The sequence below is a fragment of the Mytilus trossulus genome, chromosome 14 (assembly GCF_036588685.1).
Source record: "Mytilus trossulus isolate FHL-02 chromosome 14, PNRI_Mtr1.1.1.hap1, whole genome shotgun sequence".
Lineage (NCBI taxonomy): Eukaryota > Metazoa > Mollusca > Bivalvia > Mytilida > Mytilidae > Mytilus > Mytilus trossulus.
The window spans coordinates 72,060,719-72,170,423 of NC_086386.1; the positions used below are offsets into that span (position 1 = coordinate 72,060,719).

A 109,705-nucleotide genomic window follows, 5' to 3' on the forward strand; every position below is an offset into this window, starting at 1 on the left:
GTAACTGTTCTGAACCTCCTACTCGTCCATACAAACATGATTGTAACTGTTCTGAACCTCCTACTCGTCCATACAAACATGATTGTAACTGTTCTGAACCTCCTACTCGTCCATACAAACATGATTGTAACTGTTCTGAACCTCCTACTCGTCCATACAAACATGATTGTAACTGTTCTGAACCTCCTACTCGTCCATACAAACATGATTGTAACTGTTCTGAACCTCCTACTCGTCCATACAAACATGATTGTAACTGTTCTGAACCTCCTACTCGTCCATACAAACATGATTGTAACTGTTCTGAACCTCCTACTCGTCCATACAAACATGATTGTAACTGTTCTGAACCTCCTACTCGTCCATACAAACATGATTGTAACTGTTCTGAACCTCCTACTCGTCCATACAAACATGATTGTAAACCTCCTACTCGTCCATACAAACATGATTGTAAACCTCCTACTCGTCCATACAAACATGATTGTAAACCTCCTACTCGTCCATACAAACATGATTGTAAACCTCCTACTCGTCCATACAAACATGATTGTAAACCTCCTACTCGTCCATACAAACATGATTGTAAACCTCCTACTCGTCCATACAAACATGATTGTAACTGTTCTGAACCTCCTACTCGTCCATACAAACATGATTGTAACTGTTCTGAACCTCCTACTCGTCCATACAAACATGATTGTAACTGTTCTGAACCTCCTACTCGTCCATACAAACATGATTGTAACTGTTCTGAACCTCCTACTCGTCCATACAAACATGATTGTAACTGTTCTGAACCTCCTACTCGTCCATACAAACATGATTGTAACTGTTCTGAACCTCCTACTCGTCCATACAAACATGATTGTAACTGTTCTGAACCTCCTACTCGTCCATACAAACATGATTGTAACTGTTCTGAACCTCCTACTCGTCCATACAAACATGATTGTAACTGTTCTGAACCTCCTACTCGTCCATACAAACATGATTGTAACTGTTCTGAACCTCCTACTCGTCCATACAAACATGATTGTAACTGTTCTGAACCTCCTACTCGTCCATACAAACATGATTGTAAACCTCCTACTCGTCCATACAAACATGATTGTAAACCTCCTACTCGTCCATACAAACATGATTGTAAACCTCCTACTCGTCCATACAAACATGATTGTAAACCTCCTACTCGTCCATACAAACATGATTGTAAACCTCCTACTCGTCCATACAAACATGATTGTAACTGTTTGTGTATCTATGGTCTTATTATTGTATGTTCTTAAGCTCGACCAGTTTATCCTTTGAAAGCAGGTAGATAAAGATAAAGTTTGTCTCTATTTATTTGTGTTGGTTATTTATACCCAAGGCATGTTTTAGGATTAGTATCTCAATTAAAAAAAACATTAGTCATCCTGATATTTGAAAATAAAATTTAGCATTAAATTGGCTTTTTGAGAGTTTACAAAATGAATCAATCTAATCGGGTACAGAATTTCTGAACAAGGTACAATTTGTGTATCTCCCACACACGCTTAAATTTACTTTTACAAGTTATCAATGATTTCAGAAAATTCAACAACAGAAAGTGGAAATTTACCTGTCTGTAGTATTTGTACAAGTTCTTTGTCACCTATGATATATACTCTTAGGCACTTTGGTAAGTCATAGTTTGAATAAACTTGGGTAACAGGTAACTAAATTACGTAAAACAATAATGTAGAATTTTTTGCAATGCAGACACAAGGAAATTAATAAAAAGATAACTTTTTATATGAACCTCTGAAGCACAACACGCGTCTCACGCACAAAAACATGCGTCTCATTCACATAAATACGCGTCTCACGCACAACAACACGCGTCTAACGCACATCAATACGCGTCTAACGCACATCAATACGCGTCTAACGGACATCAATACGCGTCTCACGCACAACAACACGCGTCTCATTCACATCATTACGCGTCTCACGAACAACAACACGCCTAATGCACATTTATACGCGTCATTCGCACATTAACTTGCGTCTCCGGCACATCAACAAGCGTCACGTACATCAACACTCGTTCCAGGAACATCAACATGGGTCTCACGTACATCAACACGCGTCCGGAACATCAACATAGGTATCATCAAAACGCGTCTCACGCACATCAACTCGCGTCATGCACATCAACAATGGTCGCAGGCACATTAACACGCGTCTGAGGAACATCAACATGGGTCTTACGCACATGAACACGAGTCTTGCGCACATTAACACGCGTCTCACGCACACCAAAAACGCGACTCTCGCAGATCAACACACGTCTCAGGCACATCTGCACATGTCACACGCACATCAATCCTCGTCTAAGGCACATAATTAAACATGGGACTCGAGCAAGTCAAAACGCATCAGGCACATCAACACGCATCTCAAGCACATCAACACGCGTCTCAGACACATTAATACTTCTCTCAAACACGTTAATACGCGTCCCGAGAACATCAACACGCGTTTCATGCCAATCAACACGCACAGGCACATTAAAACGAGTCTAAGGCACATCAACACTCCTCACGGGCTCATTAAACCGCGTCTTAAGCACTTCAACACGCTTCAGCCACATCAACACGCGTTTCAGGTACATTAAAATGCGTCTCCTGCACGTCAACACGCCTCTCGGTCACGGTAATACGCGTCTCAAGCACATCAGCATGCGTTTCATGTTCATATACACGCGTCTTGGGCACATTAAAACGAGTCTAAGGCACATCAACACGGCTCACGGGCACGTTAAACCGCGTCTCGGGCACTTCAACACGCTTCAGGCACATCAACACCCGTTTCAGGTACATTAAAATGCGTCTCCACCACATTAACACGCCTCACGGGCTCGTTTTACGTTAAAACGCGTCCCAAGCACATGTACACGCGTTGCATGCCCATCAACACGCGTTTCGGGTACATTAAAATGCGTCTCCGGCACGTCAACACGCCTCTCGGTCACGGTAATACGCGTCTCAAGCACATCAGCATGCGTTTCATGTACATATACACGCGTCTCGGGCACATTAAAACGAGTCTAAGGCACATCAACACGCATCACGGGCACGTTAAATCGCGTCTCAGGCACTTCAACACGCTTCGGGCACATCAACACGCTTCGGGCACATCAACACGCGTTTCAGGAACATTAAAATGAATCTCCATAACATTAGCACGACTCATGGGCACGTTGAATCGCGTCCCAACCACATCAACACGCGTCTCAGGCACATTAAAACGAGTCAAAGGCACATCAACACGCCTCACGAGCATGTTAAAATGCGTCTGAGGCACTTCAACACGCTTCAGGCACACCACCAAGTGTTTCATGTACATTAAAATGCGTCTGAGGCACGTCAACACGCTTCAGGCACACCACCAAGTGTTTCATGTACATTAAAATGCGTCTCAGGCACGTCAACACGCTTCAGGCACACCACCAAGTGTTTCATGTACATTAAAATGCGTCTCAGGCACGTCAACACGCTTCAGACACTTCACTAAGACACGTCAACACGCTATGAGATTTATGAGAAATATGCTGAAACAATAATAGTCCACTTTGATTGTTTGTTTTAAAACTAGAAATCCTATGGACCTGTGTATTCAATTTGTTTTAAAATAAACAATGGCTTTATATGTCCTTTTGATGCCTTATGCTGCATTTGAAATATAAAAAATAAAAAAAGTTTGAATACACCTGATACAGAATTTTTACAAATAATCGGGAATAATAATTCAGCAAAGATGCTATTGTTGTTCCAATTTGAAATAGTCCCCTAAAATCTGACATAGCACTTTTCATTTGAGTTTTGTGGAGTTTTTAGGGATGCTTGATCATGCGCAAAATTTCATTCATGGGTCTTACGTCCCGGCTCAAGCGAGAAAATCAATGTCGTTGAGATGATCAACGATAATCTATAAACACATACTATTAACATCTATTTACTGCTCAATCTGTAACTATTTAGTACAGCTCTTCACGCCATAAAACATGTTTTAATCGTTCGGCCGTTACGTATAGGACTGACGTTACGCACATTATTGCGTCTCAAATCGTAAAGTCAAATTTTTACGTTTTACGGCGATTAATGATTATTGGGATTTTTTTTTATTTCTCTTGCAGTTTTTGTTTTGAACATCAATATGGATACTTCTTTATGTTTGGTTGTACTAAATATGCATGAAATATTTCCAACTGAAAGTAACGTAGGCAACAAACAACAAACTATATCGTATTAATTTTTTCGGTAATGCATAAGTCTATATGAAATAAGAAGGTATATACGGGATGTTAGGTCCCGATGATACAACCCTCTATAAGAGACCAAATGACAAAATGTAAAAAAAACGCAGATAGATCCGAAAAAGAATAAGACATATGTTTTGCTTTAATCAAAAAAAGTGTGTCGGGAATAACGTGCGTAACGTCACTACTAGTATAATAAAGAACAAATATAATAGCATTTTACGTTTTTCTTTCATATTGGTATAAATATACCTGTCCAATTATATAATTTGAAGGTAATCAAACAATAGAAGATCCAACACCATGCAGTAACTATAAACAGCTTTGTAACAAACCTTCAGAGGAATCAGTGGAGACAGAATCAACAGGTGATAAAGGGTACACATCTGGAGGTAAAATACACATCCTTCAATTTAAAAACTATTGACATAAAGAAACTATGTTACAACAATGTGGTAGCTGGCGGACTTTCATTTTAAAAACAAGAGTCAGGAAAAACTATGTTACGATACATTGGAAGCTGGTCATGGTACAGCAACCAGCGAAAAAGAAAGAATCACCAAAAGAAATGAAAAGTTAAATTTAAATGTGTCAATTATAAACCGATCTTTGTATGATAGGTCAAGCTCTAAATCGACACAAGTTTTAAACGTTAAAATGAACCTGAAAAGATAACAAAAATAGAAGTAAAACAAAACTGTAATGAAAGAATGCCCAACAAAAAGCCGAATAAAAAAAATGCCATACTGTTTGTTTCGTGTTGTTCTTAGACATAGACTTTCATGACAAAACATAATATATATCGATGGTAGTTATTTTTACAGTTGCTTGTTAGTGTTCAAGAACTCATCAAAGATACCGGGCTTATAATTATGTAACCAGATGCGTGCTTGGTGTACAAAACACTCTTCAGTCACTCAACAAAGTGAACTGTAATATGTTACGTTGACGTCATTCTAAATTTCTTTTCAGGGAAAAATTCTCCCCAGATCTTCATTGTAGGCATTGTAATAGGAATATTTGTTATTGGAGGATTTCTGATTGGTTTGTGTGTTTATATAGCTCAACAAAGACAGGCCAAAGAAGTTCCAGAAGAAGTAGAACTAAATAAAATAGATAGTGACGAAGGAACGGGACCTGTAGAGGATTTCAAGGATATTACAGTTGGTGAAATACAATTGGAAAGAGATGATATGTAAAAAAAAAGGAGGACTGTACATAGATGAAATACCAATATGTGCCATTGATTTTTATACTACGTGTTCTTTTATAACTGTAAAAGTAAAAGAAACTTTGAATGTTTAGTACTTCAGAATGAAAATGATTAACATGACACAGTTGGATATTTTAAATTTCTGTTGATCTGATGTTCTTACAGGAACCCTGACTTTATGTGAAGTATATATAGAGAGATAGATGTGTATTGCTTTCATGCTTACTAGGAGTATGTTTTCTTTGTGATAGATTTGTTTTTCGCTTATGTTCATTATGTCTCAAATCTCTTCATGGTAAATTATTTGAGTATTTCCAAAGACTGTTCTGTTTTTTCTAGGCTTGTTTTGCCATTATGATCCCGATGATATGTCAGGATTCGGTCTTATCTATTTAAAAAAAACCAAGCTTATCAAATGAAATATATCACTCAGTTAATAGGCATAGAATTCAGTACAATATATGTATTTATTCGCAAATTGTTTTAGTAATTATTACATTATTTTGAATTTGTATAATCATTGTTTAAAGTAAACTTCATATGAAAACAGGAAACTATCAATGTCAAGAAAACCGCGGGAAAACTGATGACAATAAAGTCGGCTGCTGAACGTGCAGTTCAGTTATCATTTAATGCCCATTGGATTCTTATCTTGTCAACAAATCAATCAGACTGAGTTCGTCAAAGCCAAATGAGATAAATGATCGTCACTGAAAAATAGAAAAACCAAGCAATATGTTACGTGTGGAAATGATTCTCACTGGGCGTATAGCTCAGTATTATCACTTATTGTATAGCAACTGGCACTATACAACAATTTTGATCTTTTAATATATGTTTTTTAAAGCATCTGTTTCCTTCCAAATAAAGAAAATAAAAAATCTTTTGAACAGATTTACTATACTTAGTAATACTTCTTGCGTAGGTCAATCAAAACTAGATCAGTTTAATGAAACAAAGGATAAAAATAAATCCCAGAATACAGTTATAAAATTGAGTGTGGAAATGTGGAATATGTCAAAGAGACAACAACTCGACCACGAGCAGACAACAGCCGAAGTATAATTATTCCTTGTATATATATAATTGATAAACAACACTTATTCTTTAGATTTACGCTTAACTAACTAGTTACAAAGAACCCTAGAATTTGACAGAGATTTTGCGCATATGCATTCAATGTTTAAGTAAGTATACGCATTAAACTCTGGGAAAATTGTGACATATCGAGATGAAAATGTAAAATTTTTTACCAACAAATTGTAAAGTTAGGTGCTTAAGAAGTTGATATACTTTTGTTAAACTGACCATTCTTATGTGGCTTCTACTTGGGCAAAATCATTGACTCATTATTCGAACCAATATTAGTCAACCAAGAATCCATTTGAAAAAAATATGAAAATGATAACTCATCTTAGTTTGTGTAAAAAAATCAAAAAAATCCGAGACAAATATTTCGAAACTCACCAAATCACGGCAAAAGATTTCACAAATCATGCAGCACTAGTAACCAAAAACGAAAAGATCTTTGGCATCATAATTTCTCTGCTTAAATATTTAATTTGTTAATGCAAGGGTTTCCTATTTTCACAAGTGAAAAATAAAATAAAACAAACAATCATAATAAAAATATAATAGGAGTAAACAATCGCTACGGGATATAAAAATTTTCACGGAATAACAAAATGAATAATAATTTGTTTCTGACTAAAAAATAAAATCACGGGATTAAAAAATAATATCACGTGAAACTAACACTGAAATGTTCGAACATTTCTTTAACTAGTGTTTTCGAGTGTACTATATTTTGTACGTTATAGATTTGTAACTAGTTTCGTTATAGATAGTTTCATGCCTTTGAATCCATGACTCTGGTGGATAGTTGTTTCATTCACAATAATATCACATCTCCTTATTATGCATTTTCCATTATAAAACCGAATATTCTTATATATCTTTAAGTAAATGGGTCGTATTTTTGAAGATAAGTCTTCTTTTTATTTTGCTAAAGAATATATTACTAAGTTCCTCGTTGTGTCCTCGAAGGCAAAAATAAACACTTTAAAATTAGTATCTTCGCTGAGCATGGTGTATTAAGGAGTTAGAGCGGACTGGTCGGCTTGGACACAAATTATGTGTCTTCTATGTGGCTTTAGTTTTAAATCTGTTTCAACGTGTTGGTATAGGGGTTCATATTCCTATCAAATTAGCATGCTCCTGTCCTGAAATGTATGTTAGATTTGGCACTGAACGTTTAACATCAAGCCATTAACATCATTCTCCTGACTGTTTGTTCCGTCTCTGTAACTTCTACATGACATTCAACTTCGGCATCAAAATGCTTTTGTACTAGATAAACAACGGAGTGGTTCACCGTATTGCACTTTTAGTCAAGAATAGGTTCAATGTCAAAAACTTAATTTTTCCGTAGTTAGATATGAGTACTACGTGATGATCTAATCGGTAAATATACTCTAAACAAACCAATCCTGATGTCCCTGCTGACACAAGCACCAACATTTGATAAGCTTTTACTATTTGTCCTTTAAATTCCAACATTGTTATGACCAAATTCGGTTTTATCGGACAATGATCATATTAGTAATAGTCACCTTGAAAACAGATAACTACAAATAAGTTAACAGGTAGGACGTTTTTATTTTAGCTCCTACTAAAGGATACATATCTGTTTTATATTCTTGTAGATGATACATTTTTATGTTAGCTTCTACCAGAGGATCATTATTTATTTTTCCCTTGTCATAAGTTGCGTTGCCAATTTTTGTAATCGTTCCAAATATAACAACTCAGTGCGCTTTTCTGCATAAAACTTTTTTGAAATTCTTCGAAAACTTAATGAAACCAAATACGTAACTATGTAGCTACTTAAAAAAATATATGTTACTCCAGTGATGCTTCTGTCCCAATGAATTTGGATAGTTGGATTAATTGATTTTTATATGGTTAACATCATATGTGGAAAATATTTCAAGCATATCATGGACGAGTTCAAATGAAAAAATAATACAATAGAAGCGGTTGCAAATAAGGTCTATCGGGAGGTAGGGCGCGATTGTATCTGCCAACGGAAACATGGTTTGCTAGAGCTAGAAACTTGCCTGTACCAAGTCATAAATATGACAGTTGTTGTCCATTAGTTTGATGTGTTTTATAATTTGATTTCGCCATTTGATTAGGGACTTTCTGTTTTGAATATCCTCTGAGTTCAGTATTTTTTGTGATTTACTTTTTGCCATGCAACAAGTAACCTATGAAGGCCTCTAGGTGTTGTTGCAAAAATTCTATAATCTGCAGAGCATTTAGTACTTTCCAAACACAAGGTATCCACCCTTAAATGACTGCGTAGTTAAACATCCCTTAAAGTCGAATGGAACCCCCTGCTCGGGACTTATCAGTAGACGACGAATCCGGGATCACTTATAAACGTCAAGCACGCTGTTCCTACAACCCCTATGATTTAAAACAGAATCTTCGAAATTTTCTCCGCAAAACAAAATAAAATGTTAACAAACACTAACCACTATAAAAACTAATTCAGTATATGTTTTCCTTTATGTTCTTATAGCTCTTGGTCGTATGCTTAATAATATCTAGTATATTGGAGGAGTAAAACAACAAAACTATATTAAAAAAACCGGATGTCCAATGCTACATTTTTGAACAACTGTTTTATCTCTTATGTATAGTGATCCTATTTCTTATTCTTTGATCTTCCCGAAACTTGGCAGAAGCAACGAAGTGTGTCCGTTCTTGATAAAATGAAAGCCGTTCTTTTGTCGAATTTCGTTTGACTCGGTGGCTGCATATTTAAGCTGGAATAAGAAAAATGTCCAATGACGTTTTTCGTTGATTTAACGACTAAAGGGTAGTTTTATAAGTAGACGTAGCTAAAAATGTCTAAAAAATATGAAATATTTATAACATCTACCGAAAGAAAAAAACATTTGCCTTATTGTTCATGAGTTCAAAAATTGTAGATTCTATAAAACTATCTCTACATAGTCGTTTTTCAAGCGGTAGCCATTTTGTCCAAGTTGATATTTCATTTGTCCAAGCAATTAGTGCGGGTTTTTTACCTGATAGTTCAATAAGTAATTTATAGTTTACCAAAACAAAAGTGAGATACACGAAAAGAACATAAAGGCTAGATTCTTTTTTTTTTTATTAACTGCATGTTTGGGTCTAAAAGGAATAAAACGCTACGAAACATTATAAAACGGTAGCCATTTTGTCCAAACGTCGAAAAACGTCGAAAAATCCAAAAAAAACGTTTTTTTCCGACGTTACATGTGCCAAATTTTGTTCCATTATATATTCCCGATACAATTGTGTGGTGAAATTAAAAAAAAATGGCTGGTTGTCGAAAAAAAACACGGTTCATGTTGTGCATGAAACGGAGGTCACTGAAAGACTTAGAATCATATTCAAAACAGTGTGGTCCTGGCCATTGATTGACGACCTAAATTATCCCATTGACTGGGACAGATTAGGTGAACGTTTGTCGATAACAATCACTGCTCACTATGTACTTGTTAAAGACACTGAATATGTGGGGTCACCAAAGGTTTTCAACACCTAAATAAAGCAATTCGAAAAACGAATCCGGAATAATACGATGTGTTGATTTATATCAATAATATAAATCAAAACATAAAAGTTATTCCTGAATAATTTTTCGAATTATTTTATTATTAAAGGCGTTAAGAACCTTTAGTGACCCCACAGTTTAAATTCTATAATAAGTAAGAAGTGAGCAATGGTCGTTACAGACAAACGTTCACCGAATCTGTCCCAGTCAATGGGATAATTAAGGTCGTCAATCAATGGCCAGGACCACACTGTTTTGAATATGATTTTATTGTAAACAGCGAAAAAAACAGTTTTATTGAATTAATGCAAACCCTGTATTATACGGAAGATTCAGGAGAAGATTAGTACATTTTAAAAGCAAGCAACTTCAAATGACTGGGAAACTAGTTTTCAAGGTCGGGATGTAATAATTTTCTTTAATGGTTGTTTTTCGACAATTTATGTGTCAAGCAAATTTTTAATACAATCAATTCAAATTAATCAAGGGTAAATACTTATGCTTTTTATTTACTTGCAGAGTGTCGGATATATTTATAATGACAGATGATATGCACCAAACAATTTTAGCAGCCTGCGATTAAAGTTTTGTTATAATTCATTTATTGAAAACTATACTTCTGTCCCATTTTTCCTTCCTTCAAGTTCATTACTTACGACAATACAACATTTTAAGGTGAATTAGGGTAAAAATTATTTAATCGATTTCCACAACTTGAAATAAATAAATGCATGGTAAACATGGTAAATAGACATCACAAAATTAATAGAGACAGATATAGATTCAACCAACTACATAAAAAAGCAAAGGAAACTTGCAAATTGAATAAATGTACGTCAAAAGTTTCAGAAAACTCTCTTTGACGTCGTGGTGTTGTAACGTCGTGTTGTAGGATAATCGTATGCAACGTTTTTATACCACCGGGATCCAAATTAATTAAAAACCAAAAACATGCGATTTGTCATTTTAACAAAGGAAAATATGTCAAGATTCAAGATTCAAGATTCAAAGTTTTATTATCCTCAGACACAACAGTGTACAAGAGGTCAATATACATTCATACATAAATAGACGATATATCTATACAGTAATTACAATACAATTATGATAAGCATGTATAAATAATATACGACAACAGGAACTAACACACAATAAACAATCATGCACGTGATTCTCGTGACACATTCATGTGTATATACAGTCAGTCTCTATCATTTGGATTTAACACGTTGTCATGATTATGTAAGTTTTTACATATGTATTCAAAAGTGAATAATTATAGATATTTGATAATGTTTTTTAAGAATCTACAAATATTACGATATAATTTTACATTGCAATATGACAGCATTCCAATCATTTTGATCTCTGATGGATTTGTATTGTAATAATGTGGGATAAATTTTTTGCGTAGGTCCACAATTTGTGGATATGTACAAGTAAACATATAATGATATTCGTTACCAATATTAAAGTTACATAAATGACAAATTCTATTTTGTTTAGGGATCCTTGCCCATCTTCCTGTCTCTATAGGAAATTTTAAATTTGTCGATGAAGACGTTAAATAATAGGGACCTATATGTAGTTGAACCCTGATACTAAACGCCTTTATGGCTGTCAGCCCATGGGCTTAGAATCCATTTGATTTTTTATCTGCTGCTTTCAGTTTATAAAATTAGATTTTAAAAGGACCTAATGATAAGAAACTCAATATGCTTACAATTTGGCAAGCAGTACATATTGGGAAAGGCAGTCAAATGCCTTTGTTAGATCCATAAATGCAATATATATTTATTAAATTTTTTGACTGACTTTAATACTATAGTCTTTGAGGGGCCCGGTGGCCGAGTTGTCAAAGAAGTTACTATTGTGATCACTAGCCAGTCAACACTGAGGTTGTGAGTTCGAAACCCGCTCGTGTGGGTGCACTCGACTCCAATCTTAATTGACTAGTATTGCCAATTTTCTAATCAAAGGTCGGTGGTTTTCTCCGGGCACTCTGGCTTCCTCCGCCAATAAAAACTGGTCGCCATGAAATAGTCTAAATGCGGTGCTTAAAAGAGGCGTTACAACATAAAAAAATAAATAAAAAAATAAATACTAGTCTTTAAGCAGTATGAAGACAGTGAGTGATATAATTACATGACACATTCTGAAGGCACACCGAAAAGGATTAAATATCAGAAAAAAACTCTCAACTGTGTATGATTAACTTTCTCATCAATAAAAAAAAGTAAGTTGCTCACTAGTCTATAATAATGTTAGCCTACGAGTGTCGATGCTCTTGATTCATGGAGTAACCGTAGCCTTTAAAGTATATCTGGGAATACATAAGTTAATCGGCGAAGGTTATTGTGGAGCTACAATTACACAGTGTAGATACTATTCTGTACGCTATCCGGAAGTCGCGATTTTCGAAGCGAGAACTTTTTGGATCACATTTTAAATTTGTTGGATATACTATATTAAACGGTAAGATGTTCATCTGTACATTGCTTAATGATTAATTCAGCTGACATCGATATTCACAAATGGTTTATAATTAAATTTAGCACATTCATTATTCGTATCTTTGCCTTAATCAAGAGATTTTCAAGTGCATCACTAAGGAAAATTAGTCGGTGAACCTAAAAACAATCTTTTTGCACCCTTACTGTACAAATTAACGTCAAAATCAGACTTAATTTACTAAATAACGTACTAATAGTATATTTTAAGTGTTGGTAAAAGTTTCAGCCATATCTTCGAAGCCAGAAATTAGAAAATTACACTTGTTTGAATTTCTCACTGTACGATCAGTCTCGCTTGTATATTTTGAAACTGTATGATCAGTCTTTATTTCACTGTATTCTAGTGGTGATTTCAAATTTATTTACGATACATTAGAAGATGGCATTTTTCTAAATAATACAAATATATTTTAATAAATTCACATCCTGAAAACTTATCAAACATATTTTAGCTTGATATCGTGTACTCGACTTACTACATTGAGTATAAGGATGTTTCAATGTTGCTGAAATAAGAGGAAGGTTTGTTTGTTTATTTCAGTTTCAGAAATGTCCTCCGTTATACTTAAAATTGTACAAACACACAGATTTAATTGTTATATCAAAATGCATGTATTTACAAACATTCGATGCCGTACTGTCGTCTATAATTGATCACAGTTCCGTCACTTTGTTTTGGATATATCTGTCTCTTTCACACTCAATTGTACACCACTTTATAAAGCGGTGGTTTATAGTGATAATGAAGACGATCCATCTTTCCGTTCGCCCGTTGGACCGGTACAACATGTTTCGCCGCATCTCATCATAAACCACTTAATATACATTGGGGTTTCCAGACATTTTTAAATGGAGAGGGGGTTCAATCCAGGAGAAAAGATGATTCCAAATATATGTTCCCATACAAATGCATTGAAAGTTAAAAAAGAGTTTCAAACCGCCGGATCCCCATTTTCTTGAATCCGTCCCTGGTATAACTATTAATTATTTTTTTCTCGGATTCCGTATCATAAATGATAATATAAAAAAGAAGATGCGGTATGATTGCCAATGAGACAACCGTCCACAAGAGATCAAAATGACACAGACATTAACAAATATAGGTCACCGTATGGCCTTCAACAATGAGCAAAGCCAATACCACAAAGTCAGCTATAAAAGACCACGAAATGACAATGTAAAACAATTCAATCGAGAAAACTAACGGCCTTATTTTTATAAAAAAAAGGAATGTATTTCGAATTTTATTAAAAATCTTTTATGGGGTTTCTTTATATAAGATAAGGACTTGAAAATTGCATTATATGGGGGCACCCATCAGGTATCCAACCGTGACCTCCAAAACCAATTGTTAAACTTTTCTAAAATTGCTCCATTTTTAATCAATTAATGTATAATTATGGACCTTCTATTTCGAATTTTTGGTAAAAATATTTTTGATGTTTCTATATCTAAAATACGGACTTTGTCATAACCTTATATTGGGCGTACCTATTTTATATCCACAACTTCCTTCAGACACTTGTCATAACATGCATTACTTAATGAATCTTTTTCAGATTTCTTATCATTTAATTCAATTGTGCACCTCTTATTTTAATTTTCCGAAAATTCATCAGTTTTCTAATTCCATGACAAGGACTTTTCCACTTCCTCATTGGGTGGGTGGTACTCGTTTACTATACGCAACTTTCAAAAACTTACCATATATTAATAAAACTTCCTCATATTCGTTATTAAATGATGCCCCTGTGCACCTATAATTTAGTTTTTCTGGTGGTTTATTTTTTTCCAAAACATGGACTATAGAAGTGGCTTCTCTTCTTTCCACAATAAATTAATCAACACGGTTGTGTGTCCTATAGGTACAGTGCATAATGCCATTTGTCATCCATTCATATGATTATTCAGATTGAGTTATGTTTGGAGAAAAACAAGAAAAAAGGGATCCGGATATTGTCCCGTCATTGGACGAAATTTTAAGTCAGATTATACTTCCGGTTTACGTTTTTCTGTATACTTTGAACATACATATACAAAGAATAAAGTGTATTTTCAGAATTGTATCTGCTATCATTTTCAAGTTTACTATCCACGGCAGTCACAGAGTTTATTAAATAGAGAGGGTCTGTATACTATATCAATGACCACTATGGATCGATTAGTAAACTTAGAATTGAAAGCAAATACGCTATATTTATATAGTAATGAATGTTCATAATATACAGATTAGCGCTAAAAATTATCATGTGAACTTTTGATACCTTTTCTGAATTTCTCCAGTCATTTAATCTTTTACAAAATTCATTGATTACAAAAAAAAGAAGACGTGGTATGATTGCCATGTTGAGACAACTCTCCACAAGAGACCAATATATGACACAGATATTAAAAACTATAGGTTACCGTACGACCTTCAACAACGAGCAAAGCCCATACCGCGTACTCAGCTTTAAAAGGTCCCGAACTGACAATGTAAAACAATTCAAACAAAAAAACTGGAGGCCTTATTTATGTACAAAAAAATGAACGAAAAACAAAAATGTAACACATAAACAAACAACAACCACTGAATTACAGGCTCCTTACTTGAATGTTCATAAATGTATGTTCATATTGAAATTGATAGAAAACCAAAAAATGGGAATATTGGAAATAAAGGAAGAGGGATAAAAAAAAAAAGCATTTTCCTGTCCTTAATGAGAGGAGGGATATGACCTTTATCGGAACTCCGGGATCGGGTGTTTTTAAACTCGGGATTTCGGGATTGACCCTTTCGGGATCCGGGATTTCCTTTTTTAGAATTTCGGGACCTCGTGATTTCGTTTTTTAAGCCCGGGATTTCGGGATTTTATGTTTTAAAGCCCGGGAAGGCGGGATTTCGGGATCAGGACCCCTCCTATCCCCCTCCAATAACCTATGACTTATGATATTTTTGCTGAAATTTTCCAGTCTTTTAATATTTTACAAAATTCTTCCAACAACACTTTACATACTTTAAACTACGCTCTGAATGCCCGCGATTTCGCGGGTGTGTTCTAGTAGTCTTTAAAAATGTAATAGTTAAACAGATAACTGCAACGACACACTAATACAAAGTCCACAAGCGAATCATGTATTGCTTTTTAGGCATTTGATTTTAAGTAAGACTGACGGAACAAAAATATAATTATTTTGCCGTCTACAAAAATCATCAGAAATATATTTGTATTGTCTGATGAAAGAAATTACACGTTATAGTTCCATGGACACAATCATAATATCACATAGACACGTATATACCTTCAAATTGCCGTCGTTTTTTTCCCCCTTCAAAATCACGACTGGTCATACAGACAAAAAATCTGAAATCGCTTCTAGAATACAGACAGTTTTTAGACTGATCGTACAGTAATTTATTTTGGAATCCTCAAGGAAAGCATATTTTTTTTAATTTGAAATACGAACATTCTACTTAAATACGGTAAGAATATTGAAACAGTATATATTTAACTGTAAACTGATGCAAATATTTGCAATAAAAGATTATTTGCTTTGTACTACGAGAGCAAAATTGTCAATCGATTTCCCTTTTTTCTATGAAGTTGATGTGATGCACACGTATATTTTATATTCCACTTCATGTTTTTGTTACAGTTACTCATATTTATGATGCATATATATATATATACATACATTTAAGATGTGCAAAGCACTTTATAGATATAGGAGTAAACAAATGATGAGAAAAAGCACCAAAACAAAACCGTTCTGTTAGCCAGTTTGAAATCCTCGCTTCGAAAATCGCGACTTCCGGACAGCGTACAGAATAGTATCTACACTGTGAATTATAAAAGTTTGCTATGTTGTACATGTAATACCTTTTCTGGTATTCCATCTGAAACTGTAGCTTTCTTCATATCTATTTAGATATTTTTCGCAACTTTGTCGTAGGTTTATTTTCGTAAAAATAAATTGTTTTTAAATCGGTCGGTTATCATTCATATGAGCTCTACTAGGATATGTTGAGGATTAATCTGTTACATATCTAGGAGACGATTTTTTTATTTGGGGAGGGGGCAGGAGAATCTTCGAAATGAATATAGCTAAAAATAAATAACTCAGTAAAAGACAGGATGAGTACTGTTTAATCATTTTATTTTTATTTTTCTTAGTTGTGTTTTGGAGCCTCGCGTCGATCTGCTCTATCGGTCACCCTCTCAGCTAAGTGTTATTTGTCGATCTGCTCTATCGGTCACACTCTCAGCTAAGTGTTATTTGTCGATCTGCTCTATCGGTCACACTCTCAGCTAAGTGTTATTTGTCGATCTGCTCTATCGGTCACACTCTCAGCTAAGTGTTAATTGTCGATCTGCTCTATCGGTCACACTCTCAGCTAAGTGTTATTTGTCGATCTGCTCTATCGGTCACACTCTCAGCTAAGTGTTATTTGTCGATCTGCTCTATCAAGTGTTATTTCTCGATCTGCTCTATCGGTCACACTCTCAGCTAAGTGTTATTTGTCGATCTGCTCTATCGGTCACCCTCTCAGCTATGTGTTATTTGTCGATCTGCTCTATCGGTCACACTCTCAGCTAAGTGTTATTTGTCGATCTGCTCTATCGGTCACACTCTCAGCTAAGTGTTATTTGTCGATCTGCTCTATCCGTCACACTCTCAGCTAAGTGTTATTTGTCGATCTGCTCTATCGGTCACACTCTCAGCTAAGTGTTATTTGTCGATCTGCTCTATCGGTCACCCTCTCAGCTAAGTGTTATTTGTCGATCTGCTCTATCGGTCACCCTCTCAGCTAAGTGTTATTTGTCGATCTGCTCTATCGGTCACCCTCTCAGCTAAGTGTTATTTGTCGATCTGCTCTATCCGTCACACTCTCAGCTAAGTGTTATTTGTCGATCTGCTCTATCGGTCACACTCTCAGCTAAGTGTTATTTGTCGATCTGCTCTATCCGTCACACTCTCAGCTAAGTGTTATTTGTCGATCTGCTCTATCGGTCACACTCTCAGCTAAGTGTTATTTGTCGATCTGCTCTATCGGTCACCCTCTCAGCTAAGTGTTATTTGTCGATCTGCTCTATCGGTCACCCTCTCAGCTAAGTGTTATTTGTCGATCTGCTCTATCGGTCACCCTCTCAGCTAAGTGTTATTTGTCGATCTGCTCTATCGGTCACCCTCTCAGCTAAGTGTTATTTGTCGATCTGCTCTATCGGTCACCCTCTCAGCTAAGTGTTATTTGTCGATCTGCTCTATCGGTCACCCTCTCAGCTAAGTGTTATTTGTCGATCTGCTCTATCGGTCACCCTCTCAGCTAAGTGTTATTTGTCGATCTGCTCTATCGGTCACCCTCTCAGCTAAGTGTTATTTGTCGATCTGCTCTATCGGTCACACTCTCAGCTATTAAGTGTTATTTGATTTTTTATACTGAATAGTATATCATTGTGGTCTTTTTAATTTTGATTTTAAATTAATTAAGTGGGACGTCATGTTCATATCAGCGTTACAGTTATTTGAAAGAAAAATAAAAACTAGTATACTGAGCAAGATGTATTTTTTTTATTTGACAGTTTGTGAACTAGTTTTGAGGTCACAACGAGAAGATAGTCATAGGTTTTAAAATCATTGATGTACATCAATTCACTAGTCTTTAACTTTCAAATTTGAATGGTCTGCACGAAAGGGTGGCATTCAAAAATGGTCCCCCGGTGAACCATTGTATAGAGTAAATTATCTCCCGAGTACTACCCAATTAAAATCTTGCATTTTAAAGGAAAATATAATAAACAATGTTATTTATTCTTTAATTTATGCGAGTGTTATAACATTATGCGAATTTTAGTCTTATTTCTTTTCCAGATATGCGACTGTTTTTGTTATTGGTCGTAGTTACGGCCGCGATTGCGGAAGAGTAAGTAATACATAGCATATCTGCAGTAATAAAACACAGTACATATATATATATATATGTGAAAATTGAATCATGATGTCACATTTTCTTATTTTTAATATAATTTTGATACTGTGAATCTGACGCCACGAAAAAAGGTGCCCACATTAAAAGATGTTTTTCACATTTTTGTTTTTTTTTATTATGGAAAAAGAGAGATAAAACTTGTTTCAAATCATTAAAGAAACGGATTCCGCCATCGAATATCGTTCAATCAGATATTTCTCCATTACCGACAGTTAAAGTTTAACGTTTTAAAAAGGGTCCTCTTTAAACACTCAACAAACCTTGCATTTTTAGTTTTTTCTCCATTTTGTCTCAGACACAGCATGAGCTTGCCTTGTTGTATTTGTTTTAAACAATTGGTTGTATTTCTGGAATAATAAATGCTGCATTTCTCATTTTCGATGTTCATATGAAATTCAACGAGTTTTAATTGCAAACAAAATACAAACAACATTCAACATGTCACCACATTACGATGCTAATTTAAATTATAACATCATTTGTCATTAAAAAAAAAAATTCTTCATAACTGATTATAATGAAAGAAAAAATATAGAAAGTTCGTTGTTTTTCAGTACGTACGTGATTATAACCCCAACCGATATTCGCCCAGGTGTCGCACTTAGTATTAACGTCAACATCCTTAAAGCATCAAGCGATGTCACAGTCCAAGCTCAAATAACTAGGTCAACTGATAAAGTTCCAATTGGTACAGCACAGGGAATATTTCAACAAGGTAAGCTCAAATGATTTATAAAAACAGTATTTGAAACATATTAACAGAATAAGCTCAACTGATAAAGTTACAATAGTACAGCATATGGAACATTTCAACAAGTTAGGCACAATTTGTAAAGCTCAAATAAATACAGCATATTAGAATATTTCAACATAGTAAGCAAAATTTATATAGCTTCAAAAAGTATAGCACATTGGAACATTTTAACAGAGTCAGCACAATTTGTATAGCTTTAATATGTACAGCACATTACAACATTTCAACATAGTAAGCACAATTTATATAGCTTCAAAAAGTATAGCACATTGGAACATTTTAACAGAGTCAGCACAATTTGTATAGCTTCAATATGTACAGCACCATGGAACATTTCAACATAGAAAGCACAATTTGTATAGCTTCAAAATGTATGTAACACATTAGAACATGTTAAAAGAGTCAGCACAATTTGTATAGCTTCAAAAAGTACAGCATATATATGCCATATTTCAACACTTCAACATAGTAAGCACAATTTGTATAGCTTCAAAAAGTATAGCACATTGGAACATTTCAACATAGTAAGCAAAATTTATGTAGCTTCAAAAAGTACAGCATATTTCAACACTTCAACATAGTAAGTACAATTTGTATAGCTTCAATTAGTATAGCACATTAGAACATTTCAACATAGTTAGCACAATTTGTATAGCTTCAAAAAGTACAGCACATTAGAACATTTTAACAGAGTCAGCACAATTTGTATAGTTTCAATATATACAGCACATTAGAACATTTCAACAAGTAAGCACAATTTGTATAGCTTCAAAAAGTACAGCCTATTAGAACATTTCAACATAGAAAGCATAATTTGTTTAGCTTCAATATGTACAGCACAATAGAACATGTCAACAGAGTCAGCACAATTTGTATAGCTTCAAAAAGTACAGCATATTTCAACACTTCAACATAGTAAGCATAATTTGTATAGCTTCAATAAGTATAGCACATTGGAACCTTTCAACATGATAATGGATTTGAAAAACCTATATGTATATCAAATTATAGATCTTGTTAACTGAACACTTTACAAATACAATACAAGAAATCAATTATTAGTGATGCTGTCTCAATTCGTAATTTTAAATATATTTATACTGCAATCAGCTATTTTACTGTACAGATAAAGCTATACGTATAAACGTTAGCTTTATACGTCAATGACCCCAATTGACCTATAAGCCCCGCCTCCTTATTGTATTTCATCAACAACATCACGTCACGACCATGACAACGTAAAGTAACAATGGTCAAACTTTTTTGAATTTAAACTTTTATGTCTTCAAATTGGTTATTTATATATCATGTTTATCAAATGCTATTAATTAAGTTCCTTTTCCCTTTCTAATTCCTTAATACGCCAATGTCTTACCACCTGGACTACGCTCATAGGGAAATACCCCAAAATGGTACCCAAAGAGGGAAATTCCAAACACTATTTTTAACAGTTTTTGTTACATGTTTTTTTTTCATTTTTCATTTTTTTTTTCGATTTCAGTATAAAGACAATATACGTATAGTGTCTTGAAATATGAAATTTATTTGTATTCGGCACGAAACGGGAAAATGCTCGGTAGAACCTCGCATTTTCCCGTTTCTAAGCCTCATACAAATAAATTTCATATTTCAAGACACTATACGTATATTGTCTAAATATATGTATATGTATTAAAATAACATGACCAATCATCGGCATAATGGAAAAACGAGGTGTTTTTTTGGATTTACCTTCATCATGCACTCTCATACTCAAAACATTGAAAGCCAATGATGTACAACTATCTTATAACACGAAAAACTGTTACATCTTGATTGTAGCCAATATATGTTTTATACTCTTATCATTTTTCAGGAACTCCAAAACTTCTAGAAGTACAGGTAAGTTTGACATTTAAAAAAACTTTCATTAGATACAGCTGATCTGGCATGAGATATTTTTATATATTAAACTTATTTACAGATTCATATTGTGCAGGTTTTTTATCCCAACTCCTTGATTACGATGATTCGTCATGTATATCATTAACTTCATTTATATTAGGCAAAAGCTATATAAGTTTGTAAAACAATGCAAATAATGAGAAAAATAATTATAATTAAAACAATAATGATAATCATATCGACGATGATATAAATCATGATATATTTACAGTTTATATGATAACTTCTTACATTTAAAAATCATGTAAACCGAAAATCAGTTCAATTAATGGTGTGGGTTTTGTAAGGGGTGCATATTTCTTTCTTAAGTCTCCCTCCCATTTGTAACATTTAACATGCCTAATGGTTTGCTTGAACACGTACAATGTTAGGATGTTTTTTTTTTAAATTTTGAATATATTATCTTATTGAAAATATTAAACCTTGATAAAGCCATTTGAACGTTGTATTGAAGGTTCCAGACGATCTTCATTCCGGAAGTTATGAGATAGAAGTGACTGGCTCCGGAGGACTAGTTTTTACAAACAAAACTGGCTTGAGTTACCAGTCCAAGGGTATATCTATCTTCATACAGACAGATAAAGCCATGTATAAACCAGGACAGACAGGTACACCGACAAAACATTGTTTGTTAGTATGGAATAAGAACAGTACTTTGTTGAATTTGTAATATCAGATTGAATAACACAGCACATCTTAACTTCTTAAGTACCTTCAATGTCCTAAAATAATGACAAAAACGACCAAGATTTTCTTCACAATTTTAAAAACAATATAAAAGTACGGCTGCTTAATGCCAATTGAGGAAAAGATCAGAAGCAAAAATAAGACTGTCAACACTATTTATGACAAACCTCAATAGCGGATAACACTCATAACATCTATTAGGATTCATTAGATCGGTTTCCTGCTGGTTGCTTAACGCCCAGTGGTAAATATGTCATATATTTTCAGAACGAAGAATTTATTAAAAAAACAGTATTTTAGCCAATCAATTAACGGTTCATGACTATTGGTTTACATATTAATGGGTAATTGGATATGTCTCATAACTTTTTATTCCAGTTCATTTTCGGGCATTCGCTATGTACCCAAACCTGACTGTAATCGATAGTCCGATGGACATAGAAATCTATGTAAGTAGATTGAAAAAACACATTTAATGATGAATTAATAAACAACAAATAAAGAAAAATTATAATGAACTTTCAAAAATGTCAATATGAATTTACCTCTATTAGCATGTTTTGCCTTGGATATTACTACTATTAAATTAAGAAATTCGTAAACAAATATTAATAGAATCTTAAATTTGATGGTTACTTATCAAAACTAAGATACAATCATCTACATAAAATCTAATTTAAAAACAAAGAGGATTTTTCCTAGTATTACAGTGTAATATGATACTTTTAAGGATCCTAACACAAACAAGATAAAGCAGTGGTTACAAGTCCGAGATGCCAGTGGTGTTCTTACTAACTTTATGATTATGGATACTCAGCCTGTACTTGGAGATTGGAAGATCAAAATTATTACACATGTAAGTTTTACATATGTGTCATGTTATTTAGTTTTCATCAATCCCTATCAGACAGTGGAACATTATAATACATCTGTTGTAAAAACAATAATGTGTATTGAAGTCTTCTTCTCAATTTATGAAATCAAAACTCATAAAATTCATATTAAAAAATGATGGCTTGAAAGTACTGACTAATACCAATGTTACATTTACATTACAAACACATAAACATAGGCGGGATATACATATAAAAGAAATTGTAAAACATTTAATTCAATTGCATTCCAAATTTATCAGAAAAAGTATAAATGATTTTTTAGATAATTTAGTGGATCTACAAATCCACCTTCATCCAATCATGCATAAAATGCAATTTTTCTAATCATAGCTGATTTTTGCTGAAAACTTATTTGATATTTAGTTTTACTTGATTTACAGGGTCGTTCTGAAGAAAAGGTTTTCACTGTTGCCCACTATGGTAAGGTATTTGAAATGAACAAGTTGCATCAATCTTTTAATGCTTTTTATAGGTTGTAATTCAAACAAAGAAATTAAAACTGAAAGAATACGGTTTTATACAATTTTTCAACTGAGATTTACTAAAAGAAAAATAAGGGACGGCATAATCAAAATAATGGCATCACATTTAACAATGGCTGCCATTTCACAAGTTTCAAATGTACCGCCACTAGCATATTAGTTTAACAGAAAAGACGTTCAAATTGGCCATTGAAAAATTCTAATCCAAATGCTTTAACAATTCTGATTTTGAGGTTAAGCATAACCGATTTAAAACATTTTTTTTTAAGTGTCCTGGAACAAACGTCACTTTTTACTTAATAAGTAGAATCGGTTGCGTCAGTAATAACAACATTGACTGATACCACCATTCATTTTATCCCACATATGTGCATTTCCGTAAAAAGTTTCTCCTAAATGTAAAAATTACGTTTTTAAATCTTCTTTACTGACATGTTCTAAAAAAACATTTCAAAGATGGTAGATTTCGCGAGCATGACATTTGAAAGGAATATATATGTGTCACAGATAAGTGCGGTTTTGTCCCAAAAAAAACCCTTGGAAATAATACACTCTTTAATAAATGTCATGCGGCGAAGTCTGATGATTAGTTTCCAATTATCAGAACAACAATCCTCTATTGTGACATCCATAATATGTGTATATAAATTTTTTGTTTGTTTGAGCAACACAACAAGTATAAATGAACATGTGTATACCCTCAAAACACTGCATAGAAAATTAATGATTCCTCCGGAACTTTTCAGCTAGTTATTTCTTTCCGCTCGGAACTTTCTTACGTCGGAACAAAAGAGCATTTACAAACTCAGGTGTTCTGGAAGGGGGTCCTTCGGAACATGTGGCACCCTTCTGAAACTTAATCTCGATGAAATTGGAATAAGACCGTCAAAATCTCTGCAATGATCAGTAGGGAAAACCATGACTGAATTAATTAACTTATATATTTTATAACTGCAGTGTTACCAAAGTTTGAGGTGTCAATAGAAGTGCCTGCATTTGGTTTAGCGAGTGATACAAATTTACAAGGAACTGTTAAGGCGACGTAAGTAGATAGATGGACAGAACCAATCGTCCAAAATATCACTATTGACAAAATATAGTAATGGTCATTACTTTGGTATCCAATCATCCTTGAATTCGAGTGTTTCGTAAACTTTACCTGGTGTCCTTATATTTAAGTAGTAATAATTTTTTTTGTGCGTTGATTTTGATCAAGTTTGTTTTGTCCAAAGGTCATTGTTTATCCCTGTATACAACATTTTTTTCTTGTAACAGACTATCTTTGAACTAGTCTCTGTAAGGGTTCTTTGGTCGAACTAAATCATCACACTCCCCCAGAACGATTATTCGAATGGTCGTTCTTATTCAGACGGATGTGTTTGTATATTGATATATTCCGCCATAAGAATGTGTTTTACTACCAGAAGATGATTGTTCAGATGAATTTTATCCCCAGTCAAAGTCTGTGGTCTGCTTTTAATAGAGTTAACATTTGAAATAAAGAAATGTTCTAAATTACTTTCTTACGTTAAATACTAGTCACATTGTGAAAAGAGGCGCATCATCCTTCTTTGGCAATGACATTTGAATGCAGGCTCATTACGAATAAAAAATAATACTGTGAACTCTCCAAACTATATGAACATCTGACTAGTAAATGTTTTATACTTTGCAGATATACCTATGGAAAGCCTGTTAAGGGAACAGTCAAACTTCGAGCTAAACTGGATTACTGGTATCGTCCATGGCAATACAATGGATCAGAACCGATGGTGGAACTCTCCCTGAATGTAAGAACTGGATGAAAAATTAAAAAAAAAAATTGTTTTATTCTTAGAAAATGAAAAGTAAAATTTGAATGACGACTTTAAATAAATGTCTCAATATATGTGTCACAGATGATATCAGTATTGTCTCAATAATTGCAGTCTTAATCGTCTTTATGTCGGTCTAAATATTCAAATTTGAATTTCTCTTATTGTGAATTAGTGTTTTTTCACCAATATTTTTTTTGGTCACGATATTTCGCGAATGTTACCATGACACGTATCTACCAAAAAGTTTAAGTATAGATATAACCTAAATATATTTCTGATAGATTGCATTAACATTGCGAGTAAGAGCACGTTTTGTTCACAAGTCGATTATTTGCATATTTTAAAAGATGTGAATGTAGTAAGTCAATGCACTCTTGCTCTTTAAAAGTTTGCAAAATATTTAAATTTTCGAATATTTTGGCGTCGAGAATAACTGAAGAGAATGCATTGCCGAAATGCGTATCTGGTGCAGTAACATAAGCGTCGTTTATATTTTGATGCAATTACGTCAGACTGCTGAGTTTTTCGAAAATTTTGTTTTCTTTGGAAAGAAGAAAGATCAATATGCTAAAGTTAATTATCACCAATTAACAAATAACATGCAGACGTTTGTATTTTATATATGAAACATATAATTGTATTTCTAATTATTTTTTTCAGTTAGATGGAGAATCCAAATTCACACTTCCTTTGTCAAACTTTCTGGTGAACACTCGCAATTACATCACATCTGGAAGATCTCTAAAAATAGAGGCAAATGTTACTGAAAGCTTGACACATATTACTTTGAGCGGGAAAGACTCTGTGAAATTTTATTCACATGCCGAAAAGATAGAATTTCTTCAGTCGAACCCGAATACGTTTAAACCCGGACTACCATACACAGCATATGTAAGTCAGTATATTAACCCCGCTACATGAAAAGAAAAATTACAGTATGATACAGTTATTATTTTTATTACCAAGATTTTATACTACATGATGATATTTAAAAAAAAAATTAAGTTGGATAGATCTATGCCGTAAACACATTTATGTATTTCTTATGTCACAATTCTTATATTTTTATAGTTGATTTAATTATTGATTGCGTTTAACGTGTATTGTTGTAATCGGAATTTCAGTTAAAATATTACTTGGAAATTATTTACCCTTCCCCCGGGTTTTCTGTTTTATAGATGCGTGTTGCTAGACAAGATGATACACCTGTGATGGGAGCCAAGTCCTCTGTTGTTGTTCATACCACTGTAACATATCAATTACCAGAACCAACCACCACACCTAAATACTATTATCCACAATCTAGAACGTACACAATAAAGGACAGGACTTTTACTGTTCCCGACTCTGGTGTTGTACCTATTCAGGTAGACATACCAGACAATGCTACTAGTATTTCACTACGAGTAAGTTCACATCATTTACATTATATTTTGTTGCATTTCGTATGTTTTTTTCTAATATCATGAAATGGTAGTATTAAAGTTAAAATGATTATAAATAAACCCTTAATAAATACCAGGATTGAAATTTTGTGTTTGCATCAAACGCGCGTTTCAACTACATAAATGCTCAAATAAAAAAAGGTAAAAAGGTCAAGTAAATACAAAGTTAAAGAGCACTGAGGTCAAAAAATTTCTACAGTAATTTTTTTCTGAGGTAGAAAAGCCTTAGTATTTCCAAAAAAAAATTGAATGTAAATAAATGTTTTCTGACATACATTTAATAAAAATGATAGGTAAACAATGTTTGGAGCATTGGACTGTGAAAATTAAAATATTCAGAACCCGTCTCTCTTTTTTTTCAGGCGACGTATGGATCATTGTCAGCTTACAAAACGCTTTCTAAAAGCTACTCACCAAGCGAAAGCTATATTCAATTATTTTTACGTTCTTCTCACTTAAAGGTAAATATTTTATGCTTTTAGGTAAAAGATATATCTGAAATATCTCAGTGACTTACTTGTCATTTGTATTATTTCGTTGTTATATACTATAGTTATATTAATAAATGTACAAATACCATCATATCAGACGAATAAGCTGTCATGAAAATACCGGTTTAAAACGGTTTACCATTTTTAACCTGTGGTTTGTTTGTGAGGTATTTTGAACTTAATTGTTTGTCTTTCGACAGTTTAATTTGGTTTGTGTATTGATGGACAATTTCAACTCGTGTAATTGTAAGAGCTTGCAGCTGCTAGCTAGGCTTTTCGTGGGAGATTTTATGGAAATAATTGTGCAAATCGTGATACAGGCATGAAATTCGGTATAAAGATTGATGTTTTAAAAACATCAGATGCTGGCCATAAAAAAAAATTCATTTTTTTTCGAAATGGCCACCACTAACTTTGGTTATTGCGTCATATCCAATTGGCTAAATTTCGTTAATCTTTTGAAAGAGGTGTAATCCAATGTAAGTTCTCATTAGACATAAGTTACAGATCCTAAAGTACGATGAAACAATACATAAATGAAGAAATAAAGTGACATCTGGTTCCAAAACAGCGACATAAACGTTGAAATTGTCAATTTTTATGATTTCCATCAACTTACCAAGTGATATCACTTACTTCGTTAATGCCTAGTTTGGTTAGATAGAAAGGTTACTTATCTTTTATATTTCTGACAGTTGCCAACACTACAAAAGTAAAAAAAGTCGGAAAAGACCAGTTTTTGTCTGAATTTGCATGAATTTTTACTCGACATTCTCTATTTGTCTGCATAATTTTAAAAAATTCTTGGCATATTATTAGTTTAAAAAGGTTCTTAATTTTCCTTGGCAAGTGTCTTGACAGTATTAACATAATCTTAAAATTTCTAGACATTTCTTGTATCATCTAATTAGAGTCTGGATTAGTCTCGACCAATTCTTACTGTCTTAAATTTGTCTTGATCTGTCTTGACATATTCTTGACATTCTTAATACTGTCTGAATATGTCTTGACATATTTGTCTTGACATATTCTTGACATTCTAAATAATGTCTGAATATGTCTTGACACATTCTTTACAGTATTAAATATGTCTTGATACATTCTTTACAGTATTAAATATGTCTTGACACATTCTTTACAGTATTAAATATGTCTTGACACATTCTTTACAGTATTAAATATGTCTTGACACATTCTTTACAGTATTAAATATGTCTTGACACATTCTTTACAGTATTAAATATGTCTTGACACATTCTTTACAGTATTAAATATGTCTTGACACATTCTTTACAGTATTAAATATGTCTTGATACTATCTCAACAGTATAAACTCCGTCGAAATGTGGATAGACTTATTCTGCACGGTTTATGACATGCTCTTAAATACTCTTTCTATTAAGGCTTAACTAAACTTTAAAGAAGCAATTATTAATTTGGTATAGTAAGATACCCTTTCTGTGCACCTAAGTTTGAAAACCATAAATAATCCCCCATGTAGTTTAAATTTGATTTATTTTTATTAACATTTATTTACTTGTTTTCACTTGGAATATAGGTCGAAGTAACTGACAAACATCATTTAGATTTTTGCCATTCGCAAAACTGCCAGTCAAATTCCTTTACTAAAATATGTGTCGTGAAGGCGGTTTTAGAATGTGACCATGTGTCTCTTTTGGACCCAACAGTTCATCTTTTGGGTTTGTGTAGCTAAAAAAAAGAGGGGGGAGGTGCTTTCGTGTAGGTCAAAGACATTGTTCTCATCTGAATCATATAATTTTTTACCCCACAAAATTGTGATATCTCCTTCCTGAAAAGAGAAAAATGTTTAGATCTATATTATGTATGTATGTTTGAGATCCATTTCATAAGACCAATGAAATCATTGATAAAAAATTATAAAATTCAACACTCAAATTTGGATAAAAATAGAAATCATTGATGGGAACCATTATGAATACTTTTTTGTTATTATTATTCCTGGAGTAGATAATAATTTTCCTTTGGAATGGTCAACTGATAAGTTGTATGGCTGCAGCTTACAGGTTAATAAGTAATTTCTATTTGACAGTTGCGTGTATTCTGGGGTGTGGAATACCTTAATTTTATTGGGAACATACTGTCCATGTGTAATACTTAATATATATTCCACCAGATGACATTACACAATTTTTTTCATCTGTTAAATGAATGATTTGTATATCATCATAACTTGCTATTTATATAACCCCCCATATTTGTACAATAATTATTTACCATATTTACATTGAATATCATAAATGTAGAGTGAAATATGTCTTCAATATGATTGATTCCAATCATTTGATCAATAAGATTTAGGAATCAAAATTTATAATTTTTTAAAAACCCACATTTAAATTGTTTTATATCAAAACACCCACATTTACTGCTCACAAGGAAGCTATATAGTTTCGAATGGTGAAGTTGAAATCATCCCTTCGTAAATTTTACGGACGCCATCACGAGTTGGTTGACCGTTATGGAATAACCGTTTCACAAATGATATCGGATATGTTCCTTACGTCGTAACTACAATCCCCTTCCCTTTCACGAATGTGACCTACCGAACTAGACTTTTTACCGGATTTGTTATCACATAAGCAACACGACGGGTGCCACATGTGGAGCAGGATCTGCTTACCCTACGAAGCACCTAAGATCACCCCTAGTTTTTGGTGGGGTTCGTGTTGTTATTTCTTTAGTTTTCTATGTTGTGTCATGTGGACTATTGTTTGTCCGTCTGTCTTTTTTCATTTTTAGCCATGGCGTTGTCAGTTTGTTTTAGATTTATGAGCCTTTGGTATCTTTCGTCCCTCTTTTAAATTATTCTATTCATTAGATTTCATAACCATATTTGCATTTGTAAAAATATTTAGATACCCAAATTTTCAATTATTTTACATGCCCAACTTTCATATTTGTTGTAAGTAGTGTAACTTAAAACAACAAGTATATTATGTAATAACAAAATAAAGATTAAAGTTATATCATGAGTATTGGTCATGATTTGTAAGACTCAGAACTGTAAAGTAAATTTAAGACACAATTCAAAATGTTCAGAATATGTGAAGGTATACTGAGAAAAAATAAAAATGTCGAGAAATTTCAAGGCAGTATTCAAATGTCAAGAATTTGTCAAGAAATTTTAATCCTTGTTTTCAAAATTCCAATAGGGAACATACTTTATATCATTGTTTTAATAAACCAATTTTTCAAGACGTTTCGGCCAATGGCCTTCTTCGGTTCTTTATTTTTCCTCTCAACTACATGGCTGACATTACATTTGTATTTCCTTTTCAATCATTGATAAGATGTTATAGCTAAATGTCCTTGGAAACGTCATGAAGTCATAAAAAATTTTAAGATCATATTCAGAATGGCAAGAATATGTCGAGTAAATTTCATACAAATTCATAAAAAGGGGTTAATGTGTAAGCTAAAACAACTTCAATATTTATTGCTTTGTTAACAAAGCTTTTTTTGCCGTCGACGTCATATAAAGATAAAAAAAAAAGAGTAAGGCCTATAATAATCTAAAAGCGTATTGTTATGTTTTATTTTTATTTTTCAGGCAGGCAGTGGGGCAAATTTTGAAATACAATCAACACAAGCAGTTACATCTTTAGTATATCAGGTAATAGTTATTTGAAATAGCAAAGAAATTAGTTATTTAGAATAAAAGATGGATTTTGGTAGATAAGAAAGAATATACAGATTTCTGCTGTTGTTTCAAATGTTTAATGTTGACGTTTTTTTTTCTTCTTTTAAATATACATAAAAAGTAGAATCTTTCTGGTGAACTATATATATTGCTTATTAATCGATACTGTTTTAAAGTTAGTATGCACTAGAGGGGTTAAGAGTAAAGAAGGTTTGCTCACAAGAAAACGAGATAAAAACAAGATGGCGGGAATGAAAAGTGAACCCTTGCCGCAGACATCAGAGTAGACTGAACCTACCTGGTGCATTTAACAAATACTATTATTTTCCAAGATTACCATTTAAAGGAAAATTGCACAATGAATGAATACGAAAAAGCATTCTGCATTTAAGGAATGACTGTAATATTTTTTTTCTGACTATGAAGAAATAACATAAAAAGTTTGGTGCACACTGAATAACGCGCGTAGCGGGTTATTTTACAGTGTGCACTAAATTTTTATGTTATTTCGAATAGACAGAAAAATATTACAGTCATTTCTTATAAATCAATTCTAAAATCAATTTCAAACCGTAGAAAACCATGAATAAACGTTGATGACGTCACGGTCACATGAATAAATTATGTCTATGGGCAGAAAACAAAATTACGTCAGCCAATGAGAAGACGCGTTACATGCAAAATTTAATTCTTGTTTGATGTTTTACTGTAGATATTCGGCATTGTTATGATGTTTAACTGTAGGTATTCTGCATTGTTTGATGTTTTGTCTGTAGGTATTATCTAGAGGTGTAATAGTAGGAGCAGGCACTGTTAATGGTGGAAATAAAAAGACTGTACCTTTCTCCATATCTGTGAATTCTAAGATGGCACCAAACGCTCGTATCGTTGTGTACTATGTTAGAACAGACGGTGAAATAGTAACAGACAGTATCAGCTTTGATGTCGAAGGTGTTTTTAATAATCAGGTTGGTTGAAATGTAGAAAATAACAAACATGCTAGAACAAATTTAAAAACCAATATTCCAAGAAAACGTGAGCTCCTGTAGATAGCGTCTCCGTCACTCCTTTGAAGTTTATACTATTCTCAAATTTTGATTGGTACCTTGTTTTTTCTTTTTCTAATTGACGTACGAGTTATGAACATCGGGAATTGTAGTTTTCTAATTGACGTACGAATTATGAACATCAGAAATTGTCTTTTTCTAATTGACGAACGAGTTATGAACATCGGGAATTGTCTTTTTCTAATTGACGTACGAACATCGGGAAGCACATTGTTGAGAGCATACAAAATGCAACATAGATACGAAGACGATGAAAATGTACGCCAGTCGCACTGTTTGTCTATAAAACAGTTGAAAAGGTCGAAGTTAACGAGCATTGAGAACCAAAATTCCGATATGGACACCTCCATCAGCAGTTCAATATACCAGATGATAATTATCTAGTAGATCTGGTCTTACAACTTCTTAAGGTCTATGTCATTGTTTCCCTCTATGTTCTACATCCAAATCAAAGGACTGTTGATAACTTCATTGTTCGTACCCTTTAAATTATTATGGCCACGTTATTGTTTTATGTGTTGAATACTATCGGCAAATATCAACATTTTAGTGTAAGCCTTTGAAAATATTACCTAGAAAACTTCTCATTTTGAAATTATGAATAGAATTTAGGTCAGTTATGTAACAGCTCAACGTAATAAAAAATAAAGCAAACGTAAGAACAAATAAAAACTCAAGAGAAGACTTTTTTATCTTTAATTTTTGCCATTTCTTAAAAAGTAAATATTGTCTCGAAATATGTATGACAATGGATGCTGTTAAGCAAAGTAAAATTTTAACAAATTCTTTCTCAAATGTATTTTCACATTTAACAAAAAGTTTTTAGGGTGAAAATAATCGGCCCGATGAAATTTTATGTGACGCAATATGTAAATCTTTAAATAAAAATAAAATTATACAGAAAAACGAAATTATAACATTTAGCAATGTAATGGCTAAATGTATTTTCTTAATAGCATACTGTCTGACTAGAGCTTCATTATATAAAGACGTGTCAATTAAATCGATAAATGTTCGCATATTCATTCAATATTAGATTCAACACAAGTTACGAAGAGCAAACTAACATTCTGTGTTGCATTTTTCTGTTTACAGGTTTCAATTTCATTTGACAAAACTAAAGCTCAGCCTGGTGATGCAGTAAACGTACAAGTTACAGCTGATCCAATGTCAGTTGTTAACTTGCTAGCCGTCGATCAAAGTGTTCTTTTGTTAAAATCTGGAAATGATATTACACAATCACAGGTAAGTTTCACGTATGTTGCAGTGAGGTAGTTTATATCCGGTAATCGAAATTGAATTGTTACATTGCCGATTAACATACATATATCAATAAATGAGTGCTTACTCTGAACAACGTCAAAAGTGTTATTAGTGGAACAGGATCCAATGCACTTTATATTACCCCCCACAGATAGTTTTATGTAGTATTTTGTGAACAAAATCTTATCGTCGAGTTCCTTTTTTTTTGCCAAAGCGTAGCCAGTTTCCACATGACATTAAAGGTTAAAGATCTATAAAGATAGATATATATAGCTTGAGTATGAATTAATAGATATGACGCGGTTTCCACATGGTTAATGTAGCATAACTATATATACTTAATTAAAATACAATACGTGGTATTGGTGTCTCGTAAGCGAAACGTCTCAAAAACGGCGCAATGTATATTAATTAAACTTTACAGATTTAAAACACTTCCTGGAGAATAGTATTTATGACTTTAATAAAGGTGCCACGTGTTTCTTACCTCTGCGGAACAGCTGGTAGAACCTTTTATGGACTTATTCACAGTTTTGGTTGATATTATGATTAATGGTTGGCATTATTTCTATTTTGGGTTGTATGATTTATAGTTCTTCAAAAGTAGTTTACCACTGTGTAATCGTTTAAGTATACTGTTTTATCTTATAGGTTGTAGAAGAATTGAAATCATATGATACCAAACACAAGAGTATAAGCCCATTCTTCTTCGGAGGTGGCGGTATTGGTATTGCAGCCCGTAAACGCCGAATGATATGGTGGCCATATCCTACATACTATGGGGGATCAGATGCATCTCAAATATTTTCGGTAAAGACATTTAATGAAAAATAATAATTTGCTGGTATTAGAGAACAAACATAAAAGGTTGTTCATAACATAACCTATTTTGAAACATTGATTATCGAGATACGCAGCTTTCTGAGTAGAATGTATGTGCCTGTATGAAACAATCCGTATGGAATGTACACGGAATATAGTAGGAAAATTGCTTTGAATTCCTACCAGAAAAGAGTGATATTCTAGTCAGACAGTAGTAGGAATCCACACGGAAAATAGCCGAAAAATTTAAATTAGCAGGAATTTTTTAGTAGGAATATTGTATATTCCTACCAGGAATATGCAAATTAGCAGGAATAATTTGGTAGGAAAATAAAATTCCTACTAGAAAACCTGGTAGGATTTTTCAAAATTCCATCCAGAAAAAAATATTTTCTGGTAGGAATCTAAAAATATACAAAATGTAAGTGTATATTCAAATGTACACAATTGGGTCAATGATAAGTTTGAATCTCAACAACAAAGAACAAAGGAAATTCATGAAATCAATTCCTTTTTACAAAAATTGACTTTTGAAATTTTTAAGCCGGAAACTGCATGCAATATATGCAAGCTATAGAAAGTGTTATATTTAAACATGTAGATCTAAATAAGTTTAAAGAACAAATAATGAGTAAGATTATGCACTTTTAATGAATTATTAATTGTTACTAAATATTTTTGGCAGGCAGATTAAAAAAATCATCTTGAATGTATAAGAATTACCTCTAGTCTTGAGTAGCCATATTTTCTTACATTTCTATATTGTTACGTTGTGTGACCCTAGCTTGTAGCATTGTTTTCCAACACAAATTTTCAATCTTTCCCCTCCAACTTTTGAATTTGTGAACTGGAACTTGCTTGCATTTAACATTGCAAAATGTGTGTCATTAGCAAACAGGAATCCAGTTCAAGATAACTAGAAAGATTTTCTGGTAGGAATTTCTAAATTGATTCTAGTAGGAATCTTAAACATGTAGTTGGAAAATAAATAATCAAATCAGATTTTCAAAACAGAAAAAAATCTATACAGACTTAAACAATTCCACCTAGGTAGTAGGATTTTTGAAGTAGGAATTTTAAAAATCCAGTCAGACTTTTGTTCATTTTCCTTGTCCGTCTACTTTCTATATGGAATCTTTGAATCTAGGTGGATTCCTACTTCATTCCTACTAGTGTCTAGGTGGAATCCTACTACTTATTTCGTACGGGTCCTCAGTGTAATTGGTACTTAAGACAGTTGAATCGAGCTTCTAATTGATATAGCTCTTCATAAACTTATTTGATTTAGCATTACAAATTTCTATATGATCAGTATAAACCTATTACTTTTAGAAATTAACTTTAGATAAATCAATGGATATTTAGACCAGAAAATTGCTGATGATTTGAAACTATGACACTGTGTGTCTTGGTATTGAGATATGGAAAAAGGTTGCAAGATCCTATGAAAATATTCATTGAATGTAAGAACTGAAAAAAAAGTATTACATACAGTTATGTACTTGTTGTTATGTTTTGAAATTGTTGTCAGATTTCCACGTCGACTTATTCATTTAAATGCCTTAAAAAAAATTGTTCATTGACCCCATTTCTCTTTTTATAATTTTTTTACTTGTATAATTATAAGCCATCTCTAAAAGTCTTATAACATCTTTGTTATTTTTTAATAGTGTTTGAGAACTTAAACTTGTTAATGATAAAGCAATGAAAAAATAAGAGAGAACATTTTCCCGCCATAATTTCAATGGTTTTATCTCGAAAACAATCACATTGACCTATATTTCATTTTTGCATTTATGGGTTTAGATTCTTGCATTAATGCTTTACAGAATGCAGGTGTAAAAGTGTTAACCGATGCTACAGTATACCACCACAAGCAACGTAAGTCAGTTTTTTTTATTATTATATCGGTCAATATTTAAAACAGTCATCTTAAGTTGTATTTTCCCTCAATTTGTACTAATGTCCTTTGTTTTAGAATTTATATACCTGAAATAAGTTATAGCTGACGATTTATAATCATCTAAGACTTTGTCCAAGGCTCAGGTCCAAGGCACTTTTTGGGTGAACTTATATTATATCCGAAAATCAAGTGATGTGCATATTTGTTCATAATTTATTACATAATTTTAAATGTATTAAGATTGTTCTGTACAAATTGCAGCTATATTTCCTTACGGCAAAATTATTATTATATAAAATCAATTAAAGTTACTTTGATATTTATTTCATATGTAAATATACTATAAAATATGTGTGTGACAATTGTATAATTCTGTATTTTCCTGTCCCAATTCAGTGCTGTATATCATATGTGTATTGCTTTGATTTTCTAGTTTGAATTGCTTCACATTAACTTCTATGTCATTTTGTCTCTGGTGGAGAGGTGTCATTTACAATTTGACACCGTCAACGTATTTTTATTTTTGATGCATAGGTATACGATATTAATGGAAAAAATAACCGTTTCATGATTTTTGAACTCAGTATCAGTCATTTCAATATATTGCGTAGAAAAAAAGTAAAAAAAGAAAGAACGGGTTCACTTATTTTCTGAAAATGTTTAATCAAAATATGTTATGCTGTAGAAATTAGTATATATTTATAAAGTAATAGGACAGCTGTTTCCCTTCGTTTGATGTGTTTGAGGTATTTTTTTTGCTATTTGATACAGGACTTTCCGATTTGAATTTTAATGGAATTTTTGTAATTTTACTTTTTATATTTTCATTAAAAATTTGAAAAAAAATTGATAAGAATGTAGAGCAAAATTAACTATGCATCATGCAATCTCACATTATATTTAAAAAGATATATTTTCATTGAAAAATTCATTCATGTTATGGATGCATTGTGAATATTGGTGACACAATTGAGATCTCAGTTAAAATAGTTTCATACTTTTGTCTGTAGTACAAAATCACCTCTAAGACTTGTTGACCTTTTCAAAAAGATAATAAATATATATTTATATCATCACTTGTTGAACCTTGTCCTAATTTTTTATACAATTATAGGGCAAAACATCCCCTCTCTCCTTCAAGAATTTGTTAAATATTATCCCTTTTATGGTAGTATTATCAAACAAAGATTATTAAATCACGCCCAAATCTTTATGTGTGACCTTTCACACATTTATTCTGAAACCAGTTGTTGGCATGCTACGGGTTATGTTCTTCTCATATATTCTATGATGGCATTTTGCTTAGTTTCCTATGTTTCCTATTCTGTTAGGTTTAACACTTCCGCATTTTTGTGCCTGTCAGGAGCGTCTGTCCTTTGTTACTAGTCTATTTTCTTTATTTAATGTTGTTCGTTTATATGATTTGGAGTTTAGCATGACGTCCATTTTTTAGTACACATTTATATCTAGGTGCCAGCTCAGGCCTGTTTCTGTCTGCGGATTTTTCTCGCTGCGTTGTAAACCCATTGTTGGTCTGTAGTTTTGCTTGGACATGTTGTTGTTTCTTTGACATGTTCCCTGTTTCCATCTCAATTTTATGCTTGTATTTATTTCCCACGGGAAATAAACCCTTGCATTATATGTTTTTGACATGAAATACAACATGAAGGATAAATGCAAAATCTTTATACCCGACGACACTTGGATTCTTATAAAATAGCTTAATTGTTTGTCCTTTAATTGACTTATAGTCATTAAGAATAATATCAATTTGTGCAATACTTAATATAACTATCTATAGTTATTACATCAAACTTTCGTTACGGCTGCAGCATGATAATATCTGTATAATAGGGTAATGATCTATTGTTAAACCTTTATTTCTATTTTTATTGGTCTTCTTCGTTTCGTTTCATTGTTGTGTGTTGTGAGTGTCTGTTCAAATGATATATATATCTGAAAACTCTTTTGTCACACACAGTCTATAACAATGTTATTATTTATTTAAGTGGTTAATTGATAAAGTTTGAATTAAACATCTATGTGCATTTATATTGCTAGAATATTTTGGCTGTCCCAATTGTGGTTTTCCATTACCGGGCATGGCATTGGGTGGAGGGGCAGGAGGAGGTTTTGCCGGAGGGGCACTAGCACATGCAGGAGGAACTATGATGACAAACAGTCAGTCACAGCTTCAAGCTGTCAAACGAACAAGAAATGTTTTTCCGGAAACATGGCTTTGGTCTAATAAGACTGTTGGGTAAAACGTTACTTTATTACGTGCATTGTCTAGACCTTTTCACTGCTCTTTAAATGATTTTGGGTAAAATGATCGTATAATTCTAAACATATAACTGCACAGCAGCCAATTTCTTCCTTTTTAAAGACAATCTTGGGAATATCAAACTAGAACCTTTGTTTCTTATGCTGATTACTTGTTTTACGCTTTTGCAAATTCGCGGTTGTTTGGTTTTTACCACACATAAATCACCCGAAAACCTCAAGCATGAAGGTATCTGCAACTCATTTATTTCCCAAAGGATCATTTCCCAGAAATATTCATTTGGAATTAAAATAGCTGTTTTGGATTGTTTATTTCCCTGACTCATATGATATCCTTAGTTGTATTTGCTGAATGACGATGACAAGAAGTCCGTGTTACGTAAAGATGTCACAACATAAGTCAATTATAAACTTTATTAATAATCTTTTTCCGTATCAGGAGACACCCACCCTGTCGACATCTTGTGCTCTCCCTTTTTCCGTACCAGGTGAAACCCACCCTGTCGACAGCCTGTGTTCTTCCTTTTTCCCGAATCAGGTGAAACCCATCCTGTCGACAGCCTGTGCTCTCACATTTTTCCGTTCCAGATGAAACCCATCCTGTCGACTGCCTGTGCTCTCTCTTTTTCCGTATCAGGAGACACCCAACCTGTCGACATCATGTGCTCTCCCTTTTTTCCCAGTTTGTATAAGGAGACACCCATCCTGTCGACAGCCTGTTCTCTCCCTTTTACGTATCAGGAGACATTCAACCTGCTGATATCCTGTGCTCTCCCTTCTTTCCGTATCAGAAGACACACACCGTGTCGACAGCCGGTGCTCTCCTTTTTCCGGATCAGGAGACATTCACTCTGCCGATATCCTGTGCTCTCCCTTCTGTCCGTATCAGAAGACACCCACCCTGTCGACAGCCTGTTCTCTCCCTTTTCCGTATCAGGATACATTCCCCCTGCCGATATCCTGTGCTCTCCCTTCGTTCCATATTAGAAGACACCCATCCTGTCGACAGCCTGTTCTCTCCCTTTTCCGTATCAGGAGACATTCACCCTGCCGATATCTTGTGCTCTCCCTTCTTTCCGTATCAGAAGACACCCACCCTGTCGATAGCCGGTGCTCCCTTTTCCGCATCAGGAGACATTCACTCTGCCGATATTTTGTGCTCTCCCTTCTTTTCGTATCAGAAGACACCCACCCTGTCAATAGCCGGTGCTCTCCCTTTTCCTAGTTTGCATTTGCAGTTTTGATTTTTTTTCTGAATGGCTTTGTGACATTTGAACATTGATAAACTACAATGTACTTTTGTTCTAATTCATTACTCTTTGGTTCCCAATTATTATTTTTCTTAATTCGCTAGCTGATTGCACTACATATAAATACACAAGAGAATCTCATGACCACCTGATAATGACATGAGACTTAAACGAGAAAACACAAACAACAGTACACAAAACATAGAAAATCTACAGACTGAGCAACAAGAACCCAGCCATATTTCATATCTAAATTGAGGAAAATAGAACTTTAGAAAAAAAAGTGAATTTGAACACATGAAGAAATATTCCTCACATAAGATAACTAAAACTAGAAGTGGACAAATAACGTTAAACTTTTAGCATTTAAATGAAAAGTAAGTAAATGATAAAATATCAGATAAAGAAAATAACAGAAAATCAATATTTATAAACATGTGAAACTAAATAGTGCAGAAGAAAAAATGAAATCTAATAATCTTATGATAAAATTTATTTATAGAAAAGGGAAGATATCTCAATACTAAGAGAAAAAAGATCATGTAAAAACTGCAAACGAATTGAAAATGAAAGTATTTTTTTTTATATTATGATAATACAAGTATTATTAATCGTATGTAAGACTGACCCTGTGCTTCTGGTATTTAGTGTAAACAATATTTTATTATAACAAATACAAGTATAAATTAGCAACACATTCACAATAAGGATCTGGTATGTGAATCAACATGTAATGCATAGCTGACAACCTAGCACGGTAATCTCGTTGGAACCTCTTTTTCGTTATAAAATAATTGTCTTACTATTTTAGTAATGAATAGTTGTCCGTTTTGTGATGGCATGGGATTTTCCGGTATGTTTGGCACTGCGACAGGCACTGGCACTAGTGGAATGATACGTCCCCCATCAAAAAACATACGCACTTTCATAACGGAAACACCAGTAATTCGAGAATTTATTCTAGATATATCAATTCCATTATCATGTTTTAAATAAAACACATAAGAAACCAATTAATGTGTTTCCTCTATTTTTCGTGAAAGAGCAACAAATGAAGATGGCCCTTCATCCAAGAGTGGTGCAAATTACCAATCTAGATCGTTGACGGATTTTCAAATATTTTTGCGCAATGATGTAGATCTTTTCTCAATGTTAAAATGTCATAAGTTAACAATTAGAAAATCAAAACCGATCTTTTGTTTTATATTTTCAATTTGAAGTGATATAATATGTACACGTTAATTACAAGGCTTTGATAAGATAACTGATTACTTTAAATAAGTAAGATCAAATTAATTGAGTGAACAGTTTTAATAGGTGTACAGCAGTCCAATTATGTTTACGCTAATCTTTCACACTAATTAATATACAAAAGATCAGTATTCCAACCATTGACAATGTTTAATGGAGAATTATGTTCAGTCTAAATTCATTTCTATGAATGAAAACCGTAATGAAAGTTTATATAGTTTTAATTTTGAAGGATTTTTATACTGGTAGTGTCGGTTAGTGTATATAAAGGTATATAATATGAAACTTAGAGCGAAGGGTTTGCCCCGAGCTCTTAGTTTCATATTATATTCCTTTCTATACACTATCCAATTTAGCACATATTTACAACTTGAGTAATCCTGACATGTTTTGGCTGACTTGATGTAGCTCATTTACGTAGTTTTGTAAATCTACTCACTAATATCATTGTAAAAATTGGATTTCAAAAGGCCCTTGACTTTAGAAAGAAAAGATGGTAGCTGCTGGTGTAAGTATTTTTTTTATATATAAAGCGGTGTTTTACTATACATGTACTTATTTCCATGGTAATATGACAAAATAAATTGACCGAAAGCAGACAGTTCGTAAATTGCAGTTGAAGCTTTACATTCTTGAACACATTTTTTGATTTCACATAAAAACTAAAACTATATTTAAAATGCTTTTGAATGTCGAGTACAAACAGTTGGATCCCCTCCCATATCTATGGTTGAAACAACTTTTAAAATAGCTGGATAGGCCCCTGGTATGTACCCATAGGTAGTCTATTGGATAGTTTACATGCATGAAATATTTGTCAATGGACATTATGGAACCAATGATCGACCAATTTATGACGAATTATATCAAATTGCTTTATTAATAATTTCACTTCAAAAGATTCATGGTTGACCCTTTTTGTGTACAAAGTATTTGCATGGAAGATAAAGGATTTTTTTATTTTAATGAAAGAAACTTTTAATTGTAAAAAAAAAAATATATTACAAGATTGATAAGTTGGAGGTTAATCATTCATGCGTAGTTACTTAGAACACGGAAAAAGTTTGTTCTTTGAAAATAGAAGGCTAACTCAAGCAATTATATTAGACGAGACGTTGTAAGTATGTGCTTAAAGGTCATAGAACAGATCAGGATATCACGTATAAATATTTATAATTTTTATGATAACGTTATGTTTTTTTTATCTTGTCTAAATTTATCAATTAAACACAGTTAAACAATCTTTGAATGTCAACTTGAAAATGATACTAGAGCTACACCAATCTATCAGCATTTAATTTTTTGATTAAATGAAATACTGGATTTAGCTGTTGGATAAAATATTATTCACGTTTGATATCAGATAACGAATCACTCAAATACAATTACTTTTGACGATTTTGGTTAATTTTATTTCTCTACATCACGGACGTCACTCGGCTAACCGAAAGATAGGTCGGTTAATCTATATTGAGTATGCGGCTATATCGCCGGTGGGTCTGTTAATCGGGTTGGTTATACGTCTGTTAAGAGTAAAACTCACAACTTAATGTTAAACTCTGTTAAATATACAGATTTTTTGGCATATTATGAGAATCACATCAAAAAAAGAAAAGTGTCTGACAAAATGATATCTATCATAGAACATTTTCCTACATTAACAAAAATGCATAGCCTGCGCAATTTTAAGTAAAACGAAAAGGCGTCGCGCAAGTATGCTTGTACTCATAGCAGCTGCAATATTTTAGATAAAAGACCAAAAACCATTTTTAGATATGATTTAAAGGACACAAAGTAGTACTTTGGTTAAAAAAAATCAATTGTCATTGTTACATATTTCATAATTGTTATTTAAGTTAAATTAAGCCACATTTTAATGAATATTAGGGAAATACAGTCTGTTAATGGGTTGGACAATTTAAATCGTGTCAGTTAAGAGTTATTTAGCCACGGCAATAGTCTTACTACCTTGAGTTTATATTTTCACATTGAAAAAAAATGAGATTTACTTATGACGAAAACATTACAATACGGTGCAACAGTATCATAAAAGAAAGAGCACTTTTATTTTTATTTGTTTTACTGCATTTCATTAAAAGAGTGTGTTACTTCAAATAAGCATTATATGAACTGATTGGCAACTCGAATTCCCATGAATTTATTATTTACGCCAAGTTATCAATCAGCCCTTATTTTTTTGTCTGTTCAAAATCTGTAACATCTATGAATCTGTCATGTGTTGCAATGCAGCTGGTTAAATTCCATGCGTTTTCTTTGACATACTTAGGCTTTTCTACCTCAGGAATATATTACCTTATGCCGGCCTCACACATTGGCGGATAGACCGGCGAGCACCAAACGTACAGAGAAATCTGACAAAGTCGGTATACGTTATTTGCACGCAATAGGAATGCTTAGCAATCGTTCAATGCGCGTACATAAGTTTGAAGTACGTCGAAATACAAAGGTAAAATTGAGAGAAAGGAAATGGGGAATGTGTCAAAGCGACAACAACCCGACCATAGAACAGGCAACAGATAAAGACCATCAATGGGTCTTCAATGTAGAGAAACTCCCGTACCCGTAGGCGTCCTTCAGCTGGCCCCTTAAAAATATGTATGCTAGTACAGTGATAATGGACGTCATAATAAACTCCGAAATATACACAAGAAACTAAAATTAAAAATCATATAAGACTAACAAAGGCCAGAGGCTCCTGAATTGTGACAGGCGCGAAATTGCGGAGGGGATAAACATATTTATGAGATAACAACCCTCCTCCTATACCTCTAGCCACTGAAGGAAAGTATTACGCTTGATGAACGCTACAACCCGAGGAAAGGAGTAGGTCCGGTAAGGACTCAATTTGGCCTGAAATTTCAGTTTCATCTGACAAAAGATTTTGACCACTTTTTAAACATTTTAAAAGTGTCAACTTCACTTGATTCAATTAGTATAAGTGAAAGCTTTTAACTGATTTAGTCATAAAAAACGATCCGATTCAAGCTCAAATATGAAAAATCTCTCAAATATGCCAAAAAACGTCATTTTTCAGATTGTTTTTGTCAAAAATGAAAGTGGCCGCGTCCGTGTTCATCCACAACCTTTATATATGTTATGTATTGTCATAAAATACAACTTACATTTCAATATTAAGGATGAACACGAATGCGGCCACTTTCGTTTTACATGGAAACCGTCTAAAACTTAACTAAAATTATAGAATTTTGAAGATTTCAGTACTTTAGCATGACTTAATGGTGCTACAACCCGATATATGTGCATTGTATTGTCAAAAACAGCCCATATTTATGTACCAGAAGCATTCAACTGTCCAATAAATAACTAAAAGTTAACATTTTAACAATTTTGTAAAACTGTTATATTTTGGGGCCAAAAAGGGGTGTTACCGGACCTACTCCTTTTTATGCAGCATAAAAACATACAACATACGCCAAAATACGTTTCTTGAACGCCGGATAAAGGCTTAGTCTTATGTACGCTTCGAGTACGCCCAATACACGGTTAAAGCATATTGGCAGCGTAAATTATTTTGAACACGCCGGAGCTATACGCTGAAGTGTGCCGGTATGAGTTGTATTTCCTCGATGCTTTTCAACTTTGTTTTTGGCCTTTTAAACATTTTTTTCGAGCGTGACTGATGATTTTTTCGTAGACAAAACGCGTGTCTGGCGGAAATATAAGGCGCAAATATCAAATTTCAATCCTGGTATGTACGAGGAGTTTATTTCCGGTATGTATTTTCCTTTGTACCGAGTCATCATTCTCATTTTGTGCCGCCTAAGGAAATGCCAGTACCAAGTTCTAAACCGTGGTTCTTAACAAGAAATAGACATTAGTAAGTTTTGTTTATATTAGTGTTGGGTGCTGAATTAATGTTTAAGAACAAGACAAATGTATATGCCTGTAAATCACTATAAATGCATAATATTAATTATATTTTTTGAGTAATAATGTATTCCTACGATATCGTTAGTCATTTAGCCGACTCGCAGTCCACAAACGTATAAAAAAGAAGATGTGGTATGATTGCCAATGAGACAACTACCCACAAAAAGATCAAAATGACACAAACATTAACAACGATAGGTCACCATACGGCCTTCAACAATGAGCAAAGCTAATACCGCATAGTCAGCTATAAAAGACCCCGATAAGACAATGTAAAATAATTCAAACGAGAAACTAACAGCCTTATTTATGTAAAAAAGTTCTTGTGCTTGTTTTTCTATCTAGTGACCTTCAAGGTGGTGTAGAGAAAGGTTGATGTTGAAATGTTTGTCTATATTTGTTTGCATTATAAACATATTTGATTTTCAGTTCATTTAATAAAAAAAATCAAAACATTACGAAGTTTATCTCTGATTTACGTACTTGTTAACTATGTAAATGACAAATTGGTGCCATTCATATCAATGTAACAGAATCCACATGATATATGCAACCATACTTTGATGAAATTAATATTTCTTTGATTTTACACTTTTTAAAATCATTTCTATCAATTTTCAGATGTCATTGTCTAAACTTATGTTTCATTGTTCATGTGATGTTTCCATCTATTATTCTAGCCACTAATCTTGAGCCTATCTCTTTATTCAGATAACACCCCATATAGCAATTAAATTATACTTGTTATGTCATTCATGACTCTTAATAGACCAATTTACAGACCGAGTTTTATACATCCGACCCATTAACAGACCATAATTTTATCAAAAAATTGATTTATGTCACCAAAATACAGTTTTTCGTGTAGATTTTTCACAAATTGATGTTAATATGGTAAACAAACATAATGCCCGTCTTTTTTCGATGTTCAAAAGATTGCATACAAGTAAACTCAACCAACTTGTCATTTTTGTGTACATTTTGTGTGTGTAAAATGTGTATAAATTTACTGATGAGTAACTCGCCTTTTCATTTTAGAGATCGTTTATTGAAGCTAGAAAAAAAATAATTACACCACTGTATTCAGTACTCCAAATCATTTTGTCAGACATGAATAGTTTTTATGATATAAATATAATTAAAAACTTATACAATGAAACAGTCTGACCTTGCACTGATTTTCACGATCACACCTGATTAACAGACTTTAGCCAACCCGATTAACAGACCCTCTGCCGATATAGCCGCATACTCAATATAGATTAACCGACCTATCTCTCGGTTAGCCGAGTGTTGGACGTGTACATACAATGTTAGAAATTCGTAACTGTGTTTCAATAAACACTTCATTTAAAAACTTGTATATCCTTGTTACATATATGAAACTTTTTTCGAGATGAGAGTCAAATGTGTTTTTGTTTAGGAGTAATTTCTTGCATTTTACTCACTTTTCATAATTTACAAATTAAAATTCACAAATAATATTTATTTCATGTTTGTGTATATGTTCCAGTTATAAAATTGTTGGTAGTGTACATATAAAAATAAACATGATATAAAGTATTTAGCTCTATTGGGAAAAATTATAGTTATGGGGATAAAGGTACATTTCCGATTTCAAGAAAATCTGAGATAAGCGTATGACATTACAAACCTGCATGACGTGTGAACTTTGGTTTTATAAAACGCTTTGGTGGCAAAAATAGCATTTGCATGTGCATTTTATTTTAATAAAAGTACTTTTTTATATGCGTCTACTTTGCAAAGCAAATCACTGTCGTCTTCATTTGTTACATATCTAAGTTAATTCATGTATATATTGTAAAATTCATGGGCATGTAAGCTAGTCCATGTTGACTTTATTTGAACTTAAGACTAATACGATATGAATACTTGAAATTGCAGAATTTCGCATAGAAAGCAGGGGGGCTACATAAAAGTGGTTTTTAATTCTTTGAAAGTATACAAATGCAACTCATCAATAAGACGCTACCTATTATTAACTCCCAGCATTGATGGTATTTTATGGTAAGTAGGTCCCGTCGAATACTTCGATAAGTATTATATCTTTTTAAATTTAAATATGTGTTTTATAGAGCATCTTTATAGACCTTTGCCATTGTTTGAAAAAGGCATGATACCAGCAGGAGCTATGATGATTAACTCTTTACCAAGTATGGTAAATGGCGGAACATCTTCTAAGTTAAAAGAAGTTGGCCGTGTTAGACAAATTTTCCCAGAAACATGGCTTTGGGCAAATACAACAATTGGGTATCTTAAAAATATTTTGGCTTTTCACTTCATTCTTCTATAAAAACTCTTAGCTAGATTGCTTACTTCTGCTAGGACGGGTTCTTTGGTTTCTTAAGCTGGAGTAATTTACATTTTCGATCTTATCGTATTAAATATAAAAAAAAACGTGTTTGTAGAAATTGTATAAACAATCTTTGCAGTAACAACAATATTGTATCAACATACAATTGGAAATATGTATTACATATCAGTGGCAAAAACATGTACTCAAGCTATTTGTAATAGGATAAAAAAAGAATTCTATATGAGAAGCAGTTAAAATTTTGAGAAATAGAAAGCGAGGACTTAGTTTGCTTTCAAGTATTATTACAAATTCTAATATGGCGTGCTTCTTTCGCTTTGTGAATAAACCAATGCTCTAAATCCAATAAATGATACACATGTTGTTACTAATTCATTTAGTTTGACTACAATGTGTAGCAATTTGACATATTTGACCTAGATACGACAACTGTTAATGATTGCTGTTAAAAAGTCCTTACTCTGAAAAATCACATTGCCTATCGTTTGCTTGTTAACAAACCAAAAAGGGAGGTTTATGGAAGAGGCTACACAAACGATCTACTCTTATACACATTGGACATAGAAATTATCTTTATTGTCCTAATCAGAATAGAAATAATTATATTCGTGTTATTTTAGACCTAGCTGTAGCTTGCATCAATCATTTTTTAAACATTTCATTTTCGTTGATGACTAAAAGAAAGAAAAAACAAATATAAGAATAAATTTGAAAAATTTGTTGAATAGTAAAAATAGTATAAAGTTAAATACATTAGAGTAAATTATTAAAGAATTAGACGACTTCAAATTAAAAGTTCAAATCTGTTATCCTTAAAGGAGCAATATACGGTGATTTTAACCTAAAATTGACAATGTTTCCTACAACAAATTTCTGCTATGAATTTGTTCCATGCAGTTACACACGATATTTGGAGTCGGTTTTTGATCCAGTTTTTTAATAAATAATAGAAGCAAATATTGAACAATTCAATTAATAGTTTTTTACCAACTTTAGTAAGCTGTCTGTTGTTGGATTTTTGTCTCATCTTCTTATATCTTCATCTGTCAATGAAGAATTAATGAACCTGCTCTTCTTAGCTGCAGATTAAGAATTTGCAGTAACAATTTCAACAGTTTCATTGTGAACTACAAGAGTATTATTCGACTGTAGCCAGTATTTGGTAGTGATATTATTAAAAGTTGAATTACAATAATACCGAACTCCGAGGAATATTCATAACGGCAAGCCCCTAGGCAAATGGCAAAATCAAAAGGATAAACACATCAGACGAATAGATAACAACTGTCTTTTATTTAAAAAAGTTTAATGTCTCACATGAATGATGAGGGATATATAGCTAGGAGAAATTGATCAGAGTTTAATGCTGTTCTTTTTTTCCTCTCAAATGTTTTATATTGTCTAGCTTCCCAAACTTTTGGTTTGCAATGCACTTGAAGGTAATTTCAAAAATACGATTCGTGAACGGAAAAAATTATCAAATATATTGCTAATCAGTGTTTCTTCTGTGATACGGATCACTTATTTTTAGAAATCTTTAATTGTTTTAAATTAGATTTTTTTTTTTAAACTCTAACATTCAAATAAGACTTGTCGTCTTTAAGATGGTCTAATTATAATTTGAAATGGTCCTCAATATGAATATGAAGCGTAGAATATACATATATGGGCAACATATATCAGTTTTTGTGGATGTCAAAATTGCCTTTGATATACCAAAACACTTTAAAAGTTTAAAAATGAGATCAGCAATTTGAAGTAACTTACAATTAAATAACTTTGATTCGATACAAAGCAAAGGATATATGTCGTGTGCTATAATGCGACTTAGAAAGAAAAGAATAAATCAAGAACGGCAGCAATAAAAAAGGTATTTAATCATTCTGAAATCTGAAAAAAGTAAAATCACAAAAATACTGAAGTTAGAGGAAAATCAATTCGGAAAGTCCATAATCACATGACAAAATCAAATAACAAAACGCATCAAAAAATGAATGGACAAGAACCTGTCATATTCTTGACTTGGTACAGGCATTTTCAAATGTAGAAAATGGTGGATTAAAACTGGTTCTATAGCGCTAACCCTCTCACTTTAATGACAGTCTCATCAAATTCCGTTATATTTACATTGACGCGTTAATTATATAGACACAATTAATAAAATAGTCAAAATATGGGTACAGCAGTCATCATCGTATAATAATGTCTTAAGGTTCAATTTAATACAACACAAACACATCTACTTTCTACGAACACATTGATCGATTTGAGTGTCTGACGTCAGAATTTTTTTTTATACGTCACATAAATATGTGGTTCAATGTGCATACAAACAATTTTAAAATTTACATAGGCAATGTTAGCATACAGGGTTAAAAAATCAAAAGTGTTTAAGAATAAAATTCAGAAATAGACCGAGATTTAAACTAGTCCAAAAGTGTTATATAGAATTTATAAGAATCCAAAAATAGTTAATTCCACTACGCGATTGAATGATTTTGACGTTTCTGGTTCAACGTATATAGTAATTCATAATAGAAATATATCATAATGACATATCATAGAACAATATTATACTGACGGGATCTTTTAAAGTACAGAGTCACGTTTTAAGAACATAAGAAATACTGAAGTAAGTGGAACACAATAAAACGCTTCGTCTAATCCACAGCTATGATTCCTATGTGGGAAATGATGCGTCCTCAGTTTTCATTTGGCGGAGGAATGATGATGCCATCTACTCCTTCACCTAATTTTAACGGACCTGACAGAGGATCAAATCTAAAAGAAGTTACTAAAATAAGGAAAAGCTTTCCCGAAACTTGGCTTTGGACAAATAAAACAACTGGGTATTTGGCTTTGCTTACCTTATCATTGTTTGCTTAGCCGTTTTTTTTTATCAATGCTTACTTATCGTTTAACATACTATTATATTTTATGCTTTTTATTATGCTAGTGCTTATAGCGGGAAATGTAATTTGAACAATGGCATATCAAACTGTTTTGTGTGAGATCTACCAATTCAATGCAATTTTGACTTTTTTTTAAACTCTTTTTAATTTCTGTTTAATAGAACGAAACAGTAGTTAGTGATATATGAAGTTAGACTATTTCCTGCATGTTCTAATAATTTCATTAAAAATAAACATGTCTTTCCTTTATTTGATAGTTACCGTATTTGATACTTTAATGGAAATTAATAAATGAAAATGTCGATTAAAACATTGTCAGCTTACTACATATAGGTGAATGACGTTTTTCAACATCACTCTTAATGAACCATTTTAGTACAAAAGATATGGCTGAATCATGTATCACTTACTACTGTTTCCTATTTGCTTGTATGGTTGACTTTTACGATGTAACTATTAACACCACTGGGTCGATGCCACTGCTGGTGGACGTTTCGTCCCAGAGGGTATCACCAGCCCAGTATTCAGCACTTCGGTGTTGATATGAATATCAATTGTATGGTCATTTTTATAAATTTTCTGTTTAAAAAACTTTGATTTTTTCGAAAAACTGAGGATTTTCTTACCCCAGGAGTAGATTACCTAAGCCGTATTTGGCACAACTTTTTTGGAGTTTTGGGTCCTCAATGCTCTTCAACTTTGTATTTATTTGGCTTTTTTAACTATTTTGATATGAGCGTCACTGATGAGTCTTATGTAGACGAAACGCGCGTCTGGCGTATTAAATTATAATCCTGGTACTTTTGATAACTATTTACTTCTGGTGGCTTTTTAAATATGTCATTACTTGTAATCCAATGTAAAAATGTTCCATTTAATATGCATACATATGAAGTCAAAGTAAAGATCAAAATCTAGAATATCAAATGTATCTATGACCTTGACCTCAAAGACATGATACAAGGACCTTAAATCAAAACACCATATAGGTCTTTATTACATAGGGTTTATGAGATACGTCATCATACACGAAGATATCAAATTTAGTTCTCACAGACTTCTAATATTTAATAATGTTATCTCTTGGTACACCAAAACTTTGATAAACATATCCAGAATTATGGAAAACTTACTTCGTTGAATTTAACTATATATATATTTCTAATTCGCAAGGACTTAATTTGTTAGACAGCGGCACATTTGAAGGGTTTAAACTCAACAGTGGTTGTGTGTGTATCATTTATTCATTTTTTATAAACATCATCTCAAATTATTATCTAATACATTCTAGACACTTAAGCGATCAAGATATAAAACAGTTGGATGCAACAATCAGCAATATCTAAGTTAAATAATGTCGCTTAAGTTTCTAGACAAACTGCCAAATGAACACGATCGGTTTTTCCAGAAACATTGCTAAGGTTCAATAAAACCATTGGGTATATATATAAATATATTTAGGTTAAATTTATAGATTCATTCATTGCTTTAAGTATAAGTTGATTTTCTATTAAAACATATCTGCAAATGTTCATTCTTTTACTACGCTCAAGTCCGACTGCGTTGTTAACTTAAACACGTATTAAATTTTGAATTGCTGTTTTCCTGTTAGTTATTTTGCTAACTCCTGTAGTTTTTAGACATGTTTTGCAGTATGACTTTAAGATCGGTATTACTTTTCGCAGATGAAAAAGGGAAATATTCAATTCGAAAATATTGAAACAAATGACACCTGAAGTTCTGCATTAGGTTTTTCTTGTATTACAACAATTATAGAAAATTGTATTATGTCAAATTTTCAAAAAGGAATTTTGTTAATTACTTTTCAACCTTTTTTATTCCTTAATTGAATGACAAAAGGTTCTTAATTGTTTTCTACCGGAATTCTTTACTGCATTTTGGTTGATTCATATTTATTGGATTTTGGAGTTTTGTAACTTTTGTAAATAACATATTAGATAAACATTATTTTGTTTTCATGTAGTGCCATTATGACAGTTTGTCCCAAAGCCTTACGAAAACGACATCTGCTTACTAGTATTTAGTTTCTTGCTTGGATCCAGAAATATTTTTCAGTATAGAGTTCAGAATGGTGGTTAAATTAAAAAAAAATATACTCTAACACTGTCATGAATTCTTCTTGAATTTGAAAAAAATGGGGATTTAAGATATAATAAGTATATAATGTTAGACAAACGAGATAATAAGAAGATAGAAGAAATTTTGTTTTGCGATATTTTGGAGTGCAAAAAAATTTGATTCTAAATTATTCACTTCGCTGCAAAGAAGCCATCTAACACAATGCTACTAAAAAGACTTTTGGTCTATCTTTTTTTATTGCCAGCAGTGTAAACAAAACAGCCGTTTTATAAATGGTACAATAGTACCAATACCATTCATAAAACGGATCATATAAAAAATAAGAAAGAAGATGTCTCGTTAAATTGACTTTTATAGCTCAAAACATAATCTTGTTAAATTGATTTTATAGCTTACTATGTTGTGTGTGTTTTGCTCATTGGTAAAGGCCATACGGTACGGTGATCTATGATTTTCTGTCATTTGTTCTCTTGTGGAGGATAGTGTCATTGGCAATCAAATCACATCTTCTTATTTGTATTGTGAAATTGACACTGTCTTGGGAAAATGTAGTGAAAATGTCCCAGTTTCCCGGGAATTAAACCCAGATTCACAGACAGATAACGATTATGTGGAAATAATTAAACGTATTTTTAACAGAACATGATGGTCGATATCACTATTAAAAATGATATTATTCTTACTTTACTATTGAAAGTCAACTCAGATGTGCAACATTTAAATATTCCAAGTACTTACAATTAAAGAAGGAGGTTACATGACGAGTGCAATGGAAAGAATTCAAAACATTTCTTGTCATTAGTAAAATGCAATCATGATTGTTTTAGTTGTAATCGACATGGAAATTACAACACAAGAAAAACTACTGGTCAAAAGTAACCTTGATAAATATTCAGGTCATTCATACTTTTGTAATTAAAATTTTATTTGTAAGCTTACAGAAGTAGAAAAATTATATGCAACACAGATATTACAGAAACTGAGTGCACTAAAGTTTTGAAATAATTTTAAAATAATAATACATCTGGTAGATCTATGTATTTTATAACTGCTCCTTTTAAAAAAAGAATTTGCCATACCAAAGACGTCACTTTTAAAATCCTCAAAACAATGCTAATTTCAAGACCAGATAATGATAATTTAAAGCCATTTTCGAGCACTGATTTATTACATATACAATTAATATGATGATTGGTAGGGTAAAAAGAAACTAACTATCACGCGTCTACAATAAAAAATTTTAGTGGCAAAAATGTAAAACATGAACATGATATACTTATTTAAGGTGGTACCTAACACTACAGGGAGATAACTCTGTAATATCAGCTTAACGTTTTAATTACGTTGCGTTGTGAAGGCAATATAAAGCTTCTCAATGATCAAAATAAGTGTTTGTCAAACTGCTATATAACCAGTCTATTTTTTCTGACAAAACGCTTGGTTCAATTTTTTTTAATTTTTTTATATTTTTGTAAAAGGGTCAAAGTAAATACTTTGTCAAAATTTTATGAAAATTAAACGAGCAAAATTAATTTTAGTGAAAGTGTTGGGTACCACCTTAAATGACCCTGTTAAAAAAATCAAAACATTAATTCCAACTCACCAATGAAACGCTTACTTAAGATGATTTCGACTAAAATGTTTAGGTCCTTAATGATCATCGTTTCAGCGTTTCTACTCATCACTAGCTTTGGAATGTTAGTGCGTCACATGAAAGTATAAACTTCACAAACAGTGACGTATTTTTTGTGACGTATATATTATTATTTTTATACGTGGTTTGTTCGTGGTGTAACTATAAATGCGAGTTTTTTTTTTATGACGTTAAATAAAATACAATAGTATATATATTGGTGTATATTATTCTATCATTGAACACTGTAGGATGAAAATTTGCCTTACACTTCTTTTAGGACACTTTTAAGAAATCAAAAGTTCCCTGTTTGTAATTGTGTTTGCTTGTTGAGTTGCCTTCCCATTGGTATTTAGCCTACCAGTGGTATCCTGTGAGGGTTTTTAATCATCCCTAAGATGTTAAAATATTCGGAAAATAAGAATACATGCCATAGCTTGGTAACATTCGAAACTATACATCAAACTATAGCAATATCAAACATCTTTTTCTTCAATTTTTATTGCTAGAATATTTCGGTTGCGCTACCTGCAGTAGTGGTCTAATATTACCGCAAATGGCATTCGGCGGAGGAGCAGGCGGAGGCGCAGGAGGAGGATTTGTAACAGGCGGTCAGCAGCAGCTTCAAACTGTTAAACGAACAAGATCTGTTTTTCCTGAAACATGGCTTTGGTCCAATAAAACCGTCGGGTACATAGTTTGATTCTAATGTGCATTTGCTTCATCAAATTAATATCTTTAGCATAAGTAACAAGAAGTATAATTTATATCTATGCATGAATTCACTCCTGCACATTTTTTTATCATTAAAATAAAAATCCTGCTGCATTTCAGACATGAGCATATATCAGTTGAGTTGCTTGTTATTTACATAACCATTTGTTATTGTTGCTCTGGATTAAAAAAAATAATCGCTCTAACCGTCTCTAATGTTATATGCCAACTTTATAGCAAAATTATTTTTCTTATTTCGTTTTTAAGAGTGATGTTTGTTTTAAAAACTTTTTTAATGTAGGTCAGTTCTACCATGAAATATTGGGTTTATCTACAGATTCTTAACTATGTGTAGTCTTATAAAGACAATATAGTAAAAACATAAACCAGAAACCTTGACGAGACATACAGTCTAAAACCGAATATTGGTCTCAATGGTTTTTTTTTGTTTTGTTTAAGCTAAAGTCTCTCTAAAGTAGTTGTCTGACAGCTCTTTCTATTTTTATTATGCATTCAAACAAAATCTTTCGAAAAACATTCTAGAATTGACTATCAATTTCCAAAGACAAAATCTTTACAATTGACTACATTTTTCGACATTCATTTTTCAGTTGAATAGTTTTTATCAATATAAAAATAATGTTTTCAGCGTGATAATTGTATATGCATTGTGATCAGTAACTTGGTCAGTGTTGGTAGTAAAGTAGAAGGCGAATAGAAAAAAAGTGTAGTAGAAAAGCTATTGGCATAGCAAAAAGAAAAAATCCTCTGATTCATCGTTTAAATGTGTTATTTATAGAAATTAAGAATGAAAGTTGCTGTCTGCTTTCTTCTTTCCAAATGAAGGTAGCATAAAGCCATTACGGGGACCCGTTTTTTCCTAGCAGTTCCCGTTAAAGAACTTTGACGATTAACACTCCTGTACTCTTAATTTGTATTTCAGTGAAACATATATGGTTTATCAGAACTGCACGTTTATTAACCATAACAAAATGAATTAAAATCTATCAAAACGGTGTAAGCAGTAAGGACTAATTTCTCGAATAAAAAGGCTTCAAAGTGTTTATCTACTACTATATAGAACATAACCACTTACTGAGAATGAAACAATCATTATAAAATAGAGTCAGATTAAATGCCTTAAATTGCAAAACTAGAATCCCTACGTTTGTATAAAAGGCACTCAACTCCCTTTGGTTATATCATAATTTGAGTGTGTCTACCATTTGCACTTTAAAAGGCAAATTCAGACCTGATACATGTTTTGTCAAGTTAAAATATGAGCCGAAAGTATTTGTTTTAAATCGATCAGTAACCTTTTTCTTGGATTTTTCTATCCTCATTTTAACGAAACGGAGATCGAATTATTTCATTCTTGTCCGTTTATTCAACATGAGTAACAGGTTGGAAAGTTATAGAAAATTCAAATTTATTCTACTATTGGACAAAATAAGGAATAATGGTGTAAAACTTATAAAAGTCAAATACTTTTATACTATCGCACGAGAATGAGGAAAACTTGATTAGTATAAAGTAAGGTCAAATGTTTTATAAATTTTTGCAGACTTGGAAATTTCGAATAGAATTAAATAAACAAAAAAAATATATTTTAAAGTATTGCACGAAAAGGACGACACTTAATGTTTGTTCTAGAAGATATTTGCTTTTTAAGTATCAATATCAAATATACACCACTACTAGGTAATATAGTTTTAGAGTCACTTTAAAGTTAGGTAATGATTGTTGATAGAATGCATATTATTTGGAAGATACAGTAATGTGATTTGGTTATCAAGTAAAGTTAGGATGAAAATTCTAGATTTTTTTTATATAAATATGTAACAAAGTTCAAACTGTCTCGGATATTTATTTTGTGCGCCAGACATGCCTATCAGTGGCACTAGAAATTAAAAAGTCGGAAGGGAAAATCAAAACAATGTTGTAGAGATTAAAGAACAGAAAATTTCGAAAAGTGGTACCAAAAGCGACTTAGGCAATTTATACCTCGTGTAGAAAACCGTAGTGTTTCCTGAAATCAACAGTGTATATCAAAACATTTAATAAAGAATTGAGTGTTAACATAAAAAATCATATTGTGTGTGGTCTTATCTTTGATCCAATTGCACTTTGGTTCTTTAACGATATGTGAAGCATAAGTGTTCATAGACTTGCAATTTTAATCCCATTGGAAAGAGCACATCTTATTTTGCATGTTGGTCCAGTTAAGAGAATGACCACTGACAGCATAAGATAAAAAAAAAAGCCAAACGTATGAATATGTTACCTGTATATTTCTAGTAACTTTTTTGGATGGTTGGAGGCGGTTGTTTTGCTCATTCAATATATCATTGATGAAATAACTTCAATTATTTAGGGATCCAATAAACGTATTTACACTTTTGGTATTTATCTGTATTTTGCCTCCGAATGACCCTATATCACCTCCGAATAACCCTTTGACGTCAGGCAACAATCACTTTTTAGTTGTGACGTCATATGTTTTGAATTATGAAGTCAAAGTTTACGGGAACCTGTGTGATGTTATGTAATGGCGGACAAATTTGCATACAAGTGTAAATACGTCTATTACTAGTTACTTATTCTCATTTTTACTTTTGTTTTCAAAAGCGCTGAGTGCGAGTCTTGGGTTAACAAAATGCGCATGTGTAACACATTATATGACTTGAATGAGATTTATTTAACCGTATATAACCAATTATAGAAGAAAAAAAAACACCATGGGAATTTTGTCTTTCTATTTAAGAAATATTCATTCCAATGCGACATCATGGTTTCTTAATGGGTGGTGGGTTGCCAGAATTCAACTTAGGAGGAGCTGTAGCTAATTTATATCCTAAACCTACGCCAAACCCACACCATACTACTCAATTGAAAACCCCATCAAAAGTTAGATCAGTTTTCCCAGAAACCTGGTTATGGACGAATAAATCTACAGGGTAATATATGTTTGGTCCGGCAATTGTATAAAAAAGAAGATGTGGTATGATTGCCAATGAGACAACTATCCACAAAAAGACCAAAATGACACAAACATTAACAACTATAGGTCACCGTACGGCCTTCAACAATGAGCAAACCTCATACCGCGTAGTCAGCTATAAAAAGCCCAAATTAGAAAATGTAAATTGTGTTTGGATAAGATGTAAGATCTTGATTGCTTATAAGAAAATAATAATGGCTAGAAATTTCATAAGCTTTTCTTTGCTGTTCTTTTCCTATATATTTATCAATCATCTGTCTATGCTGAAAATGTTATATTTCTGCACTCGCACTTGTATTTAGGGACAATGTTCACAAAACAAATGTCTAGTACATATTTTCATTTAATATTACAGAAATACTTGTAAGTTAAGTAAATGTAACAAAGACATGATAAAGGGATTTTCTCTGTCTGATTATTGTCAATTATTGAAAGTCAAATATTGTTTTATACTTTGATTTGATTGATTTTTTTTAATTTTCAATGAAAATTTTCCACGTGACAATATTTGATATGCTAAGCTTTAAAATAATTTTAGTTATGTTGTAAAAAAAATAGTTTTGAGCAAATTTAGTGAAATCAGTTCATTTTATTTGTGAAATGTTTCTAGTACTTATTCATCTTTTATAATACAGTAAATGTTTGAACTTGTAGATCTGATGGTCACGTGACAATATCTACAACAGTTCCTGACACTATAACATCTTGGGTTGCTAGTGCATTTGCTGTCAATAAAGTATCTGGGCTTGGAATAGCTTCTACATCAGCCAAGGTGAATTTAATAATCAAAATAACAGTGGTTAATTACAGAATATAGCATCTTTGAAAGAGATTGTGTATCAACTTTAACGTCCATCTTTAAAAAATACTTCATTGACGTTGGTAAAACATTGTTAGTCTCAATATGTAATTCATATCGCCAATTTGTGATTAGTTTTAATTGATATTTACTATAGATACTTGTACATGTATATTGAGAATGCAAAACTATTGAATATAAATACGTCAATTGATTGATAATTTTTGTTTCAGATCGAAGCCTTCAAGCCATTCTTTGTAAGCCTTAATCTTCCGTACTCTGTGGTACGAGGAGAACAAGTTGTGTTACAGGCCAATGTCTTTAACTACCTGACCAGTGATACTGACGTAAGTGTAATACTCAGGAAAGGTTGACAAAAAACAGTTATAACACAAGTAAATTTTACTATCGTGTAGTGTTTTTGTTTACTACTATTCACTATTTGTACTAAAATTTTCATCTTTTATATTGAAGAAAATGTCTAGAATTTGTTTTCAGATCTCTAAATATAAGCCCCTCTTTGTAATGAAAATAAGAGTACAATAATGTATATGATAGACGGCTGTGAGGTAAACATTTCACAAAATAGATTTCTTGACACATTATCGCTTTGTCAAATGATCGTTGAATCTCTGAAGATAAACAAATAATTGTTCCAAAAAATCTGTTTTCCTTCAATTTTCAATTTTCGTTTCTACGGGTCTTCTGCAATTTTTTCATTTAAAACAACATCCTGCAGAAATCTACCGTCTTTCGTAAACACGCAATAAATATCTTTGGCACATATTTTTATTGTCTATTGATAGGTGTTAGTGACACTTGAAAAGAATGATGACTTTAGGAGTATTGTAGTGGCCTCTGATGGTACAACTAGTTATGTCTCCCAAACTCAGACAGACAATATCCACGTATGTATCTTCTAAATCACAACGATGTTGAATAGATTGACTATAATAAAAAAAAATATAACTAGCTTCTGAATTTAAACAAAAAATGTTTCCTATATAAAAGATGACGATGACTATACGGATAAATAATTTATAACACAAATAAATCATGGAAACAATCAGTAATTAAAAATCTTTAATTTGGAAATTCTTATATTTCATATTTTATATTATTTGTCTTATTTTGTGTTTGTGTCCTTTTTGGTGATGATGTTGTCTTGAATTATCTAAAAATTATACCACATTGTCTTTAGATATTTTTTTTCTGTTTCTGAAAGCTTCCTTTCTTTGCATACAGGTAAAGGCAGGTGAAGCCAAATCTGTGTATTTCCCGATTGTACCTGCTGAGTTGGGACAGATTTCCCTGACTGTAAAGGCTCAGTCAGTAATGGCAGCAGACGCAGTAAAACGTCAACTACTTGTAGAGGTAATGTTCTCTTTAAATTTATTTGTCAAAGGCGGAATAAACATATTGATTTTATAAAATACCGTATAGCGGGTTATTTTCGCGGGTGTAAACTTTCGCAATTTTCATTGAATAAGGTATACGAAATATTTTTGCGGTTATTATTTTGGCGGTTTCGAAACTTTTATCAATACCTTTGCATGTACACTTTTTAATTGGCGGAATTTATTTTGCCGATTTTGTTCTATCCGCGAAAATAAGCGAAAATTTACACCCCGCGAAAATAACCCGCTATACGGTAATCCTTATAAAAATGAATTCTAGTTAACGTTTTCACTGTCACTTCGAATTTCGGATTTATACTTTTCAATAGCAGTTAGTAATTCTTTGTATCCATAAGTATCTTTCCTTAGAAAAACAATTGGAAAATGAGCTTACTCCGAGTATAAAAAAACATGGTAAACACTCAAAAGATAAAAATCTGTCACCAAGAGCCAATGCACGTCGAGTTTAAGGGGGACTATCGAACATGCACGGCCCAAGATAAAGGGGGTCAGTCTTTCGCAAGACTTAAGCAATGGCAGGCAAAAATATAAAGCAAGCAGCGAGTTGTAACAATTTTATATAGTAACAGGTCCAAATAGTAATAATGATGCCAAATCAGTTTACAAATAAATAAAGTTCAAATGTTCCAATTAATAAAGTCACTTATTTCACTAATTCATTCACAGTATAAGTTTAGAAGTCCAAAATGTTCGAAATATGCAAAGTTAAAGTTGTGTTGAGCTGTCTTTTAAATAAGCGTCTCTACTGAAGTAGCCGAGCCTGTTTGGCTTTGGAATCACTCCTTTCTGGATAACCCCGACGATACCACACTACTGACTACATCATGACTACATTGTGACTACGTTGTGACTTCAATCATTTCAAAAAGTTGACTGTACAATTTATAACACTTCTAGTAAGAGCTCAAATTATGACGAGTATAATTAGGGCCCCGACTTTAGTCGGGTCGTCCTATAGTGATCAGTCTGTCCGTCCGTCCGTCCGTAACACTTTAACTTTTTGTCCGCTCCATATCTAGAAAACCATTATGATTTCATACTTTATACTTTACATGTTTATTAACCACCACCAAAGGGCGTGTCATGATGTATGTACAACTTTCTAGGTCAAAGGTCAAGGTAAAAAAACTTTGGTTTCAGTTGACAACCCTGTGTCCTGTGGTAATGATCGTGTCTCATATCTTGAGAACCCATATGATTTCAAAGTTTATACTTGACATCCATTTAAATAAAACCAGAGGGTGTGTTATGATGTATGTACAACTTCCTAGGTCAAAGGTCAAGGTCAAAAACTTTGGTTTCAGTTGACAACCCCGTGTCCTGTGATGAAGATCGTGTCCGCTACATATCTAGATAACCGTTATGATTTTATACTTAATACTTAACATGTTTATCAACCAACACCAGAGGGTGTGTCATGGTGTATGTACAACTGTCTAGGTCAAAGGTCAAGGTAAAAAACTTTGGTTTAAGTTGACAACCCTGTGTCCTGTGGTGAAGATCATGTCCGCTCCATATCTGGATAACCTTTATGATTTCAAAGTTTATACTTGACATCCATTTTAACCACCATCAGAGGGCATGTCATGATGTATGTACAACTTCCTAGGTCAAAGGTCAAGGTAAAAAAACTTTGGTTTTAGTTGACAACCCTGTGTCCTGAGTTGAAGATTGTGTCCGCTCTATATCTTGGGAACCGTTATGATTTCAAATATTATACTTGACATCCATTTTAACCAACACGAGAGAGTGTGTCATGATGTATGTACAACTTCCTAGGTCAAAGGTCTGTCTGTCTGTTGGTCTGTCCATCGCTTACAATTTTGATTCACACTATATTTATTTACCCAACGTTATTGACAGCGGGGCCCACAGAGATGGCTTCCATCTCAATGATATCTAGTTAACTATAAATTTATGTAATTTGAGTAATCACAATTTACTTCAAAACTGTCAAAGGTAAAATATAAGAATAGTGTCAATTTTATCAAGCCAATTAAAAGATACGTTAATTGTATTACTTTTGACTTGAGTAATTAGTGACATGCTGACAGAACTAAATTTACCTGACATAATAATTTTACAATTTTCCTTTTAATATTATATCAAAATAAAATATTTCCCAAAACTACCAAAAAAAATGTAAATACATAAACAACCCTATAACATATATATACCATATGTTGGAAACAGGAGATATAACTTGTCTGTTGATTACATGTTGTCGGTTCTATAGATTTGAGCATGATGCTCATATCCTTAATCCAAACTAACGAAACGCGCGTCTGGCGTAATAACAAAATGAATCCTGGTATTCATGATGAGTTTATCTATGAATATTGATAACTGACTAAAGGATGTCGAAATAGAACTTGAACGCAGTTATTTGGTACTCAATGTTTAATTTGGGTGTTAAAACTGGATTTATCAAGTGTCTCTTTTCAAAAAGTTGAATAACATTTAAAAACATAATAAATGAGGAAAGGAAATCATAATGTGAATTATTTTTTATATTTTGAAAACATTATTAGAAGAATACCTATACCTTTTAGAATAGTGATATGAAAGTTGCTATTTTTTAAACATGTATATTGTTCTCTGCTCTTTGGTCGCGTTGTTGTCTCTTTTACACATTCTCCACTTCCATTCTCAATTTTATATTGTTTATTTTAGCCTGAAGGTGTACCGAAAGAATATAATACCCCAATCCTTTTGAATTTGAACAAAGGTGCACCAGTACATAAAACTGTTCCAGTTTCTCTTCCACAATCAGTAGTAGCTGGATCACAACATGTCCGAGTTTCAGTCATAGGCTAGTATTTTGTAACATAGACCACATAAAACAATGCAGTGTATGCAACCTTGTAAAAAAAGGGACGAAAGATACCAGAGGGACAGTCAAATATCTAGTAAATGTTGACAAATAATGTTTAAAGTTTCCATCAAGAATTTACTGGGTTTTATATATATCTCTGTTGAAGTGATTTTTGATATTTTCTCTTTTAAAGTATACCTGATTATAACCTAGTTTTATGTTGCAATTCCGTATGTAAAACCATTCTATAATATATATATATGTTTTATCCATTTATTTTTTCTTGACGTTTTTTTCACCAGCAAACACAACAATTATCTAGTCAAACGTCAACATGCTTCGACTTTATTACTTAACTAATCTAAAGTTTTAATAAACAAAATATACAAACCAAGAAATAGTTTAATATAAGCATTTTTAATATTGATATAAGGAGAATTTGTTTACCATTATGGTGTCAAAGTAAGTGTAACAGAGCACATTAATTAGTCTTTTTAGAACAGAAAATTTAATTACTTTGAAAAATCTTGCTGTATTTAAAAAAAAAGCTAAATGCTGCAGAGAAAAAGTTTTGTCACTCTGACTTGATAAAATGAATATACTTAATAAATAAATAAATTTATTACAAATACATGTTTATAAAAACATTTTGAAAACTAAAAATATATATATAAATATGGGGGTAATATGTTTGTGTTGTATGGTTTAATATATGTTATTATTGAACTGTAGTTGATATCATATTAAGAATTTATAAATGTCCCGTGGGCTGGGGGCCTGTTTTTGTACAATAAACTTGATTTGATTTTTAATAATTCCAGGTGATTTAATGGGACCAACAGTTAATAATCTAGACAAATTACTACGCATGCCAACTGGATGTGGTGAACAGACAATGCTTGGTTTGGCGCCTGATGTTTTTGTAGCAAATTACTTAACATCTACTCAACAGCTGTCCAGTGATATTGAAGAAAGAGCTATAAATTATATGGAAAAAGGTAACTCTGAACATTTTGTTCTGTTGAAACTATACAGAATGAAAAGTTTAGATTCATTCAAAATGCATCTAGCTCCTTATTTTTCTTTACATGTATGTCGATATAAAAATGCTAACCTAAATCTAAATTATAATTTAACAAATAGATTTGTCTTAATATGAAAAAACGAATTAATATAGAAAAATATCACTAAATGTGGTAAAGTTTTATGATGTATTATAGGTTACCAAAGAGAGTTAACATTCCAACATAAAGATGGATCTTTCAGTGCATTCGGTGATAGAGACAAATCAGGTAGTATGTGGTGAGTATTGATTAATGATTATATGATACATACTAATTTTGTGAGCCAGGATCACATACTTGCAAAACACTTTGTTTTGCGTATTAAAACATTAGCCTGGTATCTTTGATGAGTTTTACAAGTTATGCTATAACTTTACATTTTCTAGAAGTACAATTTTTATTATCATTTTAATATTAGTCTGCATATAAAAATTAAGTTATTTAATAATATTCCATCCTGGAATTTTCTTGAGATTATGATACTGTTGTACAGGTTATCTGCTTTCGTAATAAAGACATTCCACCAAGCAAAGAAGCATATATTTATTGACGACAAGACACTGGTTCGTACCATAGAATGGATGTTGACAAAACAGAATCCTGATGGTTCCTTCGCAGAACCTGGCAGAGTTATACATAAGGATATGCAAGTAGGGAGACACTATATCTGAATTTTATAAGCCTTTCGTCACCTCAATTGTTCAATGTTCAAACTGCTTAATGTTAAAGTAAAAACTTATGTTCTTGTTAACACATATTGTGTACTGTATAGAAATGTTATATTACTAGTTTTCTATGATTTGTCATATGTACTATTATTTGTCTGTTTGGCAATTTTATATTTAGTTTATTTGTTAGTTTATTTTCGATCTATGAGTTTGACTGTCCTCTGGTATCTTTCGCCCCTCTTTAAATGAATGTTGGCGTATAAAAAAAGCCCTGTATTTCTCTTCATGATTACTTTATATTTTAGGGAGGATCTGCCAGTGGTCCAGGACTTACTGCATTTGTATTGATTGCTTTGGAAGAAAACAATGACTTGAAAGGAGTGAGTTTTTTTGAATTAAGAAAAATGATAATATGTTTTCTACTTTGTATGCACTGAAATAAGTAAAATGTGAATTTTCAAGCAAATAACAAAGACAAATAAATAACTATACATACATATGCGCTACAAAATAGCGACGATATTACAATCGAATTAGGTCTAATATAATAAAGTATAAGCACATAAAAAAAATGTCTCACAATTGTGCATATCTTATGTACTAAAGCAAGTAAGTCAGATATTTCATCTACAGTAATCATTTTAAATTGTAAAATATTTCAAGATCTTATTATTTTTATTAAAGAACATTCAGGAAAAACTACAGAATGCTGCTATGAAGGCAAGATCTTATCTTGAGCAACAAATTAGTAAAATAACGGACGATTATGCTTTGGCTATTGCAAGTTATGCTTTAGCTCTGTCCAGGAGCTCTGATGCTGCTACGGTGTTTACAAAGTTGAACAGTGATGCAATTGTGAAAGGTAAGATTTTTCTTTTCGTTTGGTTTATTTAGTTTTTACTTTACATTCACAATAACCTGGTAATTGCAATAAAACATTAATATGTTTACGCTGAAATAAGCAATCATCTGAATAAATAACCAACCAAATGCCGCAAATCGACCTGATCTTTAAAAAAATCGTGTTTTCCTAATCTGTGCAGATGCGTTAGTCAAAGGGTTATTTTTTTCATGTAAACAAATATTTCTCTGTAATTAGACGTTGATGGGAAAAATTGATATTATTTCAGATGGAATGAAGCATTGGCATAAAGCACAGACAACAACGTCCTCTCACAATCATTACTGGTCACCTCCTCATAAACAATCAAATCCTATCGATATAGAAATGACGTCATATGCTTTACTTGTATATGCTCATAACAAAGCTTTCGCTGATGGTCTTTCTGTTATGAAATGGCTGACTACACAACGTAATTCAAATGGTGGATTTGCATCAACACAGGTAACTTCACATAATAACTCATATCGTTTATATTCACTAGATCTCATTTACTAGTACCTTATTGTTGACATTGTTATGTGATATGATAGGTTTACATTTCATTTCTCAAATCAGAACACAAAAGAAAACGAATTGTGACAATATGGTTTTACGTTTTCGGAATGAAAAGTTATCAACAGCTTTACATTGAAATGACAACTAGATAACTCCTTTTTCACTAGAAATAGTTATCTATATATGTCATGGTATCCGTGGACATTTTGTATATGAGCGCATTTTAAGTGAAGATAATATTTTATAAGATGGCTTTATAACATGTTTAAAGAAGTAGGTTCAGTAAGACCCCTTTTTGGCCCCGAAATATAACAGTTTTAGAAAATTGTGAAAATATAATCGTTTAGATATTTATTGACCATTAGAATGCTTCTGCTACATAAATATGGGCTGTTTTTGTCAGTACAATGAACACATATCGGGTACTAGCATCATTGGGTCATGTTAAATTACTGAAATCTTCACAATTGCAGCATTTTAGTTTTATTTTAGACGATTTCCGTCTTAAATGAATGTGTCCGCATTCGTGTTCATTCATAAAATTGAAATGTAAGTTGTATTTGATGATAATGCATAGTATATATAAAGGTTACGGATGAACAAGGATGCGGCCACTTTCATTTTTGACAAAAAACATCTGAAAAGTGACGATTTTTGGCATATTTGACAGATTTTTCATATTTAAGCTTGAACCGGAGCGTTTTGAATGATTCAATAAGTTAAAATCTTTCACATAAAATAATTGAATCAATCGAAATAGACACTTAAGTGTTTAGAAAGTGTCTAAAATATTTCGTTAGATGAACTTGAAAATTGAGGCCGAAATCGGCCCTTACCGGACATACTTCTTTCACAAGAAATAAAGAAGAACCTAGAAAGATTCTTCAGGTATTATGAATAGAGATGTTTTTGCGTTATCTTAATGTGATCTTTCTTACCATTTTTTACTTTCAATGTGTTTAAACTTTAGCTACACATTCTTTGGTTATATAACTGATCTATAAATTTTAAGTTTATTCAGATAATGTTTTTGTATTGTAACTTTTTTCATTTTTTGTTGTTGCTAGGATACAGTTCTTGCTCTACAGTCCTTGTCTGAATTCGCAGCAATGGTTTATTCAAACAACTTTGATTTACAAGTTTCTGTTGCAGCCAGTAACTTCACAAAACAGTTCCAAGTTAATCCAACTAATGCTTTAGTACTGCAAGTAGCAGAGGTAGGTAAACAGACAAATAAACGTATCCATTTCTTATTTTAAACATATTGTTTTTTCATTTGATGTGTTTTTTCTCATTTGATTTTGCTTTTTGATTTGGGACTTTCCGTTTTGAGTTTTCCTCGGAGTTCAGTTTTTGTTGATTTTTCTTTTCATGCATTTATTTGAATTAAATGACACGTTTGGATCTATTCCGAGACATAGGTAGCATTAACTAAGAATGTTTTTCAAGTTTGTTAGTGATGGGACTATTCAAGCTCTATTCATGAGTATAATGACACTTTAAAGAACAGTTAGACGTAAACATGTCTTATAGGATAGATCAATATATTATATTGTTACATAATTCTTGTTTTTTTTCAGTTGTCTTCAATTCCAACTGAGGTAACCATTGACGCCACTGGTCATGGTATGGCTCTTGTAGAGGTATTTTTTTTCATTCATTGCTATTGTAGTTGTGATAATGAGCAAGGGTACGATAAAGCACATCCATTCTGTTGCAAACTAGCTTTGTTTGAATTGCTATCTTCCACATTTTTTTAAAAAGAATATGATGTGTGCTGATGTCTAGACCATATTGATAAAGTAAAATAGGATGATACATATTTAGGATTTTTTCTCTCTTCAAAAAGCAAGGCGAAAATTTCCTCCCTTATTATTGATAATATTCTATTCATGTACACAGCCATTATTAATACCCAATACTTTTAAGTCATATGTTTTAGGCAGAACAGGTTAAGAAATATAATCCCTTTTGTGTATTTTGTTGATAGGTTTCAGTGCTTTTCAACGTTGAACAAGAAATATCAGAACCAACATTCGAAGTGACAGTGACATTGGAAAAAGATACCCTTAATTCTATCAAAGTGAAAACTTGCACAAGGTAATTGATTTCTTATTTGAATATGTAATACTAATTTTTAAATTCCAATTTACAAATGATAGATTTTAAAATGTTCTATGCGTATCCAGGACGTATCGGTTTTCTTTCAGCTGTTGTTGTATACCAGTTTATATAAGAGAATATAAGAGGAGAAAACAAAAAGTTCATGAAATTGTCAGACAGATTTTGTCGGCCCAAAACACAGATCAATTTTGGATTTCCAAGTAAAGTATATAGTAGCGAGAAATATTTTTTAATCTGTTTAAGATAAGATGATTAAATTTCTTTAGTAACTTGTATTTTTACGTATCAGATTTCTATTTGATGACATATTTATACAACATGATTAATTCTAAGGTGGCTCTTAACTGGTGCAAGCGGGATGGCAGTACAAGAGATAGGTATTCCAACTGGTTTCGATGCCGATGTTGAAAGCATTGGACAAATGGCCGGTTTGAAAAAAATAGAACAGGAAAACAGAAAAGTTATCATCTATTTCGATGAGGTAAACAGTTAAAGTTTGGAATGTTAGTTTATTTTAGTCCTGGTATCTATGATGAGGTTATTTATACTAATACACAATATCTTAAAGCTACGTCATACTTCAGAAATAATATTCTAGTATTATAAATAACGATTATGCAGGAAAACAAAAGGAAATAAGTATCATGTTTAACTTACTATCATCCTCTTAACGACAACTATTTATCATATCATCTTTCACTGTTTAGATTGGATGAGTCACTTCAAATAATATTGATAACGATTTGGGAAAAAACAATTATTTGGTTTTAAATGGATAGTATGCTCTTATAGCTATATGCTTATTAAGTATGCATCATTTTTAAAACTTGCATGGTACAATATAATGAAACAATTACACTGTATAAAGCATATGGAATTTAAAATTTTTAAATATTGTATAGATTATGTTTGATTTATTGCGGAAAAGTTTATAAATATTTAATATGATACATATAATTGTAAATAGAATTGGGGAATGTGGCAAAGAGACAACAACCGACCAAAGAACAGCCGAAGCCAACAAATGGGTCCTCAACATAGCGAGAAAATCTCGCACCTGGAGGCGTAGTTCAGCTGGTCCCTAAACAAAATATGTACTAGTTCAGTGATAAAGGACGTCATACTTTTATTTAATAATACTACGAAATAAATAAATGAACTAAAATTAAAAATCATTCAACACGAACAAAGACCAGAGGCTCCTGACTTTGGACAGGCTCACAAATGGGTCTGGTTGAAACATGTTTTGTGATATTTCAAACCTCTCCCTATACCTCTAGCCAATGTAGACAAACAAACACACCACAATACACACTTAGTTTAGAAGAAGTCTGAGTCCAAAAACTACATATTACTGTTTCTTTCACATTTTTGTATATTAATTAGGCCGTTAACTTTTTCGTTTGAATTATTTAACATTTGTCATTTTCAGTATTTTTTAGCTTTTAGCTGACTATGCGTTTATGGACTTAGCTCATTGTTGAAAGACGTACGGAGACCTATAGTTGTTAATTTCTGTATAAGTTGGTTTATTCTGAAGAGTTGTCTTAGTAGCAATCATACCATATGTTTGTTTTAATTGCAGATAACAACTACGCCACTGTGTGTCACCATGGAATCTATCCGCACTGGACTTGTTGCTAAAACACAACCATCTGCTGTTCGCGTTTATGATTATTACCAACCAGGTATTATGACTTCAAACTTATAAAATAAGAACGTTTCGCTTTCCTTATAAATAAAGCAAAAAGAAAAATCACAAAAGTACTGATCTCCGAGAAAAATTCAAAACGCAAAGTCCCTTATCATATGACAAAATCAAATGATAAAACGCATCAAACGAATGTCATATTCCTGACTTGGTACAGGCATTTCAAATGTAGATACGTGTGGATTGAACCTGGTTTTAGAGCGCTAAACCTCTCACTTGTACGACAGTCGCATCAAATTCCATTATATTGACAAAGATGTCAAATTTATTCTAATGTTTTGTAAGTCTGAATTGATATTACATTTAGTTTTTAACACAGTTTAAATGTTGAAATTTATTTACTCCATGCAGATTTTATAGTCTCAGAAAATTCTAGCCAAAAAAAACCCCTGGACATAGAGATATTTCGCCTTAATATAATTTTGATTGTGAAATGCATGTGTTTGAATAAGTGACATTAACTGTACCAATTTTACTGCACTGCACTGCACAAGATGAATAGTATCTGTAGATTATATCATACTGGGATGTCGATACCATCAGGGAATAGAGATAACGACTCGGTTATAATAACAACGGTAACAATTTTCCTTCACCAGATGCGCATTTCGAAAGAGATAAAAAAAAAACAAAAAAAAAAACAACCATCTTTTCGAAGATCATTATGATGCTCGAGGCCAAAATAATTAAAAAATCCAACATTATTTGAAACATGAACAGGTTACCAAAAGTATATCCTAAGCTAGACATGGAATCAGAGCCTTAAATAAATTGCATGCATATATTGGTGATTTTGAATCTGTTCAAAGTTTTGATTTTTCTACCCTATATACCACTTTGCCTCATATTCTTATTAACAAAAAATTCACATCCCTAATTAACTGGGCATTTAAAAAGTCGGAATGCGAGTACATATGTTCAAACTCTTTTAGATCATTTTTTAGTAGCAATAAACAAAAGAACTATGTCAATTGGACATGCTTTGATACTATTAATGCGCTTGAATTTTTACTTGATAACATTTTTGTTCGCTTTGGAGATTCCGTGTATCGTCAAGTTATTGGAATTCCAATGGGGACTAACTGTGCACCACTTATTGCGGACCTGTTTTTGTATTGTTATGAGTTACAATTGATGACTAAAATTAGCAAAGACCCATCAAAACAACATTTGATACAAAAATTTAACAATACTTTTAGATATTTGGATGATATATTGGCTCTCAATAATGACGACTTCAGTATGTATACTAAAGAAATTTATCATTTAGAACTTACTTTAAATAAAGCTAATGATAACAATGACCACTGTCCTTTCCTCGATCTTGATATCTATATCATAAACAGGAAGCTTAATACAAAAATTTATGATAAAAGAGATGATTTTTCATTTCCTATTGTTAATTATCCATTTTTAGATGGTGACGTTCCCTTGTCACCATCTTATGGTGTTTATATATCTCAACTTGTACGATTCGCTCGTGTATGTAACAACGTATTATATTTTAGCGAGAGAAATTTATGTATAACTGAAAAATTATTACACCAGGGTTTTCGATATCACAAACTGGTCAAAACATTTACTAAATTTTATCACCGGTATAAGGAAATAATTCGTAAATATAACTCAACATACAGACATCTTATACGCTCAGGTATTTCACATGCAAAATTTTATGGAAATATTCTTTATAAAGCACAAAAATGTCAGTATTCTCCTCAGGAACTAACAAAACCTTTAAATAGACTTATTAAAAGGGGATATAGTTACGATCCTGTTGTCAGGTCATTAAAGATTGCATATTTTGGCTTTAACATTGATTCACTGATAGGGTCTTTGCATCGGAACTAAACACATTTATTTCTAAAAAAAACAGTTGTTGGCATGACACGGGTTATGTTCTTCTCATATATTTTATGATAGTATGATACTAAACCCCTAACGGGAGGGATTGTACTTGATATTCATATGATGAAGACATAATCTTTCAATCAGTTTAATTGAGGTCTGGAGCTGGCATGTCAGTTAACTGCTAGTAGTCTGTTGTTATTTATGTATTATTGTCATTTTATTTATTTTCTTTTGTTACATCTTTTGACATCAGACTCGGACTTCTCTTGAACTGAATTTTAAATTTACGTATTGTTATGCGTTTACTTTTTTACATTGGCTAGAGGTATAGGGGGAGGGTTGAGATCTCATAAACAAGTTTAACCCCGCCGCATTTTTGCGCCTGTCCCAAGTCAGGAGCCTCTGGCCTTTGTTAGTCTTGTATGATTTTAAATTCTAGTTTCTTGTGTATAATTCGGAGTTTAGTATGACGTCCATTATCACTGTACTATTATGCATATTTTAGGGGTCAGCTGAAGGACACCTACGGGTGCGGGAATTCTCGCTACATTGAAGACCCGACCCATTGGTTGCCTTCGGCTGTTGTTTGCTCTATGGTCGGGTGGTTGTCGCTTTGACATATTCACCATTTCCTTTCTCAATTTTATTTACATGAAGTAGATATATTCCTTAATTTTAAATATTTCCGTTACGGCAAATTTTAACAGTACAATATCGGTATGTTCATGTCAGTACCGAAGTACTTGCTACTGGGTTCGACATACGACCGAGGACTTACAGTCTACAGGTTGATATTTCGACCACAAAAATACTTTAACATCTAAACTATAAAATATTTTCAAAGTGGTTTTGGGCAAAGTAATCTATGTGGAAATAATTAAGCGTACTGCATACTGCATACTGCATACAGCAAGTCGTTGACCACGATATAACAAATAGTCACGAACAAGGCGGAAAACAACAGCAATCAATCATTAACTTACAAACTGCTTAATTTTTTTTTCAGATAACCAAGTGACAGCATTCTACCAGTCACATGTTTTGAAGAATTCATCTGTTTGTGATGTTTGTCCCGAATGTGGAGGATGTCCTTAGGACTGGTATGCTTACATTCTTTATATATTTAACATTTCACCGCAGTATACTACTGTTGCCTTTATTTATCAAGTCGTATTTTATTGATTTATCTTTACATTTGGTCAAAAGTCAGATAAATGCGTTCAGTGTATGTTCACTTGTGTTAATATGTCTTTTGATAGAGGAAATCAATTTCAATTGATATTTAAGAGTGTGTATTTCTATGTTGTGATGTTACTCTATTGTTTTGGGTAAGGGTGAACGTTAAACCAGTCAAAACGTTTAAATTCGCTGCATTTGTTTGCATCTGTCCTAAGTAAGAAACCTGATGTTCAGTAGTTGTCGTATGTTGGTGTGGTTCATAAGTGTTTCTCGTTTCTTGTGGGTCTTTTAAAATATTAGACCGTCGTTTGTTTTCTTCTCTGAATGGTTTTACTCTAGTCCTTTTTGGTTTCCTTTATAACTTTCTGTTCGGTTTGAGCCAAGGCTCCGTGTTGAAGACTGTAATTTGACTTATAATTTTTTTTTACAAATTGTGACTTTGTTAGAGAGTTGTCTCATTGGTACTTATACCACGTCTTCTTATATTTATTAAATTTTCGTAAAATTACGGCTTTTTTTATTTTTTTCATTTCTCAGTTTCAACAATAGTTTTATATAAGAATGTATATTAGTTTAAAATATATTGAAGCTGTCTTTAATCTTTGAACAAATTCTCATTCGAGATACATTGAACCTTAAGTTAATTTCACAACTCTTCTATAAATTGTATTAGATTCATCATGACCGGTGTCTAAATCATATCGTGTTGCCTCGTGTATTTGTTTAAAATTTTCTTATAGCATTATTGCATTAGTTTATTGAAAATGCAACTCTCCTTGAAATAATGTAACATTTTAATACATATGTTCAATTGGTCCATGTTTGGAAAACTATATATAATTTTACATAAAAATAATATGTTATGAGTTTGAAATTCTTATGTAACAAAAAATGTTTAAGGAAATACCTTCAACATTATAATTGGTCTTTATGCATAGAAATAGAGAACTCTGCAATCTACAAATCATAGTCTGGGTTAATTTACCTTATTTTTCATATCAATAATGGTAGGCGAAGTTTTTTATATCCTGAGTTTGCGATAGGCCAAGCTTACAGCAGCGTCCATGAACGTCGATATATGTTTGAAACATTTCTTTAAATGAAAATAAAATCACAAAAAGTACCTAATGAAGAGCACAAACACATCAAACGAATGGAAAACAACTTTCATATTCCGGAATTTTCGATCCTCAATGCTCTTTAACTTCGTACTTGTTTGGCTTGATAAACATTTTGATATGAGCGTCACTGATGAGTCTAATGTAGACGAACCGCGCGTCTGGCGTACTAAATTATAATCCTGGAACCTTTGATAACTATTGATACAGATAACAGAAAACAGAATCATAAAATAAGAGTAAATAAACTCATCATAGATACAAGGACTAAATTTTCTAAATACAGTGAAACTTTGTACTCTCAGTTACAATTATGGTTTGTTACATTAATGTTAGATAAACTGATATTTTTCACATTTTATTTGTAGATTAAGAAGACATTCAACGGTTGCATGGAAAAACATTTACAATTATACATTCACATAATTTGAGATAGCAAGCTATTTGTATTCATTATTATTAGTAATATGACGTAATCGATTTGCTTCATTCAATAATTTACATAAAACTTTAAAAACAATGATTTCTTAACTGGACTGTTAAATGCATGTATGTAAAATATATAATTCCTTTAATAAGAAATATACTATCCACACTAATCTGTGTCCACACTTGTTCCTTTAATAAGAAATATTTTATTCTCATATCACATGTAGTTTGATTAGGTCTCATCGGAAGGTTTTCATAGAAGAAAGGCAGAAGATACCAAAGGCTAGACAAACTCATAAGTAGAAAACGGACTAACAATGTCATGACAAAACACAAAAAAACGACCAAAGGACACAAGCTACAATACAGAATAAAGAAAACCAAGGACTGATCAACACGAACCCCACAAAAACCAGGCGTGATCGCAGGTGCTCCGGAAGGGTAAGGAGACCCTGCTACACTTATCATCAATATGGTATATTTGATGTGTTTTATGCTTAAAACTTTAATCATCAGTATTTGCAAATATATAGAACAATTTGAATTGCAACCTAGATAGATATTCATGCATTCGATAGCAGAAAAAATGAACGCAAAAATATGAAGAATTTAACAATTGATTGAGATATTTATTAGTACTTTGATTTCAAAGTAATACCACTATGCATTGTAACAGCAAAGAAAAACAATAGTATATTGACTGCTGTACCCCAATTTTTGACATTTTTACCTATTATGTCTGTTTGTATTGTTCACACATCGTTGTCACTATAATGGAATTTAATGCGACTGACATACAAGTAAGAGGTTAAGCTAGCTATAGAACCAACTCTAATCCACCATTTTCTACATGAGAAAATACCTGTACACAGTCACGAATGGAAAAAAGCGTATTAGTTGGCAACAAAATATTAAAGTCATATTATGTTATATGTCACGAAAAACATATTTTTCAAGTAAAATTGAGAATGGAAATGGGAAATGTGTCAAAGAGACAACAAACCGACCATAGAAAAAACAACAGCAGAAGGCCACCAACAGGTCTTGAATGAAACGAGAAATTCCCGCACCCGGAGGCGTCCTTCAGCTGGCCCCTAAACAAATATATACTAGTTCAGTGATAATGGACGCCATACTAATTTCCAAATTGTACACAAGAAACTAAAATTAAAATAATACAAGACTAACAAAGGCCAGAGGCTCCTGACTTGCGACAGGCACAAAAATGCGGCGGGGTTAGACATGTTTGTGATATATCAACCCTCATCCTATATATTTAGCCAATGCAGAAAAGTAAACGCATAACAATACGCACATTAAAATTCAGTTCAAGAGAAGTCCAAATATGGTGTCAGAAGATGTAACCAAAGAAAAATAAACAAAATGACAATATACATAAATAACAACAGACTATTGTCAGTTAGCTCCAGACTTCAACTAAACTGACTGAAAGATTATGATTTCATCATATGAATATCAGGCACAATCCTTCCCGTTAGGGGATTAGTATCATACTATCATAACATATATGAGAAGAACATAACCCGTGTCATGCCAACAACTGGTTTTTGAATAAATATTTTTAGTTCCGATGCAACGATTGTATCTTTTTTGTCAGCGCATGCGCTCTGTTTCCTGCAAAAAAATGGAAATCACGTTTTCATTCACTTTCGTGGAAACCAAAATGAGTGTTATTCTTGGTGTCACGAATAGAACACAAGGACGTAAATGATTAACAGGAAGACATGTTTTGTATATAGTTCATTCATTGTGAAATTGATAAACAAAACCTAATTTGAAAATTAAGCTAGAAATTTGGGCCATTTTATGACTTATTGACTTTATAACTTTATTGAACATACTCCTGTACTTATGAAATATAAACCCGAATTAAGTAAAAAGGTTATTTGTGAAATATTTTACTTGGGGTATACTGGTATTGAGTCGTTTTCAAGGACTTAGATTATTGTCAGTAAGTAGTGTTCAGTAACTTGTAAGACAATTTTAGTTTTCAACCCCAGTTCTATTGTTATACTTCATAGTTTCTATTTATGAAACAAGAGTAAACTGAACAGACCAATAGTTACGAATAACAATTGATTTTGATCACAGGTTTTGATGAGTTGGGTTTCTTGTAGTCCCTGCTTCTACATCCCGAAAAAACATTCCATTGGTATTCATAACAATAGAAATTGTTCTTTTTAATATCATGAACATACAGATTATTAATAGTCAAACTGAAAATGGAAAAGGGGAATGCTCGGGGGGGGGGGGGGGGGGGGGGGGGGGTGCACTTCCTATGTAATGACTGGTAGGGATGAGCCACTGGAATATATTAATAGGTTGATATTATCACTTGCTGGATATATATTATAAGTATCTGAAACTAATCAAATGGCACTGGCTATATATATATATACGGTTACATGGAAATGTAACAATAATAAAAATATTATTGTTACATAGGAGACTAAATGCCGGAATTCAAAGTCGGGTAAGGAACCGATTAATTACGAATGTAACAATAATTACTGAGGCTACGGTTACATAGCGTTATTGTTACATGAAAAATAGCAATATACGATGGGTCTATTAAGGTTACAATACACCATTAGATTTTATGGGCGCAGCCATTTTATGAGCATAACATGGTATTCAGAATTAAGAGTATGGCGAATCCTGATTGGTCGATATGTGCTCCCGTTATTTTTTTTATTTTTAGATACTTCGTGCACTCTGCTTTATACAAAAGGCAAAATAAAAATTATTCCGTAGCCCTAAAGGCACTGAGATGACTTTTCAACGCTAGGACAAGACCCGTATTTTTAAGGGCAAAATTGATAGGCATGGGAGATAAGTACAAAATACGCTAAGAAAAGCAACGCGACCCTATATTTTTTAGACCAAAAAATACTGTCCTAATAACTTTTCTTTGATTCTAGCAAGGTTTCGTTAAGAAAATCAACTTTCTAAAGTCTGTGTCTCGAAAAAGGCTACCATTTTCGCCTATGGGGAAATTAATTGTTTATTTCAATCTTAAAATGTACTAGATAATAAAAATTAAAGACATTTATTTTATATTTACAATACATACAATTATTAAATATAAATTCTTTAATTATGTATTTGCAATGACATTTTCTACATATCCAGTAAGTGGTTTTTGGAGCATTTCTGAGTCCGACACATTTTTGGTGAAACCACTCCAAGCAGCCATCACACACCAGTGATGCCGCACTGTGAACGTCCGTTTCATATACTGTACAGTTCCATTCTGCGATATCCCTTTTTGTCACAAAACAAACATTTGATTTTAATTTCACATATAAAAATGTTTTAATGAGCACCATATTTAATGACTTAACTTACATGCGTAATGGGTCTTAGACCCTCTGCATTTAAATGATGTAGATGTAGCAAATTGTCGTTGAAAGATGGCAAAAAAGAGTTGGAGTATGGAACGCCAAAACTGTCTTATCATGGCCATTTGACATTATATGATGTGGGTTTACCCTTATATGATGTGCATTTGTCAATATATGATGTGTACAAACCTTTATATGGTATCTAGTTGACATTATGTAATGTCCATATATCCTTATACGATGTGCATATACACTTTTATGATGTGCATATATACTTATCGGATGTGCAAATATCCGTATATGCTGTGCAAATATCCTTATATGATGTGCATATTTACTTATATGGTGTGCACATATACTTATATGATGAGCATATTTACTTATTTGATGTGTATATACACTTATATGAAGTGCATACATCCTTACATGATGTGCATGTATACTTATATTAGGTGCAGGTTTCCTTATATGATGTTCAATATCATTATATGATGTGATTGTGTCCTTATATTATGTACAAATTACTTTATATGATGTGCAATTGTCTTTATATTATGTGCATTTACCCTTATATTATGTGCAAAGATCTTTATATGATGTAATTTTATCATTATATTATGTGGTTCGATTCACTTTATTATATGATGTGCACATCTACTTATATAATGTGTTAATATACTTAATAATTATATGATGTGCAAACATCCTTATATGGTGTGATTTTGTCCTTATATTATGCACAAATGATTGTATATGCTGTGCACATGTCTGTATATCATGTGCTTTTTTCCTTATATTATGTGCTAACATCTTTATATTATGTGATGTTTCACTTATATTATGTACAAACATCTTTATATTATGTACAAATATCTTTATATTATGTACAAATATCTTTATATTATGTACAAATATCTTTATATTATGTACAAATATCTTTATATTATGTACAAATATCTTTATATTATGTGCATTTTCCATTATATTGTGTGCAAACATCTTTATATGATGTGATCTTATCATTATATAATGTGGTTAGACTTACTTCATTATATGATGCCAGAACGTCATTATACAATGTATGATGTGCTTTCATCGTTGTTACGGTCAATGAACATGATTATGATTAGAATGATTATACCACGTGGATCATACGGTCTACGTCAAAACTGATTCCGATCCGATGTTTAAACAATTTTAGTTAAGATGGCGTCGACGCTAACAAACGTGGAAGCAGTGCTGACAAAAATTAATTTAAATGACTTGTTAAACAATTTCATTGAAAGTAAAGTTGAAAATTTAGAAACGTGTCGTACCTTAACAGATGCAGACTTGTCGCGACTGGGAATTACGACAATTGGAGACCGAACACGGTTCAGGTCAGAGGTAAATAAAGGTAAGAGCCAACATATAATTATATAAATTTATTCATAAACATTTGCGGATACAGAACTTTTTGTAAGGGGAGAGAATGGGGCTCCAGCAGTGGCGGATCTAGAAATTTTCATAAGTGGGGCCCCACTTACTGACCTAAGAGGGGGCCCGCTCCAGTCACGCTTCAGTAACCAATTTTTTTCCCAAAAAGGGGGGGGGGGCACACCCCTAAATCCGCCTCTGTCCAGTCATGCGAAAGTGATTCCCTATATAACCAACCAATTTTTTTTCAACTAAAAGGTGTCGGACCTCTAAGCTCCCCCTAGTCCAAATAATTATGACGTCTTGAAAGGCTATTATAATTTTTTTCTTTGACGCCTTACATCGACGTCTTGAAAGGTTATTATAGTTTTTTTCTTTGACGCCTTACATCGACGTGTTGAAAGGCTATTATATTTTTTTTCTTTGACGCCTTACATCGACGATGTAAGGCGTCAAAGAAAAAAAATATAATAGCCTTTCAAGACGTCATAATTATTTGGACTAGGCTCCCCATAAATCCGACCTTGGGCTATATGTTAGCACAGGAGTTTGAAATCCTATAAATAAGGGGGTAAACATATACCAAAGTCGACTATCAAACGAGAGAAGCTCTACTGTGATAGCCCCCTTATTGATAGGATTTCAAACTCCTGTGATGTTAGTGTCGGAAAAACAAAAGAAAACAAAACATTAAAATGATGACCTTGAAATTTGTCATTGTCGGTTTATTGTAAAAGTTAATTTGTTTTCTTATTTCTACATAATATTTGAAAAAAATACCAATTCAGCTATCAATTAAAGGACATATAGGTTTTAAATCGATGAGACAAATATACTGAGTGCCAATGAAAACGCAACACTTTTGTTATCAAATTTTTTTTTTTTTTATATATTAAGAACTTTATATAGTTGGTTAAAAATGACTTTTAAGACAATTGTCGACAACTTTACGGTTGGGTGATTTTTGGAACACATGCGAAGTAAGGGTTATTTTGAACGGATATCAACCGAGTTCACCGCTTTTCAACATACGCACCACATTTTCACGATTTTGTCATTTAAAGCTTGGCTAATGTCATGAATTTTCCCGCCCTTATTTTTAGGAAACTGCAATAAACATCTGAATAAATGCCAGGACTTTCTGTCAACCAGCGATATGCAGTTTTGGGCATGATCCAATTTCACAGCATACAATTACGAGAAAACTGAAGTTGTAGCCTCAACAATAACCCAAATCTTCCGCAAATTCAGCAAAAACTGAATCATTTAATGATAAGCCTCATCCCGGGGTACAAAAAGCAAGAACCGCTCTGCCAGACCGATACATTTGGTCTTAAACATATCCGATATTGATTCTGATAGCTGTACAAAGGTCACGAGAGTTCAATGGTGGTCAAGGTTGATCCTTTGGAGCAATTTCAGTAAAGCACCATTTGCGCAGAGATTTCAAAGAGCACCAAAGTCTTTCTTTAGTGACATCTAAACGTCGAATTTTGTAGACCAAAAATCATTCATTATGTACCAAAAACCGTCAGTGGTGGTAACATAGACATTTGACACCCATCTTCGTCGTGTGTTTCGCCCGATTTTGGTCCGATCGAGCAAATTTTGCATCAGATCAGACATAATTTAGACGAAGAAAACCACCACCACTATTAAAAGTCAGCTTGAGTTTGCTTTGCGGGACAAGTGGAATAACATTCTTCGAGATCACATTAAACGTCCGGGATGATCAATTCCATGGCGCTGTCGAGATTGCGCTGCACAACGGGGTTGTAACATGTTTTGTTAGGACTGTGAGTTGATGATTCGACATTGGATTTTTCGTTTACCTATAGCGTTTGAAAGATGACAACGAAACATTTTTGTTTGATATCGATCTATTGTTAGAAATGATAATTTACAAGAACAGTTTATTTTGAAAGATTATCATTTCTAATATAAATTTTATTTTTGAAAAATCAAGTGTTGCGTTTTCATTGGCACTCAGTATATTATCGATATGTACATATTTAAATCTTATGTCAACCACAGCTTTGAACCAATTTTTTTTTCGGAGGCTTTTAAGATTTTTGAATCATAAGTGTAGATTTTATATTCTTAAAACCAACCAAAGTCTTATATGAACAAAATCATCATAGATACCAGGATTGAAATTTTATACTTACGTCCGACGCGTTTTGTCTACAAAACGAGATAACCGCCGCAAATGATATATTTAAAAGGTATTTTCAGAATTTGTTTTAAACATACCAAGATTTGGAAGCCAATTTTCAACCTGTTCCTCAAGAAGATGAAATGCCAAAGTCTGAATTGACGTCATTTACTTGAAAAGAATGATTGTGTTCCACTTATCTTACATTTCGTGTCTACTGTTAACAGAAGACGGGCGAAAGATACCAGAGGAACAGTCAAACTGATAAATCAAATAAAATATACTGACAGTCCAATGATTAAAAAAGAAAAAGACAAAAAAATGTACACAAAATACAATATAGAGAAATAGAGACTTAACAACGCGAACCCCAACAAAAACTGGATGTGCTCCGGACGGGTAGGCAGATCCTGCTCCACATGTGGGACCCGTCGGGCTGCTTATGCTAGTACTAATCCGGTTATAAGTCTAAATCGGTGTGTCACATTCATGAAAAAGGGACGGGAGTGTAGTTACGACATAAGAAATATGTACGATATCATCTGTGAAACGAATATTGCATAACAGCCAACCAACTCGTGATACCGTCAGCAAAATTTACGAAGTGTGACGTCAATTTTCCATTTGTAACTCTTCTTTTTATAGCTTTTCATAGAAAATCATGATAGGAAAACTATACCGGGTATATCGTTTTGATTGAGAGATATATAGTCGGTATGCAGGCGCTTCTGGAATGTTGAAATCTATGATGAGTTTATTTGCTAAATAGAAATGGACAGTTTACATTTCGGAAGCTGAAATCATCTCTTTTGTCGTTAAATTTTGTTTTCAACAGACCTTCATTGTCAATTCAAAATGTTAGTCAAGATATGAGGTAGACTTAACTGTATCAGTAGTAACTTTTATCTCTAGTTCTATGGAATAAATGCGTTTAACATAGTCACCAAAAGTTGAATTAATTAGTGGGAAAACATAGTCTAGATAGCGGAAAGTAAAGTAACAGGATTCTGCTTACTTTTGTTCTTTCTTCTATTGAAGTTCATGTATGAACAGATTCATAAGAATAAAGAAACAAGTCGGCAAAAAAAAATGGAATTGTTGGTTCCTAAGGGAATGTCGAAAGTTTGTTGAAAATTACGTCCTTAAAACGTAACAAATATGTTTTCAAATTAAGAAATCAAGCTTCTCGATAATGTCACTTTCTGAGAATTGTTTTCCTACATCCGAGAACATTCGTGTTATTTTTTACAAAGAAGGTTTATCCCTTCCTAAGAGCAAATAATAGTGGGGTTGAATAAATTGTATACGCTATGAAACGTCGCACGATACTGGTTTTATGTTGATGAAATCACTGACAAGACACATCCATATCATTAATTTATAAACGTTGAAATTGATATTCTACAGTGTTACCTATAATTTTAAAGCTATTAAATTTATGTTTCAGAATATTGCAATGTTGTGTATGTAGCATACTATTTTCATTAAGTTAAAATCAATAAAACCTTCATTTTTTTCCTTGTCTCGCGCATATAAAAACGAATAGTTTCAATTCGATTTACAATTTATTTCTAATTTGTTATTAAAGAGCGCAGTATCTCTTATCTAAGAAAAACGTGAATCTAAAGTTCTTAATGAAATGCGCTCATAAAATCCGTAAAAATATATTTTGCTAGTGGGGAATATGAAAGTTATTTTCCGGTCGTTCAGTTGATTGACATAGTTTTCTTTTTGACATTTGTATTACTGGCAATCATAAAGATTTTGACAATAGTTGGTCGGTAAAAAATACTACGATGTTTATGACTAAAACAAATTCGTTACCTACCACGACATTTGCAACATGCATTCAAACACTTGCACCTTCATACGGATAGTTCAACTTAGCCTCCTAAAGAAGGACAGTATCTGAGTCTGAGCAGTATCCACCTCGTTAGTACATGCAAAGTTTCGTTGCCTATAACTTTTTAACAATTTGAAATAGTTTTAAAAATCGATATAAGCACGATATGAAAAGGTCTTCTTTTCTTCAAACCCTTAACTACTATATAATTATATATATCTTTAACAGATAACATTTAATATGTTGTTGTTTAAAAAAAACCTGTTTTAACTAGCGATACAAGTCAAGATAACGACAAAAAGAAAATCGACAAAAAACGGACAACAATCCATAATCGACAAATCACAGAAAAATAAAAATTGAAAAACACACGAATCCACATGACATAAACTTCAAAAAGAACCTTTAATTTCAAATATTATCCAGTGCTTAACATTTCTGATGAAAATTTAAATAATGAAAGATCAATAATGTGCTTGTGTTTTCGCCCTACCCCCCACAATAAGGATTAAAAACTATAGTAAATCTTGATAAATCAAATCTAATGCAAAATAGGTAACATTTTCCAAAGACTATGTTGTAATTGGTTAAGGTGGTATGGGTGTCTTCCTCCATCTTGGATTGTAAAAAACAGAGAATCAAAGGTCCATAATTTCTATCAAGTTAGCAAAATATGATGCAGGAATGCAGATATTTAACGTGAATTTTCATTTAAAAGAACAAATTTATAAGAATATAACTTACAAATATTAATATTTTGGCAAATGTTGATTAGTTTTGGTTGTTTTCAATCTTTTTTTAATTGGTATTTCAAGGAGATAACTCTTAAACAGTGCACTTTCAAAAGGATTCTACATGAAATTTTCCTATTTTGGATTTTTGCCGAAAAAAACGTACGGTGACCCTATCTTTTCTTTTAATATAATCAAAGCATTGTCTGACAGCTATCTTTTCCTTCAGTAATTAACAATTCTATCATTTTGTTTAGTTTTTTCAAAATGGTGTTTTTCCTGTATAATCCATACACAATGCGACATTTTGTCACGTCCTGTAGCTTGAGAAAATGCGCGAAGACCTATTATTTTTATTATATTTTTCTACATAATTATATCAATAGATACTACATTTTGGCAAAGTAGGAACAAATTCTATCATTTTTAATTTAGACCCCCATACCACCTTAAATCAATTCTAAACAATAGAAATTAAACCAATGAAGCAATGTTGTTTTCATTTAGATGTACGAACAATCAGATTACCTTTAGTCTTTTAGATTCTGACACGGCCAATTAAAATTGAAAAAAAATCAATACAACACTATTTTTACAATATGATTACATTTTGACCATTTAGTAATCTTTCAAAAAAAATACTTATACTACTAAATAGAGTTTAATGACGACTACTTGTTCAAAGGGTATCAAGGGTATCGACACGTCTCAATCTTCAAAATCGGTTATCTAAAAATACTACCATCGCTAACATTTTTAACAATAAAAATCGTGGTTACCCTTCTATCGATAAGTGTCATGCCAAAAAATGACTTACATGTCCCCGTCTTTCCACCAACAATACGATAAGGTCCACGTTTAATGGTCGCACATTTTCTTTAAATTTTGAAACTGATATTACTTGAAAAACAAACAGTATTATTTATTTACTCACATGAAACAAACCGGGATGTGGTATTCAGTACGTAGGAGAAACTGGAAGATATTTATCAAAACGCACTCAAGAACATCTGTATCGTTTTAAAAGACCTAATAAATTCAAAAGTATCATTTACCAACACCTTAAGAAGCACAACCATCCTTTTAAATATTTTGCAGTTCAACCTTTAGAAGTAGTAAATAAGCAGCCTGGTGAATCGCATTCAAAGTTTGTACGATCACGGAAAATAATTGAATTAAATTGGATTAAAAAATTACAGACAGTTTACCCTCTCGGTCTAAATGATAATATCATGGGAATTGGTAATATATCTAGAACCAATTCCGTTAACATTTTGGATATTGTTTCTAAAACTGTTCGTAAAAACCGTTCTCACGGTTGTAGAACAAATCGCAATAAAAGAAAATTTCGGGCCAATCATACCAATATTTCGGACCTAATTTCTATTTCTAAAAACAACGGCAGACATTATCTGTTAACAAAACTCTGTTCGTTACCGGTTAATAAGTTAAATAAAATTTTGGAGGATTGCAACACAATTTCATATAGCAGTCCTAAGTATGAAATTGTTCAAATTATTATGGCATATTGTTATTCTAAATTATTTCCCAAAATTGATCGCCCTGAAGATCATAAAAAACATTTTATCAAAATTAAGTATGTCAATAAAGGCTTTGATTTTGTAAATATTGCCGGTATATTTAACGACCATTCTGTTAAAGAACAAATTCCTGGATATTTTGACAATACTGAACTTCCTCTTATTTGTTATATTTACAAGAAATCTACCAGGAAATTTGTGTTTAATTATAGTCAATTGTGTAAAGATGTTAATATCAGTGAAAATACACCTACTTCATGTAATTGCAGTAATTCCGAATATATTTATGGACCCATTTCCCATGTTATAACAGGAGATCTTAACATCGTTCAAGACCGAGAGTTAAAATCATTTCTCAGTAAAGGACCTAAATATCGTCCCCCGTCAATTATTAATTGGAATGAGTGTCGTAATATCATCCACGACTCACTCCATACTTACTGTATGAAATGGATAAAACGGGAAAAAGCTGACAAAAAATCTTTGGACTCTTTTTTTAATTCAGTAATGAAGATAGTTGATATACGTATTCAACATTTTAAAGAACATTTTACTATTAACAATAACCACAATAAACCTATTTCTCGTATCAAACATAAACTAAAAGAACTAGCCAAGGAATTTGTTTTTGTCCCGGCCGATAAAGCTGCTAATAATATTATTATTGTTTGACGTAAATTTTACATTGAGGTTCTGAAAAAGAAAATCACCAATTCACCAACATTCCAACTGACTCCATTTTCAGAAAACGAAATCTGTAACAAACATAAACTTTTAGCCACCGCTTTACAAGCAGAGCCAAATACAATGAAAGTCCCAACTATGTATTGGCTTCCGAAGCTACACAAAACCCCTTACAAATATAGATTTATTTCGTCTTCAAGCCATTGTTCAACTACTAAATTCTCTATTATACTTACCAGCAAACTTGGTACAATTAAAAACCTTATAATAAATTGTTCAAATAAGGCCTTCGCAAATAGTGGAATAAATTACTTTTGGAGTGTCAAGAACTCGTTGAAAGTACTTGATAAATTGCATGCTTATATTGGTGATTTTGAATCTGTTCAAAGTTTTGATTTTTCTACCCTGTATACCACATTGCCTCACATTCTCATTAAGAAAAAATTCACACACCTAATTAAATGGGCATTCAAAAAATCAGAATGTGAATATATATGTTTAAACTCTTTTAGGTAATTTTTAGTAGCAATAAACAAAAAAACTATGTTAATTGGACATGCTTTGATACTATATATGCCCTGGAATTTTTACTAGATAACATTTTTGTTCGCTTTGGGGATTCCGTATATCGTCAGATTATCGGAATTCCAATGGGGACTAACTGTGCACCACTTATTGCGGACCTCTTTTTGTATTGTTACGAGTTACAATTTATGACAAAAATAAGCAAAGACCCATCAAAACAACATCTGATAAACAAATTTAATAATACTTTTAGATATTTGGATGATATTTTGGCTATCAATAATGACGACTTCAGTATGTATATTAATGAAATGTATCCTGGTGAAATTACTTTAAATAAAGCTAATACTAACAATGACCACTGCCCTTTCCTCGATCTTAATATCTTTATCACTAACGGAAAGCTGAATACTAAAATTTATGATAAAAGGGATGATTTTTCATTTCCTATCGTTAATTATCCGTTTTTAGATGGTGACGTTCCATTGTCACCATCTTACGGTGTTTATATATCTCAACTTGTACGATTCGCTCGTGTATGTAACAATGTTTTAGATTTTAACGAGATAAATTTATGTATTACTGAAAAATTATTACACCAGGGTTTTCGATATCACAAACTAGTCAAAACATTTACTAAATTTTATCATCGGTATAAAGACATCATTCGTAAATATAGCTCAACATGCAGACTTTTTATACGTTCAGGTATTTCGCATCCAATTTTGTATGGAAATATTCTTTATAAAGCACAAAGGTGTCAGTATTCACCTCATAAACTTACAAAACCTTTGAATAGACTTATTAAGAAGGGATATAATTACGATACTGTTGTCAAGTCATTAAAGATTGCATATTTTGGCGTTAATATTGAGTCACTGATAAGGTCTTTGCGTCGGAACTAAACACATTTATTCTAAAAACAGTTGTTGGCATGACACGGGTTATGTTCTTTTCATATATGTTATGATGGTATGATACTAAACCCCTTACGGGAAGGATTGTGCCTGATGTTCATATGATGAAATCATAATCTTTCAGTCAGTTTAATTGAAGTCTGGAGCTGGCATGTCAGTTAACTGCTAGTAGTCTGTTGTTATTTATGTATTATTGTCATTTTGTTTATTTTCTTTGGTTACATCTTCTGACATCAGACTCGGACTTCTCTTGAACTGAATTTTAATGTGCGTATTGTTATGCTTTTACTTTTCTACACTGGTTAGAGGTATAGGGGGAGGGTTGAGATCTCACAAACATGTTTAACCCCGCCGCATTTTTGCGCCTGTCCCAAGTCAGGAGCCTCTGGCCTTTGTTAGTCTTGTATTATTTAAATTTTAGTTTCTTGTGTACAATTTGGAAATTAGTATGGCGTTCATTATCACTGAACTAATATATATTTGTTTAGGGGCCAGCTGAAGGACGCCTCCGGGTGCGGGAATTTCTCGCTACATTGAAGACCTGTTGGTGACCTTCTGCTGTTGTGTTTTTTTTTTTTTTTTTTTTTTTTTGTTTTTTTTTTTATTTTGGTCGGGTTGTTGTCTCTTTGACACATTCCCCATTTCCATTCTCAATTTTACCCTTGTGGGTATAGCGCCAGATTACGTTATTATATAAAAACATATCTAAAATATATTTTTGAAATTAATATTATTTAGGAATGAACCTGAATTATATATTATAGTAAATTGTTCAGTTTTTCCCATGTATTTTATCTTAATATTTATATCTAAACCTTGATGTGTGTATTAATCCCATATTTATTTTGTGTTCCCTTTATAGGAAGAATGAAAGCTTATGTGCGCGTATTGGTCCGTCATTTGTAACTTTGCCGGCTTTGTTTATAAATATTAAATAATTTAGTAACTAGGTGTGTTTGTTGTTTTTACATGTTAACATGTACGTGAAATCTGTAAGTATTGAATACTCTTGGTTGGATAGACATATCTGACTTTGCCGATATGCAAATTATAGAAGCGGTCTGACATATTCATTACAATTGCAGTTTTGATCAATTTATTATAAGAAGAAACAACAACTGATAGAGAAACATGTATGGGCTTTGCTAATATTTGAAGGACGTAGGGTGACCCCGGTTCTACATTTCTTTGTCGTTAGGTCTCTAATAGAGTTGTCGAATTATACCTGTGTGAATCATTTTAATTATGTTTTCCATAAAGTTAAAAAACGTGACATATTTGATATAGATAAATCATCAATCCTGAATTTTATATGATTTCCAAAACAAATCTTTTAACATCCGTCTACGTTGTCAAACATTTGTTAAATTAATGTAATATTATTACAAACTAATTATAAATGAACACTTACCGTGCTAACATTGAATCATTGATATTGCCGGAATAAGAACGAGTAGAACAGTTTTAAGCATGTTTGCTATCTAAGAGATAATTCAGAGATAGCCTGGAACAGCGACGATGATAGCTTTAAATCTGAATACGTCGGATCAATGGACCAATGAAGAAATGATGTTGCATTATAGGAGTTATATTGTTGTGGGTTTTTGATTAGTCGAGATGAATTAAGGTGGGAGTTGCATGATGCTGATGAGTTTGTTAAGGTAACATCAATCCCCCCTTAAAAAAAACACAAATAAAAAAATAATACGGTGGTGTTTCACTTCTGAAAAGAAATATTGATATAACATGTAAAAAAAACCTTTTAATAACATATATATATATATATATATTATTTATTTTCTGAAATAACCATTTGCGATGATGAATTACAATGTATTATATTTGTATTATCAACAGTTGTGATTTCTTAAAAAAGCAAAATATGAAATGTCAAATCTATTTCATTTTACAGGTAACATGCATGGTAAGATTTAGTTGTTATTCCATACTGAAATGAATATGTTAATTCAACTGATAAAACAAACAGATAATTTGCATGGTTACATAAATATATTGAAATGAATATATACGCATACAATTGTACAAAGATATGTGGCAATAGCTCAGTTCTAGCAAAACTATTATGATTTAAAAACAAATCGAAACTCACAGAGCAATATCTGTGTTTGAATTTGAATAAAAATGTTCCCAATGTATATTCGCAAAGTAGAATATATTTAACATATAAAATTTAATAGTACATATATATTTTATATTAAAATATTAACTATTTTATCAGTCACCCGTCAACACCTACACAATGTGCCTTAAGTTCGAACCCTGTACGTTTCATGTATGTTTGACTCAAATCTTAACAAATTATATTCTTTTTGGGCTCTCTAGCTTGTTTCATCGATACTAGCAAACTTTTAGGAAGTTAATTTTAGTGCTAACAATAGTGTCAAACACTTATAAATGTGCATCAGCTTAAAACCACGTATGCATCTATACAGGCATACCTTTTATGTTGGCTCAAAGTGAATGTTTACTTTGATTACATTGTTTTTCTGTATAGCATGTTTTGAGAATTTGTATTTCTAAAATGAATTTCGATTATAATTTAAATTTTTGGGACAATTGGTAGCATTTTTTTCAGCCATTATGAGCTCTATTGTGATAAGCTGGTGAACATACATATCAAAAACCTCTTTTGTTGCTACTTAATCAAAATTTTAAAATTCAATATTGATTATCGTAGAATCGAATTAGACAACAACAAACGTTTTATCCCAACCTGCAGCTATGCAATTGACGGAAGTCCACATTTTTGTAGCCAAATATAAAAAACCTTTTGACACCCCTTGAAGATATGTTAATATATCTTGATAAAACGGCAGCCCCATAAGACAAAAGTGCACCTCTTTCAAGCTTTAAGACCATACTAGTAAATGTTCGTCCGAATGATTTTAAAAAAAAATATATTCAATACTGAATTTACTCAACATGGTTTGATCAAAGTTAAACAATTTGAACGTAAATAACATGTTATCTATTTGCAGATATTTTGTCTACTTTAATAATTTTGAGATCAAACTGTAGCCATCTACAAACACACTCTGTGGTCTTTAGATCTTCGACGCGAAAAACGTTACAGGTATTATGTTTTCTTTAGAATTTAAGAGATGAATTGATCATCCTCTTCAAGCACAGGCTGTGACACTAAGATCTCTTTTTGTGAATACAAATTATTTATTTTGCATACATTAACAACTAAATATTATTGGATTTATACATGCATGTTTTTATATTCAATTATAACTAGGTTTGGTTTAGTTTATTTTTCGTTAAACATTATAATAGCGTAGAAGTCGCAATTTTGTTGAAACTGCTCTTAATTTCAGTGACTAAACTATCATTTACTTGTAAGAAAACATTATGTTACGTTTAACTGTACAATGTTTTAAAGAATAGCCCTCCTCTTTCTTAAAATATAGCACACGTTAGGAAAGCATACTGGTTTCTTACAGGTAAAAGATAGTCCAATAACTCATAAAACACCTGTCAATTCTGCCAGTTTTGTTCTTAATGAGAAAAAAAAAAATACAAGATCAAATGACAACATTTTACTAAAGTCACCTTTCAAACCAATAATTTTGTCAGTCATCAAAACGGTGTTTTGAGACCAAAAAAAAGTTGTTTTAAATTGATTTTACCACTCATATGACAGGCATTTTTTCATTTTTGATCATCTGTGGCATAGGTCTATTTTTTCTCATCGTGCCGGTGAGATACGTGCGCTCTCTCAATATTTTTTTAGCTAAATTTAGTGAAGCAAAAAAGCTATCGGCGAAAACATGCAACCCTTTCCAAGAAGATTCGAACTCTTCATTAAATTCATAACTACATTTGTCCCTTGTAATGTTCCAGCTGGAGTGGGATCGAAATGTTTCCCATGATAAACATCCATTTGTAATATATACCCGGTCACGGACTCGACCAACATCCAGAATTTAACACCAAACCCTGATCGTTTGCTTGGAATATATTGCAACATACTAGTTTTTCTTTTGTACCCACAAAGGACTCATCTACAGAAAGTTCTCGGCGGGGATTATAAAACCGTAAAAATTTCCTATTAACAAAATCAAGTAACGGTTTGAACCTTTGGGATGGTCTGTATGCTGGATCATTTCGCTTAGGCAGTTTTTTGGTGTCCACCAGGTGCAAAAATTTTAATATATTTTGGAAACGGTTTCTACTAAACATGCAACGGAACTAGGGTGTAGACTGAGGTGGTATTTATTTGGCTTTTTGAACTATTTTGATCTGAGCGTCACTGATGAGTCTTATGTAGACGAAACGCGCGTCTGGCGTATGAAATTATAATCCTGGTACTTTTGATAACTACTTATTCCAATATTCTTCTATTGATACTTTCCTAATTAAGCCCATGTTAAAAAAGACGGCAAGTAACCCCTTAAACTCGGGTATGGTTAGTTTACCCTCCTTCTGACACTTCTTTTTCCTCGAAAATCGTCTGGTTTGACGAATGGTTTCATTACAAAATAATCAGTATCAAGTCTTTTATGGAGCTTGACCCATAAAGCAAACCTAAATAATAATAATAAAAAAGTGACTATGGGTTGTTTTTCCCGGTAAACTTTTTTTCGACATTGGCTTTGGCGAAAAAACAATCTAATTTTCTAGCGACAGGTCGAAAACAATTTTTTTAATGTCATTTGGCTGGCCAGTACACTAAAAAGCGAAAATTCTACCCCTGCAGGTGTTTGACATGTACAATCAAATAATAGTTTATTTCAGTGGCAGATCCATGCGTATTACAATCACCGGATTCTTACGAGCAGTCCTTCACGCTAAAATCACTTTGCATACGGAAAGTATGTCGGCAAATTGCTTCCTGGAAGCAAGTAATTAAAAAAGGTAAATTTCTTCTAAATGTGGACAAATTAAATAGACCGTTGGTTTTACAATAGTAATTTTGGGGCCCTTTATAGCTTCTTGTTCGGTGTGCGTCAATGCTCCCTGTTGAAGGCCGTACCATATACTATAAAGGTTTACACAATGTCATAAATGAAACAAGTTGTAATCACATAGTGTTGATTTATAAAATTTTCAACATTATGTTTTCGAAAGACACAATGTCATAAATGAAACAAATTGTAATCACATAGTCTTAATTTATATGACTTTATTGAATATTTTATTGACTGTGTCATTAACATTTCAGTGGCGCGGAAGTTCTATTTAACGATAAAAAAAATGTAATTTAGCTATGAAAGTGAAGCCTAGTAAAAAAGTTAACACCGAAAAAATTATTTCACTTACCTGTTAGTTTGTTTTACAAACTCTTTGATGAGATCAATTGAAAACAGCAAATAAAAGTAAGCTATTGGCGCGGCATCTCTGGGCGGCATATTATTGGGTCCAGTTGGTGCTCCATTAAATGTTGGATCATTCATTGGCTCTGGTTGGAGAACCCGGAACCACGGATTTGGTTCAATTGCAGCCAAGTTTCTTTTAGCGCTGCTCAAAGTCTATGACGTCACATATTACGTCATTGATGCTGCACATCAGTCAAAGCCGATGTTTGCCAATCAAAGGTACATTTTTCAAATCGGCGCTCTTTTTGGGCTATGTGTAAGAGTGATATACCCCTTTGTAGCTCGTAAAGTTCAGTAGATACGCAAAAAAATATATTCGTTACCCAAAGGAACGGTACACAGTATCATAAATTAACGTGACGTTGGTACTCGAAACAACGGAATCGTTAATTGATTGTTTCTGTTGATGCAACCACCCACCGGATGCGGCATTACGTGTTACCTGTGACCCCTTGTCCTTCTGACTTTGTCTTTGTTTCCGTGCTTATTCTCATAGAAACAGTCGAAGACAATTTTGTAAAGAGTTTAGAGGGATATACTATATACAGTTAAAAGGTATTACCGGTACTGATAAAAAGTGTAACTAAATGCTGTGTTATTTTGGTCTCTTTTGTGGATTTGTTTCATTGGCAATTATACACATCTTCTTTTTAATATCAAAGTCTATTGCTCATCAACAAAACAAAGTTTTGTTTAATTGCTATATTATACATAGAATACGGCAAAGATGCATTTATACAATTATAAAACATATGGGAACTGGGACGACTTTTAAACATATCCGTTCATTTAAAAAAAACAACAATAGAAAGTATTATGTTAATGTAATTAAATGACAATAACTTCTGTGCAAAATGAATTGATAGAGGTGACTCCATCCTTCATCAAAGGAAAGTTTCATGAGCCTGGTAGCAGAACTCAGATCAACAACGGATTTTCTTCAACGATGGCTTCGCGGGGCACTGCTACTTCTCTATGACGTCAAGTAACAACGTCACAGCAGAAATAACATCGGCTTTGGGCCGATCCTTGGCAGTCAAAGGTACTGTTTCTACATCGGCCAAAATCGGCCGTATGGCAGAAAGAAGGTTAATCCAAAATGACACAACAATATTGCCAAATATAAAAAAAGAAGATGTGGTATGATTGCTAATGAGAAAACAATCCACAAAAAAACAAAATGACACAAACATTAACAACTATAGGTCACCATACGGCGTTCAACATTGAGCAAAGCCAATACCGCATAGTCAGCTATAAAATGTCCCGATAAGACAATGTAAAACAATTCAAACGAGAAAACTAACGGCCTTATTTATGTAAAAAAATTAACGAAAAACAAATATGTAACACATAAACAAACGACAACCACTGAATTACAGATTAATAAATGCAAAGAATATTAAAATTTTTGGCGCCAAATTTGCAATGGACCTTTTTATTTACTTTTTTAGTTCTTTTATACATATACGTTTTATTGATTCCGGTTTTTTATAAAGCTTGTTTTTTTAAACAAACTAGCAAACATCATAAACATGATAAATATAAAACAGCTTTGTTCAAAATACATACATCCTCACTTGATTCTTGTTATGGTCCAAAATAAAACGACTCATTTTAAATCGAGTCATTCTTTTATCATGTTTAGGATAACTGTGCCTCACAGATGTTTGATGTGTTCAGCTATTCTGAAAATTAAAGGTAGGTTGGACCTTTTTTTGGAACAAGCTGCATAAAAAGGTCATGAGTTGTCCGGCTTTCTGCACCATCCTACAGTTTTGGAAAATACCCTAATATGTATATAGAACGTACTTATACACAAAGGATGTGTTTGCATAAACACAGGGTTTTGATATTTTTTTGATATTCTTAGCACAAGCTGAACAAAGAGATTATGGTGTTTGCGGCTATCTCCTATTATAATTACGAATTGACGCTATATTTTTCTCAACATGGTTTGTACGTTAAACTTTAACAACCGAAGCGTAGTTAATCTAAATCTACTTACATGTCTTTTGTTACCTTTGAAATTGTAGAGATCAAACGGTTATCATCTACAAACACAGTCAAGTTGTGCTCTTTAGATCTTCATTGTGTAAAAAAGAATTACGTTTGTTGTTTTTATTTTCAGTTCATGAACTGACTTTGTCTCATGGATGGATTCCCCAAATCCATGGTTTTGTAATACAGGTATTCTGTTTTATTTGTTAGTTTAAAGATGAATTCACCATCATCAATTGATTATCATCTAAAACACAAACTGTGCTTCTCAGATCTTTATTGGAAATACAAATGATTTATGCATACATTAACATTTTTTGCTTCTTTTGATTTATTCATGCAAGTGTATATATTCATACATAATCAGGTTTGGTGTAGTTTCTTTTATTGCGAATATAACTTTCCTTTTAATTTTTAATAGTGAACATAAATTATAAGCAAATGTATATATAAAAGTAAGTGCCGAATTGTATTGGTAAAAATAATACCCTGATACAAAAATATTCTATACGGTGCTAAATTTCTTTTCAGAATGGCGCCAAATTTCTTGTTTCCAAAGTGTCATGTTACTGTGCTTTTTGCTTGTCCTTTTTCCTTGAATGTGGCATCATCGAATGAAACTTTACACCAAAGTTGTACTTTTAATGAGCAACCAGATACTTGGTGCTACTGGAGCGGGTCTGTTACTCTTTCAAGAACTGATTGATTGATTGATTGTGTTTTGCTTAACATCTAGTGTCGAATAGGTCATTTATGTTCAAGATTATTATATAAAAATCAGAAGTTGTGGTTTAAGTGCCAATGAGACAACTCTCCATCAAAGTCACAATTTGTAATAAGTAAAACATTAAATTACGGCTCCAAACCGGATTATTGGCTCACAATGAACACCCAGCTATACAGTGCCCCAAAAATGACTATGTTAAACTATTCAAACATAAACACCAAAGGAATAATCCATACAAAAATCTATAACGAGAAACAATTATAAACGAGAACCGCTGAAGACTTTGGACCTATGCAAACTAGTGCTGCAGGTTTAAATCTTCATCCTGACCTAAAACAGTAGTACACCAAAGTTGTACTTTTTATGAGTTACACAGCGGTTGTTGCATCTAGAGCTGGAGTCTGTAACATTCTATCAAAAACTAGCGATAAATTGAATCCATAGTTTATCTAATCTATGGTTCTTTTTGCTCTCTTAAGATTTGCATGATGTATTTATGCTTAATCTAAACGAGGGCTCGTTTTGCTCGTTTTTACGATTTGAGTGTTGTAACATGTGCTTTTCGAATTTTATATCGCATTTTTTTTTCTATAAGTAACAAAACACATCTTAATTTTGACATTTCTCACTCGGTCAAAAGCAGGGCAAGCAAATTGACATGATTAATGGTTGCTTATATGTGATGTTCTCGGGTTAGTTTAGAATTTATTACAATATACATAATCACTTTTTTCAACATGTTTGAATCAGGAATATGATAATTGTTATCCATTCATTTGATGCGTTTGAGCTTTTGATTTTGACATTTGATTAGGAACTTTCCGTTTTGAATTTTCCTTGGAGTTCAGTATTTTTGTGAATAGTCTTACACTTTTATTTCATATAATTTCAAAATAGATCTCTTTTTTGCTAGTTGATAAATTATTGCCTTGTTGATTTACAATACATTTCAAGAATTTCGTCTCGCTATTATATTATGTGTACCACCTCACAAGGAAGCTATTAAACCAAGAGTTCCAAATGGTGAAGCGGAAAATTTTACGGACGCCATCACGAGTTGGTTGACCGTTATGGAAAAACCGTTTCACAAATGATATCGGATATGTTCCTTACGTTTTAATTACAATCCCCTTCCCTTTCATGAATTTGACCTACCGAATTATACTATTTACCGGATTTGTAATCACATAAGCAACACGACGGGGGCAACATGTGGAGCAGGATCTGCCTTCCGGAGCACCTAAGATCACCCTAGTTTTTGGTGGGGTTCGTGTTGTTTATTCTTTAGTTTTCTATGTTGTGTCATGTGTACTATTGTTTTTCTGTTTGTCTTTTTCATTTTTAGCCATGGTGTTGTCAGTTTGTTTTAGATTTATGAGTTTGACTGTTCCTTTGGTATCTTTCGTCCCTCTCTGATGAGCACTTGGTATTACGATAAAATTTTCATTTCTCTTCATGGACGTACTATGAAAAACAAAATTATTTTGGGAAAAATATTTCTGTACTTTTTACAAAAAATTGATTTTATGAATAGTTACTTGTGTTCGTTAATTTTGGTAACGCCATTTTGTCCCAGGTGAAAGTTGTATTTTTACATTGTGTTTACGAATAGTTTTACACATTGATTTATATTGTGTCATAGATCAAACTTATTTGTTCAGTGTATATTTATTTGTTTTGTTGATATTTCGTTTTTGATTGAGTTAATTGTATAAGTGATTTCAATACATATGTTATTGTCCGTCTTTCTTTGAGGTATTGGTTTACAATTGTTTCATGTTTTATTGACGGTTGGTGCCTATTAAAACGTTAATTCCTGCTCATGTTATTTGCACATGCCTAAGTCAGGATTCTGTTTTCAGTGGTTGTCGTTAGTTGACGTGATTCCTAAGTGTTTCTCGTTTGTTGTAACTACATGTACTGTTTCCTTTATTTTTCATACGGTTTGGTTTTCCAGTATGAATGGTTTTTACACTAGTGGCCCTTTTTAGCTTGATGTTTGATGTGAACCAAGATTCTCAGTTGAACGCCCTACTTTTACCTATTACTATTAAGTGTGAACAAACGAGGGACGAAAGACACCAGCGGGACATTGAAACTCGTAGATCGAAAACAAACCGGCAATGTCATGGCTTAAAAACAAAAACAGACAAGTGATAGTACGTCAGGCACAACATAGAAAGGAAACACTAATGTTGACTTGGATTCAGAGTTGTCTCCTTGATACTCATACCGCATTTATTTTCTTATATCTATTGTTGACCGTTTGTGTCACTGATAACATATTACAAGTTAACAATTCCCTAATCGTGTATAAAATTTTCAAAGAAATAATTGTGTATCAAAAAGGGATTCTTTTCCACGAAGAACCGCATCCCGAAAGGATTTTTGGGGTATGCTAATATACGGAAAAAATGAATCATACTTCGTGCACCGAACATTTTACCACATATGAGAAAATGTCTCAGCTTATAAACAAAAAGGAATATCACAAAAAAACTGAACGTAGAGGAAAATCAATTCGGGAAGTCCATAATCACATGACAAAAGCCATCATACATACATCCAAGTTTATGATATGGAATGAACTACAGAAGACAAACGTTACCAATAACGCCTACAGATAAACAAATGCGCATATTGTTTCATATATGGAACTGGATCCGCTTAACAATCAAGAACTCCAGAAAACTTATGAAGGGGTCCGTGTTTCTTTTAAACTGCTATATATCGTTCTTCAAATTGTTCTCACTCCTTTGAAAGACATTTTAATTCAACAAGAGCTGTCTGTATTGCTCTTATTCAATTTTATTTTAATAAATGAAAGGTATTTTTTTCTTGAATATATAAGTTAAAGTATATATTTCATATGGCAATTTATCAGACAAAACGAATATCGTAATACAATTTTCAGGATGGCTAAGTTGTCTTGTTCAACTTTTACTCGCATATGACGTACTGAATTCCCCACCCTTCATTCCAATATTTTAGCTATTTATTGGAAAGACAAATACTTACTGCTACATAAATATGGTTTGACAATACAATGCACATATATCGGATACTAGCAGCATTACATCATGCTAAATTACTGAAATCTTAACAAATTTAACATTCGAGGTATATTTTACACGGTTTCCAACTGAAATGGAGGTGGCCGCATTTGTGTTCTTTCCTAATATTCAAATGTAAGTTGTATTTCATGATTAAACATTTATAAAAATTGAGAGTGACACGGATGCAGCCACTTTCATTTTTGACATTCACCATCAGAAAAGTGACATATTATGGCATATTTGATAGATTTTTTTTATATTTAAGCTTATATTTGAGCGTCTGAAATGACTTCTTCAGTTCAAATCTTTCACGTAAACTAATTTAATCAATTGAAGTAGGCACTAAAGTGTTTAAAAATGGTCCATAATCTTTCATCAGATGAACCTGGAATTTGAGGTCAAAATCTGTCCCTACCGGACTTACATGTACTCCTTTGTTGTCGACCTAAAATTCATAAAATATTTTCAAGTGGACATTAGTGGACAATAAATCAATCAATCAATCAAAGTAATTTATCTCACATTTGAGTCTTATTTTGTTATGTAAGGTACAAACAAATGATTTCCAATTAGGTTTGTTATAATACAATATTTCAGAAATAGTGTTTTATAAACAGCATTGCATCATATTATTTTATAGAGATTAATACATGGCATAATCCGTATCAAATGCCGTATCATCCCCAGAGACCAAAAATAAGCTCGAGGGATGATATTGGTCGAGGGTGATACGGCATGTTTTATACGTTTTATCATATATTTCAACAGAGTATATATGAATGCTTTCTGATCCCTAGTTACTTGGTTACCTTCAGTTTTACAGTTTTAAAAAAACTTCTCAATTACTCATCCGAAGCATCTGGGTAACCATTACTTTACAATGTTGTTGTTGTTGTTTTAAAAATATTTTGTTTATCGATTTTTCTTCTTCTGTGTTTTGATTGGTATTTCTTGAGTTTATTTTTATAATTGCATTTCGTGCGCCAGAAAATATGAAAATTCACCGTGTGTGACGTCACATGCCAAACAATGATGTCGTGCAATAAATTGAGTCACGCCCGAATGACCATTCAATTAAGACTGATTTTAAGGAAAAATGTTTCTTTAGAAGCTTGCATAAATTAAAACGCATAAATGTAAAAATGAAACAAAATTAGTAAGGGTGTGATAAAGTGTGTGCTAAAGGGTATGATACATAGAGAATAATACATGGCAAAATCCGTATCAAATGTCGTATCATCCAGATACATCAATATCAACCCAAGGGCCTTTAGGCCCGAGAGATGATAGGCCGAGGGTGATACGGCATGTGATACTGATTTTGCCATGTATTATAGGCTTTATCATATGTTTCAACAGAAGAGTATTATATGAACTGTTTTCTGATCCATAGCACTGGGTTACCTACCGTTCTACTTTTGTCTTGGTTCAAAGGCCTTAAAAGAACTGCTCAATTAGTAATCCGAAGCACCTTGGTTACCTTACAATTTCCGTGCTGTTGTTTTAAAAATATTTTGTTTATTTTTGTATTTTTTATAGTTGCATTTAGTGTGCCAAAAAATATGAAAACTTGACGTTCGTGACGTCACATACAATATGAAAACGACGTTCGTGACGTCACATACCAAACAATGACGTCATTAAAAAAAGTATGGGTGTGATAAAGGGTATGCGATAAAGGGTGCGCACCAAAGTTGCGCGATATCGATTAAACTGCAGGCTATTTATCAAACATGCAAAACTACTGTATTTACCCAACAGGCACACAACGTTGATTTAACATTGAATCAATGTTTATTTTCTATGTTGAATCAAAGTTGAATTATTATTAGATTTTGCAAATTTGTATCAACGTTGAAATCCTATGTTGAATCAACGTTGATGTTCAACATTGAATCTATATAGAATAATGGTTGCTTCAACATTGTTTCAACCAATAGCTTAATTTGAATTTAGATTGAATTCAGGGTGAATACAATACTAGTATTCAACACGGAATCAAAATTGGTTAGTGATTGTGTTCAACTGTGTTTTCCGCTAAACTAATAAGTTTCAATCATCCGGTATTTTATTTGGCTTGCAGTCCATAATTTTACACTGTAGCAATATTCAAGCTATTGTCTTCTCAAGGCGCTCAACTTGCAAAATGCCATAGCAACATTCTGCAACAGGAAACCTGATCCAATAACTGCTCTATTAGACCCAAGTTTGAAAAATAATCTCAAAACAAAATTGATCAACTTTTTAACTAAGTCATTGTCTGGTTGTATTTGATATGGTATGGGTTTCAGCTCACTGTTGAAGACTTAATGGTGACCCAAAGATAACTAAACAATATTCTTTGGGTGATGGTTGTCTTGTTTTAAAACAATAGGTACAACAATAAAAAGGGTTTGGGTGCACAAAACTTTGACTAGATGCCATTGACTTCAAATTATCAGTAAAATATCAGTAATTTTCAACAATAGTGACCACATTCTTGTGATGAGAGCACGACTTTACCATGATGATGATAAGTTGATAACAGCTAATCAACTGAATAACAAATATGTGTGTTGAGGGCTTTCCTACGAACCATAATTTAACCACCAAGATTTTTTTTAACATTTACCGATATGCATATATAACAACACAAATTATCATCCAAGAGAAATATTGATTTCGAAGGCACACAACCCTTAATACAGAAATTGCTCAATGTCTATTTGATATATCTGAGTAATCATAATATAAACAACGTTTTCTGTTTGGACACTTCATACCTCATGTATTCTTATGTTTAACCACTGATGATACAGAAATATTCAATACGATAAAATTAAAATAAATTTATTTATTATTTATTAATAGTGAAACTTCAACTTCTTTTTTCTCACACCTGGTCTTTTTGGAGCCCATTTTAGAAAGTTTGTAGTTTTGTCACTTGAATTGCTGTCCTGTGATTCCATCATGACATCTACAAATCAAAAGTTGTAACATTGTCAAGTTTAATTTTGGTCAACACATTTAACTATTAATAACTTCAAAATGATATTATCAAGTATAAATCAAAACCATAAGAACCGGTGAAAACTAAACTAAATGACAGTTGTCCTTGATGCATGTCAAACCAAATACTAGAAATAAAACGCCAAAAACACGAAAAACACATGACATAAAAAGGCCATAAATGCAAATAACTTTTTACCAACCTCTTATACCATTATTTTTGTTATTACCTTGTCGAAACTCTACTTCAATTTTGACAGTAAATGTATTAAAGGTCCAACTCAGTGAACTTGGTGAGTCATATATAGCTTCTGACCTTACCATCCCAAATTTGTAAACCCCCCCCCCCCCCTCTTTTGCGATTAAAAATTCTTTTTACTTTTGATTCAATCATATAAATTCAAATAGTTAATGATAAAAAAATCATGAGACGTTGCAAGATATCTTGGGAATAGTAAAATGCTATCCTGATCCTGATCCTAAGGTTTTAACTTTTAAAATTATAAACAACATCGCTCCTGTGTGCTTTCAAAATTTGGTGAATGTCAAAAAATCTAAATATTCTTTCAGGTATGTAAAAATTCTTTAAATTCCGAAGCACCTTGGTTACCTTACAATTTCCGTGCTGTTGTTTTAAAAATATTTTGTTTATTTTTGTATTTTTTATAGTTGCATTTAGTGTGCCAAAAAATATGAATACTTGACGTTCGTGACGTCACATACAATATGAAAACGACGTTCGTGACGTCACATACCAAACAATGACGTCATTTAAAAAAAGTATGGGTGTGATAAAGGGTATGCGATAAAAGGTGCGCACCAAAGTTGCGCGATATCGATTAAACAGCAGGCTATTTGGGACAACATCCCTAATGCGCCTTGAAATGAGGAATTCAAAAGTCACGTGTAAAGAAAAAATTCCTGTATAGTGATATTGGACATGTTTCTATTTTTAACAAATGACTGAACTTAATTACTTGTGGTGATTAGGAAAGTAGAGGAACATAGAATAAATGTATAAAAACTATGGAGCTATTGAATGTGTTCAAAGTATTAAATTTTCAAAGAACTTATTGTGTTAAAAAGGGGATATTTTACCACAAGGAGCCGCATCACAAAAGGATGTTCGGGGTTTGCTAATTTACGGAAAAAGTAATCTCACTTCGTACCCCGAAAATTGAACCACATATGTGAAAATGTCACAGCTTCGAAACGAGCTATCATACATATCCAAGTTTACGATGTGGACTGAGCTACAGGAAAAAACGTTACCATTATCGCCTATGAAAAAACAATTAAAGATATTGAGCCATTTATCAAACATGCAAAACTACTGTATTTATACTACTATAAAACATATGATACATAGAGAATAATACATGGCAAAATACGTTTCATATGTCGTATCATTTCGAGACATCAATATCAGCCCAAGGGCCTTTAGGCCCGAGGGATGATATTGGTCGAGGATGATACGGCATGTGATACGGATTTTGCCATGTATTATACGCTTTATCATATATTTCAACACAAGAGTATTATATTATGTGAACTGTTTTCTGATCCATAGCACTGGGTTACCTTCAGTTCTACTTTTTTCTTGTTTCAAATGCCTTTAAAGAACTGCTCAATTACTTATCAGAAGCACCTGGGTTACCTTACAATATTTGCGTGCTGTTGTTTTAAAAATATTTTGTTTATTATTGTATTCATTTAGTGTGCCAAAAATATGAAAACTTGACGTTCGTGACGTCACACACAATATGAAAACTTGACGTTCGTGACGTCACATACAAAACAATGACGTCATTAAAAAATGACCTATTTTGAGGAAAGAAATTTCTAAGTAAAAATCAAAACTGACTTTATGTAAAAAAAAAAAAAGTAGGGGTGTGATAAAGGGTATGCGATAAAGGGTGCACATCGAAGTTGCGCGATATGGATTGAACAGCAGGCTATTTATCAAATATGCAAAACTAGTGTATTTACTACTAAACATATGATAAAGGGTGCGCATCAAAGTTGCACGATATGGATTACACGGCAGACTATTTATCAAATATTCAAAACTACTGTATTGACATCTGAAAATATGATGTCCGCAACAACTAACCTACACATAACAATTCTATGTTATCAATTATAGATCAATATATAATTAATACAACTATAAATTACAATCTTCACCTTAACACATTTCTTTTTGAAACATTTCAAACGACCAAATCAACGGTATGATTTATTTCAAATAAAGAACACAAAAAAAACCATGACAGACAAAAATAGGACGACAAACACTTGAATACGATCATCATGTGGGTAAAAATGAAATCAATATAATAGATCTTGCTAAGGAGTAAACTATAGGTTTATTCAAAGGTTCAAATAGTTTAAATGGATCGTTAAAAAATTTACAGTATCACCATATCATATATGATAAAATTAAATGCTATAATTGATTACAACATACACAAGCTTATAATAAAGATATCGCTGTAAACACGTTATTTAGAATTAATATTTACTAAATTTACGGTACACTAAATTTGAATTGGTTTTCTCTATCATGCGTCGTTTGAAGACATTTAATACAGTTAAATTTATTTTTAGATCCTATTCCCAGGAAAAACCTTTCCTAAACATAGATTTATATACCATTTCGTCAACTCCAAATTTATTGTTTTGTTTTTTGTTACATATGCCAAGGCGCAGTATACAAATTTCCATTTTATGTTTAAACCGAAAGTACTTTGAAATGTGATTTTTAAAGGGTAAAGGTTACACAAAATGATACATAGGACTACACAAACTATTCTTAAGATTATCGAATTATTTTGAAATGTACACATTTCGTTGTGTAAATATTTTAAAGATGTTTTTCTCATTTGGTGATAGCTTTTAAAGTGGAATTTAAAGTTAAGAAGGCCACTATTATAAATATTTCACGTAGACATGAAAAGTTAAACATGATAAGAATGTTCGTTTACGAAGAGCTAAACTTTGTTCAATTAAGTGTTTGATATCCAAGTTTCAAAGATAATAAGAGCACTCCCAACAAGCTGTGTAACTTAACAGATTGGTTTTAAAAAATGTCATCGCATTCACAAGTTATTCCAAAATTAACCACTACGTTAACCTTAAATTTAGAATGTTGGTCACGGGTTTTTAATGACGACGGAAAGAAATTCCCATTTTTAGACTTCTTTACAAAGTACAAATATTTGACGATTTCCACGATTGTTGTTTTGAATTTTGAACAGTACAGGTCGCTCACAATGATAGGTAAGATTGCACATATTATTGAAACATTTTCAAATGTACACATTTCGTCGTATGAAAACATTTCGTTTTGTAAATATTTCAAAGATGTATTACCCATTTGTTATAGTTTTGAAAATTGAATAAGAAGTTGATAGGGCACTATCATACATATTTCATGGAGAAATGAAAAGTTATATGGTATTAGAATGTTCGTACAGGAAGAGTTACTCTTTGTTCCAATGAGTTTATTTTTATATCCAAGTGACTTATATGATTAGAGCAACCCTTTTTTGGGTAGAACATTTTACCAGAACCAATGTTGCTTTCGAAATATTCCTCTATATCCAATGGAAATAAAGTACGTTTTATTTAAAACTGTGTGTACCATTAAAAAAATTATGTATTCATTGTTTATTAATTAACACAGAAATCAAAATATAAAAACTCAAAACAAATATTTCCCTTTAAATATGTTATCTAGCTTCAATCTTAACAGTACATTACATATGAATTAGTTGTTTCTTTCAGAGAGAAGATGTTTTAAATACATCTTAGTGTCAGATCGTTATTTTAGGTAAATACCTTTCCTAAACATAGACTAATAGGTCATTATGTTATTTTAAAATAAAAAAAAATCTAGTTTATTTTTAACGATGAACAAAGGTGTAGTAAGGAAATTCCTATTTGCAGGAACCAGCTAGGTTCACATATTAAACGATTGCCACACTTGCTATCTATATTTTTGAAGAGTAACGGTCGCCAAAGTTGATAGGTAAGAGTACATATTATATGTACTCTTACCTATATTATTCGTAACTTTATTATTAAATTATTTTCAAATGTACACAATTTGTCGTGTAAATCTTATAAGAATGTATATCCCATTTGGTGATAGTTTTGAACATGGAATATAAAGTAATTAAGTTGGGCACTATCAAACATATTTAAAGGATGTATTTCCCATTAAGTGATAGTTTTAAAAATGGAATATAAAAGTTAATAGGACACACATAAGTATTTGATGGAGACATAAAAAGTTATATATTATTATTTTATGTTCGTATAGGAAGAGTTACTCTTTGTTCAATTGTGTTTTTGATATCAAAGTGGCTAAGATAATTAGAACATCTTCTGTTAGGATGAAAATTTGCCAGAACCAATTTTGCTTTGGAGGTATTTCTATACATCAGAAAGTTTTTATTTAAAACTGTGAGCTATTCCAAATTATGTATTCATTGTTCATTGGATTAACGTATAAATTAAACATACAAAACACACAAACAAATGTTTCGCTTTAAAATGGTATCTAGATTCAGTCTTAACATAACATTACACACTATTAAGTTCATTTTATCAGGCTTCTTGAGAAGATATTTTAAAAACATCTTATTTTAAGATCTTATTCATAGGTAATTACCTTTTCTAAACATATATGTCAATATTTTTTTATTTATTTTTTATTTTTATCTAGTTTATCATTACGATTAACAAAGGCCTAATTAGGACATACCCCTTTGCAGGTACAAGGTACACATATTCTTTTCTGAAATATAGAAGAGTACAGATTACTCAAAATGATAGGTAAGATTGCACATAATATTCGTAACTTGAGTACGCTATTTAATTATTTTCCAATGTACAAATAGTTAGAAAATGTTATCAAAAGTTTGATAGGGCAATATCACAGATATTTGACGGAGCACCCCTTTAATTGGGATATAACATTTCACTACAATCAATGTTGTATTATAAACTAATACCTATGTTTTCGATTGAAATAAACCAGGTATTTTCAAAATGTATACGGTTATCGAGTATGTATTGCTGGACTGGGTTATAACTGCTCATATATCAATTTCGAACGTATAGTTCTACAGAGATGATTTTGAGAACACTTATCTAACATCAAAAATACATCAGAATAAAGCCATTAAAATCTAACAAGAGTGTTGAGAGAGAAGAGTGTAGATCTAATAATTACTCGAAGTGAGTTGAAATCTCAAATTATTGTTTGAAGAAGAAGATTTATAATTGCACTTGGATCTCACATATATATTCTCTTTTTTTTAAAGTTGCCAAATAAAACCTTTTGATTCCAGAGCAAATGAAATCTGAGGGTACATAGTCGACCTTCTAGTTATAATTTGACTTTAAACTAGCTTTAATTTACCTCCAGCACTCCGATGAGAGCGATTCATTATATTATTTGTAATTTTTATAAGGAGTTGTTGTTTGTACCTTACAATCTTACCACTTGTTCTGGTGTTGTACTGTACCAATTAAGAATGGATTAAACGCTCAAAACTATTATATATATATATATATATATATGTCGGTCGGTCCACACCTAATGTTCTTTTGTATTGGGGTTGTCGTATGATTCACGTATTTTTGTCATACTTTAACCTGGATTTACATCCCTCTGTATTAAGGTCTTAATGATACTATTATCTTTAGCCAATTACACCTCAACTTCGTACCTTAAGGTGGTACCTAACACTACAGGGAGATAACTCTGTAAAGTCAGATAAACGTTTTAATTACGTTGTGTTGTAAAGGGAATATTAAGCTTCTCAGTGATCAAAATAGGTGTTTGTCAAACGGCTATATAACCAGTGTAATATTCCTGACAAAAACGGTTGGTTCAAAATGTTTGTATTTTTATATTTTTGTTAAAGGGTCAAAGTAAATACTTTGTCAAAATTTTATGAAAATTAAACGAGCCAAATTAATTTTAGTGAAAGTGTTGGGTACCACCTTAATATCGTTTAATCAATATTTTAGTAAATATACTCCGGGGAGACGTAAGGGGACTCTGTCTACGAATGCCTCTAATGTGTTATATGGACTTTCTACTAAGAACACATGAAGCTGAAATGATAACAACTTTAAAGCTATGCACGGGTAAGTCGAATTATAAAACGTGTTATTTTCATTCTATTAAAATATAAAAACATATACAAATCTTATGTGTTGTCATGTAATGTAAAATGTTTTAGAGAGACCAATTATACTTAAATACTAAAAGACGACATCCAGTTTAAAGAAACGGAATGTAAAAAATCATACTTACATATAAATTATCACGATGTTTCCTTGGTTTGCACAGCAATTTCAGATAAAAAGATCAAATACGAACTTATAACCCAATCAAAGTATCAAATTTAATATGAATTTTAAGAAGAAAAAATCACGAAAAAAATCTCCTTTCTGAGGAGTTATCTCCCTTTCCAATGTTACATTAAACATACAATTTGAGTTTTCCTCAACTTTCATTTTTTTGGACTTTTTTGTGTATAATTGAGGCTTAATGTGAACGATTAGAACTGAAACATTTTCTGTTGCAATTAGTTTTAGATTCACAATTAGTTTGAAAGGCTTATTTACACAGAAAAGTCTATGGGAAATTACAATGTGTATGACATTTCGAATTGTTCCATTTGATAAGCGAATTTCTTTTATTTTTCAATTTTTCTCGGAGTTCAGTATTTTTGCGATTTTACTTGATAAAGTTACTGAAGACTAAGCTTCTAAAATATTTGAGGAACGACTGTAACATTTTTTCTGTATATGAAAAAAAAACTTTAAAATGTAGTGCATATTGAATAACGCGCGTAGCGCGTAATTTTCAAGTGTGCACCACATGTTTTATGTTATTTCGAATAGACAGGTAAAATGTTACAGTTATTTCTTATAATTTAATTCTTAATTCCATTTAAATCGGAAAACCATGAAAAACGTCGATGACGGCACGGTCACATGACTTAATTATGTCTATGGGCTGATAAACTTTACAACGTCAGCCAATCAGAAGACGCGTTACATCCAAAATTAAATTATTGTAGAACACCTTTTTCTAATGTAGTCAAATACGTATCTTAAATATCTTAAACATCAATAGTTTATTTCTCTGTTGTAGAACTGACAATCGTCGTCGTTTTGCTTCTGCTGAACGATAAACTACTTGGGAAAATATACGAGATTTTGATTTGCTTTCTCGTCATAGCGATGTTGCAACAATCTGTATGGGACCATATCAGGGACATACCTTTTAGATTGTTAAAAAGACTTCCAGTTTTAACCACAATGCCACAAGAATCATTTCATATACACTTGTATTATGAAATTTGTGTTATGTTGTTAATTTTGGCATGTTGTTGTAAGATGATTAGCTTATTATGTACACGGAGCTCGAACATACTAGAAATGGCTAAATCTGTTTTTGAGATTCTTCCTAAATGTATCAAGTTTCTTAGTGTCGTACTGCCATTGGGATATGCCCTACCAATTGGTATTTTTTTGTTACAAATTGGATATATATTCATAATATTTTACTCATTTGACATAAACTGTAATATTTATCTAATTCTACTTCAAATTTACTGCAATATTTACTGGCAGAACATTCCGTTTCATTTCATTTATTTTATTAACATCCCATTATATGTAATCAATATGATTTTTAACGTTAGTAACATCATAATCATATTAACTACGGGTGCATCGAGAACAGACCAGCGAATTGCGGTAACTGAAATCGGCCAGCATAATGAGAACATCAACATTGAAGATAGCATTGCTTTAGATTTTCTTGCATATTCAATTTGTTTGGTTCATATTCTATTTGGTTTAAACATTAGAAATTTTGTCCAAACTGAAACTATACTTATTACATCTACAAGCACAATTTGTATGACCAGTATAGGCACTATGTCTTATATTATAATACTATCAAACATCTGTTTTATTTTCCCAAAAATAATGTTATGGCTTTTACGCGGGGAAGTATACAAATATAATATCTCAGAGGTCTCAACACCTTTTATTGTGATGGGTATCTTATCAATCCAGTCGTTTGACAATGGTGTTAGATATATTGGTACGATAATATGTTTAGGCATTTTCCTTGTTGTTGGTTCTGATGTACGAAAAGTACATACGATTGCTAATTCGTATTTGTTAGAACTTGGTCATTCGGGAGAAATATTTTTTAGGACATGTAAATCGGTTTCAATTGTTTTTATGTTAATAATATCCCTGTTTGGATTATAAAAAATAGTAAGTATGATTTTGAAATAGACATAATATAGTTTCTGTAGATATTTCTTCTTGGATAAATGTGCATGTTACTGACGATTTACCTTTTGAAGATGGTATATAGGGTCAAATCTGGTCCATTCGATAAACTAGATGCCCTTACTGTCATCGGAATAGGTTTCATTTCTGTTTTAGACTTCATTTTATATGCTACGGTATATTAACAGCTAATTGGAAATAGTTTAATTGCATTATATTAGTCAGATTTATTAACCATACTAACATACAAGTAACAAACGGTTGGAAAAA

General features: G+C 32.3%; 1 protein-coding gene and 1 pseudogene across 6 annotated transcripts; one reads left to right on the forward strand and one right to left on the reverse strand.

Annotated features, from left to right (window-relative positions):
• Positions 1-8,002: 8,002 nt before the first annotated feature.
• On the forward strand, positions 8,003-73,977 carry LOC134697251 (CD109 antigen-like). Of its 6 annotated transcripts, none has more exons than XM_063559402.1 (37): positions 8,003-8,143; positions 18,471-18,522; positions 19,143-19,303; positions 21,198-21,223; positions 21,741-21,894; positions 22,352-22,422; positions 22,704-22,829; positions 23,250-23,289; positions 24,309-24,393; positions 25,027-25,141; positions 25,829-26,059; positions 26,347-26,574; positions 26,976-27,074; positions 30,697-30,759; positions 31,563-31,754; positions 32,949-33,098; positions 33,768-33,926; positions 35,768-35,819; positions 37,903-38,101; positions 57,887-58,004; positions 58,265-58,378; positions 58,838-58,939; positions 59,277-59,405; positions 62,123-62,261; positions 63,086-63,262; positions 63,485-63,566; positions 63,822-63,978; positions 64,302-64,376; positions 64,681-64,858; positions 65,127-65,341; positions 66,463-66,612; positions 66,976-67,038; positions 67,386-67,495; positions 67,853-68,000; positions 69,105-69,207; positions 72,088-72,181; positions 73,747-73,977. In XM_063559402.1, the coding sequence occupies exons 2-36, from the start codon at positions 18,473-18,475 to the stop codon at positions 72,174-72,176; spliced, it is 4,350 nt and encodes a 1,449-aa protein (XP_063415472.1). In that variant the 5' UTR covers positions 8,003-8,143; positions 18,471-18,472; the 3' UTR covers positions 72,177-72,181; positions 73,747-73,977. The 6 variants fall into 6 exon arrangements, with proteins under 6 accessions (XP_063415472.1, XP_063415478.1, XP_063415477.1 ...); XM_063559408.1 differs by lacking the exon at positions 37,903-38,101 and adding an exon at positions 46,634-46,808; XM_063559407.1 differs by lacking the exon at positions 37,903-38,101 and adding an exon at positions 49,544-49,721 and having other exon boundaries at positions 8,004-8,143.
• Positions 73,978-90,640: 16,663 nt separating this feature from the next.
• LOC134698037 (piggyBac transposable element-derived protein 4-like) lies at positions 90,641-92,404 on the reverse strand (annotated as a pseudogene).
• Positions 92,405-109,705: the final 17,301 nt, after the last annotated feature.

Coding starts and splice junctions, on each gene's coding strand:
- LOC134697251 (XM_063559402.1), top strand. CDS start 18,473: ATGCGACTGTTTTTGTTATTGGTCGTAGTTACGGCCGCGATTGCGGAA. Junction 25,142..25,828: donor TGGTGGAACTCTCCCTGAAT/GTAAGAACTGGA, acceptor TATTTTTTTCAG/TTAGATGGAGAATCCAAATT. Junction 58,379..58,837: donor ACCTGACCAGTGATACTGAC/GTAAGTGTAATA, acceptor GTCTATTGATAG/GTGTTAGTGACACTTGAAAA.